This window comes from Cydia amplana, chromosome 8, assembly GCF_948474715.1.
Source record: "Cydia amplana chromosome 8, ilCydAmpl1.1, whole genome shotgun sequence".
NCBI lineage: Eukaryota > Metazoa > Arthropoda > Insecta > Lepidoptera > Tortricidae > Cydia > Cydia amplana.
This window is the reverse complement of record NC_086076.1, coordinates 15123422-15255717: the sequence shown is the minus strand read 5'-3', so window position 1 is coordinate 15255717 and position 132296 is coordinate 15123422. Positions and strand designations below refer to the sequence as shown.

The 132296-nt window shown below is 37.9% G+C and overlaps 7 protein-coding genes across 8 annotated transcripts; 4 read left to right on the top strand and 3 right to left on the bottom strand.

Moving 5' to 3' along the window:
- Positions 1 to 1687: 1687 nt before the first annotated feature.
- Positions 1688 to 13510, bottom strand: LOC134650097 (coiled-coil domain-containing protein 6). Its single transcript, XM_063504927.1, has 11 exons — positions 13204 to 13510; positions 12996 to 13125; positions 12775 to 12865; positions 11084 to 11233; positions 9979 to 10122; positions 9246 to 9385; positions 8952 to 9029; positions 8280 to 8394; positions 6803 to 6895; positions 4716 to 4826; positions 1688 to 1855 (listed from the first exon to the last, which is right to left on the bottom strand). Exons 1-11 carry the CDS (start codon positions 13226 to 13228, stop codon positions 1688 to 1690), a joined length of 1245 nt encoding a protein of 414 aa, XP_063360997.1. The 5' UTR covers positions 13229 to 13510.
- Positions 13511 to 18446: 4936 nt separating this feature from the next.
- Positions 18447 to 58750, top strand: LOC134650174 (uncharacterized). Its single transcript, XM_063505055.1, has 30 exons — positions 18447 to 18601; positions 19143 to 19284; positions 19838 to 20050; positions 22385 to 22495; positions 26301 to 26408; positions 26813 to 27028; positions 27750 to 28010; positions 29320 to 29487; positions 30995 to 31132; positions 31582 to 31992; positions 32885 to 33060; positions 34189 to 34283; positions 34903 to 35051; positions 35288 to 35410; positions 35668 to 35770; positions 36740 to 36854; positions 37294 to 37398; positions 37502 to 37565; positions 38123 to 38248; positions 39184 to 39274; positions 44160 to 44266; positions 51173 to 51374; positions 52175 to 52412; positions 53456 to 53925; positions 54683 to 54801; positions 55453 to 55565; positions 56177 to 56273; positions 56598 to 56720; positions 56854 to 57025; positions 58034 to 58750. Exons 2-30 carry the CDS (start codon positions 19159 to 19161, stop codon positions 58555 to 58557), a joined length of 5064 nt encoding a protein of 1687 aa, XP_063361125.1. The 5' UTR covers positions 18447 to 18601; positions 19143 to 19158; the 3' UTR covers positions 58558 to 58750.
- A 1925-nt stretch (positions 58751 to 60675) lies between these two features.
- Positions 60676 to 62677, top strand: LOC134650094 (programmed cell death protein 2). Its single transcript, XM_063504925.1, has 5 exons — positions 60676 to 60916; positions 61027 to 61206; positions 61498 to 61653; positions 61776 to 62174; positions 62490 to 62677. The coding sequence occupies exons 1-5, from the start codon at positions 60737 to 60739 to the stop codon at positions 62640 to 62642; spliced, it is 1068 nt and encodes a 355-aa protein (XP_063360995.1). The 5' UTR covers positions 60676 to 60736; the 3' UTR covers positions 62643 to 62677.
- LOC134650096 (transmembrane protein 242) lies at positions 62632 to 63924 on the bottom strand. The gene is made up of 4 exons (XM_063504926.1): positions 63770 to 63924; positions 63411 to 63514; positions 63177 to 63313; positions 62632 to 62824 (listed from the first exon to the last, which is right to left on the bottom strand). The coding sequence occupies exons 1-4, from the start codon at positions 63799 to 63801 to the stop codon at positions 62687 to 62689; spliced, it is 411 nt and encodes a 136-aa protein (XP_063360996.1). The 5' UTR covers positions 63802 to 63924; the 3' UTR covers positions 62632 to 62686.
- A 333-nt stretch (positions 63925 to 64257) lies between these two features.
- Positions 64258 to 65605, top strand: LOC134650093 (tRNA-dihydrouridine(20a/20b) synthase [NAD(P)+]-like). Its single transcript, XM_063504924.1, has 2 exons — positions 64258 to 64463; positions 64546 to 65605. Exons 1-2 carry the CDS (start codon positions 64327 to 64329, stop codon positions 65585 to 65587), a joined length of 1179 nt encoding a protein of 392 aa, XP_063360994.1. The 5' UTR covers positions 64258 to 64326; the 3' UTR covers positions 65588 to 65605.
- An 8195-nt stretch (positions 65606 to 73800) lies between these two features.
- On the top strand, positions 73801 to 87609 carry LOC134650350 (zinc finger protein 782-like). Its single transcript, XM_063505312.1, has 7 exons — positions 73801 to 73942; positions 74969 to 76000; positions 76239 to 76394; positions 77548 to 77729; positions 84863 to 84948; positions 86547 to 86714; positions 87398 to 87609. Exons 1-7 carry the CDS (start codon positions 73832 to 73834, stop codon positions 87604 to 87606), a joined length of 1944 nt encoding a protein of 647 aa, XP_063361382.1. The 5' UTR covers positions 73801 to 73831; the 3' UTR covers positions 87607 to 87609.
- Positions 87610 to 88454: 845 nt separating this feature from the next.
- LOC134650092 (PR domain zinc finger protein 1) lies at positions 88455 to 108297 on the bottom strand. Of its 2 annotated transcripts, XM_063504922.1 has the most exons (9): positions 107986 to 108297; positions 95869 to 95946; positions 95066 to 95320; positions 94827 to 94943; positions 94556 to 94597; positions 93789 to 93937; positions 93571 to 93671; positions 91263 to 93482; positions 88455 to 91041 (listed from the first exon to the last, which is right to left on the bottom strand). In XM_063504922.1, the coding sequence occupies exons 2-9, from the start codon at positions 95875 to 95877 to the stop codon at positions 90794 to 90796; spliced, it is 3141 nt and encodes a 1046-aa protein (XP_063360992.1). In that variant the 5' UTR covers positions 95878 to 95946; positions 107986 to 108297; the 3' UTR covers positions 88455 to 90793. The 2 variants fall into 2 exon arrangements, with proteins under 2 accessions (XP_063360992.1, XP_063360993.1); XM_063504923.1 differs by lacking the exon at positions 94556 to 94597.
- Between the last annotated feature and the right edge of the window lie 23999 nt (positions 108298 to 132296).

Below are 132296 nucleotides of genomic sequence, written 5' to 3'. Positions count from 1 at the left end.
TATAAGGTAAACAGTCTAAACTACTCTAAACGATGGAGTTTTAATTGCGCCATTACGTGTGCATTTCGAAATTTGTAGTACAACGATAGAACCGCGGACCGACTATCGAAATCAGTTTCGATATCTTCGACAATCGACAGCGATCGTGTTGTACACTTACGTGCTTAAAGGACGTACGGTACGATTAGCTGACGACAACCGATATTAATTGGTTTTGTTGTACGATTTTCGACCTTATTTTATAGTGTGTTAGGTTGCGTGATGCTGTAATTGCTGGAGACGTGTAATGCCAAGGTTGAATTGTTATATTCCTTTCTAACAATTATATGGCAACGCGATAGAGCAGGACAAACGGATTTTAAGAATAAAAGAGTCATACCAAATGTTTTGTAATGGTATCGACGTTTGTGTGGTAGACGACCGGCTAGGGACCGATTACATCAATTGAAAAAATGAAAATGTACAATGTAACCGGGTGGATAAAATTTTTCTTGTCACTCGTCGCCCCGGTTTCTCGGTCTCTCGGGTCACTTTTCTAGGTCACAAGGGTCCTCCGGTCGATGGGACAGAATAACAACAAGAAATAGTCGATCCACCCAACTACTGTACAGTCAGCAGCAGAAGTTGCTAAGCGGGCCACGTGTTCAAAATGATCTTGACGCGACTTTATTGTTAAGAGAATAAGGGCGTGTCAAGGTAATTTTGAACACCTCGCCCGCTTAGCAACTTCTGCTGCTGACTATATGTAGTGAAGTGCAAAAAAGTGAACAAGTGAAGTGATAATCTGTATGTTTCGCGTCGGTACATCGGGGGAGGACCGTTAAGCGGCCTCGACATTATATGAACGAGCATCATAGGACCATATTTCAGAATGCTTTAAGAGTTCGCGATTTTAAGGCTCCGTTAACGATTTTAGAGCCAAAATGTAATATTGATAGATTTCGTTGTTGAAATTGTACACATTTTGTTACGTAATATCTAAATAACAAGTATTGGTTTCTATTAGCACGTCTTCTCATCTTGCCTTTTAATAATGAGGTCTCGAGCGTGCGTCACCGGCAATATATGACGAGAAGGGGCAGTTTTTAAAAATTCATAAAAAAATTATAGTTATAAATTATAAAAAAATATGTATAAGAACAGTTTCAGAAAATGTTGTAGATTGTTTAAGTATCAAAATTACGTTGAAATTAAGTCGATTTTCACGAAAAATGTTCACTTGTTATGAAGTAATTTCTGGTGAAAATTGATTTCGTCTAACTTTCATTTACTCTTGTTCAATATCATATAACAAAAATGTAGTCTATGCAAGTTGGAGTATAGGATATGTCTAATACATAATTACCATTTTTAGCAGTCCAAACTTTACGGAATTTACAAATAAGATCGACTAAATCAGTGCTTTGCGCGCGTTTACCTAAACGTCCATCAGAAAAAAAATCATTACTAATTTAGTGAGTCAGTTTTCAAAAAAATGATCTGTACAAATGCAAGATAAGAAGACGTGCTAATAGATACCAGTACTTGTTATTTCTATTACACAGCAAAAGGTGTACAATTTCATCGACTAAATCTATCAATTTTACATTTTTGCGCCTAAAATCGATACCGGCCTCTTAAAGTCCGCACCGGACAAAATAAGGTCGAAAATCGATTACAAAACCGCGTACCTTCTACATTAGGTCGGTTAGTCTTTCGAGGAGGTGTCCATGGGGCTGGCGGGCTGCAGGGTTGGGGAGGCGAGCGGCGCGGGGGCGGGAGGCGCGAGGGGCGCGGGCGGGGGCGGGGGCTCCAGGCGCGGCAGCGCCAGCGACGGGGGCGCTGGCTTCACGAAGCGCTCGTTGGGCCGCCGCGGCTGCGGGAGGGGGAGGTTAGCAACATTACACCATCACTAGCGTCTAGTCAACCCTAAAGTAGCCGTCATTAGAACTTGCAAACTATGTAAACAAACAATGTGACTTTGTTTTGTCACTGTTTCTCCTTGAATTTTCACACTACCTCATCAAACACAATTCAAAACCATACACTGTACACTATTGAAACGGTTTTTACCGTAAATCACAATTATATATGACTGTATCTTGGATATTTCATTAAAAGTTTAAAATGGTTTCATAAGTTAGGTTATGAGGACCTGATGGAATGACGTTTTTGTTTCTTTTAAATTCTACAATTGTCTATGATGGGTAGTGTTGTGAGTAAAGTTTGTGATATAAACCCGCTACACACTACCCAACTCACGCTCTGTACCTACCGCCGCGGTTGTAAAATACATCAATACATCATTCTTAAGTACCAATTTGTCTTCTGATCGTGATTAAACAAATTAAAAATAAGTAACTACTTGTTTCTTAATTTTGGTATTTTATTATTCGATATGGTTTGACATTAGTAAAGTAGTAAGTAAGAGTCTTGCCCATCACTAGTAAATTCATCATTCAGAGACAAATTCAATATGGCGGTTTGTTTACATAGTTTGCAAGTTCTAATCACGGCTACTTTATATAGCTGCTGTTCGACGCAACGTTGGCGCACCTGCGCAGCGACGCCATTTTGCATATCGCTGACAAGACGCTAGTGTGGGGTTACACCAAAAGAAGCTGGTAGCATTTTCACATCATTAACCGACGTCAAAAGACGCTCTCGATTCGTCGGGATTTTTTTATGTATGTTTCTCGATTTCTCGAGGAGTTCTTCGACAAATTTAAAATAATATTTTATTAATAAGAGCCTTAAAGTCAAGTTCTGATGATGGGAGAACCTAGAGACATCGAGAAAGCTTTAAATTATGCAAATTTTATATGATGTATTGGAAAGCACAATAGTGCTTCATCGCATTTGGTGTAAAAATTTAAATGATGGACAAATTACATAGATTGTTTACTTGTTTAAAAAAAAGGATTTGAGTCAGCCTTTATAAAGCAGAGATAATATTTTTCCCGGGTGATTTTAAAGTTTATTTCAGACAGATAAGGTTCAATTTTGCATAATTCCTGATAACCTTATGCCTTATTAACCCATTCAGGGCCAGCGACTCAGCGTATGGGTCATGCTCAAACAGTTCCGCAGGGCCAGTGACTCACATGTGAGTCCTGAATAAATTCTGATTTAAACTTAAACGAAACGTAATTTGATGTAATAACGTAAGTAACATATAAGCTAACAATCATTTCTATAAGGCATATTAGGATAAAAATTATAAACACGTTTTTTTAATGAAAACAGGGTCTCGAATATTCAAGTTTGGTTTACTATCAGTGCAATATAGTAAATATACTGAAATTCTAGATACATAATGCGATTCAAGCAAACAGAAAAATCTATATTGAAAAAATACAAAAAATATATATATTTCAGAAGTTATTGACAGGGCTCAAGGTATGGGTCACCGTGGCCTGGCGCTACTTGTAAAAACTGCTAATGTTTCCGTAGCAGGCTAAAATAAACTTTATTGGCTGGTTTTAAAGCTTATTTCATGTTGAAGCTGTTTGATATTGTACCATTTTACAACTGATTACTGTTTGGATGATGGTAAGCAACAATTTGTAGGAACCAAGCCGTAGTATAATAATATTTTGTTTTGTATGAGGGGTAAGGCAACGAGGATTTTTTCCCACTGTACTTTTATGTCATAATATTTGGTGATCGTTGTATTGTATCTTAGGCAATTACCTACTAATAATGATGTTAAAGTTAATTTTTTTTCGTGTTTCAATATAGAACAAGGCGGTTGAAACAGTCACCACTAACTAATATGTATTGTATAACAAATAGTTTGTGACAAATATTTACAAGTTTTTTCAAACATCGTGGTTTCTACGGCACATTAGAAAGTAAGTACTATAATACATTTTAAGTTCTCTATTGTTACTAATATAATGCCGTTTACCAAAACAAAGATAATGACCGACCAGGTGTATGCTTATCGGACACACTTGGACAATAAACAAGGAATGCATCCGAACGGCGGCGGCGGTATTATCTTTCATGTGGTATTTGTCACAAGAGTTCTAGATGTGATTCATCCCATCCCCCCTATTAGAGATGTATTTTGGAGTAACATGGAAAATATTATTTAGTCACGATTTATTCGTTGGCGACTTTATACTCCTCCTGTGCTGTTTAGTGATTTCGTATTTTGTTAATCATAATATTGCATTGTCATTCGATTTACATACGTATGCAAAATTTCATCTAAATCGGGAAACGGTTCTAATTTAACTTCCAAGATTTGCCCCAAAAAACAACAACAAAAAACACGGCAAGTTAAATAGAATCAGACTAAGCTAAGTTGGCAGCGATTTTGATAGCACAGGCTGAGTACCTAAGTGTAATTTAAATGTCATACTTATATGAAACTATGACGTTTAAATTAACACTTGCACAGGCTGGGCTATAAAATTTGCTACCAACTTAGCTTGGTCAGACATTAAACGCTTGTAGAAAGTAAAAATATTCACTCCTACAAACTGCAATAATTAGTTTCTTTTTTGATAGGCACAGAAAATCGGTGGTTAGTAAAAATGTTGCATAATGCTGTCCAACTGGCCGGCTTCATAAGCGGCGATTTATTTACCGTTCGCGCCAGGCTCGAGACCCATAAGCTGAGTCATGCGTTTTAGCTAAAAACGATTTGTATGGTGGCCTGGCGTATTGTGTACGCTCGGCGGTTCGTGGCCATGAATGGGTTAAAGTGTTGAGTGTTTAAGTAGTACCTGCGAGTTGAAATGCATAGCGGGCCTGTGACCGGCTCCGGGCAGCAGCGGCGAGGCGTACGGCGACAGCGGCCGCGACCCGCCTGGGGACGACACGCTGCGAGACCGGGCCTGCGCCAAACCAAATATAGTTTTCACCTCAGCAGCTCGAACAAGGGTACTTTGCTACTTAAAAACAGTGAACAAATTCGATTTTGCTCACTGTTTTTAAGTAGCAAAGTACCCTTGTTCGAGATGCTGAGGTGAAAATAACTATTTCACCTCAGCAGCTCGAACAAGGGTACTTTGCTACTTAAAAACAGTGAGCAAAATCGCATTTTGCTCACTGAGTGAGACAAAATGAGCAAAATGCGATTTTGCTCACTGTTTTTAAGTAGCAAAGTACCCTTGTTCGAGATGCTGAGGTGAAAATTTAATTGTTGGTATATCTTAAGAAAACATGAGTGAATAGAGGTGTAAGTGATGAAGAAGGAATACATTTTTCGGGTTCTCTAATATGTTCTCACTGCTGAGGTGAAAAGTTTCGTGAACTACACGAGATCAAAGTTATTTACATCTCGTGCGCTTTTGAGTCCCTTACTACGCTCAAGATTCTAAATTAGATTCACTCGCTACGCTCGTGAATCTATTATAGAATCTTTCGCTTGCACGGGACTCAAAATAAGCACTCGAAGAAATATCAAACTTTGATCTCTTGTTGTACAAATAACTATTGTCCACAGAACATATTAAAGAGGTTAGAACGGCTATCGCGCGCAGTTAGTATCGGAACCGGTGTCGCCGCTCGTTCCTCTCCACATTTCCACATTTCTCGCGCAACGGTAGTAAAAACTTGTGTGCCTGGTGAATGGATACGCCTCCTTTAGATAGATTTGATGTCTGGCTTCTTAATCTGAACGTTATTGTGGCGCAAAAGGCATGTTTACGTTTTTCGGTCAGCGCGGGCGAGTACTAGCATGCGAGCGTTTGCTCATAACCGGCGGCGACACGTACCCTGCTCGCATCGCCATTCTACTTGTTCTGTGAGTTTGTCAAAGGACTGTCCCATTTCAAACATAGAAAGAATCATACTAGCTTTGTCTTTCACTAGTACTAGCACCCAAAAGAAAAGGATAAGTATAGTTTTTTATGTTCTAATTTACTGCCAATTTGGTTTGACCAGCTATACATATATTATTGCTGATTCCTATTTTCTTAAGCATTCGGTTTTACATCGTATTTCCACGAATGTTAAAAGAAACCGGCCAAGTGCGAGTCAGACTCGCGTTCCAAGGTTTCCGTACACTAAGTCCGACTCATGCTTGACTGCACATTTCTAATAGGTTTTCCTGTCATCTATAGGAAAATAACTATTTTTTTTTTTTCAAAATTTTAGACCCAGTAGTTTCGGAGATAAAGTGGGGGAATGGTCGGACAGACAAACAGACAGACGCACGAGTGATCCTATAAGGGTTCCGTTTTTTCCTTTTGAGGTACGGAACCCTAAAAAACACCTCGGCCGACGTAACAAATGCTAGACTTGATTTCTAACTTGATCTGGGGCAAGGGGTTTGTATAGAATAAATATTATAGGACATTATTACACAAATTGACTAAGCCCCACGGTAAGCTCAAGAAAGCTTGTGTTGTGGGTACTCAGACAACGATATATATAATATACAAATACTTAAATACATACAAAACAACCATGACTCAGGAACAAATATCTGTGTACATCACACAAATAAATGCCCTTACTGGGATTCGAACCCAGGACCGCGGCTTCACAGGCAGGGTCACTACCCACTAGGCCAGACCGATCGGTCGAGAAGAGATGTCAAATCTAAGAAAACGTCGTGCCCGTCGACTTAGCCGATTTACATTACGATATAACGTAACGGTAACGTAATTGACAAAATGTTTACACATTCATTGCCACCCAGCTAAACAAGACATCCGCGCCAGGCCACAAAAATTTCTTCATTTAAAAGTGTAGTACCACGATCCCGACTATCGGGTCGTCCGGCCTGGGAACGAAATCATAAAATACCCGATAGTCGGGTTTTCGGCATTGAATGTGTTAAACAACCACCGCATAATTTACTTACACTTAACGCTTCGTTAAATTGGCGCTCCTCCTCCATTTCCAATGAAGATTCGCTCTCAGAAAGATGGCGGCATAAAGCTTCGCGGCGCTCAACCTGAAATTAGGAATTTGATCAAACTTTCTTACATTAATCACATAATAAATAATAGTACTAGGTCCAGAAGATTCACTCTCTAAGAAAACGCGTCTATTACGACAGATATGACAGTAAGGTGGCGTCCGCTTGCATTAACGCTCCGAACGAGCACGCTCAACGCTGACACCAATACTTATTTATACTCTGCCAAACCCACTTTGTCAGTAGAAAAAGGCGCGAAATTCAATCTTCTATGGGAGAACAACCTTTTGAGCTTACATTGAATAAATTTGCCGCCATTTTCTACTGACGGACCTGGCTTGCAAAATTAAAGTGTCATTCTATGGAACTTGCTATGTAAACAAACCGCCATATTGAAACTGTAAAAAAATATGAATTTACTAGTGACTTGTTTACATAGTTAGCAAGTTCCGTAGAAAACGACACTACGTCGTAATCAGGGATGTTGCGAATATCCGCATCCGCATCCGCAACCGCGGAACTTCCGCATTATATTCAACATCCGCATCTGCATCCGCATCCGCATAAAATCGATGCGGATTTAATGCGGATGCGGATGTGGAACAGGTCGGTACAGGAACGTCTTAGCATCAGCGTAAGTGCTAGACTGCTAGGTAATTTAGTCATTAGCCAAAAAAATCTATTAGAAATTAGCAGTCAGGCGTGAGTGGGACTTAATGTACGGAACCCTTGGAACGCGAGTCCGACTCGCACTTGGCCGGTTTTTTGAAATAAAAATTACTAAAATGTAATATTTGACGTTTTTTATGTACCTATCTTGACATCCGCATCCGCATCCGCGGATGTGAGCCTTTAAGAGCCAACAGGAGCTAAGATTTAAATATTTTAGGTAAATATACCCGTCTCGCTAACGGAAGCGGCTCCTAAAACTAGTGCGATAAGGACAAAGCGAAAAATCCTGCGTAAAAATATCAAAAATCGAGGTTTCGTACTCGACTGTTTCCTCCTCCAAAACTTAACCAATCGTAACCAAATTTGGAAATCTAAATGATTATGACATTATCTGTGTCGGACCGTTTTGCTTTTTTGACTAATTGATGTCAGTTTTGAATAGCACGCCTCTCATTGCGGCATAGTCAATTAGGCCATTTTGGCCATTTTTGAAGGGCTCTAGCGCCTTAACAAACAAAAATATCAAAAAAATAAAAACGGTCCAACACAGATATTGACAATATTAATCTGTGTTGAAAAAATCATTGCTCTAGCTTCAAAACCCTCGGAGGAAACAGTCGAGTACGTTTGTATGGAGAAATGACCACTCCTGTTGGCTCTTAAAAATCGGTATCCGCATCCGCGGATGTCAAAAAATCGGCATCCGCAACATGCCTGGTCGTAATGTCCTAATAGCTTGTCAAATTACCTCCTGCTGAAGTTTTCGTTGTAGGCGAACGTTTTCCTCCCGAATGTGTTTCTCCTCTAAGGCAAAGCGATGCATCTTCTCTTTGTTTTCATTTTGAGACACGGCTAATTGATTCCTGCAACAAACAAAATGTATAGTTTTGTTAGACTTTAAATATCGCTACCTGAGAACCAGTGTCGTTGTACAAAATAAATAAATTTTATTTAATTTTGTGCTTTGAAATTCAACACTTCAAAAATGTTAAAATGTCAATAGTTTTTCTTATCAGTTTTTAAACAATTATTTTACTGGAATTCAAGTTAATTAACAATGTTATCTCAATCTCCATTTAGAATACATTCATTTCTAACTAGTCATCAGATTTATTTTTGAATACTACATTTTCATTATTGAAACAATAATAGGTATCTGACTGCGAGTATGAAGGGCAGATCCGGTCCGATTTCCTCATGATTCCTTTATGATTTAGACTTCTCTTCTAGCATATTAAAAACAGTTTCCAAACAGTATTTTAAATTTAAATTATGAATATATTATTTCTCCATAAAATTTTGTGTTTTACTACAGCGACATGTCCTTAGACAACTGTAACTTAAATCATGACCCGAACGAAAGCTTATTGCTCAATTAATCATTATACTAAAAGAGCTTGTGATTGTAGAATTAAAATACCTTAATTTGACAACCTCCGAACGTAATGTTTGAATATGATTGCTAAGATTCGACGCAGTATCACCGTTGCTAATGTCTCTGAAAAGAACAAAAGTAAATTAATTAGTATCTACAGCCTACAGGTGCCAGCGGTAGTTTTTTTTTCTATTTTAATGACTTAGAAGTATAACAACTCACAGAAAACATATCAATTAAATGTCATGGCATTATGGTAGGTAGGTTTAGTGCCGCACCCTTTCATCACACTCCACCACCTGTTATAAATATTTTTTCCTTAATGTCTTCGTAAAATACCTTGGACTAGCAGGATCGGAGACTGGCTGGTCGAGGCGGATCTGCAGGGAACGTTTCTCAGCCTCCAGTTTGTCCATGCGTTTCCACAGCCTGTTCACGAGCGCTTCCTGCTCTTGCTCCAACGTGTTTTCCAATTCCACCTGAAATTGGACAAAATAGTAAAATTTTGTGCTTTAACCCAAACAGGTTTGACCTAAACAATTTCCGTTATTTGATCACGGAGATCCTATGGCTACCTCTGGTCTCCTTTATCAGATCAGGCCGCGTAGCCTAGGCCGGCAGTTCAATGTTCTTTCATAACATAAGTATGTAAAATTTCAGCTCAATTGGATACTGACAAGTGGGCAAAAATGGTTTGCAAATTATAAAGAGAACTTACGCCTATAAAGTTACTTGCATAACAGCATTACAAATTAAATTAAAGCCTGCAAAAACTAACTGGATATTAAATGTAGAACATGATTTCAGGGAATTAAAATATGACCTTGAACTACGACATGCATTGCATATGCTATGATATGCTATGTAAGTCGCCTTGTGTAGAGCTACTTTCAAGAGAATCGCCCAGCAGAATGAGATAAAGCATATGACATATACAAAACCTTTTCCTCTATTTTTTGTTCCAATCTCCAGTCTGTTTTTCAATTTCAAAATCTTGTAAAATGTTTTAAGGGGTCTTGTTATACATAGATCAAATTTATGTATAACAAGACCCCTTAAAACATTTGCTTACCTTTTCCCTGCGGAGTCTTTCGAGATTAGTCTGTTTAGCCAGAGTCTCAGCCTCAAGCTTCTCAATTTTCCTCATGAGTTTGTTCACTAAGCATTCCTGCTCTTGCTCCAATGTCTGTTCGAGGCGACATTTTTCCTGACGTAACTGTAAGAGTACCTTTATGTTAAGAATTGTCAGCTGGGCTAATAGACTGAATGAAGATAAACAAGGTTTTATAATAATAATCAAGGGTGTGATGCAAAAGTCGGTAGTCATATACTCAGCGTGAATAGTCCGTCGTCTCTGAGGGGCTACCGCAAAAAACCGTATTTCGCAAATTGCGGACATTTTTCTTTGTCACTCTAATTACGCCTTCATTGGAGTAAAAGAGAAAGATCCCCGCAATTGGCGAAAAACGGTTTTCGCGGTGTCCCTCTGAGCACGCTCCACAGCTGGCACCCTAGGTTAGGTTTTTAGAGCTCCGCACAAAACTGCGGAGCTCTTATGAGATCACTTCGGTCTTGTTTTATAATGTGTTTATGTTTTTATAAGCCAACTACAAGACAAGTTATGCGTATTTTATTTGATTGTCAATACCTAACCAAAGTAAAATAAAGGGAATAATAATAGTAAGAATCATTTAACTGATGAAAAGAATGACCTCACCTGACCTACTCAACAGATTCTCATAAATGACTCATTTGACCTAATGCGTATTTTCGTGAATGCGACATTTTAAACAAAAATTTCGATTGCAATAACAATTTAATAATTATACGAATCAAACTGAGAGAAAAACCAAATAATATAACATTATTTTCGGCCTGTTAATCCTGACAAAGTCTTGACAAACCCTAAAAAGCAATCCAGATAAAAACTCGATAAATCCTGACATGTCAGGGGAAATCCTGACATAAAGATATTTTATTGAATTAATAAAGGTGCTTAAACCATTACATTTACTTACATAACATTTTGGATGATGATATGTATAACCTGGGGCCCATTTCTCAAAAGCTTGTAACTTGTAATACAAGAGGATGTCACTTTTTGACAGCTTTTGTTAGGAAGGGACTTCCACTTGTATTACAAGTTACAAGCTTTTGAGAAACGGGCCCGTTCTTACCTGAATTAATTTTCTGGACAGATCATTTGTGAGACACTCCTCTTCCCTTTCATAGTGATGTGCTAATGTTTCCTTCTCCTTCTTCAAGGCTTGAATTTTTTTCAATAGTGTGTTGGAAATATATTCTTCCTCTTGTTCAGCCTTTGCTTGCTGTAAAATAAACGCTTATAAGAATCTATGTGCTATTTTTCACTACTCAGTATCTTCTACCCATTATTATGTACTTAGCGACCCGCCCCGGCTTCACACGGGTTAACAAATTATACATAAACCTTCCTCTTGAGTCACTCTACCTATTAAAAAAACCGCATCAAAATCCGTTGCGTAGTTTTAAAGATCTAAGCATACAGACAGACAGCGGGAATCGACTTTGTTTTATATATGTAGTGATGTAGGTCAAGCACAACATAACTTTTGCCCTCTTTTGCATTTTTTTTTTCATAACCTGAATCATTAGGATTATTAGGACTATTGAATGTAAGGAGACTAGGTTATTTTGTATACACACATTCACTGCCAAAAACATGTATGTGTTCATTATGTATTGGACATGGGGTGCTTGACACTGAAAGTGTTAAAGGATTAATTGGGGTAACATATTAACTGTTTACAAGTAGCCAATATTGTGCAAGAGCATTGTGTCCCTCTCACACAATACTAATTAGAAAGATATAGGTACTTTTTGTCTGGTCATGGAGTTGCTCAAAGATTTACTTTTAATCTAGCTATGTACAGTCATACAGTGTAGTCTATTAATATTGATATGGATAAAGAGCCAAAAATATTTACACACTACCTTAATGTCAAGACAATATGGTTATGTACACGTATTTTTGGTAATTTGTGTCTCAATAACCTCTGCTGTACTTACTTGTTTTGTGAATAAAGTATTTTACAACTACTATTTAAAAGAAATATAACATGTTTGCTCAGTTTGCACTGCACTACTGTAATTGGAACAAGTATGTAACATTGTAAATGTAAACAATGTCCCATTACATAGCTGTACATAGACATATATGTTTAGATCAGTCAAATGTAGCAGGGTGATTGCAGAAAATGTGTACATAGTTAATATAAGGACCTGTAATTAGAATAGAGTTAATTTATTCCATTGGGTTATGACAATTAAGCACTTTCTCTTTAAATTTTTACATGCATGAAAATCATGAAAGTGTTTTATGATATGCTATAAACTTATTAGTGTAAGAATTTGGTAGAATAAATACAAAACAATACAATTTACATGGTTAATTTTCAAAACACAATGAAATCAATTAACTTAAGACATGCATTTTTTTTGCAATTATATAACTAAATATGCCAACATAATTTACGTACTCTACAGCTCACAAGCTTAAGATAATCCATTTTGTTTTGTTATTTTACCCATGAAGCATCTTCAGGTTCCAAAAATATTATACCAACATAATAAGTCTCAGGATGACCCTTTCACACAAATACATTATAACTAGAATGACATGCAAAGATTGATGTCAAGTATGTTCCTTAATCACTAACAAACATACATTACAAAAAGAAGAGTGATACCACCTATATCATTACAACAGAATGTAGTGCATGAGTTGTCTCTGTAGATATATATCTGGAATGGCTGTATGACAGAAATGCATACAATGGGACTGAATAACAATTAAGTGCCCAATGTAGATAATAATGTAAATACATACTATTGATACAGAAGCTTGTCTCAGTGCGCGATTTTCCTCCTGCAGGGCCTTCACTCTGAGCTTATATGTGTCCAGCTCCACTTTTAAGACCCTGGAATCGTCACAAGTATTTGAGCAACTATGTCTTAGTAGTGCTAAACATCATTTGTATAAGAAAACAAGTAGGTGACGTCCAATAAGACTATTAAATGTAAAATAGGTATACAAAATACGGTAAATACCTGTTTTGCTGTTGAAGAGATTCAATTCTTTTTTGTAACTGATCACGAGAAACCGTGGTAGGAGGTAACATCGCCCCGCCATCGAGAGAACTGGAATCGCTCTCCGATGCCGAGTTATCTATTTTATTCCCTAAAAATAAGAAATAAACAGAATTGAAAACCAAATGTCATTCTATAAGCCTTGACGAATTACAACCACATTTCATACCTGGGGAAATCACAGAATCATCCATTAGCACGAATGTAATGAGGACGGTCTAAATATCTATGAATTGAACTGGTAGTGTTTAAAATGTATGTTAACTATCTTATATATCCAAACGAAAGCAACGGCAATAATAAATTTTGAACACAACTTCGAGGAAAATTATTGAATTGCACTTAAAAACACATGAAAACTGTCGTACGCAGCCACCCATTTAAGCACGGTGTTTTTCTTTAAGATACAAGCTTAGTTTTAATTTCCACCAATACTTTTAATCAAAAACATTTACGATTGAGGCTCCTAAGAACGTCATTGGTCGGAAAGTCTACATGAAACCACGTGATGTAACTTGAGGAGACATCTACCAATCACAGCAAGGGAAAAGGCCACAGACTAAGTATTACTTTTGAGTAGTAAGGAGCGTAATCGTAATTTTATCTTATAATCGGTTTTTACTAAATTCAAATTGAATTAATTGACTCAACATAAACAAAAAAAAAGCCAAGTTCAACATAGATGGTCAACCAAATCTTGTCAGTAAAAAAAGGCGCAAAATTCAAATTTTCTATGGGACGGTATCCCTTCGCGCCTACATTTTTCAAATTTGCCGCCTTTTTCTACTGACAAGATTTGGTTGACCATCTTTAGATTAAAACTTTTGCATTATTAACAAAATACTGAATTAAAGTAAATAAACTTTACATGTTCTCTAAAACATTTTAGTACGTAGCACACATAGCACTGTGTTTTCAAGTAAAAAATCCAATTTTGTCAGCAGCATTTTCTAATAACGATATTTTTCCCTTTTTTTTCTTTTTTTTATTCGGGATGCTTACTGCCTAATATACATAGGTTGAATTTTGGGTTGAATAGACTTATCCAGTTATCCCACCAAAAACATTTTCATGTAAAATGTTGCCAAGATGAAACCATAAGGCTCGCACTGACAAAAAGTTATCAGATCTCTTGTAGAGCCAAGCTTCTAACTCTACAAGCCCTAACTTCACAAACTCTACACCTTAGTCAAAATATGTGGCTTGGCCGTTTCGCTACTGTCACATGTAAGGTGAAAAATGTATTCATTATTCATTATTTTTTATAATACAATAACCAAACGGCCAAGCCACATATATTTTGACTAAGGTGTAGAGTTTGTGAAGTTAGGGCTTGTAGAGTTAGAAGCTTGGCTCTACAAGAGATCTGATAACTTTTTGTCAGTGCGAGCCTTATGGTTTCGTCTTGGCAACATTTTACATGAAAATGTTTTTGGTGGGATTTCACTTCTTTTTGTAAGTTGCTTCCATCCCCTAATTTAAAGGGTTGCGCATGTGATTTAAATACCTACTATTAAAAAACCTGAAATACGTACCTGGTGGCATCTTTTATACAATCTGCTTTTTACTGATTCCCCATACAAACTTCAACCCTCTTTTTCCCCTAACGCCCTTGTCCACCCCCTTTTCACCCTTACGGGACGATTTTGGGGTTGGAAACTATTCTATGCCATTTCCCATTACAAAAACTATATACATACCAAATTTTAACTAAATCGGTTCAGCGGTTATTGATTTCCCATACAATCCCCCCCCTTCGGGGCAAAAAATTTCAAGTTTTTGAATTTTTTTGTTGTTTGTGTACTAATACTATCTTACATACCAAATTTCAGCGTTCTAGGACTTCAGGAAGTACCCTAGATGTTTTGATGATCAACAGTGAGTGAGTGAGTCAGTGACGAAATCGGGGTTTTTTAGATATGAATAAAATCTAAAGTATAAGAGCTATGCAATTGAAATTTTTTATGTTTAATAAGTCCACTATTGACATCATATCCCGAGAATTTTGTTTATCTGGTATAATCCAAACCCAAGTTATGAGGGTTAAAAAAAACGACGAAGCGCTTCGAGAAAAGGTAGGTAGTGCCCTTGCGCTTCGCTTTGCTCGTCTTGGCGGGGGCACTACCGTGCCCCCAGATCTGCTAAATGAAAATTACAAGCTTCCACATGTATAAGATGGTCAACCAAATCTTGTCAGTAAAAAAAGGCGCGAAATTCAAATTTTCTATGGGACGATATCCCTTCGCGCCTACATTTTTCAAATTTGCCGCCTTTTTCTACTGTCAAGATCTGGTTGACCAAGTATATTTATTTTATGGGGTGATGAATGATGATCATAGAAGGTAGGATCCTATAGAAGTGGTATACGCGTGCCTCCGTGAGGGACAAAACATAGGCAATGCGACACTATGATTGGTCGAATTTATTTGTTGCCCACCATAATACATACTAAACTAGATTTTGCCCTGTGCGCGGGGCCCGAGGGCCCCGCGGTGTGCGTACTGTTTGTTGTTGTTGTTGTTGTGTAGTTGGTGCTGTTGTTGGTGCTGTAGTAATTTGTTTTCCAAAGGGAAAAAGAAATAAAGTTGTACTTTTGCTAGAAAGAAAAGATCCGCATGCGAGCACTTCATTCCCGCAGCTCGGCCTACGGCCTCGCGTGCTTGGGAAACCGTAAGGGACGCTCCGGGCCTTCGGCCCTACGCGGAGCTCGGCCTTCGGCCTTCGCTGGGTTTCGAAGCTCAGCGTCGGGCCTTCGGCCCGCCGCTTCGCTTATTAAAACACTTGGGGAGGGTTGGTTTTGCTTGGGAGCGTAAGCGGGAAGTTGAAGCTTAAACACGACCCAATAGTAAAAGTGTCTTGACAAGCTCACGTCGGGCCTACGGCCTACGGCCTTCGGCCCGCCGTTTCGCTTGTCTAAGCCACTTTTACTATTGGGTCGTGTTTAAGATCCAACTTCCCCCTCTCGTTTGACGCTTCGGGCCTTCGGCCCTACGCGGAGCTCGGCCTTCGGCCTTCGCGAGCCTCGACGCTTCGCCGCCGGGCCTTCGGCCCGTCGGCTCGCTTATCAAGGCAGTTGACTTGGTAGAACGCTTGGAAGCACTGCATTCACGCAGCTCGGCCTTCGGCCTCGCTTTAAATTACTGAGGGTTGCACGCTTGGGAGTCGGGGTGAAGGCTCCGGGCCTTCGGCCCTCTGCCGGGGTCGGCCTTCGGCCTCCCGGCCTGAAGCTCGCCCTTCGGGCTCGCTTAACACACTTTTTTTATAGGATTTTGCTTTGTTCGTCATTCCCGCGGCGAGGCCTTCGGCCTTGCCCAAAATTACTGGGGGTAAGACACGCTTGGACGTCCGGGGTGAAGCTCCGGGCCTGACGGCCCGTCGCGGGGTCGGCCTCCGCCCTCCCAGCCTGAAGCTCGCCCTTCGGGCTCGCTTAACCTACTTGGAAATTTGACTTTTGCCCCTGCCCGCGCCGTTTTGGACTTTTCCAAAAAATTTTTTTTACATTGTAATCTTGGGCCCCCAGGCTCGCCGCGTGCCAAATCTCAGCGCGCTCGGACCAACTTGAAAAAAAAAAAAAAAAAAAAGTCGGCCATTTTAAATTTTTTTTAATGCAGTTTGTTTTGTCTCGGGGCCCTCTATGACATTTGGTCGAGCACCCCCCACCCATCTCGCACCGTTTTAGAGCTGCCATACAAAAATAAAATTGCTATTTTCTCCGCCATCTTGGGACTTTTCCAAAAAATTTTTTTATCATACGAATCTTTAGGCCTCTATCTCCCGCCATGCCAAATCTCAGCGCGCTCGGACCAACTTGAAAAAATTTAAAAAAAAAAGTCGGCCATTTTGAATTTTTTTTAATGCAGTTTGTTTTGTCTCGGGGCCCTCTATGACATTTGGTCGAGCACCCCCCACCTATCTGGCACCGTTTAAAAGTTGCCATACAAAATAAAAGTGACCAGATTTTCCGCAATTGAAACATTTTTCAAAAAAATTTTTCTTCATAGGAATCTAGGGGACCCCGAGTTTCCGGGAGCAAAAATTCAGCGCGCTAGGACAAACTTGAAAAAATTAAAAAAAAAAAGTCGGCCCGTTTGAAAAAAAAATGGCGGCTTCAAAAACTGCCAGGGTCCCTCTATGACATTTGGTCGAGCACCCCCCACCTAGGTCTCACCGTTTGGCCGGGCCGTCAAACATTTTTCTGACCGAGAGCGGTAGACCAAATGTCAGATTTTTCTGGAGGTCACCGAGCCGCCCTCTATACGACCGTACCATAGTCAAATACCCCCCGAACCCCCTTCCGGGAGATCAATTGATCATCAGTCAGTCGTGTTGCAGCTTTATATATATATCATTTTTGGTGGGGAATAAAAAAAATGTGAGACTGTGACAAGGACAAACAATAATAGCGCTTTCGCTGCTACTTCTACTTAAAGATACATAAGACTATCCCGTTCGGTCAATTCCCCCACCCCTCATGCCAGATCCAGTTAAAATACTAGATTCATGGGGGTGATACAGCACAAGAATAAGATAGTATGATTCTCTCTGGCTATGCTCCAGTGACAAGCGACCGTTGCCAAACTATAGAAACATTTGTTTTTCCTATGCAGCACCGAGAATGCGTATATCACGATCCATTAAATAAAACTATTTTATACAATTTATAGATTTGCTTTTATTTTTGAATAATCTCGTGGTTGCTTTTTGATTGTTATGAAATTTTTTTATTTTTTATTTTTTTGTCTTGGAAAATTTACTTTTGTGTAGAACATAATGTACGTTTTTAATTTAATTTACGCAAAATTCAGTATATTCGGTTTTAAACTTTAGCTACGTAGGTAAATTTAATTATTTTAAAATAATAGTTTAGGATATGGTCTAAATGTTCATCTAATAATGAAGATAGACAAATAATGTGTATTTAACAAACAAAAACACTGAAAAAGATTGATAGTTTGTAAGAAAAAGCACATTTTTCTCTTCAGTGTAATTTTTCCGAACTTGGCTTTTGCACTACAGTGCCCTCTGCCAAAAACAGCTGTTCACGCATTTTTTTTAAATCTGTGAAGGTAAATTTCTTGAGATTTCATTTTAAATAAGTCTAAAATGTTAATTTTTGTTCTATTACTCATCCAAGTATTATAAAAAAATAGTAGAAAAAGAGCCTTGAAAGCACTATTGATATATACCTTGCCGTTATTTAACTTATTTTAAAACGTGTTGTGAAGGTATTTGTAGTATAATTATGAAGTTAAGTGAAAATTATAGAAACTAAAGACTGAAATATACATATTAATCGAACAAAATTCGAAAAAAAAATCATTACTTTCACCAAAACTACAAGAATACTCCGAAATCTGATGCTCTAACTGGCAACTCTGGAACTAACGCAACCTTTCGCAGCAACACCGAATTAAAAAACATACAATTATAAAAAAAAAGTGACACACACGCCATAATGTAAATTGCTTCTGGACTTGGCGTTTGAGTTAAAAATTTACAATTTCGTGTTAAATAGTTGCTATTTTAATGGATAAATACGGCATTTAAAATGTCCTGCGTTAATATTGGTGAGATATACGTTTACATCTTTGGTTTTCATGCAATGATCTTTCAGGACATAATTTAGGTTGTATCAAAGGAATCGAAGCCATTTCGTTATATCCCTTGATATTATAATGGAAAATGCTCTTGTTGACACTATTGTAATAAATTATAACATCATAACACAAAAAGTGCGGTGAATCTTTTGATTGTAAAACGGTCGATGTGTCGTCGCCATAGTTGAGTCTTCTTACGGTTTACGAAGTCATTGGTTCTGGGTTGTGTACGTACTGCTCCGTAGGGAAGGGTGTGTGAATATCTGTCATCTTTATATGAGTTTTTTCAACGTTTGGCACATTTTAACATTTGTTTCTGTACATTATCATTAGGTCAGTGACTGAAGTGGTTCACGTAATTAATTCACTGAAGTTGTGATTGATGTAAACAAATTCTCTAAGGAAAGTTACGTTTGATTACATGTTCTTTTTGAGTAAAAAAACATATGATTTTTTATGTTTTAACTTGCATCAAGGTGTTCTGTGTGTGACAAATGATGTTTTTTTTCAGGCTAAGGCTTATTGCAATGGCTCAATATTATCAGATAGTTGGACAAGCCGGACGCACGACACTTACTCTTGAAGATCTACAAAGATATTGTCCTAATATTTGCTTGGTTAATCAAGATGATCAGCAGTATTCTCAACAACAGGTAGGCTACTATTACATTGCTACAACATCATATCATTCCTAGATAATATCATATAAAATTTAACTTCTAAATATCTAGGAATCTAGGAATTGTCACTGTTATAAATAAATATATAGCAATTAGAATTCATTTCATGCAGCTATCAACAGTTATAATTTTGTTAAATGCCTACCTAATTTTTTTAGACATTATTTGTCATTGTTTAATTCCTCCATCTAATCACTTATCTTGTTTTTTAACCATTATATTTCTATTTTATATGTTGATAAATGTTACTAGCAAATCTTAAGAAAGGTAGTATTTCAGAAATGTCCTGTCTCGGTACTAAAATAATTATATCAAGGCTATTGTAAAATAGTATAATTAGTTAATCTTGGCAGTCTATTTGCTTAAATCTAATATTTTATTTCAATCTAGACACTACAACTATTTACAGGATAGTGATTGTAATGAAGACACATATTGATACTAATCTCATTCTTATTGATAGTGTCTGAACAGTTTTTTTCACATTACATTACACTTTCATTATTAAAACAATTTACCTGTAAAGGTGGTGGTCCAGCCAGCAGATCAGCCTAATGATATCATAGTAAGCGAAGGAGTCCAACCTCAATTAGTTGTGGGCGATGGTGGCCTGCAGTACCAGCAGCAGTACATCATCCGCCATGAGCCCCCACCACCACCCCCGCCTACGGACTTCCAACAACAACAACAACAGCAGCAACAGCAACAACAACAGCACCAGCAGGCGTTGCACAGACAAGTAAGTGTAGCTAGTAACATGATGGTATTTCAGCAATTGTCTCATAATGAGTGTATGTAGCAGTTTTCTGATAATGGGTATTTGTTGATTTCTTTGAAACAAATATGTATGGTAAATTTGCTTTTGTGACTCAAGGACCCACTGTCTACAAGACATACATTTCTGTGTTATTATGCATCCTTTAAATATTACGTTAATACCATATTAAAAAAGTTAAACTACGTAGGTTGCCCTGAAAGTTTCGGGAATTGGAAAAAATACGCGTTTAAATGAAATAAAAGTACTTTTATTGTTTTTCAAAGTATTCTCCTTTGTGTTTAATGCACTTTTTCATTCTCTGAAACCAGTTTTCAAAACAGTTATTGAACTCTGAACTGGGGGTTGACGAAATGGCCATTTTATAAGCGTGGACTGCTTCTTCCGCGGTCTGAAAACGCTGACCACGCAACCGATTCTTTATTTTCGGGAAAGTAAAAAAATCGTTGGGACTTAGGTCGGGGCTGTACGGAGGATGGTCCAGTAATTCGACTTTTTCGCCCTTCAGATAGTCGTTTGTTTTCTGAGCAGTATGAGGGCTGGCATTATCATGGTGTAGTACGGCGGTTAGGGTTATTTTTTCGCAGTTCAGCAAAAACAATCGGTAAACAAACGCCTATATACCAATCGGCATTGACAGTTCTTCGATCTTCAAGAGCAATAGTCGCCACGTGACCCGATTTGGAGACAAACGTGGCTACCATTTTTTTGATCGTGCTGCGAGAACGAACAACTTTTGTTGGCTTCGGCTCGTCTTCGTAAACCCATACTCGAGATTGGTTTTTGGATTCAGGCTCATATGCGTAAATCCATGACTCGTCACCTGACACAATACTAAAAACGGCAGTTGAGCTTCCTCCATTAAATCTTTTTAGGGTTTTGTGGCACCAATTGACACGGACCGTTTTCTGCTCGTCAGATAACAAGTGAGGAATCCACCGGGAAAACAACTTCCGCACGCCCAACTCTTGCTGTAAAATAACTTGTACCTGACTCATTCCAATGCCTAAAGTCTCCTGAATTTCCCGATATGTAACATGCCTATCTTCTTTTATCAGTTGGCGAACAACATCGATGTTTTGATCGGTAACGGCAGTTTTCGGTCGACCCTCACGTACGTCATCCGCAAGAGACACACGGCCACGTTGAAATTCCGAATACCACCTGTATATTGTCGTCTTCGAAGGTGCTTCACTACTAAAAGCAATAGTCAATCGGTCTCCACATTGTTGTTGTGTTAATCCACTTTTAAAGTCATAATAAATCATTGCTCTAAAACTTTCGCGGGACAGCTCCATTTTCACCAGCGACTCAACGACTTTAAAAAACAATTGAAAATAGAACATTGTTTTTTTTTTCTAAGTGGCCAGTGTTTTCGAATAATGAGACTATGCTTGTAACAAAGAGGTATAACACATGTCAAATATACGTTCCTAAGTATGCAATTCCCGAAACTTTCAGGGCAACCTACGTATTAGCATATCAAAGAAAGAAAGATTCAAGATATAATTCACTATGTTAATGAAAGGTCATAAAGAGACACAGCTGTCTATTATCAGATAGCAGTACAGAGTATTCAAATATTCATACCTCCAATTTTAATAACTCTTTCCGTTTCTCAATAATGGCTTTTAAAGGTCTATTGATTTTTACAATCAATATTTTATTGAAAAACTCAGCAAGTATTGAAAGTCCTGCCTTGCCGCCTGTATCCAACATTTCTTTGGATAAAAGAAGCAAAATGATTATGCTTTTTATTTTACTTTGCTTGCTTAGGTGTAGGTCTCCCATTAAAGGTAATTTATTTGCCTAAAAATAAATTCTATGTTGTATCAAGGTGGTAGTTTACCTTGATACAACATACGTACGTACGTACATATGTCAATAAATGAATTTTTTTTAGTATTAGAAGGGAGAATTTATATGTATATCTAAAAACTGCAAATGTAAACTTTTCTGAAAACAACTTGGACATAAATTAAAATATTTCTGTATAAATTTAATTCCTCTGTTTCAATTAATTTTAATGTGTTGATTGGATGACTTCATTGCTTCTCAAACTACTTCTAATGTTTCTGTACTAACTCTAGCATGCTAATATTATTTTTCAAAATTTATCTTGGTATTCATAACCAATATAGTATTTCTATCTCTATTTATTTTATGACAAAATTAACTTATGTCCAATGAGTTAGGCTTACCTATCCTGAGACACAAGAGTTCTTTATAAGTAAGTTTGTGTTAATTAGATAAATCTTATATAATTAAGTTGTGTGTTTATATACAATTTATTTGTAGGTTTACTACACATCTGATTTACCAGTGGATGCTCAGGTTGTCTTGCAACAGGCTCAGCAAATCATTGACGCATCTATGATGCAACAGTCTTCTCCACAACACCCTCAACATGTATGTTGTCTAGATAATTGTGCATTTCATAGTACACATATACCATAGTACTTGTACTCTTAGTAGACTCAACGCAACTCTAGATAGACCCTGCTTAGCATGAAACTGTGATCTATTTTTATGTGGTTCACATTTAACATGCCATTATGTCAATTGATTAATTTCAGTTAGCAAGTATGCTTTTAATAATTTTGTTGTTGGATTAGTTGCAAGAGCTTGGAATAACAAACACTTGGTAACCGAAGGTACAAGGAATACTGTACTGGTCACATTATTTTACCTAACTTGTTTTTCCTTTTAATTTACCTACATGTTACCTTATCATAGCATTGTTCAACTCCAGGTGATTCGCAGTTTCATAAAATAATATCCAGCACTGTTTTCTTCAATTTCTTCTATTCATACATCCCGAGGGTTTCCAAACTTCGGAATACGAGATTCAGATCTTGCACTTTTGACCCGCTGACAGAATGCAGGTGGGCCAAAGGTCATAATCCGGCCCGCGGAAACAAATCAGTAGCATCCAAGACCTGACCCTGACCCTCAGGTCAAAAAGGTTGAAGATCCCTGCTAATATCCTTCCTATAAAAAAAATATTTGTCTGGGAAGCTCTTGGCCGCAAAATTGATAAGTTGTCTCACATTCAAAACAGCTACAACTGATTGTGGGTTCAGCTTTAAGAAATAAGTTTGGCTAGAACTTATGGAAATTCATGTTTGTGACTGATTTCATCATAATATGGAAATAAATTCCATAAAAATTATTTCTAAAGCCCCGACTCCATAACGCCCGGCAAACCATCGAACATTGGCTCGAGCGCGAGCCAACTCGATGCGCCCGGTATCCATTGCTATGGTTTGCTGCGCGATATGGAGACGGGGCTTAATGCTTTTAAACTTTTGAATTGTAACAAAGCACCGATACTAACACTAACATTTTATAAACATCCAATATATGTGACATAACTTATACCTGAATAATTAGTATAATTTATGTGGTAATTTTTACTTTTACTTTGGTTATTTCTGGTTAACTTTTATTTTTTTGTTATCTTTAAGTTAATTGTAACAGTTAGAGATGTAGCAACGTGATTGTATATTTTAATAATGGTAGGCACTAGGCAATGAATGGTGGATTTTAGAAAAATGATTTGATAATTTACTTAATTAAGTTTTTTTTAACCCAAAATGACTTGTAAATGTAAATATTTACCAATAAATATCATATCATATCACATTTCATACATTTTTATTGAAAACCACCAATTTTACATTTTGAATTTGCTATAAGCTTGTATTTTTTATTATTTCGTTGACTAAAACTTAATTTTTTTAATACATTCTAAATTAAAAGAAGGAAACATTTGGTTGTTGATTATTTAAATGTTTAATAATAGTCATATAAAAAATACAAGTCTTGTAATGGTTTGCTAATTTATGGTGTCTTGTGTACAAATAATATACCTAACCTAACCATAGAAAATATCCCCAACATTGGGTAAGGTATTATATAGGATTGAGTAGAGATTTACAAAAATCTGAATGTTATATTATAATAAAGTCACGCGAGTTCTACTTTTTGTACAAAAAGAAATATTTTTTAAAGTTACTGACTTAAACTAAAATATATGAAAACTATTAAAAAATAATAGTTGTTAAAATAAAAGGAGGAGGAGAATGAGGAACTATGTTGTCAAAATACTAATAATAATTTATAATATAAGTAAATGAACATTATTGGAATATTTGGAATTGGTTACGTCAAACATTATTGGAATGCAATGTACTTAATATGTTTTAATTATTTTGTATTTTACTCAAAATTATAGGTTTTCAGTATTTCAACTGGCATCTGGTGGGCTTATCTAATCTTCATCTTAATTAGCGTAGATAGGCTTTTATAACTGTTTTCACAGCAAATTGTTATTTCTGCACTTACTCTGGTACATACATAACAAATACTTCCTTAAAGTTTTTTGACAGTATATATAAGTACTGAACTACAGTCAGCAGCAGAACTAGCTAAAAGTTCAAAGTTATCTGAATACAACTTAGATTGTGAAGAGGATACGAGGGTGTGTAGATAATTCTGATCACCTGGTCCCTTAAGCAATTTCTGCTACTGACTATACTAAGCTAAAACTAATGACAGTTTTGGTTATCAACTGAAAATTTCACCTTTAAAGGCTGCGTTTCGACCAGATATGTGCGAGGATGCGTTGCGTGGGATGTGTTTATTAAAAAACCGGCCAAGTGCGAGTCGGACTCGCGCACGGAGGGTTCCGCACCATCAACAAAAAATAGAGCAAAACAAGCAAAAAAACGGTCACCCATCCAAGTACTGACCACGCCCGGTTCGGTCAAAAATCACGTTTGTTGTATGGGAGCCCCACTTAAATCTTTATTTTATTCTGTTTTTAGTATTTGTTGTTATAGCGGCAACAGAAATACATCATCTGTGAAAATTTCAACTGTCTAGCTATCACGGTTCGTGAGATACAGCCTGGTGACAGACGGACGGACGGACGGACGGAAGGACGGACGGACGGACGGACGGACAGCGGAGTCTTAGTAATAGGGTCCCGTTTTTACCCTTTGGGTACGGAACCCTAATAACCAATAGAATCACTTCATTTGTTTTCTTCGCTCTGCGTGCAGTGATTCCATTGGTTCTTGAAAAACACATCCGTCGCACATCTCTGGACGAAACGCAGCCTAATAAATAATAAAATGCTTCAATGTTCACCACATTTAACAATGCAGACGGGTCATGTCATGGTCTCATGGTATAGTACCTACCTAATTTACTTCGCTTGTACATATGTCCTTCCTGTGACATCTCTAACCATCAATGTCTCAAAACTACGTCATGGGTGTGGTGCCCTGGTGCCATTCGCTACTACTGTGCCCCTTTGTTGCTTTGCGCTAACTTTTATGGAGATGTTTTTGAATAATTTTAAAGACTGCGATATCACGCAATTATAAACCATGAATTAAGTTAAAGTTTTGAACTGGTGAACTACCCATTATTTTAGTATGCTCTCTCCCCAATATGTATGGATGTAACAAACTAATTAAAACAACTTAGATATATTCAAACATTAATAACAGCTCGGCATTTTGATGTATTTAATCTCTTGCTTCTAATTGGTAGCTTATTTAAAAAAAAAAATAAGATGACATGAAAAAAGTAGTTAGTTCAGCTAACATTAAATTTGACGTTAGACGTACGATTAACTATAAAAAACTATTAATTAGTAGCATTATTGGTATGACGTAGTGATGAGAAAACGCCGGGGGGAAAATATATTGTTTAATTGCACCATGGGGTGGGTCATGTGTATATCCATGGCAACCCAAAAAGTACCTAGCTATCAATGGTCTTGAATACAGGGGTATATGTATAACTTTGAAACATGTATATAGTATTGCTTGTTGTTATTTATTACATAAAGCATTTTTTTATTACACAAAGCGATCTTATATACCACCGGGGCAGACGACGTTTTAAAGTCTCATTTATAGCTCTCATTAAACCTGTAGTTCAAGCATGTTTTAGCTTACAGTATATATATTTGTATATTATGTTTCTTGTCGTTACATTTTATTTTCACAACTAACTTTAGTTTTTACCTCCTATACTAAAGTGACATATCCCCAATATTTTTGACTGGTTTGCTTTACGATTTTAGTCTCAAATTAGTACAAAACCAGAGTAATTCGGAAGTATTTTGGTCAACTGAACTGCCATTTTAGTATCCAGGGTACCAGGGTTGTATAAGTAAAAGCCGTACCATTTACAGCAGCTGGTGAGCCCGGCGCATGTGCTGTCTCAGCCGACGGTGATACACCCGGCGCAGCAGCCGCCGCCGCAGCCCCCGCCCCCTCCGCCGCCGCAACATGCCCCGCAGCCGGTAACCATATAAACTAAATGAGTGAACCGACATTCTCGATTGGTCGTTGGTGTTGAGATGTCTTTTCGCCATTGTGTATATTCCGGCTAATATAAAGTGTTTTACATTGCATGTAAAGCGCCTTGTGACCAACAGCTAGGGTTTGCACGACGGATCTGAAATGTATGGGAAGATCCGCGGATCCGGATCCATATCCGGATAATTTCATACATTTCGGATCCGGATTGCAAACCCTACCAACAGCGCTAGGCCGTCAATACAACTAAAGGCTAGGGTATTTAGGATATTAGCCTAAACAGCCGCTTTTCATGTTTTTTTACTTACCATAGAACAACACATAATTTGTACTACTAATCATTTTCCATCATGTTTCCATATAATCAATCGCAATATATTTGTAACAGCCGCAACAACAACAAATGCCGCGGGCAGCCACGCAGCAATCCCAACTTATGCAGCAACTGCAGCAGCACCAGCACAACATACACATGCAGCAGTTGCAGCAACAGCAATTGCAGCAGCATTTACAACAGCAGCAGCAACAGCATCAGCAACATATTCCGCAGCAGCAAATTCAGCATCAGCAAGTTGTGATGCACGCGGCGTATATTAACCAAGCTGTAAGTTAGATTGTGTAAAGTTTTTATAAACGCTTACTTGACTTAGGAGCTATGACCATAAAATAGGAAAATACTATTATGCTTAACTTAGAGCAGGGGTCACCAAATGGCGGACCGTGGTTCGCATCCGGACGGCCTATTTATTTTTTTGCTTATTTAATAAACTCAAGGAGAAACGGACCGCGATGATCTTTTATTTTAAGAACCGGACCCCTGAAGAAACTAATTGGTGACCCCTGACTTAGAGGAAAGAAAGAGGCAACCTTTTTTAGGGTTTCGTACCCAATGGGTAAAAACGGGACCCTATTACTAAGACTCCGCTGTCCGTCCGTCCGTCCGTCTGTCACCAGGCTGTATCTCACGAACCGTGATACACCACTCAAACTGTCTAGCAGTTGAAATTTTCACAGATGATGTATTTCTGTTGCCGCTATAACAACAAATACTAAAAACAGAATAAAATAAAGATTTAAGTGGGGCTCCCATACAACAAACGTGATTTTTGACCGAAGTTAAGCAACGTCGGGCGGGGTCAGTACTTGGATGGGTGACCGTTTTTTTGCCTGTTTTGCTCTATTTTTTGTTGATGGTGCGGAACCCTCCGTGCGCGAGTCCGACTCGCACTTGGCCGGTTTGTGTTTATGACCAATACCAATTTGAATGTTACAAGATACCAAAAGCTTTCCCAGCCACCTCCTCATCACAAGATTTTTTGGTACAGGGTACACCAACTCGCCAAGCGCCCCCAAAGCTTCTCAACCAAGCGCTAAGCAACCCGGGTTCTGTGACCCTCGTACGGACGCCAGTGCGGACTGTACGGCCGCGGCGGCCGGCCGTGCGCCCGCCTTTGCCCAACCCACAGATGCAGGCGCGTCTGCTGAACCCCCAGCACCAGCAGGGTACTGTGGGTTCGGTGACGCTGCCGGTGCGACCGCCCACGTCAGGCCCACAGATGCAGGCGCGACTTCTGAACCCCCAGCAGGTGAGTTTTTTTATTACATTACAACTCTGTTCTGTTCTTGTATTCTCGTAAGTTCTGACATTGTAAATTTATATTTTGGATTTGTAAGTATTTACCAACTTACTCTTATTCTAATTGTGTTGACAATCCTTATTGGAGCTATAATTTTATTTCATTAGTATTGTTATTATTTTCATTTTTTTTTTTTTTTTTTTTTTGACGATCATGATAGAAATTCTTATATTTTTGACATCAATAGAATAGAATAGAATAGAATATGATTTATTTCAGCATAGGTACACAGTTATACAGTACATACACAGGAAGAAAGAAAAAAAAAATCATCAAATAAATGCAAACTTATTATGTAATTGTCTTTCATGAAATAAATCATCTATCTATCTATCAACGTGATATATAGCTTAATATTATGGTACACAATACATACACATATATCAAAAAAATAAGATGCGTCAGCAGTGGGGTTGGCCGGTCGAAGTATTACGCAGATGGCGCCATCATAGCTGCCCTTGCCCTGTCAATCTCTAGAATTATGTCAAATTTTTGTTTTTTATGCCCTGGATGCCAGCCTTTTAAGACAAATCTCATAGAAAAAGGGGCAAGCTATGATGGCGCCATCTATGCAAACCTTTGACAGTTGCCAACCCCATTTGGCAAGCGGTTTTTGGACCGTGTGAAAAGTTCCTTATACAAATTGTAGTTTGTTTTGTATGTTTTATTTTTTGATCCGAAACATATACAGGGCCTTGGAAGAGTCTTTCAAATAACGGTTAGACGTTAACGCTTTCAATTTCACGTGGTTGTTACGCGAAAATTGAGCAAAAGAAGTTTATATTCACAACAGGGTACAAGATTTTCAGATACGAAAACTGTGGATACGCCCAAGGAAGCGTAAGGGACTCAGGGTGCGCTGCGGTTGAGTGTCTGCACCCCTAGCACATGATTGACGCGACAGTATCTCACAGCGAGATAGACTACCCGTCTTTTTCTAACTATGTTAATAAAAGAGGGACGTACTAGATACTGTCGCGCCAATCATGTGCTAGCCCGCGGCTGGCCGTGATGGCCAAACGGGATGACACGGCTTCCCCAGACTTTTGACCTCGAACTGTATCAGAAAATAAAGGGTAATTAAAGTGTGTCAAAGGACTAACACGCGCGGACTTAATGCGCTTATTTCAAACATAGACAGAGAGAGTCATACTATCTTTGTCTTACACTAGTACTAGCACTCAAAAGAAAAAGATGATTATAGTTTTTTTTTGTTCCTATTTGCTGACAAATTGGTTTGACCATCTATACCTTGCAGGGTGTGGGCAGCGTGACGCTAGGCGGCACTAGCGCGCTGCGCGTGAGCACGCCGCGCGCGACGGCGCGGGCGCCGGGCGTGGCGGGCGGCGTGCGCGCCGAGCCGCGCCTGCTCAACCCGCACGCGCAGCAACACCGCCCCCCAAGACCGCGCACTCCCATCAACCAAGTATGTACACTGTTCAGTCTGCAGGGTGGAGGTCACGTGACACCGGGCGAGGCTCAACCTCCACGCACAGCATAACCGCCCGCCGAGACCGCGCACTCCCATCAACCAAGTATGTACACTGTTCAGTCTGCAGGGTGGAGGTCACGTGACACCGGGCGAGGCTCAACCTCCACGCGCAGCAACACCGCCCGCCGAGACCGCGCACTCCCATGAACCAAGTATGTACACTGTTCAGTCTGCAGGGTGGAGGTCACGTGACACCGGGCGAGGCTCAACCTCCACGCACAGCACAACCGCCCCCCAAGACCGCGCACTCCCATCAACCAAGGATGTACACTGTTCAGTCTGCAGGGTGGAGGTCACGTGACACCGGGCGAGGCTCAACCCTCACGCGTAGCAACACCGCCCGCCGAGACCGCGCACTCCCATCAACCAAGGATGTACACTGTTCAGTCTGCAGGGTGGAGGTCACGTGACACCGGGCGAGGCTCAACCCTCACGCGTAGCAACACCGCCCGCCGAGACCGCGCACTCCCATCAACCAAGGATGTACACTGTTCAGTCTGCAGGGTGGAGGTCACGTGACACCGGGCGAGGCTCAACCCTCACGCGTAGCAACACCGCCCGCCGAGACCGCGCACTCCCATCAACCAAGGATGTACACTGTTCAGTCTGCAGGGTGGAGGTCACGTGACACCGGGCGAGGCTCAACCCTCACGCGTAGCAACACCGCCCGCCGAGACCGCGCACTCCCATCAACCAAGGATGTACACTGTTCAGTCTGCAGGGTGGAGGTCACGTGACACCGGGCGAGGCTCAACCCTCACGCGTAGCAACACCGCCCGCCGAGACCGCGCACTCCCATCAACCAGGTATGTACACTGTTCAGTCTGCAGGGTGGAGGTCACGTGACACCGGGCGAGGCTCAACCCCCCCGCACCGCAACCGTCCGTCAAAACCTCGCCACTTCCCGCGTGCGACTCCATACTTCTAGCGCGACTTCAAGTATAGACTCGCGCACGAGAACGTAACTCACGCTAGCCGGTCTGGTGTGAAAGGAACACTATTCAGTCAACTTCAGTCTTGCATGCTCTGATAATCCTTGAAATCCTTCCAAAATCCTACATTTATTCCGATCCTGCAGCGATATCATGGTCGTGTTTTTATCACCTATTATGTCATGCGTCACTTTCGCACTTACATACTTGTTAGAACGTGACAGGCATGGTGACAAATGATAAAGAGCCGGCCATCGTAGCCCTTCTGGAACACAGTAGCGTATTGCTATAAGCGTGGCTTGGCAATGAACGGTGTAAAAATGAAGGCAAATATCTAGGAAAGAGTATTTCACAGTCACACTGTAGAAATTAGTACATTTCTAATTGGGTGTCTGAACATCCCAATATTACACACAATCTTATAATAGAACAATTAGAACATCTTATAATTAGAAAACAGAATCACATCTACTCTCTCCTTTAAATTCACATATCACTTCCCATTTTAGCAGCAGCAGCACCAGCAACACCAGCTTTCCTCGCACGTGAACCAGCTCGTGAACCAACAACAGGCTATGAACCAGCAACAAGTTCACCAGCAACAACAACAACAACAGTTTAATCAACTGAAGCTCGCTACCCAACAAGTAAGTGTTCACTCTAAGGTCAATATGGAGAAGACCAACATATATACACGCACATACATATACATAGGCATTAAGTCCGGCATTTGTACATTTTTTTTGTATAAAATAAAGGTCAAGAACTCTCGTTCGTGGCTTAGACACAGTCAAAAAGGGGAGAGCTTAGCTCCTTCTGCAGTACCGACCTTTTGTAATTGGAAATGTGTACAAGCGACGGAAATGCTTGCAGACATTGCTTTTTGTAATGTGCGATTTTTGGCCCACATTGGGCAAACAAGTTTTGTCAGTAGAAAAAAAACTAAATCATACCTCTTTTTGTTTGTGGTTATAATTTTAGAATATTAAAAATACAGTATGCTGCTCCTTAACTATGCTCCACTGACTTACCAAACTATATTTACAAAAAGTCACTGCCTCTTCACAATAGGCTTAATTTCAATTTTCTATTTCAGCAACAACTCCTACTTAACCAGCAAAATCAAAATCAAGCGACGCGCATCATAACCCAACAAGGAACGATCGTGACACAAGGAAACCAGTCTATGATGCAACACAACGTAGTCCAACAGCCACAACAACCAAATCAGAATGGTCCCATGCAGAACACCCTCACTGTGATACCTCAGCGTTCCTCCCCTCACCCACAACAACAACAACAACAGTCGAAGAAAGTAATCGTTCAACCGAATAACGCTAATGACATGGATGATCTTGAGGAGAGCATAACAGCCGCTATACTAACGAAACATACTGTCAACGAACCTACTATACCACAGCAGTACCATTCACCATCGCCGCAGATACGACCGCAGGCTTCGACGCATCAGCAAATGAATTACAGTCCGCAGTTGGGCTATCAGCAGGTAACTGGGGTTAAGATCGGTTTTCCTAGGATAGCGGTGCCGTCATATAGCGGCCGTCTCCATACTAAATCATACGGCTAAATATGGATGTCGTAGTATTTGTATGGAGACGGCCGCTATATGACGGCACCGCTTTCGATGGAAACCAAAGCTTTAGGCAATTATTAAAAGAGCATTTTCTATTTAAAATTGTACCCCCCCCCCCAACTTTTATTTTAGAATTGATAAAGATATTTATTTGCAAAAATGTAGTGGTAAACATAGTTGGAAAGTAGGCAATTTAAGTGCGTACATTTACTTAAAGAAGCATGCAAACTTTCCTTATTAATTGGAGATTGGGAATAATTGGGATATGGAAATGATCAGAATGACGAGCTAATAATAGTAATAATCTTTGAAGAGAAAAGAAATGTCCATTTGGTTTCAATACTTCTATGACCGTAACAAACCGGAAGTGTTTTTTTGCAATCCGGAGGTCGCGGGTTCAAACCCCGGCTCGTACCAATGAGTTTTATAACTTTATGTACGAAATATAATCTGATATTTACGTCGCTTTTCGGCGAAGGAAAACATCGTGAGGAAACCGGACTAATCCCAATAAGAGCCTAGTTTAACCTCTGGGTTGGAAGGTCAGTTGATAGTCCTTTCGTAAAAACTAGTGCCCACGTCAATTCCTGGGACTAGTTGCCAAGCGGACTCCATGAGCCGTGGCAAAATGCCAGGAAAATGCGAGGAAGATGACTATAAAGTGTTGTTTTTATTTAATGTGTATTTTGTATTAGAAATCTAACTAAGTTTTTAAGGAGTTGTATTTTGATTATTAGAAAAGTAATAATAATTGATATTGTAATTTTTTTTGTCTAAATTAATAAGAGTATAAATCCTTAAACAGCAGATGTACGAGCAGCAGCCGCATACGCACCAAATGTTGATGGACACGGACGCGGAGGATGAGCGGCAGCTGCTGACGCTCTCTACTGGGCAGAGGATGACGTTGGCCGAGTACAAGCGGATCCACCAGCCCGGCATGCGTGTGCCGGGGGCGCAGCCTCAACTGCAACAACCTAGGTAACTAGAACTACACAGACTCCGTTAGCTAGGCCATCTTGAGAGAATGGATGAAGATGGGAACGTGAAAAGAGCGTACCTAGGCCATTGAGGTAGGTATATACAAGAGACGACATCTCGAACAAAATGTTTCCGCACCTCAGAGAAGTGCATGCACTCCTTTGCTTTTAGTACGTCACCGACCACTGACGAGATGCCACACATGTACAGAAAATTAAAAAAAAAAAAAATTAAGAAATGCCTTCGTGCGTGTTAAAAAGTTGCAACAATAGCACAAGAAAATATAATAAAAGGGATGGAATAACATTTCACCGGTAAGCAATGGAATAACTGTTGATTTACTATTATTTAGTTTTCAAAGTAAATGTTTGGTCGTAGAAAAAGTATTGTATGCAACGTTGTTTAACTGAGTCAAAAAATACTCCTGGCGTCTTTATTAACAATTTTCGGTTTCGCATGCATGCATGCACTTCTCTGAGGTGCGGAAACATTTTGTTCGAGATGTCGTCTCGTCTCACTTCAATGACCTAGGCTGCCTAGCAGGTCGTCGTATGGCTAGAGCGACATGGTGGAGGCCGGTCTGCGTGAATTCCGACTCAACCATTGGCGAGAAGTAGCGCAGGACCTACAAAAGTGGCGCCAGGGTTCGAATGGATAATTATCAATGATGGGTATCTTGATAATTATCGTGATTATTATGCCTGATAATTATTGATTGGATAATAACCTAAAATATGAAAAACGCCCCAATCTGTCAAAGAATTCAAAGAAACTAATTTTGCACCACCCATACCTGGGATAATTATGCGATATTTATCGGATAATTATCACAGACTATAATTATCTGGATAATTTCGAACCCTGAATGGTGCTGTGTTGTGTCGGAGGTCAAGTCACATTTTAGGGCAACACTATCCAAGCAGTCGGTGAGCCAATAGTTGATACTCTCAACTACAAATTTGCTGCAAAGTTTCAGTCACTTGTATATGTACGTCACTATGACAAGGAATGAGCTAAAAGTTTCATGATACCATTCTCAAAATCATTATGTAGCACCTTTTATAACCATGTTTTTTGCATGAAATGAAATTTGAAATGAGATATTTTGACTTATTGATTATTCTCCAGGGATAATGGCCGTCAAACGCTGGTGCGTAGCAAAGAGCAGCAACGGCCGGTGCAACGCGTACCTCCTATGCAATCACAACAAGTGCCTCAGCATGGTAAGGCTTAGTAAAATCTTAGGGCTCATTTAGACGGCGCGCGAATTCGTATACGATTTTAGTTACATTGCGGATCATTGAAGTTACATCAATTCAGCCGACCGATCAAATGACGCAATGTAATGAAATTCGCACCGTCTAAATGAGCCCTTACACGGTCTATTGGGCGATAAGAAAGCGAAAATGCATGGTTGCATCGCCAGCTCATAAGTCACAACACATTTTTGTTCAAAATGTGGGCGTGATTGCCAGTCTCGTATTAGTTTGTTTGTACATCTAAGGAAGTATCTTTAATTTTATTCACACGGACATGGCAGGCAATGATAATACCATCTATACCAGCACTTATCAGCTTAGACCTAAATTTATAACCAAATGATTCAAAGACGTCCTTGTAGTCAGTAGTCAGTAGTAGGTCATAGGTATTTATTTATTACACATTGCCACAACTAATATTTTCAAATGATATGCTTTGTGAAGGATTCGTAAGTCTTACAAAAATAAGTAGAAAATTATTTGTGTTGCAATGTGTCGCTGTTTTGTATCATTCAGCCAAGACAAACTGTTTTTTACATACACCATCAATGCAGTTTAATAGATTATTTTACTTGGCCCACAGACAACAATGAGCCACCTAGTGGACCGTCAGAGCAGTCATCGGAACCCCAGTCAGCCAAAATGTTGATATTCCTACAAAATGGTGAACAGAGACTTATCACGTTTACACTGCCAAAGGAAAGTTGTACGCTCCAAGAGGTTTTAGAACAGGTATTCAGTTTCGAGACACAATTCGAAATTATTCGTTAGTAATATACAGTTGACGATTTCCGGCCTAATAGGCCTTTTTACACTGGCCTCTGAAACTTGTTTTCAAACATTTTATTACGGTTAAGACTCTTTCCCGCTTGAGACGATTTTTTAACTTGGCCCTGAATCTTCTAAAATGGGTTTTACTGTATTTACTCAACTATACAAAATGCACGGTTAATCTGTTGTTTTTTTAGGTGAATGTTCCATTTTCCGAAGATACTCATATACAATGTATGCAAAACACAAGCAGCGAGATTGATTACTTTGTGTCAGTTGGCTCGACTTCCAGAATTGAAGACTTGCTGGAAAACCATCCGGTAAGACTAATTCCATAATGTATGTTAATTCTTAACTTAGTAAATAAGTAAATATTCTTAGAATTAAAGCTTAAGCAAGAACTGGCATGGAGTTTTGTCAAAGTTTTTTTTAAAGCGTTTTTCAATAAAAAAGACATGTCAAGATTGTTTTAAATTTTCCTGCAAACGAGTTTTTACTATTACAATCCTCTTGTGTGACATAGATTTTATTTGAAGAAACACAGTTCACACTCTAAGATATGATTTGTGTGTAACAGATGCTAGTTGGCGATATGAGCAGTCGAAGTTCGCCTAATGTGTCTTTGCAACCTCAAAGCAGTGAAATGTCTACCCCAGAAAAGTCTTCATGCCCTGAAACTGGTAAGCTGGTTGCAATATTGGTGTCAACATCGTTTCATCACGAAATTCACGAATGATCCTCACTTTCTCGACACGTGGCAAACCAAGAACAAGCGGGCATTTCGCTCGTTTTTGCCCAGAACGTGCAAGTTGTGGAATGAGGTATTACTGAATCGCGATTAGAAAGGGATTGAGATAGCTGTCAATCCATATTGATTTTGACGTAAGTGTATGGAAATCTGTTATTTCTAATCCCTTTCTGATCGCGATTCAGTAATACCTTCCGAGGTGTTTCCCTTGCGCTATGACATGGGGTTGTTCAAGAAGCAGGTATTTAGGGTTCTCAAAGGTCAGCAACGCATAAGTGGCTCTTCTGATGTGGCTTATGTCCATGGGCGGCGATGACTGCTTCCCATCAGGCGGCTCGTCAACTCGTTTGCTTCATATTTCATAAAAAAAAACGAGAAGAGAGTATTTAGAATAGTGCCATTTCCAAATTGCATTAGTAGTTTCACTTGACGTTGATAACTGCATATAACAACCCAGCCGAATTCAATAATTCGTCCTTTCAACCTGATTTAGCAGCTGATGGTAAAAAAAATCCTTCGTTTCTGACCACTAAAAAGTCCGGTGCCATTTTTGTTTATGTTTCTCTAGCTGTAGATACTCTACTACATGGGAGCGATAGCTGTACTACATGGGAAATATTTAAACAAAATTTCATCTCACACAAAAAGTTCCACTCCGTGACCTTGTAGGGACTGAAAACAACTTAGGTCAATCTTTGTACTTTAAACGGCTAATACGGGACTACCCTATTAATACCTGAGTAAATTATTTCCTTATACAAATACCTCTTAAAGTTTTAATAGTAGTTCTGGGATCAGAAAGTTATAATAAGATTTTTTTGCTATATTTTATATGACAGCAGACTCGCTCAATTTGATATTTATACGTGAAACACTGTCCTAAAATGGCTCTTATTTCCAGCGAGTCAAAGCCCAGAATCTCCCGCGCACACACCCCCGCCGCGCTACGTAGACGGTATGCTCGCGCTCTGCAAGACGTGCGGCTACACGGGGTTCGACTTCAGTCGCTGCGAAAGGTTATATTTTTTTAATAGTTTGGTAAACTATAGTCTTGTACTTCAGTCGCTGCTAAAACTTTATTACATTTTGGCAAATAACAGTTTTGTCGGTAACATATAATAAACAAATTATACTCAATCCCTCTTTTTGGGGTTAAGGGTAGTCAGCCCTAGTAGCACGGTCGCATTTTTATCGTTTATTACCATGCCTGTCACGTTCTACCAAGTATGTAAGTGCGAAAGTGACGGGCATAGTGATAGTCGATAAAAATGGAACCGTGCTGAGCCCGCAGGACAGAATGTACCAAACTATCAGATGAACGCACTGCCAATGTCAATCAGCAGGCAGAAAAGGATATCATTTTTAAACAATTCTTTTGGCAAATGGTTTTATTCCATACGAAAGTCCACTACACGTTAGATCCTTTCTTTACTAATCTTTGTTTTTGTGTTGCAGATGTAAACGAGTATTCACAGAAGAACCTAAAAGTGTACCAATAGCAAGTAAGAAAGTAGAACAAAAGAAAAAGGACCCCGAGAAATTAATTTTAGAAAAACAAAAGTGAGTACCTTTTTGTACGAAAAGTTGTATTGTTTTATGAAAGTAAAGTAGAAGTGATAATAATGTTTGCTCCAGCTATGAACTTACAAGAGTTTTGTTTCAGCTGTGGCGATGGAATAAAATTAAACTTATTAAAAACTACAGTGAAGAATTTAAATAGTAAAACGGTAAGACCTTTTCCAATTGTTCGAGGTTCAAAATGTGTGGATAAACAATAAAGTTTAATAACTTTTTTATTACGAAAAGTAATTAATAATAAGGGTCGGTACTAGGGACTTTACTGTCTTTTACTCGTTTTTAGGGTTCCGTACCCAAAGGGTAAAAACGGGACCCTATTACTAAGACTCCGCTGTCCGTCCGTCCGTCCGTCCGTCTGTCACCAGGCTGTATCTCACGAACCGTGATAGAAATTTTAGTTGAAATTTTCACAGATGATGTATTTCTGTTGCCGCTATAACAACAAATACTAAAAACAGAATAAAATAAAGATTTAAGTGGGGCTCCCATACAACAAACGTGATTTTTGACCGAAGTTAAGCAACGTCAGGCGGGGTCAGTACTTGGATGGGTGACCGTTTTTTTTGCTTGTTTTGCTCTATTTTTTGTTGATGGTGCGGAACCCTCCGTGCGCGAGTCCGACTCGCACTTGGCCGGTTTTTTAGCACAGTCTCGTAAAAACACGTCTAGTTCCTAGCATCACTTTATAATATTTGTTTTTATCTAGCCTGTTCAAGATAAAAAACCACCCAGAGTGAGAAAGCCCAGAGGGAAACAACCAGATCCGGAACCTGTTATACTGACATTAAGCTCTGACGAAGAAGATTCCAACAGTTCTCTTCTGAGCAACCAGGTATTTATTCATAGCAATGATTATATAACCATGCAAGGAGCATAAACAGCCGACCTACAGGCTACAGGACAATTCGAACATACACTTGACATCAAAACTATAACTAAATACTGTCATTTAGTTATCATTGTTCATTTTGCTTGGACTTGTTAATACAGCATGCATGCATGCAGCAGCAATATGACAGCATTTTGATGTGAAATGTAAGTTTGGCCTCCTGGTCCCTGTTTCTGATTATTGTCGCCTGACATGGATAATTCACCGTACATTACTGTTACTGGTCCAACGAGAACAATGCCAATGCCATAGCGGCATGTACCGTTGTTACATACCGACCCAGAAATGTACAATCAGTGTCAGGCTTCAACTGTCAAGTTGGTGAAACAGGCGCTAGGCGCCTTGCATTGAGTTACCTATATACAGGGTCATTCTTGGACCGTTAGCCATATTGTGCGAGGTGATTACTTGATTAGGTGGGCTATACTGAACAACTTTCTATGGGACCAATCCCGAAATCCCAAAAATAAATTTGGCCTTCCCATAGAAAACGTCGACACCCACTCGACAAAAATGTATGAAACGGCCAAAAACATTTTTGTGATTTCGGAGTTGGTCCCATAGAAAAAGTTGTTCAGTATGACCTACCTAATCACCTCGCACAATATGGCTAACGGTCCAAAAATGACCCTGTATAACTTCGTAAAGACGGGGGCCTTACGGGCACTTAATGTAGTGGGTCAGTTCTTTGGTGCGCAATTCGCGTTTGTGCACATGTTCGTTAGTGCGCATGGTCGCTCGGCATTATTTGAGCGGGCTTATCTTTACTTTTGAAATCTTTGGCGCCTGCGAGTTGTTTTTAATTTTATTTCATTTTAAGCGTTGGGGCCGAGAGGAAAGCCAAATATATTTCTCTTATACTTGCATTCTTATTTTAGCATGAACATTCCATAATGATGAAGGAACCCTCTATGAGCGAAATCGAAAGTGGCACACCTGACAGCGGCATTGGGATGGATCAAATGGATGGTGAGTACAGATCTGCAAAGATACTGCTGAAAAGTTTTCGGAATATTTTACAGGAAATCAATGAAACTTTCATATAAGAAATAAATGTATAGAAATAAAATTTTGAACCCTATATAAAAATATGAGAAGTCTCCGAAATATTTCCTTGTGGAAACTTCGCAATTGTTAGTCATAAAAAAAATGTTCAATTGCTTAAGTTAATATTCAGAGAGGAAAATAGGGACTACGTTTGTATGAAAACTTGAAAAGGCGGTTTCATGGCGGTCGTCCACTTTCGTCATAAATTTGGTTAGTTACTCTGAAGAGCTCCTCACAATATTATAATCTCAATGTGTGCCCAAAAACTGTACCAGAGTAGGTTTTCGTCCGGTTGTCCGCCATTGTATACCATTGCCCTTGTACACAATGGCGCCGGCGTGGGATGGCCATTGATATAGAATAAAGAATAAAGAACTGGATACCCAATCAGCCGCAAAAAATGGCCCCACAAAAGTAACGTTGAAACAGATCACGCGTTACTTTTTCAGCGTTCATGTTTGTATGTATATATTTATGTATTTATGTGAGTTTCTTTATTCCACGATAACTTCAGAATGCCTTAACCGATTTCGATGTATAATATTTCGTTTAGTCTTGTTTGAAACGCTCAAATGTGGAGTTGTCAACAATTACGAAATGTGCCGTTAAAATATGTAAAAATAACAATGATAAAACAAGGAAAAAGGATGGAATGTATTTCTTTCGGTTAGTTCTTTGGATAGCATTACATAATATATGTAATCTGGTGGTAATTTTATGGTTTTGAATCAATTAATTTGTTAGTACCAAAGAAGGGATGTCAAGGAACAAAAATCTAATGAGTCGATGTGAGGTCAATATTTATTTTTATTTTTATATGGAATTCGTAAGGAATATTATGTTTAAATTCAAGATTTCCAAGAAAACCTATGCGACGTGCAAAGTGGACTGCTATTTAATTATAGCAAGAGATAGGGGTGATGCAGTTTTAAACAAAGCAAAACGGCACTTGTGTGATCGGCCCATTTCCCTGTTTCCGACAACCAATAAGGGCTTATATCGACTAACTGTAAATGCTAAACCTGTCTGAACACAGTGACAACCACAGGATTTTTTTGGGTTATTTCCACCAACTCGCTTTGGTAACTAGTGGGAATTATTTTTCCCAGTAGTTACCAGTGGTAAAAGGTGGGGAAAAAAATCCTAGTAGTTACCACTGATATCAACTTGGTGGTAACTAGTGGGAACAACCCGATTTTTTTTATAAAGTATGGACTTTATAAAAAAAAATCCAATCAGTACCTAAATGTCCCCGTGCACCCGTGCGATGAGTAAATGTAGATCTAAAATACACAGTTATTTTATTTAATAAGTTGAATTTATTTCAAGGAAATTAGTATTTAAAGACGTATACTTACTTATTAAAAATTTAATTTGTTTGAATTTGAACCACGAATTAATTTTATTTAAACTCCCGATTAAATTAAATTTGTTTTATTTATTACTTCAATTGGTTTTTCTGTACAGTAATACCTATTCAAGTGTACCAAAGTGACTCCATTCGTTCATTATTCTCGTTTGACGTTGCTTGACGTAAATACGTTACGTTTAGTGCCATCGGACTAAATTTTTTAACAGTGTTGGTACTTATGTATGCAAATTTGACACTTAATGCTTACGACATTAAGCTCTTTTCTGTACGAAACATTTATCTTGACTCAAAATTTACGTAAGCGATTTTATCATCAATGCAAATGGTGCGAAACGTCATTGGGATCCACATTTCTTGACGTTTTTGTTCTGCTTTGTGTGTCTATTTCTTTTATATTAAGTCAGTGGGGATGGCCCATCCTTCACCACTGTGTAAGTGTGTACTGGGGCCTTTACAAAAATTATAATTCAGTAGGTAACAAAAAAATATTTGTAAAGTAAACATGATTTTTAGGGTTCCGTACCCAAAGGGTAAAAACGGGACCCTATTACTAAGACTCCGCTGTCCGTCCGTCCGTCCGTCCGTCTGTCACCAGGCTGTATCTCACGAACCGTGATAGCTAGACAGTTGAAATTTTCACAGATGATGTATTTCTGTTGCCGCTATAACAACAAATACTAAGAACATAATAAAATAAAGATTTAAGTGGGGCTCCCATACAACAAACGTGATTTTTGACCGAAGTTAAGCAACGTCGGGCGGGGTCAGTACTTGGATGGGTGACCGTTTTTTTGCTTGTTTTGCTCTATTTTTTGTTGATGGTGCGGAACCCTCCGTGCGCGAGTCCGACTCGCACTTGGCCGGTTTTTTTTATTTCGGATAGTTTATTGCGAATTGGACGAAATGAAACATATTTTCAGCATCTTTGCTGGCACAAAAGCAATATGCCTCCATATCCCCGCCCTAAATTTAGTATGGTTTACAAATAACTCGACCAAATTACGTAGGTTGTTTTTGGTATGTTGTCAGGAGCGGTGTCAGGAGTGTTATGCTTTGGTTTCCTCCGATAGCGGTGCCGTCATATAGCGGCCGTCTCCATACAAATACTACGACATCCATATTTAGCCGTATTATTTAGTATGGAGACGGCCGCTATATGACCATAGATATAATATTTGTAAAGATGGACCCTAAGCGAGCTGTCACTGTTGCCACTTTGTTTTTATGTACGATTAACAATATGTAACCACCTTGCTGTCGCCATGTCGATAAAGTCATATCGATAAACTATCGACATTTCTTGCAATTTGAATTTTACTTGAAAAGTTTACCGCTACCTAAAATGAACAAAAAACGCTTTTACTCTTTACCATGGTTATCAGATCACGATTTTATCGTCACGCCACAGCAGGGAACGAAGGGAAAATGCAGATTTTTAATTACAATACATAAATACATACTAAAATATGTGTTCCGCAATAATTGAATCATTTTATTATATTATAATATATTCATAATCCATTAGCATTTCAATTTTGTTTATTATTAACGAAGAAATTGAAGCTTTAATTAATCGCTTTTCCGTTTGGCTGTGTAGCGTTTATCGATATATAACATGATTAAAATCGACTTTTCACGTCCCTAAAAGTGCACACAGACGTTTTTACGCACACATACACAGATATGTAACCACCAAAACGGCAACAACTGGATTTGAAGTTCGTCTTGTCAACAGTATAGTTGTCCGTTTTTGACAAGTGGCATTTTCACAAGAGGGAGGAGAGAAAAGTGATACTAGTTCCTGCGCCGTCAAAGAGAACAGACACGTTGGGGCCTTGTATATGACGGCACCGCTATCCTAGGAAAACCGATCTTTAAACCGTGTTTTTACGTGTTCTGTCCCTCTCGGGCGCACGCGTATAGCTCATCTATATAATACTAGGTCTATGGTTGTCACCGTACCGGTTTTCGGTTCGTTGCGTTGCAGCACTACTAGTATATAGTGTTGCCTGTTAAAAAATTAAAAGTTCATGCGCGCGTCACTACAATGCCGCTTGCGACAGAAACGTCAAAGTCATCTCCATAGCTTAGTTTCACACGGCGAGCACGTCATGAATAAAGACTCGAAATTATAATTTACCATCGATTAAGGACTCAAAATGCTTCCAAAAAGAGAAATTCACCTTAATAAAGGTACATTTTACGTTCATTACGTATAGTTCCGCTATTCTAAGAAAACACGTTCATGTGTTGCGCCGCAAAGTGAGTTATACTTTTATATAGCTAATATAGCTATTGAAATGTGTTCACATTGCCGAAAGAAGCTTCATTTCACGCCTAAATTTGTTTAATACTTTGGATTGGTCACGAAAAACACTCCGAGCGTCTATTAAATCTCTTTCTAGACAACTAGGATATTGTAACCTATACACAAACATAACATCTTAAAAAATCGTTAAAAGCTTACCTACAGTCCCACACTGACAATTTGGCGTGCTTTTTATAAATGTTTATCGACCCGGGAATAATTCTAAAGCGGAAAAGGTACGAAGATATTTGACGAACAAAGAAGTGACTTGTTTAGAATTCAGTTTTGATATAGTGTACAGTAGATTTGATAAGTGGTTCCCTTTATGTATATCTACATCCCAATTTATTTGCCACTATCAAAGTCAGCGGGCAATGAGCAATAGAAAATGAATTCATGAAAATTGCCATGATACCATTACACCTCCAAGAATTTCCAAGAAGTCATACAATCACTACATAGTATAAAACAAAGTCGCTTCCCGCTGTCTGTCTGTCTGTATGTATGCTTAGATCTTTAAAACTACGCAACGGATTTTGATGTGTTTTTTTTAAATAGATAGTGATTCATGAGGAAGGTTTATGTATCATTTGTTAACCCATGCAAAGCCTGGGGGTGTCACTAGTTTAAAAATATTTTTGACACTGCTGTACTGTTAAAATATATATATATATTTCATTTATCACTTTCCCATAATAGTGCAAACACATCAGGGTTTTGGGACACTTTAAAAACCCTAGTGGTGTCCAAATTGAGGATAAATCCTGAAAAATGGATATAAGGCGATCTTTCAAGTCTTTCAATCAAGCGGTGGAAAATATAATGACAACTGTTTTCTATTTTAATTTTGTATCAAGCAGAAACATTTGCGAACAATTCTATTAAGCTTAAAAATAAAATAAAGGTTGAAAAAGCTACCCTAGGGCTCATGTATGGCATATTGTAATATTTGCCGTATTGTGTATGGTCTTGGTAGTTCAGATGGCAGAGCACTTTACTACTGATCCAGTGGTTGTGCTTTCAAGTTCCACCCAAGTTAATGAAATTTTCCACTTTTAATTTATTTCTAAGCTTAAGTGTTTTCTATGACTATAATATGGAGAAACTGACAGGAATAATAATTTCAGACGCCAGCAGAGACGAGATTAGCCAGAGCACCATGCAAGATGCGATTGCATCTCTCACATGCCGCACCATCAGGATTGGCTCATATAAATATACTCCAAAAGAAAAGGTAAGTAGTGAAGTATAACTCTTCATTTTGCTGCTTACTAATTTACCCCTTTATTCAACTTATACAAACCTCATTTAGCTAATAATCGTTTGTCCTTATCTGTCTTTTTGACTTATGTATTTTTAAGAAAGGGCATAATACTCTATACTTTTTTAAATTAAAATAGTAGTGATAGGGATTGAAAAAAAAAAACTCCTCGGTGTTTGGGTGCGGGAATATATTACACCAGCCAAAAAATAGACAAACAGAAATTATATTCACACTTATAAGCACATTTGGAGCTTACAGTTACTGGGCATATATATGTTTTTAATGTATAGTTAGTTATAAACACATAGAATAGAATAGAATAGAAAAACGTTTATTGCAAAAACCATCTACATACAGCACCACACATATACATTTAAGAAAGAAGATCTTATACACTAAACAGTTAAAACTATTAGTAGCTTAAACTAACATGCAATAATAATCGTAGTATTGATGCTGCTATAGAGGCTACAAATGGACACCACTCAGCATATGCTGTAACATAATATATATGCTATAGCGCTGGTCTTCCGTGGAGCCCAGGGCAAGAAGATAGCTCAGAACAGTAAAGGCAGTGTCAAAATGTGATTCAGTACCTAATTAATATTTAACACAAATTACAAACTTATACATGAAGACAAAGAAAAAGAAACAAAGTGAAATTTGATATGGAAGTGAGTGGGTTGGGAATATGTAAATATATATAGTCAGGCAAAGCATGTATTTAGTATAATATTAAATATAGTGGAGCATATATACATAAAAAAGGGAACTCGAATAAATAAAGAATTATAATATAAAATAGGTGAGTTGGTAGTTGTAAATAGGTTTACAGAAAAGGCAACGATTGACGGCTTTAACCAACAAAAGAAAAAAAAAAAATCTTTTATGCACCGTATTACGCCGGAAGTAAGTAAAATATACCTACCAATAAATTATATAGCTAAGCTGCATGGAACGCTAAGAACACGGCAGTTGCAAGCTGAAAAGATATTGTTTAAATTTAAGTTTAAAAGTATGTAATGTTTTTAAGTTACGTATTGGAGGGGGTATGTTGTTCCAGCATTTCGTGGCAGAATAGCGAAAACTGCCACGAAACGCTGCGCAACCGCCGCGTCTCGGACAGAGAAGTCGAATGGCATCTCTCATTGGGCGGGAGGAGAACGACAACTTGTTAAAAAGGTATTGGGGCTGTTGGAATTTTACTACACCGAAAAGTAGGGTCGCAAAATGCAACGAACGACGTGCTTCCATTTTCAACATCTTACCACTGTTAAGATAAGGGGTGACATGAGTACGTGGAGGGATGGGGAAACAGAAACGGGCACAAGCATTCTGGATGCGTTGAAGGAGTGCCTTCGAACGCGCCAGTAAGCAACCATTAATCACAGTGTCGACATAGTTGAGTTTGGATAATATTAAAGTGTCGCATAATTTTATTCTAAGGTCGACACTGAGATATTGGCGAACCTGATATAGTACTTTCAATCTATAGTAGCAGTTTTTAGCGACATCGAGTACATTTTGTTCAAAACGCAAGCCCTCGTCTAAGAGTAGGCCGAGGTTACGGGCTGCAGAGACTCGTTCGAGGCGTTCCCTCCCGAGCATAACATTAATATCAAACCTGGTGACTTTGTCAACTTGGCCTTTAGTGCCAAGCACTAGAAACTTTGACTTGTTGGGGTTAAGGACTAAGTCACACTGTCCAGACCAAACGTCGATACGATCAAGATCCTGATTCAACAGCTCCACAGCAGTTTGTGTCTCCCGAGGATGGAACGTTTTATAAATTTGTAGGTCATCTGCATACATGTGATAGTGACAGTTCTTTATACAACTAGCAATGTCTGCCACGTACAAAATAAACAAAACGGGACCCAAAATCGACCCCTGAGGGACTCCGCAATTTACAGATACATTTAAAGAGTAATCTGTTAGTCCAGAATAATTACGAAGCCCAACTTTCTGCGAACGGCCAGAGAGATAGCTATCAAACCATTTTATGGTTCCGACGTCGAAACCATAGTAAGCAAGTTTAGACAGCAATAGTGAAATATTTATAGTGTCGAAGGCACGGGAAAAGTCTAGGAGGACTAGGATAGATGCCTCTCCTTTATCCTGCGCTGTTAGTATGTCATCGATCACGTCCAGGAGTGCCGTGGCTGTGCTGCGCCCTTTCCGAAATCCAGACTGCTTATTTGGTAATATGTTATTTGCTTCTAAAAAATCTGTTACTTGCCGACATACCACTTTTTCTAGAATTTTCGACACGAAACACAGAATGCTAATAGGCCTGAGGTCCTTTAAGTCAGTAGGTTGAGGTGTTTTGGGTATAGGCCTAACTATCGCCGATTTCCAGTCATCTGGAAAAACACCAGTGCAGATGGATTGGTTGATGATACTTGTGATGATAAATAGGGTTCTAGGCAAGGTAAGTTCAACCATATCCAACGTGATGTTGTCAGTGCCTACTGCATTGCTTGAAAAGGATTTAATGATCCTCAAAACAGTGCTTTCATCTACTGGTTTTAACATGAACTTCGCAGAACCAAATCTATGGAACTCATAATACATTAAACTGGTTAGGGTGACACCTCTTCTAGTAGGTAAATTAAGAAAGTGGCTGTTAATCTGATCTGGATTATTAAAGTTAGGAGGCAATTCATTACGCTTTTTAAAATCGGCTATGTTACTTTTAATATTTTGCCACAGAACTTTGGGATTATTTTGATTGCTTGTAATATATGTCTGATAAAAGGCTGATTTTTCGGTAAAAATAGCTGCGTTAACTATGTTTTTTAAATCCTTATAATATTTTTTATGAGAGTCAAGCCCAGTTCGGCGAAATCTTGCGTGCGCTACATCACGGAGCCGCATCATCTCCCTGACCGTGGGTGTGATCCAAGGATGAAGTTTCTTTTTTATTAGAATTTTTTTTAACGGCGCGTGGAGTTCAAAAAGCTGTAAAATGGACATATTGAAATGGAAAAGAGTATCGCCGACGTTGTCACACACCAAGCATTCCCAGTTTATAGATTCAAGGTCAGCGTTAAACCTTTGCATATCAATATCCTTAAGCGGTCTGTACACTAACCACCTTGGAACCGGCTTATTTTTCCTAATGTTGAGCTCACAGGTGATAAACGCATGGTGACTGAGGTCGGGGATATAGTTGACCGCTACATGTCCTATTTTTGTATTTGAACATATTAGATCTATCTGCGTTTCTGAGTGATCAGTAAAATGGGTAGGTCCATTAACAAATTGTGATAGTTGTAGTGTGCGTAAGAAATCTGATAACTTGATTGTGTTCGGATCATGAGCGCGTAAGGTATTAATGTTGAAATCGCCTAGCAATACGACATGATCATATGCTGATAGTGAACATATTGACTCAGTTAGTGCATCAAGAAAAACATCAACACTCTGCCATGGGGGCCGGTACGCGGTCCCTATAGCAATCTTATTGCCATTAAGATTAAGGCCAAGCCACATTTGCTCAACGCTGGGAGCCGACGACGGCGTCGTAAGTACGCGCGGGCGTATATGTTCACTTATATAAAATCCTACACCACCGCCGCGTGTGCGCTGGCCGGCCGGTCGCGGCGAGTGACGCAGACGGAACCCGGGCGGAGCCGGGGCACGCAGTTCCTCACCAATACGTAACCATGTCTCATTTATAGCTAAGATGTCTACAGGGTGACGGTTAAGGGCTACTAAAAACTCATTATGGCGTGTTCCTAGCGAGCCGGCATTCAATAAACCCAATTTAAAGTTTTTATTTTTAATTACATATTTAATAACATGCGAGAACACTAGCTGGCAAAACAAACTATTTATAAGCAGCTGTTTGAGGATCGTCATATGGCGGCGTTCAACAGATGTTAATCTGGGGAAGTATAAACCATTAGGCGGTATAAAATGTGACCGAGCTGAAATTTGCCTCTGAAAGTTATTATTTTGGTAATTATTCAAAAGTATAAAATAATAAATAGCATGCAGTGTATACAAATATATATTTATTTCGTTATATATAAGCAGGTAAGTAGGTATTGACAGGAGTATTATCGGTTTTTTATACGTAGACATGTTTACAAGCCTAGTGCGTACTAATTCATAGTCACAAGGTCGAAAATTAAAACTAAAAACAAGTTGACGAGCGATAACAATATAAACACACATCACAGCAGATCGTTTAGGTAACATTTGATAATATTCTTGTTGACATGCGTTTATCATCGTTACAATGAGTGGTAACTTAAAAACGGTTTTTTTTTTAATGAACTCATTGAGAATCCTCACAAATAAATTATAATTTACACACATGAGCATTACGACTATACAAAAGAAAACGAAGTGCATTAATAAAGCATTAAGTAATACATAAGGTGCAAACTTATTTGTTCCCAAAAACCCTACCTATGTCGGCTTCAGACCTGATTTTTATTGCCGAATGTCCAGCATCGCGTCGAACAAAGATGTTACCACGAGTCGTCCAGGGGGCTCGCCATTGCAGGCGCCGGGCTTCCATTCGAGTTTTATAAAACAGTTGCCGGTTTGCAGCTGTGAGACGCTCGTTAATGTAGACTCGACTCGGTTTACCGGTGAAGCCGAGGCCCGTCGTATCGATGACACGTCGGACGCGAGCTGCTCGGAGCAGCTGGTCCCGCTGATCACGCCGCACGAACCGCACGACCAGAGGCCGCGACGTCATAATAACGCTCGAAGTACTGTCGCTTTCAGGGGGGGGGGCCTGCCGCTCCTGGTCCCTCCGGGGTCGCCTCGCACAGGCTGCTGGACTCGTCTGCGGAGTTCGCTCCACTGTGTATTTTCTGAGCTGGGACCGCACGACGAACACCGACCCGGGTTACACTCATCACGTCATGCTCCGATACAGCCACTCCGACTTTTTGACCTATAAGTGTTATCAGGTGTAGTTTATTCTCATTTGTTGTCTCAGGGACCCCTGTGATCTCAAGGTCATTGATGAGTAACTCCTGATCGCGCTCATTTATTTGACACTTCAGTTTTTCCACTTCGATCACTAACTCATTGTTTTGATTTGTGTCGATATTGTCACTGAAGCGCGTTTCCAAGGACGTGATGCGTTCATCGAACGAGGTCAAACGCGAAGAGATTGATTCCATTGTAGCTGTGAGTTTGTCTAGCCGAATAAAAAACTTATTAGAAAAATCATTTAGCGCTGACATAACATAGGTCTCCATTGTCAGCTTAAAGCCTTCTTGAATTTGCTGTGTTATATTTAAAGGGGTGTCTATAATAGTTTCCACTGTGTGAACTTCCGGGGTAGGTAATACGACCTGCGAAGAGCTCGGCCTGCTAGGTTTTTTACGATGCGTAACATTGGTCACGCAAGCGTCGCTCGAATGAGATGCATGGTACATCGCTCGCGCTGGGGAATTATCATAGTCCGTTTTAGGCACTGTTAGTCTTCGGCACTCGGGGCACGTCCAGCTATCCTTGGTGCATTGCTGCAACGCCTGGAAGCGCTCCACCGACATGTTGAGGCAGTGTAGGTCATATTTACGTTGGCATGAGCTACAACTTAAATATAAATTGTCCGTTATAGCCAGTTCACAGCCTGCACACACGTAGTTATCGGCGCCGTCGATGTCCATATTGCTAGAATTGTGCATGATAATTAAGCGCTGGAGGCGCTGCACTGACAGTACACAATAACACTATCGTCTAGCGAGAAAATAAAGGCAGCGGCTGCAGCGCTAACCGGTTTGTAAACACAAATCGTCTACCGTTAAGTTCACTAGTAGTATGTATGTGATTATTATGGTAAATACATAGTTTTACAGATGTAAAATAACACCACTTCACGTAGCAACTATACGTTATTTAGTTATGATCACTACTACACACAATCTTCACTTTTTACGACAGGTTTTTGATTAAAACGCGGAGCAACTTAAAATGACGTCCGCACAGTAGCTGTTCCGATCTACCCCTGTATCTACATGAAGTAGGCTATGATAATTATACAATTATAGGAAACTACTACCAACATGCTTAGAATTTTTGGTTTATTAGTGACAATAGCAACAATAAAAGTAAACTTGTGTAAGTAAATCAAATCACTGAAAATGTAAAAAAATGACCTTAGTCAATAAACATTAACTGTTGACACGTTGATATAGATAATAAAGCATATAAATGATCACTGATAAAGTCGTATATTTATGTTTAAAATATAATTGGGTACTTTCCTCTACTTAGAATAAATTATTTCACTCCATGCACGAAATAAAGCACTAGATAATTATTAGAAAAACATAGATGGCAGTTATTTTTAAACACAATTTCTATTTAATAAATCGGATAGAAATATATACTTTCTCCTCTCATCTACTCAAAGGTTAACTGGAAGAGATCCCTCAAAGGGATAAGTTCGCCTTTGTACTTCTTACTAATTGTATGTTATTTTTAATATGTCTTTTTGTACAATAAAGAGTTTACTACTACTACTACTACTAAAAGGTGAGTTAACCATGACCAGGCGTGTCTCACTCCGCGATTTCGTCGCTTTGCTACAGGTAGCTAAAAGTACATCCGTTCGGCCCCAATTTTGGGGAAAGCCATAAGCCGCGCGTGGCGCTGTCGCCACCTAGCGGCCATATCTGTGCTGATCGTAACAGACGCGTTTTGTTAGAGAGTGAGTCTTCTGTACTTAGTACTATTATTTATTCTGCCGTGACGTATACTACTTTTCATATAAATTCCACATTAGCAAATCGTATTGACAGTTCTAAAAAAGAAGCTGATATGACTAGTAGGAAAGTACCCAATTGTTCCGTATTTCGTCTACGGATGTTTATCAGTTTTAGTACAATTTTATGTTGTTTGCAGGTCACTATCTCATCCAAAGGAGTTAAAATAGTTGCTCCCTCACTTAAAGATGAGTCCCGAGATGTGGCACTTCAAATACAGCTGAAAGAGGTTGTGAGATTATTAGCACATTTCTCTAAAGGTGTACCGGTCATTTTCCTCTATACTGTTAATAAGTGTGGGATTTATATAAGAAAAGCCCTTGACATGACGGAGGAGTCAGGTTTGTGTTTTAGAAATATTACTCTTAACATACCTAATCTTATGTTTCATCTCACTTTTTATATACACCGTGTTTTTTTTTATTTCCGTTAATTTCAAGGATGCATTCCTGAGCTTAAATCAAGTAACTTTCTCAAAGACACCGATATTCTAATTAACTCCATTTCGGAGATAATCAATAATTTATTTTTTTCCTATAAGGCCTCTACAAGCGTGTACACTTGCCTTAGGGCCTGTTTACATATTGATTAGTGTTTAGAATGAGTTCATACATTTGCTACTAAACTTAAGTACAATCTCGGTCGATCGATGTTCGAAATGACATTGGTATGTCAAAAGCAAAAAAATATTTTTTTTTTTGAAAATTAACTATGCCATTTACTTCTCTTAAACATACTTAACCATACCCCGAAGTTAACGGAATTCAATAAAAACACGGTGTATATTCCATATTATATCTATTAATGATTAGTTATGTACAAATTGAAGTGATTCAAATAGCTGGCTGTTAATCCCTACATTTGAAGCTGCTTCTCAGATTTTGTTTTATTTTAATTTACACACATTTTCGATACACACGGTTTTTGTAACTATACTTGAGTTCTATTCATAATAATCCTAATACAACATACAAGTTAAACATCCTAGTGCTCGACTAATTCCCAATAGATGACATCCTGGCCATCCCGCTGTCTCTATGTACAATGATTTAAGTTTAAGATGACTTGTACTGGGATAGTGATGAGGACTCGGAAGTTTACCTCAGAGTGTCAAATAATGAAGTATAATATCTGTCTACAGGTCCATATTATAATCCTATGTCAAAAATCGATCCCCAAAGAAGAATAACATTGTTGCCGGACTGTATAACAGAAGAAGCAAAGTCAGCGTTTAAAATACTGTTTGGCAAAACTATGGACGAGCTGAATGGTCGCGAGGCTAACGATATTTTGGTCAGAACGTGTACGAAAGAAGGCAACAGCGTTACCAAGATGGCCACGCGGTCGACAAGTGCTTCCAGTACTAGTGGAGCTAAAAGGTAACTAACACATTATGTGCTAATGAAGTAGCCACTTAATACGAATTTGTTTAAGAGGAAAGGGCACGTAGTCACGTGACCGCTTCTCGATACAAAGGTAGTCCCCATTTTTATTACGTATGCCCTTGGGTACGTACGAAATTGTGGAACAATTTTTCTTTTTTACCATCATATGCAATATCATGTTATGTACAACTGTACACCTATGATCGACGAATAAAGAATTTATATTTGTATTATCTCTGGACTAACGCTTAGCTGCAGCATTTCAGAGGTATCCCCATCAACTGATGACGTAACTTTGAAATGCTTGGCAGACTCACTTCCGGCCATTTGAGAGCTGGACGACGAGTGTTTTCTGTAGCTACATAGATATTGCTATATGTTGCCAACAGTCTCATCTAGGTATCAGATGAGAGATGACGTAAATTTCACTTTTTGTCGTACCTTTAAAGTGCCCGGCAGACGCACTTCCTGCCATACAGGAACTGGCAGATGAGTGGTTTCTGAAGCTACATATAAATTCCTATCTGTTGCCAACAGTCTCATCTAGGTATTAGATGATGTACATTTCACTTTTTTTTTGTTACTAGAAGTGGTATTTTCTTGCTTTTGGCCAATTCTAATTTTTTTACTATATTTTCGTAACTTAGCATCACATAAACGTGGGCTTATCAGGATTATCAGATGACGTAGCAGATCATACGGTCCCCGCCCGTACTATTACAGTATTTGGGTGAATCAACTTTTTCTTGTCACCAGTTGCCATGGTTACGTTCCCCTGGGTCACTCTTTAAAACCTGATTTTTAGGCATTTAAATTCCCCAAAAACGCCTTTTTGTTATACTTATAAACCCTTTCCATAGAGGGTCGTCTACCAAGCGTGTCAGAAGAAGGTGGTGTACAATGTCTTCTAACAAACTATGCTACTATTGTCTCTTAGCTGACCAGACAGAATAACAACAAGAAATAGTTGATCCACCCATTTACAGAATACTTGAACAATTAAGTAGGTATGTAATTATAATCTTATTTTCTTTCAGCTCTGGCCCTACAGATATAAGACAAATATTAATTTATCCACCTGGGAAAGGTGGTATACCTATCAATACAGAAGACTATATGTGCCTAGCCCAAGACCAATTCTTAAATGACGTGATAATAGACTTCTATTTAAAATATTTAGTTCATGATGTCCTCACACACATACAGAGAGAAAAGACTCACATATTTAGTACTTTCTTTTACAAAAGACTAACTACAAAACCGAGTAAGGTTAACAAAAGTTCTAACCCCCACGAGTGGGACAGCAGTCTGACGCCGGCGCAGAAGAGGCACGCGCGAGTCAAGACGTGGACTAAAAACGTGAATATATTTGAAAAAGACTTCATCGTAGTTCCTATTAATGAGAATTGTCATTGGTTTGTGGCTATCATATGTTTTCCCACTATCGAGGGATGCCGGAGTATGATAGACAACCGGACGGTTACACCGCAGGAGATTAGGAAAAGAGGTAAGATTCTAGAAAAATAATTAAATAAATAAATAAATAATAAATAAATATTATAGGACATTATTACACAAATTGACTAAGCCCCACGGTAAGCTCAAGAAAGCTTGTGTTGTGGGTACTCAGACAACGATATATATAATATACAAATACTTAAATACATAGAAAACAACCATGACTCAGGAACAAATATCTGTGCAATTAAACTTCTATTGGAATACAAGGATTAAAAAATGTTGGGTTTGACTCCTTTGAATAATTTGATGTCCTAATGAGTAACCAATTTTTATAAAATTATTTTACAAGCTTATATTTAACTTGCAATGTTCGTATGTAGACCCACTTCCTATTCTTCGTTTGAGTTAAAACTTCACAAACATATGTAAGTTGAGTGACAATGCAATATGGGGCATTATCTATGAAAAGGGACCTTGTTGTCGATGGCGCTTACGCCCCGCAAAGCGTCGCGCGGCATTGTATTTATATCGGAGCATCGTTAATATTGGCGTAAGCGCCATCGACAATAAGGTCCCTTTTTATGGATAACGTCACATATTATGGTACCATTGAATTGATCTGATAAGGGACATAGGAAGTGGCCATAGGAACTCTTGTGATAAAACAACGAAAGCTGGGTGTTGGGTTTGTTAGAATTGTCTTGATGAGTTGCCTGTCGAAAGAAAAGTACAGTCCGCAATAAAAGCTTGTATAAAAAATTAAATTTTTGACAAAAACTTATTAATATATGATTTGTTTTTAGAACGGCGGTCGTCTATGCAGATAGGCAACACCACGATAACGCCGCTGACCAAACAGGAGCAGCTTACATTAAGTTGCGACTCGGACAATCTCAGCGAGCGAGACGAGGCTGAAGCAGAGGTAAGGACGTTCACTAACACCTACAAAAGTTCCCCTGTGGCGTCCCTTCCCCCTAGGGCATCCCTGGCTTCCTTCTAAACATTATACAAATCAGTTTCTTGCAGTCAAGGCTTTAACGAGTCCGTAGCTGACCATAATATCTTCATACCAACCACCTCATTCAAATGATTTAGCCAAACTGAAGGTTAAAATAAAACTTTTTACTACTCTAGTCAGTTTTGTTTCCGATTAGATATTTTGTAACTTCAAAAGTTATGGTAACTTTTTTCCTCCAAAATTAAATCTGAGTAACTATGCACTGGTATGCACTGAATTATAGTGTCGTTTACATATTATTGTATCGCAGTATTAGACATTATAGGAACCTTAGCATTTCTGAAGAAAAAGTTAAACATCACAATTTTTGAAAATTCTAATCTTATTAAAACGGAGTATACTCCCTTTGTTGCCGGTCCCATATTGGGATACCCTCCTCCAATTGAGGGGGGATTTAAATCTTCTCGGGGCAGAGGTGTAGGGTTGGAGCCGGTCTACCTAGCTTTATTTGACGTTCATAAGCGCATTGTAATTATGCCTACTTGAATAAACTATCTTTTATCTTATGTCTAGCTAAAGGTGTGGCTCAAATTAATGAAATGCTTTTGTTAACAGGAGAGCGACTTGGACATGCAGTGCGATTCTGACGAGGAGGAGGCCGAGGCGGCCGCGGCCGCGCCCGAGAAGGTTGAGGCTCCGCCGCCGACCAAGACGGAACCTATTAAGCAGTAAGTCCGTTACAACCTTGTACTGGTCTCACAGGTGTAGTTGGCTGTAGAATTTCATATTACATATAAAATTACCGATTTTTTGCAATTGGCTCTTAGCTAGTTAGCTCAAGTTAAGAAAATAAAAAAAAACACGTTTAACTGATTTGCAAGACCGAAGTGATCCCATAAGTGTACCGCGAACAAAGTTTTGTGCGGTACACTAAAAAGACAAATATGTAGATCAATCCAACGAAAGTTGTAAAAATTCGAAGTTACTTCCTACACATGATCTACAATTTAAATTATTATTAGTAGTAAAGTCAGCAGCATAGTTGCTAAGCGGGCGAGGTATTCAAAATTACCTTGACGCGCTCTTATTCTCTTAACTATAAAGTCGCGTCAAGATCATTTTGAACACCTCGCCCGCTTAGCAACTATTGCCGCTGACTGTACATACAGGTGTTTACCGTCACGCAGCTGAGTAAAAAGTGTGTTATGAATTGTAAGCTTATGCGCAATATTAATTATTAACGTTCAAGACACAGCACTTCAAACCATACACAATTTTACTGCTTATCTTTTGATCAACATGTCACAGCGCAAACACCTTATAAGCGCATTTTTTACAGACCCTGTATACTAATCTTCGATTCCCTCGCCGGCGCGTCCAGGTCACGAGTGGTGGCTACTTTGCGAGATTACTTGACCTGTGAATATCAAGCAAAGGTAAAACACTTTATTATTTCAGATCCTTTTGCTTCAACAGGACTAGGACATAAAAGGAACAAATGTATCTTATCCTAATCTTAATGTTTATAACATATGTTACATGCTGTTGCATAACATTACGGCGCTTGCACAATGATTTCTTTTGATTACGAAAGTAATTTCTTCATAAGGCTGCTCAGCATAGTACAAGAATTAATTTGTTGAGTCCTCTTTTATTCACTTTAGCATTCATCAATTAGTTTTTGTACATTATCAACAAATATCAATCTCATTAAATGTAGGCATTAACTAGCATTTGATAAATTCTCATTTATGTTACAGCTCTCGGCTACGAAAGTGTTCAACAAAGATAACATCAAAGGAAGCTGTCCCAAAATCCCGCAACAAAACAATTTCACCGATTGCGGGCTCTATCTGCTGCAATACGTGGAACAGTTCTTCAAGGTAAGAAAGATTAATTTTTACCATTTCTACATATAAAATCCTTTGTCATTATCTATTGTTATGGTGATACCGGATACTTAATACCGGTCATTTCTTCTTTTTTGTCATTTTATTAAACCAAATTTGTTTTCAGGATCCAGTAAAAGACTACGCGCTGCCGATCAAACAGTTGGTGAATTGGTTCGACGAAATCGTAGTGACGCGGAAGCGAGAAGAGATATCCTTGTTGCTGAAGGCGCTCATGAACCGCTATAATCCGGACTCGCATTTGGCGCTGCCCGACATTGCGTTTCCGACCCTCAACGGTACGTGCATATCCATCTATACCAGGGATGTTACGGAGCTCCGTTTCCGTTAAGTCGGAACTTCCGTTTGGTATTACACATCCGTTTCTGTTCCGGTTCCGTTACTTTTGAAACGGAAGTTATATCGGATGTCAATGATTAGCGCGGCAGCGGGACATGAGCGGTGTACATCAAAAACAAACAGGTTTATACCAGTCATTCGCTCATAGCCCCGTTTGCCACGTGCTGCAGTAATTAGATGTTCTGGTATATCCGTGTTTTTGAATTTAAAGTACCTATTCGTATGTGTTGTGTTGTGTAATGTATACCTACTGATAGTACTGACTCAGGCTTCGGTTCTGGTTCCGGTTCCGTTTTCGGTTCCGATTCCGTTTCTGGTTCCGATAAACTAAATTTAAAACATCTGGTTCCGCTTTCGGTTCCGATAAAACCACATCCGTTACATCCCTGATCTATACTTGTTGTTAGGACGAAACCTTGTCTATCAAGGTAGCTTTACCTAATATTATACATAAGTTAGTTTTAACATGTATTGTAGACTATGTTTATTGCAATAAAGGATAATTTTGCACCTAACAGCAAAGTTACTAACTGTAGGAGTGTCAAAAGTCTAAGAAACATTCATGCTTCGAATTTGGCCATTGAAGTAGGTGTCTTGAATGAATCACTGCATAGTATAAAACAGTCTTTTCCCGCTGTCTGTCTGTCTGTATGTATGCTTAGATCTTTAAAACTACGCAACGGATTTTGATGCGTTTTTTTAATAGATAGAGTGATTCAAGAGGAAGGTTTTTATGTATAATTTGTTAACCCGTGCGAAGCCGGGGCGGGTCGCTAGTAGGCTATAATAATTGTTGCTATTATTTTTCCCGCAATAAAGAATATTGGAATCAAATATCAAGTCTCATCTTACTTCAAGAACTAAGTTAATTTCTTCAAGATTCCTATATATTTTAACATGAATGACTTTCTTATCTGTTGTTTATTGATTATTTTCCAATATTACAGGCAAATTGGTCGAGACTGAAGAACACCAAGATGAATCAGACGGAGACAAAGCGAATTCCAGCACAAGCAAAATCATCAAAACGGAACTAAAGGAGGCAGAAGGCGGAACAATGCTCACTTTCGTCAAACAAATATCAGGTGACATCCTACTGAAGCCCAACTTCTCGGATGCTGCTGACGCGCTGCTCCGCAAAACCATCAGGATCTCAGGCGACGCAGAAAACAGACTCCAACTCAAACCGGGGTTCATTAAAAAGGGTGACAATGAAAATCAAATTCTGATCCCTATCAAACTCCACTCTAGCAGTGAATTAGTTAAAGACATTCAAAATACGTTACTAGTTAATAAGAATAAAAGTATGGGTGATAAAAAACATGGTGTAAATAATCAAAATGTATCCAGTGTGCACTTCAGACAGACCGTGAGTGAAAGTGACGGCAATTCATTCCTAAAGACGCGGCGGATCAACAAACTAGACGACGTCAATGAAACCAGCAAAAAATTCAAACGGAATGAATGCTAACTGTTGCCTGTCCATACCATATCTATTAAATTATTATTAATTTAATAAACTGTAAAGTTGTTACATGGACTCTGTAAATATTAGTTAATAATTAACATGTATTAAATTTACTGTATTTTATAATGTAAAGATTTAAAATTAACTTGTGTAATTATATTAGTTTCCACAAAATATAAACCTGGAGGTTAAGTTATTTCGAGGTTTTATTTTTTTAGTTATTCCTCACCGACAATCCTTGTCACTTTGGGTACAGTCCGTCTAAGCTAAAGCGCTTCACACACCTTAATCCAGTAACTGACGACAGGGACGCAGAAATACGTAGAAGTGAGATGCAGATATCTCTGCAGTGTCTAACGTACTTATAGTGATTGACCCATAGGCACTGACTTGGGAATAACGTATGCATTAATAAATCATTTAAAATTTGCTTGAAAAGGGTACAGTTACAGATGTATACATACTACATACATACATGTGTGCATACTTCCAGTCCTCACCTATGGTGCTCAGACTTGGTCTTTGACGGAAGCTCAGAAGTCCAAACTCGGGGGTTGTCAGAGAGCTATGGAGCGCAGCATATTAGGTGTGAAACTAAGGGATCGCATCCGGAACACCACGCTGCGCTCTAAAACTCAAATAATAGATGTAGCTCGAAAAGTGGCCAAGTTAAAGTGGGACTGGGCTGGTCATGTCTGCCGCATGCCGAATGACTTATGGGCCAAGATAACCACAGAGTGGGTGCCCCGTGAGTCGAACCGGGGATCCGGCAGACCTCGTCGGCGATGGCGGGATAACTTAGACTCCTTTTTGAGCGACTGGCCAGATGTAGCTCAAAATCGGGAGGAGTGGAAGAAGAGGGGGGAGGCCTTTGCCCAGCAGTGGGACACAATAGGCTCGCAATAATAATAATAATACAGATGTTCACGTTTGTTGTTGTCCTCCTTATTCAGCTGTCCACAAACGGCATGCAAACAATACAAATCTATAAGCAAGAATATTAAAATGTGCCTACTTATACACTTATAGCAAATTCATCGAAATCGTTAGAGCCGTTCCCGAGATACCCGAAATATATATATGTCACCGTAAAATTGTAAACACTCGTCATATTATAATCTCGCTAGTTACATTATAAACTGACGGCAGGGAGATTATAATCTAACCTAACCTAACCTACGTTAGATTATAAACTAACGGGTTCACAATCTTACGGTGTCATATGCATATAAATAAATAAATATACAAGAATTGCTCGTTTAAAGGTATAAGATAAGATAAATAGATAGATAAGATAAAAAAAAACCATGCTTAGATACAAGGATGTCCACGTGCATATAATTGTTTACGAATCTCAGCTTAGGTGGCGTTTTGTCCTGTCCTAGATCACGCTAACAAGATTTTTTTAGCTAATGATCCTAGACACCGTACAACTTTGTTTAGTTTATGAATCTCGCGCTAGATGGCTCTGTCCCGTGGAGTATATATGACACCGTAAGATTGTGAACCCGTTAGTTTATAATCTAACGTAGGTTAGGTTAGGTTGGATTATAATCTCCCTACCGTCAGTTTATAATGTAACTAGCGAGATTATAATATGACGAGTGTTTACAATTTTACGGTGACATATACATCCTGAATCGCGCTAACAAGATTTTTCTTGGGTTAATGACCTCAGATTCATACAATTTTGTTTAATTTACTAATCGCACGCTAGATGGCGCTGTCCCGATAAGTGTAAATCCCATAGTAAAGAAGCCTGCAGCAAACGTAATCTAAACTCTATGGTCGGACACTATTAGGCCCGTTACACATTATCGCACCGCACCGCACCTATACGTGAGAGCGAGAAAGAGATATCTGTTTCTCGCTCTCACTTATGGGTGCGACGTACCAATTCGCGATGCGGTGCGATAGTGTGTTACGGTGTTCCCACTTTATGGGTGCGACGCACCTGTCCTTGGTGTGTACGTACTTCGGTTTGTTCAAGTTACATTATAAACCGCCAAAAAATTTAGCTCCTCTTCTGCCAAATAAAAAGAATGTTGACGTTTTGTTGATAAAAAAAAGTTAAAATTCCGCAACTTCCACAAGTCCACACTTGTCGCCATCATTAAGTTTTGAATTACTTTACTTAAAAGTTAAAGATTACTTCGAAATACCGAATCATTCTGCATTTATAATGTCGGCAAACAAAGTGGACATAGGGACATTGGAGAAAAAGAGTAGCTGGCTTCTACATCCCAGATTTTTCCCGAGTAAAATCGGAGGGAAACCTGCATGGTTAGATCTTGAAAATATCCCTCACCCTAAAGATTTAACCTGCAAGAAATGTGGCGATCCCCTCGTTATGATATGCCAAGTAAGTATCATAGCATGAAATAAATAAAAAATTGCAACTAATCAAGTGCATAATTATTTTTTCCAACCTATCTGTAGTATCGATTTTTCTTATTATAAAAATGTTTACAGGTCTATGCTCCATATGAAGAAACCGATGACGGTTTTCATCGCACAATTTTTGTATTTATCTGTAAAAATGGATCTTGCTGTCAAATAAATTCTTCAGAAAACTTAGTAGCGTTTCGCTGCCAATTACCAAGAAGAAACAAATTCTATTCTTATGAGCCCTACAAAGTGGATGAGAATGAAGTAAGTTATATATAAATACCATATATATTTGTACTATAATGTTAATAGTAGTTAACACTGGAGTGCCTGTGCTATGAGCTTACCCATGGCCAAAAAACTGATTACTTGAACATGGTACATGGTACATTCGTCAAGCTCATTTTTTTGGACTACTATACTAAGTATAAAACTATAATACCTAAATGTTATTTTGTCTAATTGTTTTTGATTTACTTTATCACATAAAAAATATTACAAACTCATTTATTTATACATTATTTTATATAATATTGGTGAATGACTATTTCACAGGTATTTTCCATGGACAAATGGCCCAAACTATGTGAGTTATGTGGACTCAGAGCACCTTCGCATTGCTCAAAATGCAAAAAAACTTACTATTGCAGTCGTAAACACCAAGTACTTGACTGGCAGAATGGCCATAAGCAACTTTGTCCCACTTTGCAGGTAAATAATATTTACTGATTTAAGTACAGAAATTGGAGCCTAATTGTCTATGGTACAAAAATGTCTTTACAAGAAGATGTTGAAATAATTTATTTAAGCATGTTTTATTTTTATTTTTGCAGACGGAGGAAGTTCCCGATAATTACTTCACAGTGACAGAGGCAGGAAAAAATAATCTGTACAAAGAATGGGAACTTATAGTGGACGAGGAAGATGAGGAAACTCCAACAGATGTGGATGAAAACAGAGAAATGGCAAAACTCAATGAAATGTTAAAAGAAAAGAAAGCTGGAACATTGTCCAATGTAAGTGAAAGTGAATTGGAACAATATGCCGGGAGGGTAGTACCTGATGATAAAGTGTTCAACAAGTTTAACAAGAGAGTGGCAAGGCATCCTGAGCAGGTGCTGAGATATGATAGGGGCGGCACTCCACTGTGGATTACAGGCAATGCAGAGAATTGTGTCACACAAGTTGAAAACTGTGAATATTGCAATGGAGAAAGACAATTTGAATTTCAGGTAAGCTAACAGTAGACTATGTTTTCTGATGAGCCATTGGAATTTTTTCCAAAATTGCAAAATTTCCACATTGAAAAATTTCAGAAACTTCTCACATTTTTGTATGGGAACCGAAATGTTCCATTTCCAAAATGAAAGTTTCTTTGTTTCCTGTAAACTCTTCCTGAAGTTTCTGAGCAATTTTCCAGATTTTTGGTAAATTTTCGTAACTTGCACATGTGTACCTGTGTTGAATAAATTAGTAATTTCATTGTCACTGAATATTAAGTTCAGTAACATTAACTTAATGTCCTTGTCCTTACTTTTTTCTTTCAGATCATGCCACAGCTTCTAAATTTCATCAATGTTGGTTGTGACATCAACAGTGTGGACTGGGGAGTCCTGGTGGTGTACACTTGTAAAGCCAGCTGCAACCAAGGCCCTGCTTACAAGAAGGAGTTTATTATAAAACAAGATATAACCAGCTAAATATTTTTTATTAATAAATTATAATAATATGTAAATCACAAGGCTTATTTTTTCTTCCCGTAATCCTCTGCTAAATATGTCATCAGGTCATTAAGCCCGCTGAACTCTGTTCTAGATCGTGGGGGGTTGTTCTTTGGTAGGATTGGCAGTATGTTTCCCATCTTTATTCGGAAGTCCTTTAGCTGTAACAAGGACATAGGACGTTTATATAAGATAGCTAAAATCACAATTAGATCATATCCAAATATAAAAAAAAAAATCATATCCAAATAATCTATTTCACGAGTCTGTGTGTCATATTATATTTTTACACATTTTGTGAGACTTGTGAGCAAATGGCAAAGACATATGCACTTGAGAATTATATATCAAACTTACATAATAAACTGAAGCATTAAACTAAACCTTGTTTAGAGTAATATCATAAAAATTGGAAGGAGACTTTTAAACAAACCTACATGACAAGAATTTATTGAGTGTTCACAAGCATCATAAATACCAAGGTATTCTTAATATGCATTTAAATTAACTTACATCTTTAGCACCAGAGAGTTTCCAAATTCCGTAACATAAACAAGAGGTACCAGCTACTGCATAGAGTGTGCCCCAGCCCAGGGCTCGAAGAGCAAGGATGGCCCCTGCATCTGCTAATTCTGCACTGGCATGTACACCTGCATTTCAAATATTAAAGAATATAATTTTCTTAGACATTATTTAAAAAAACTTTAAAGTAAAATGTAGATTGCAACATAAATATGATTCAATTACCTTTATTGAAGTATTTGGGGTCTGCTTTTTTTGCTGCTGCTAATGTGGTTCCAAATCCTACAAATGCAGAAATTCCCGCGACCGTCGCCAAAAATGCACCAGCTGTAATAACAAAATAAAATGAGTTTTGCTCTACTATAGTGAAGCGGTATTCTAAAATCGCTTCACTGTGGCTCTAGCTAGCGTGACCTTCTTAACATGTGATTATAATGCTATTTTATTAGAATTGTATTATGTTATGATTGTGGGACCTTATTGCAAGTCTCAGATTATTCTGGCACTCGGACTCCTATATCATTCAGAAGGAAATTGTCGTTGGTAACTTGTGAATGTGAGTAGGTATCATTGTTTACATAACTTTTATTCGTTGAAGTCGTTCTTCCTTTTCCATATTACTAACGTAATTATAATTATTGTACTTTAAAACCACGTATTTTAAGTCATGTTTAACACTATAGGTAAAATTGTACCATATAAGTCATATAACCAAGAAATAGAAACATTCAATGTTGACATGGGTTAGCTGTCAAAATCGTCCAATAACTGCGATAATCAATGAAAATGAGGTCAAAATCACGTTCAGATACTACAGATTGTTATGAAAACGTATGACGATTTTCATAAAACAGTGTTCAAGATACTAACCCAAATAAACTTTGACATATTTTATGCCGATAGATAGAATTACAAATTAATTTATCACTGCTTAGCGCCCCCACCATCGTAGTTTAATTACCGTAATCGCTATAATAGCCCGTTCTGGCATGATATTTGAATGCACTGTTTTAGTTGTAGTGACGTTGACGTGCAGCACACATGTGTTGATTTGAGTAGTAGGTACTTAACTTACTGTAAATCGTCGTGAAAATAAAATATAACATTTAGGTTAATCTGATCATAAGTTAATGTGACTTGAATGAATAATAGCAAGATGAAATCTAAAACTGATATAAGTAATTTATTCAGTGAAGCTACACAGTCGAATACGTATGTTAAAGTCTGCGCGCCTATGGTACGATACAGCAAAGTTCAGTTTAGAACTTTAGTCAAAAAGTAAGCCTAAATCACTTACTACTTATAACATCTTTAATTTATTACGCAGACTATGTTTCATTTACCTAAATACTTTTTCCAGTTATGGAGTGGAGCTATGCTTCACGCCAATGATATTAGCCGATTCCTTCTGCCAAAACGAAAAGGCGCGCTCCAGCGAGTTCGCCACCACTTTCAGCGACACCCCAATTGTCGCTCAGTTCGCTGCCAACAACGCAAATGACTTTGTGGATGCTGCCACATTACTATATCCATACACAGATGGGGTTGATTTAAACTGTGGTTGCCCTCAGCGTTGGGCCATGAAGGACGGCTACGGCTGCGCATTACTCTCCAAGCCTGACATAGTACACAGCATAGTGCGAGAAGTCAAAAATAGATTACCTGAAAATTTCAGTATGTCAGTGAAGATAAGAATATTGAAAGATTTGAAGAAGACTATAGACATGTGTCAGCAACTTGAGAAATGTGGAGTTAATTTCTTGACTGTTCACGGAAGGACACCGACACAGAAATCTGGAGATAGTATAGACAAACCTGCCTTAAGGGAGGTCTGCGCTTCTGTTAATGTGCCTGTTATAGCTAATGGAGGAATTAAGACATTAGAAGATGCAGATGAATTGTTTGAAGTGGTTCATTGCAATGGAGTAATGGCTGCCAGTGGAATATTATCAAACCCAGCATTATTCAGTGGAGCCAGCCGCACCCCACTTGAGTGTGTCCGTATGTGGATGGACTTAAAAAATCAAAATAGAGATAATATAACGTTCCAATGCTATCATCATCATTTAGTTTTCATGCTTGAGAAAATATTAAGTAAAACACGAAAACCAGTATTCAATTTGCTCAATACTTTTGAAGCTGTTGATGATTATTTGTATGAAAACTTGAATATACCAGAAAATTTAAGTTATAGTTGTAATCTGGATGAGTTTTTGACATGTGAGTTTGATGAAGAAGTGATACTGAAGCACAGGGGTAAGTGCCGAGGCTGCGGCAAAAGCACATATTATTGTATTTGTGTGAATTATGACTACAATACTACAGATGGTAACTACTTCACATCTTATGTGCAAGATGAAGATTGTGATGCTTATTGTAATATGTTTGATGAGCCCACATGAAATAAAATAAAATACATATGTTTATCTAAATGTATTTAGTTTGTTTTCTTTTCTGTTGACCAAACTGACACACTGAGCAATAAAAAAAATAAAGCAATAATTATATATAATTATATTAATTTGAATTAATTGATCAAAGCAAAGATTTTACATTCAACATTCACAGTGCATTTTAGGATTTTTGTGAAAGACAAACTATATGGCGCTGTTCCGTGAGGTAAAACTTGCCAATCGCGATATTAAAGATTGATCCTGGAATCCTGCCCCAGACCCGTAGATTTTTTGTTGACGGATGCACGCTAAAGGCTGATTTAGATGGCGCGCAAACTCGCATGCGATTTTAGGTTCATTGCGGACTGTTGGTTACGTCCAATTCAACCGACATATCAAAACCCGCAATGTAATGAAACTCGCGTGCGAGTTCTCGCATCGTCTAAATGAGCCCTAAGTGACTTACATGAAAAATGCTAAATCGCGCTATTGAAAGCTTTGTATTTCGCCAAAATCACTCGGCAGAGAACTATGAAAATTCCCATACAATAAAATTTAGCGAACGTTTTAACGATAACGATGATTGCCGTTTTGGTGCAACCGCTAGTGCTTCGCTTCGCTCGCTCGTTTGATAATAATTGTTTAATCGAGAAATTGAAAGAGAGCATTTACGTCGGCTAAAGTTGCAACCCTTGTAACGTAACTCCATTTCAAAGACATTAGGATTTTCTTCTTTAGCCAACAATATCTAAAGTTGCAAACCGCTTAACTAATACTTTTTGCGACTTTAGCCGACGAATTAAATTATTTACCTATTTAAACTGGTTATTATTGCCGACTTATTACGATAGTTCTCACGGTATAATGTTAACCGTCAACAACTAACGAGGTTTTTAATGTCGCTACTAACAGCGTCAAGTGTATACGACTAAGTATTTAACTACCCAGTAATAAACTAATTTCACCGTTGGAATTAAGTAGGTAGGTACTATACCTACTTAAATAGATATTATCTTTGGGGACACGCTCAATGTTATACACCTACCTACGTGAAGAGCTCCATAGACGAACAAATCGCATGAGATCCCTCTTACTGGAAAAGTCCTGTGCTGCTACAGGACACGGTCACTTAAATATTTATTTTATTCTGTTTTTAATATTTGTTGTTAATAGCGGGAACAGAAATACATCATCTGTGAAAATTTCAACTGTCTAGCTATCACGGTTCATAAAATACAGCCTGGTGAAAGACACAGAAGGACAGTGGAGTCTTAGTAATAGGGTCCCGTTTTTACCTTGTGGGTACATAACCCTAAACACCAGCCTAGACCTAGAGCAATGCTCAGTGTATTTTGTTCGCCTTAGGTATTTATTTGTGGAAAAAAAAAAGCGCGCTGGTGGCCTAGCGGTAAGAGCGTGCGACTTACAATCCGGAGGTCGCGGGTTCGAATCCCGGCTCGTACCAATGAGTTTTTCGGAACTTATGTACGAAATATCATTTGATATTTACCAGTCGCTTTTCGGTGAAGGAAAACATCGTGAGGAAACCGGACTAATCCCAATACGGGCCTAGTTTACCCTCTGGGTTGGAAGGTGAGATGGCAGTCGCTTTCGTAAAAACTAGTGGCCACGCCAATTACTGGGATTAGTTGCCATGCGGACCCCAGGCTCCCATGAGCCGTGGCAAAATGCCGGGACAACGCGTGGAAGAAGAGAGGTATTTATTTGTGACTACGATGCATAAAGAGCTATCAATATCAAATCAATAGGTAAGTGCATTTTTTTCATAATCTGAATGCCACTCACGCCTCGCCTCTGTGTAGAAGTTTCGGTATACGTGAAAATATAAAGCTACGCCGTAGCGCTACGAAGTAAGCTTACAGGCCAATTCGAACGTACCTACACTGACATCAGAATGATATCTAAATTATGTCATTTACTCATTTAGTTATCGTGTATTTCGTCCTTACTTGTCTGTAGGTACATGTATTGGCGCGAGCTAGACCCACGATACCTAAATTACATCTTTTTGATGTCAGTGTACGTTCTAATTGGCCTGTTAGTTGTGATTAAGTTTATGTCTAATATATAGTAATAACAAAGAGCGGCATTTAAGTTTTGAAAATTCGATCTCGATTTGATTTTGAATCTCATTCACACCAATTAAAAATGTGAGCGTGAGGGTCAGTAATTTAAAATCAATTTAATTAGTTTTAGATCGACGACTGCCGTTTTTGAAAAACTCCAGGCTATCCAGCCGTGACATAATCGCCGGGATAACTCGACGAAGATGATGATGATGAGGAATTTAGGAAACTCCTCAAATCTCCTATACCTAAGCATGTATCTGTTTTGTATTTTCATCTTCATCAAGCATTTCTCAGTTCATTCAAGTTTTTATTTAAACAATGTTATTGTTATTGGTGAAATGGAATGGAACTGCTGATTGGATCGAACTTCTTGAAGACATTGTGAAGTCGGTTTTGTCTAACTAAAATTTAGTTTAATATTCTATACTTACAGTGAATTTGGTTATAGCTCGATAAATAATAAAGTTTGCTCGATATAAAAATAAGACTGGGCATTATTGGCCTTAAGAGGCTTTCGCCTCTTAAATAGTTAACATTTGATTAGCTGGCTTAGTAACGTAACCTGGCGTTTAACGAGGCATACTTTATGAGATTTCTAGGTACATAAGTATATCATGGATGAAAGTACCTACATAACAGTTCACATATAACTCATACTGTTACCTTATCATGTATTTAGTACGTACCTGATTACGACACATGGGTAGACAAAACGGTCCATTACCCTTTATGAAATATCTATTTAAACTATTGGTATTTCAATCTACTTAGGAAATCAAAAACTCGATTTTTTGTATTCCACGACGCGCATAGCGGTGCCAAAATCTAAGTACCTAGGCGTGGTGTAGTAAGATGCCCCTTCTTTGATGATAATGTATGCTCGACAAATAGGTGCCAAAAAGAGTTGTTTGCTCTCAAACAGGTGCCATTAATCTGTAGTGAAGGCAGCAATGGTAGGTAACGCACATGCATTACGCTTGCGGACCGTAGACGCGTCGGTAGTGCTCCCGACTTGTACATGTGTGTGAGCTTTACTTTTCCAAAGTGTTTTTTTTTTTTAAGTTTTGTTATACTGAGTTGGACTTAGGATTTTGGAAGTGTAAGTCATAATATGCCAATATTAATTTTCGACCGGTCTGGTCTAGTGGGTGGTGACCCTGCCTGTGAAGCCGATGGTCCCGGGTTCGAATCCCGGTAAGGGTATTTAATTTGTATTTGAACAGGCAATTGGTTCTGTGTCATGGTTGTTTTCTATGTATATAAGTGTGTATTTTTATCTATATTATAAGTAGTTATATCGTCGTCTAGTACCCATAGTCCAAGCTTTGCTTAGTTTGGGGCTAGGTCGATCTGTGTAAGGTTGTCTCCGAATATTTATTTATTTTATAGTGGAGTCCCGTTGTTTCCCATACAATTTTAAGTCATAATATTATATGGTTTGTCATATTCTCATTAGTCATAAAACTGAAACCGTTAACATTTCAGGATTTTCGTTTGGTTAATTTCCTATAGATAGGTTAGGTTAGGTTTGTTTTATGGCAATCCTGAAAAGTGACGCGTTTCTGAACCAAATGAATTATGACTAACGAAAATACGGGGAAACAATACATTATGGCTAGAAACTATTTGGAAAACAATAGAGACCTATTCTATAGTAGGTACCTATGCCCAACCAACTTTGGCAGTTGAATTAGCCGGCATATTTGAAAAGTGGAGGCCCGCTCGTTCAAGTAGGTATAGGTACATTCGATAAACATTGTCGGCAAAAAGAAAAAAGTTTTCATGTAAAAATTAGTCTTCTATAAAAGTTTTTATTGCGGTAGGTACTTATTGCTTTTCTTATTCACGTTCTGCCATTTTCGCACTATGTTCAACTTTTGTCCACAACTTCACCTTCGCATTGGGGCGTTTATGTTGTGGTTAAAGAAATTTATTTTCTCAAAAAATTATTTTGAAAACAATCAAGGAATGTTCAAAATATTTTTTACTAAAAGTACTTATTCATCATATCATATGATATCATCATCATCATGTACATTTACGACCGGTCTGGGTAGTGACCCTATCTGTTAAGCCGATGGTCCTTGGTTCGAATCCCGGTAAAGGCATTTATTTGCGTGATGAACACAGATATTTGTTCCTGAGTTATGGGTGTTTTCTAATAAGTATGTATTTATCTATATAAGTATGTATATCGTTGCCTAGCACCCATAGTACAAGCTTTGCTTAGTTTGGGGCTAGGTTGATCAGTGTAAGATGTCCCAAATATTTATTTATTTATGAACTACCTACTTACTTAAATTTATTTTTTAAGTATTGAAAGTTAAGGTTCAAGAGTTACAGGCAAGAGGCGAATGAGGCGATTCATAGCGCATAATCGTGATTATTTAAATTTAACGAAATATGTATATTTAAAAAAGAGGGCGCGCTACGTACTGCGCGCTATTAAAGTACTTTTTGAATACATCAAACTAGTTTCTATGTTGCTGGATTGCTTGGAGTCAGGGGTCGGACAAAAAGTGCGGATGACGTCAAACCACTTATAGGATGATTTCAAATAGTATTTTTGATTTTCATAAACAATTATCACATATCATTTGTCAACCTCTTTATTAAACGATATCGCCACTTGAAATGAGTAAGTACGTTTTTGACTGACACATTGTCAATCAGTACGGATATGATGGTCGTTCTTGTCTACGTGACAGCGTGATAAAACGGTGTCCGTCACTTTCTTTCCCACGGTGTTAAACAGTGACAGTTATTTTATCACGTGGATAAAGATGGATAAAGCTATCCATAATAGGCTGGCTGATGAACAATAAATTGACTTCGTTATTGTTTAGCTATTGTATCTTCACGATTATATTTAGCTAAAATTTATATTTACTAATGTATAAGAAAACGCTCTAAAATGTCATCTTTACTCGAATATTGTGGAATACGGTTCGTGAGATACAGCCTGGTGACAGACGGACGGACGGACGGACAGCGGAGTCTTAGTAATAGGGTCCCGTTTTTACCCTTTGGGTACGGACGGACGGAGCGGATTAAGACTCCGCTGTCCGTCCGTCCGTCCGTCCGTCCGTCCGTCCGTCCGTCCGTCCGTCTGTCACGAGGCTGTATCTCACGAACCGTGATAGCTAGACAATTGAAATTTTCACAGATGATGTATTTCTGTTGCCGCTATAACAACAAATACTAAAAACAGAATAAAATAAAGATTTAAGTGGGGCTCCCATACAACAAACGTGATTTTTGACCGAAGTTAAGCAACGTCGGGCGGGGTCAGTACTTGGATGGGTGACCGTTTTTTTGCTTGTTTTGCTCTATTTTTTGTTGATGGTGCGGAACCCTCCGTGCGCGAGTCCGACTCGCACTTGGCCGGTTTTTATTTAAATATCTTTCGTTAAATTGAAATAATCACGATTATTTAGCAGTGGCGCTAGTGTGCACGTTGATGGGTTCTTAAAAAAACTTTATTTTATTCTACATAATAATATCTTATAATTTTCAAGGTCCGATTTTGGCTACGTAACCTTAAGATGGAAAACTTCCGTTGCTATACCACCTACCTTCGAAATGTAGGTAACTTATGTAATAATAAAACAATACCATATATTTTTAGCGTGAAATTGTACCTACACCTTTACTTGAAAATTTAACATATGATGTTAACGGTTATTTGTCAATGTGCAAAATCAACAAATGAATTATATTAACCAATCTTAAGTGGTTAACGTTTAAATAGCGGTCACACTCAACTTTGCCCCTAGTTTAGACTGTTTGCTTTTTATTTTAAACATATCACTACACAGTATACAACAAAGTCGCTTCCCGCTGTCTGTCCCTATATATGCAGATCTTTAAAACTACGCAACGGATTTTGATGCGGATTTTTGAAGTGAAAACTTCTTTAGCGGCGCTGTGCACTTTTTGTGATGGGGAAAAAATGTTAATCTCGTAACAGGTGTCAGACGGACATGTGACCTGATCGAAAAACTGTTACTTCAATGTCATTGAGTTTATCTTTATTGATTTAAATGCCATCTAGTGAGTTTCCCTCTAACTGGTATTAATATAACTCAAGTACTAACAGTGATGTGCTTAGGGGTTTCAAGTAATGCGACGAAATAACGCTAGATGGCGTTAACCTCAATTATACATAGTGCTGCAGACATTTTGCACTAATCATTGAGTTTTCAGTTCTGGCGGCAATCCGGGAGTGCAACCCGTTGTTTTTTTGAAATAGATAGAGTGATTCAAGAGGAAGGTTTATGTATAGTTTGTTAACCCGTGCGAAGTCTATAGCGACCCATAGTTTTTATATAACACAAAGTCGATTTCAGCATGTGTTCGTAAAACGTAGTTTGACCTACGATGGTAGTCGCGAGTATGTAAGGTAGGTACCAATCACTAATTTTAATAGGTACTAGCTTTAACGTACGCTTCACGGTACGATGTTGGTTTACGTTTATGTATGATTTTTCTTGGAAGTGGAAATAATCGATAATACGACGTTGCTGTGGATCGAATTTGACTTTCTATTGTTAATAATAGTAGATAGGAAGATAAAATGATCGCGAATGTATTTTTAGATGTCTAAATACTTATACGCTGAAATAATTGATTTCTTTAGGAGAAAGTTAGATTTGTGTAGGAATGAAGAAAGAACTTAAAAAAAACTATTGGCCATGGAGCTTTGGCGGCTTCGTAGTATTATTTTGATGTTGCCCAGAAAAAATATGTCGTTGTGTTATACCTAAGTAAGTCATATTCTCGTATTTTGACATATATATATATAGGTATATAGTTAGGTGCCTAATTAGAACGTCGAAAACCAAATCAAATAAATATACCTAGGTATTCAAGCAAAACTATTATTAATATACGCGCTACCACAAACTACCTAAATCGGGATCCAAATTGTACAAAAGTTCGTTGAATTCAAGACCAGATCACCATACAACTTGGATCCGAATTACAAACCCTCTATACTTCATTTATCAACACTCTTAGATGCCAGCGTAGAGTCTGTGCGGAAAGAGAAGAGTTGTGGAATTTAATACACATTCCACGACTCTTATTTTTCCAAACAGACTCTAGCTACTCGTAGATATCGATTTGCTAATGTACCTACTCGTAGTTTGATCAAAGTGAATTAGATTTAGGAACATTAGCCCGAAACGAGTTCTTCAAAAATTGTTGACATTTTATTGAAATCGATGTCATGTCAACATGCCCCAACATAGACACTGCAAACATACGGAATTCCACTACTCGGGCACCAGTCGCAATGAGACTTGTTCTCTACTCAAACAGTGGACAAATCGGTAAAAATGACGATTGCATCCAATTTTCTCTTTGGTCACATCTATTTGCACTTTCACGGGTGCTAGTTTAAAAACGTTGACCTGGTCAAATGTATGTGCTCTGCTCATCTCCCCAGTGCTCGCTACAGGTTACGGAGGCTTCTATTTGCTCTACTGTAGTATTAAAAGTGTGTCGCAGTCGCAAACATGGCGTGTTTGCATAAATTTGAGTTTGAAGCTACTCTGACCGATGAAGGAATTGACGATAGCACATTCAGACAATATGTGATTTCGATCAGATATCACCTTACAATTTAAATAAAATCAAGACTTTTAACTGCAGTTGAGGCCCTCAACTATCGTCCGACTTTGGACTACAATGTTTCACAAGGACGGTAAGTTTATAGGTTTTTTATTCGGGCTTTATTTATTCGGGTTTTTATAATGCGTAAGATTAAAACGCCCGCACGTGACTAATTTAAGTTTAATTATGAGCAGTAAAGTAACGGCAAGCGGCATACAGAATTACAGATAGGCCTACTGGCAGCTGTATGCTGTAGACTGTTTCGTAATTGTGTTCGATAATAAATGTGATATTCGGAATATATCATATTTAAAGGAGACAAGGTTTAGATCCCCAATCTTCGTACCTGCTGTACCGGTCAGCTACCAAAGTTAATTAGAAGGAATTTCGTTTGTTTTAAAAATCAATGAATCAAAAGAAATGCTACTTTATTTGATTCATGAAAGGTTCAAATTAGATTGCAGAATATCTACATTGTAATGTACATTTAGTCACAGGAGGTTAAATAATTTATTATCAATTCACTTGTATGATTTATGATCCTTAGATGTGCGAGTGGCTGTCACGCGAGGAGTGGTGTGACGTGAGCCTGCTGTGCGGCGGCCGCGCGTTCGGCGCCCACCGCGCCGTGCTTGCCAGCGTCAGCTCCTTCCTCAGGGTACTTACATCCTTCCTGTATAACATACGTAGTTGTTTAGTAACTGTATTTGACTATGCGCAATAGCTAGTCATGTATGTTGTAGCTATGTCGTGGCCAAATCATAGAATATGATCATTTTATGAAATGTCATTTTAGAATTGATCACTTGACTTTTTTATTTTTAAATATTATATAAATTGATTGTTCTTAATTGTTACCTACTCTTAATTTATTTTAGGTTAATGTTATGTTTGTCACATGTCTAAAACTTAAAATTTGATTTGTTATTTAGCATTTGTTACAAATATTTTTACGATACCCTAACATCAGGGTCCATGTGTATATATAGATGTTACATACTATGTAGTCTACTCGCATGTAATATAAATATGTACATTGGATGCAAAATAAATGGCTTTATTAATATAAATTACTAAAAGACATAGAATATAAAACTAAAACTAACTACAATTAAAATAACTAAAACTAAAAATTAAAAATACCTATCAAAATTTGGTGCCCTCGGGAGGGTGCCCAATACGCAGGCAGCGTTCCCGCGCTGGATTGCGATTGCAATTCTCTGCGTGAGAATATGCAAAATAAAGATCTATCTCTATGATGTAGGTACTTAAATGTTTCTGTATGGCCCGTGTTGCCATCGTTATCACATTGTCACTGATGGAATACATGCAGGTATAATAGATTATTGGTAAATCAGATATCGGTTACGGGTTTAAAACCAGTTATCAGGAATTGATCTAAACACACACAGAGATGAAATAACATACATTGCAAGTTAAATAAAAGCTAGTCGTTTGTTTTGACTATTTGCCGACGTTATTCTAAAAGCAAATTTGTCATTTTCAAAGCTTTTCATATTACAGAACGATGGAGTTTGTTTCTTGCTGCAATTATGTTGAAAAACTACTTGAATAAAGCCTGAATAGACCCTAAAGGCTTACAGCGCCTCATAATAAGGCAAATGCTACCGCTATTTTGCTCAGTGTTGTTCATTAAAACTAATTAGCATTCATTTTCTTTCAGCGGATCCTGCTTTCTTGTCCTATAGAAGACACGCCGACGTTAATTGTCTTGCCAGACTTCGACCTAGAAGCCTTGTCGGCTGTCCTTTATTACATATACAACGGCGAAGTCGCGATGCCGAGACAAAAGGTCGATAAGTTTTTAGATATCGTGAAAGCCATGCAAATTTTCGTCGACCGGCAATATTTGACGCAACTCTCTATTAATATTGACATTGATTATAATGTACACAAAAGCATAGCTAACGATGCCAGTGTATTTGTATTACGCTCCGAGGATGATAGTAAATCGTCACTAGTAACTTTTAGAAAACTAAATCAACACGCGGCTTCATGCAATACAAAAGGTGCTACAGATTATAAAGACTGTATACAAGCGTCTCGGAATCAGAATGAACAGTTTAAGCCCGTTTTGGGAAATCTGCAATCGTCGCATGAAGACCGACAAAGAGACTATTTTCTACGTGATTCATTTATGGAGACATATCCTCGAAACCGTAACGCTAACGGTCGGGCGGCGGGCGTGCCAGCAATACCAAACAGATGCTATCGTTCCCCGGCATCTCTGTTCTTGACGAATGCAAATGTGAATGGATCTTTTAGCCCTGACACGGTGAATTCGCCATCCGATGGTGCATCTAGTCAAATGCCTTATAATTTAAGATTAACAAGTAAACTACACCAGGATAACGTGATCATAACGGAGCTCAATAGAAAATTGTCGAATTTAAGTAACCTTTGGATGGGGCCAGTATGTTCGTCATCTTCTATGGAAACGTTGCGGAATAATTCTAAACATAAGTCGTATTTAGATCTTAGCATAGTACAGACAGCTCACACAGCTATGCCGACATCAGTTGCAAACAATTATGTGACGAAGGCAGATTGCATGGGGATAAAAGTTGAAAAAAGCATATCATATAATATCCAGCATAAGGTGGCGATCTTAAATAAAGCCTTGGATAGTCCCTGGTGTCCTCGATTACCTAACAGCTTCAGACCCTTTCGAAGAAAAGGACCCAGTTTGAATGGTGTAAGTTTTTAATAACGACGAAATAAATGAATTTCCTTCAAATTATGCATTTTGAATATATTTTTTTTTCATTTAACTTTTAAACATTAGTAATATAATTGCAGGTAAGGAAATTACCTATCATATATATTTTTTTTCTTTTTTCGACTTCAATTGATCGTATGATTTGTTAACAACTTTTTTTTTATTTGAAACAATGCTGTTATCAATCTATAAAACATCATACTTAATGTTTCAGCATTTTCCAAATGATAGTAATAACAACGTTCATATCATACCTACAATACTGAAAGATGAACATTTAGAGAGTCAGTCAGATCTATGTAATAGTGACCATTTCATACCGAAGACAATTTCATCTCCTGAGGAAAGCAAATACCCCGATAATAATCAGGTAAGTTTAAGATTTAATGTTAAAACCATTAAAAAATTGTCGAAAGACGCCTAACACTAAATGAATAGCAACCATACTCCAAATGTGAAGTGCTATGTTCAAATCTCTATTTCCATGGTAATTTTTTTTAACCCTTAAATGCATGACTTTTCTTTTTGCCCGAAATTAATATATGTATCACATAATTATTTTCCGATTCTAGGAAAAATAGTAAAAAAAATATAACTTCGATTTTCACTGCGAAATCAGTGTTAGAAGTTGAATTGGCTAAATCATATTTATGTAAATATGTAATTTTCAGTTCTATATATATGAAATTCTTTACTACCATTAGAAAGGTACACTATTTGTGATATACCTATGATAAAGTTAGTAAATATAAAATAATTACAAACCCCGAAAAATCTGCCCAAAATCACATACTAAAAATCATCAACTTCCAGGTTTTTCTAAGTTTTCCGACATTTCGTCTATAAACAAATGTAATTTTTATAAATTAAAATACTGCGTAAATGTATGTAATAATTCGGAAAGTTTATTAGTTTTACTATTGAAATAATATACAGGAACAAATAGAATTTGATTAACCATTAATCTGTGAGCTGTCTAATGGTTTGTAGACATTTGGCAACACTATGCATTTAAGGGTTAAAGATTTCCGGCGAATCATGATAGATATTTATTACGTACCTAATTAATTATTTAAGAAAAGAATGGGTTACAAGGTAATCAATAATGCAGATATCTTCTACCTTGAGCCCTTAATCATCTACATAGGATACCAACTACGCGAAGACAACTGAAATAATAAAATATTTGAGGAGAAAATTTTATTTTTAGTTGATAATACAATAAAAAGAACATTCTTCGTAGGGCTTATTTTAAGCACCTATTGATTTAACTTTCTTTTTAATACGATGGAAAAACAAGCCTGCAGTCTAAAACAAAAGTAGCATATCTACCTTACGATTTAAAACCTTGTAATTTACCTAAAAAATCTCTTTACCTTTATTTACCTAAAAAGGCTCTATCATGATAAAATGAAATGTTATAAACGAAAGAAACAGTGAGTAGGGCCTTGGGTGCCCAGGATAGGAGTCGAACCACCCGCATACTCTATACAACAGAGTACTAAGTTATGAATATCTTTCAGCAACCGCCAACTCGCAGCCGCTACGCCTGCAACGAGTGTGGCAAGACCTTCTCACAGCTGCGGAACTTCAAGTACCACATGTCGGTGCACCGCGGCACCCGCGAGTTCGCCGCCTCCTGTGCCGTGTGCGGCAAGTCTTTCAACGACCGCGGGTACCTCAGTAGCCACATGAAGATACACAGGTCAGTGCGGCTATTTTAGATATTCTGCCGTATTCGAACTTCAAGATATTCACAAGAGACGACACGTACTAGACCCATTCTAGATACGTTATAGTTTAGATTTCAACTAGTTCTCTTTTGCAGCGCAATTCGGGCAACCAATGTAACTTTTACGATAGATCGTGTTAGATATCTATTAGATGTGAATTAGATCTCTAAGTGATATCTTGAGGAAATCGTTCAAGAGTATCTCCAGAATCGCGGAAATGTCAAATTTGACAGGTTATATCTTAAACATATCGTTATCGTATCTTGGTGATGTCTAAAAGATATCTAATAGATGTCTATTACAAAATCCGAATCGGGCCCACAGTAAATAAGCCCGCTTACCACATTCATTGCCAACGCGAGCTACGCGCTACGAGTGTAGCCGATGACACATATTTTCCACTTTGTAGCGAAAACCCGTATAGCGGGTCCCTGGCAGTGAATGTGTTGACAAGATTCTGAAGATCCACACTTTATTCTTTGAAAAAGGTATTAAGCGTGAAAAAAATACTATCAAAACAAGTTGCAGGAATTGGCGTATTAGGTAGGTATACGTGGGAAATCTTATTTTGCGGATTTTACTTTACACTCCAGAGCCTCTACCATCAGTTGCCTGAGTATTTCTCACTTACTTTATGTGAATAAACGTGCCTTATGTCACGTTTTACGTTTCTTTACGGTCTAATGTGCCTAACTTCACTCCACTAGAAACGATACTGTCCCTTTCTAAGTATACTAAAAACAGTGTTAGAATTATATCGGAGGATTGTACAGCGCCCCTAGGAGTCACCTAAAGAACTAAATATCAAAGTAACCTACCGAAAACATCGAAGTTTGCAAATAGCGGGCATCTTTCTCTGTCAGTCTAATTACTCCTTAATTAGAGTAAAAGAGAAGCATGCCCGCATATTGCGAACTGTGAAATGTTTTAGCTGTTTCTATGGTTTCTAATAGGGTGATCAAAAACATAAATGTGAAATGAGAGCCAAGTCCAATATTTAGAATATGCCTCGGTGTTGATTTTGCGGAAAAAAGAATTGATATCTATATGGGTGCCAAGTTCTAGTTCGCTTGTGATGTAATTAAAGTTCAGGATTTTACTTGACTAGTTTTTACGTACACGCTATATTATATTTGTCTATGTTACTTTTCTAAGAATTTAGTTTGTTGGTATAAAAACTAAACAAGACAAATCCTGAACTTTAATTTCATCCCAAGCGAACTAGGACTTGTACCCAGGGTAATTCGCCAGTGACTGGCTAGCTGGCCACCTTAAACTAATGATGAATTCTATTCATCTATAAACAGAATTCAATTTAGTATAGTTTCAATAACTGGTCAGCTTTCAATAACTGGCCACCTAATACTAAAATGAATTCTGTTTATACGTGAATATAATTCATTTTTAGTTTAGGGCCAGTAACTGGCAAAATACCCCGTATAGGTATAGATTTCAATTCGTTTTCCGGCGAAGTCAACAACGACGCATATTTTTTATAAGTAGCTAGTATTGAACTTGACTCTCATTTCAAATTATTTTATGTTTTTGATGCATTATCATTACTTTTTGTACAGAAATTATTAGTATTCACCATAGTTGATTTCGAAACTAACATTTATTTCTATTTAACAATTATTTCTAGTTAATATAACACATAGCCGCTGAGTCGCCAGTTCTCTTTTAAACTTGGCTTGACACGCTACCCGCCATTCTTGAATTTGTGCGAGCTATTTTGTCACTTTTTACAGATTCAACATTCATTCTACAATTTTTAAAGATTTGACGTTGCCATAGTTACGAAAATATTAAACATATCAATGTTAGTAAACAATGTATAAACAGTGCTGTGTTCAAGGAAAAAATGAAAAATAATATATGATAAATACGTAAACACCATTAATAATCGTGTTAGAATTATACCTTTGCGTGTTAAAAAATATGAAGCAAATTATACGGGCTACTTTTGGCTACATAAATAAGATTATTATGTACTTATGTTGAAAATAGTACACACGTGAGAAGAAATCTGTATTAAAATAGGTATGTATATATGTTAGGTCTTGCCCTGGCCTCGTTTTGTGTAGGTTGCTGTACGTGCCGGCGTACTAAGTAAGTAACATTATACGGCCTTAACAGCGATCTAAATTTTATGGTACCTAAATGATCTCGATCTTAGCACTTTCAGTGCCAAGCGCCCCTTCCCAATACAAAATGAACCCACTCAGCGGGTTTTTGGGCAGTGAATGTGTTAAACCTTATTTTAATTTTCAGATTGTGAACTACCAGCAAAAAATGTTAAGTTTTATATTTCCTGTTGCCAAACTGACGAGACATGAAACATCATCACCACACACATGAAACATCGAACTGAACTTGAACATCGGGAAATAATATATAGGTAGTAAAGAAAAATAAATAAACTCACAGAACATTTGTATGTTTTATTTTATTTAAGATATAAAATAATAGGTAATAATATAAAAAATACGTAAGAACTCTCTCTGTGTACATATAAACAACAGGTCTTGCAGTAAGTATTATGTATATTGTGTTACTATGTGGTATGTGCACCCGGCAACAACAACACAACATGTCTATGTACCGCTCCTTGACATCATCATCTTCCTCAAGTTGTTGTCCCGGCATTTAGCGACTTGCCAACTAATCACTTCTACAATGCATACAACAATGAACGATTTGCTTGCACGCATGTACCGCTGGATGCCATCCGGGTTTGTATGGAAATGTTGTTTTCAATCATAGGTTCATGCCTAAAAGCAAAAACTGCTCGTAAGTAATGTGATCTTTGCAAATGTACTTAACTAAACAGTAGAAATAGGAGTAAATATAACTCATTACCTTTGTATCAAATCAGCCTTTTTTCGAGCTACTAATTGATTTATTCCGTATTAGTTTTGCCTGGAGTTCACGTAACTCTTATAAATAAATACATACTACGTTGAAAATTGCAAAGATAATCGTGAAAAATATGTTTATTTGTTGTGTTTACAAGTTGAAAGAAATGTAACGTCGAAAACGCACGTATTTTTCGATGACATCTGTCACGTTTATTCGCGTAAACGGCGTAAAGTAATTAACTTGTATAATTCTGGCTCAGTTTTCTTTATATAGTTAGAAAGAGAGCGTTTTAGGTGTGAAGTTAGGCATGGATAGAAAACTTACGTAAAAACGTTAGGAACTCATGGTACCAGTTGAAATTTTTAGTTCTTTAAGTGACCGGTAGAGGCACTGTACAAATACTCCATACATTTTCCTTAACGTTCTCACTATCGACTGTCATTTACGGAACTCATGGTAGTGCTTCAGGGGGCCGATTTTTGAATTTCGATCGCTCGATTTCGTCACTCGAAAATCGGTGGAAAACGGCGAAATGCTAATTTTTGAAATACGAGCGATCGAAATTTGGAATCTATTGGTATTGACCACTCGATTTCAATTCTATTAGTAGAATTTAAATGCCTAGTAGTGGATATATTAATTAACGAAATACACGAAATCGAGTGGTCGAAATTCAAAAATCGGCCCCCTGAGCAATGAAAACGGGCCACTTTGTTTATCTATCTTCTATCTATCTATATATATAAATGCAAGTGTCCTGACTGACTGACTGACTGACTGACTGACTGACTGATTCATCAACGCAGAGCCGAAACTACAAAAGCTAGAAAGTTGAAATTTGCACACTAGGTTGCATTTGTAAAGTGTACAAGAGATAAGAAGCGATTTTGAAAAATTCAACCCCTAAGGGGGTTAAAAAGGGGATGAAAGGTTGTATGGGGTTCAAGTTTTAGTTTAAGCTAGGAATTTGAAACTTTGTGAAAATGTATTATATTAAAAAACAAGAAAACTAATTTCAGCGTTTTCGAAAATTCATCCCCCAAGGTGGTGAAAAAGGGGTTGAAAGTTTGTATGGAGATCAAATATTTTTGTGAGTGTGGGACGTGAAACTTTGTATATGGGTATGTTATTATAAGACAGTAAAAGTAATTTCAGCGTTTTTGAAAATTCATCCCCTAACAGGGTTAAAAAGGGGTTGAAAGCTTGAATCCATTACAAATGCTTTGAAACTTCTTAGAAAGGTATAATAGCCGATTACAAAAAACAGTAATTGCGACGTTTTAGGAAATTCAACCCCTAAGGGGGTAAAAAAGGGGATGAAACTTTGTCTTGGGGTGCAAATTTTATTTTAAGCTAGGACCTTGAAACTTTGCAAAAAGGTATTAAATTAAAAAACGAGAAAACTAATTTCAGCGTTTTTATAAATTCATCCCCCGAGGTGGTGAAAAAGGGTTGAAAATTTGTACGGAGATCAAATATTATTGAGAGTGTGGGACTTCAATCTTTGTATAAAGCCATATTAATAGATCTCAAGAAAAGTAATTTCAGCGTTTTTAAAAATTCATCCCTTAAAAGGGTTAAAAAGGGGATGAAAGGTTGTATGGGGTTCAAGATTTATTTTAAGCTAGGAATTTGAAACTTTGTAAAAATGTATTAAATTAAAAAATAAGGAAATTAAATTCAGCGTTTTCGAAAATTCATCCCCCAAGGTGGTAAAAAAAGGGTTGAAAGTTTGTATGGAGATTAAATATTTTTGTGAGTGTGGGACTTGAAACTTTGTATATGGGTATATTATTATAAGACAAGAAAAGTAATTTCAGTGTTTTTAAAAATTCATCCTCTAACAGGGTTAAAAAGAGGTTGAAAGTTTGAATCCATTACAAACGCTTTGAAACTTTTTAGAAAGGCATAATAGCCGATTGCAAAAAAAAGGAATTGCGACGTTTTAGGAAATTCAACTCCTAAGGGGGTAAAAAAGGGGATGAGACTTTGTCTTTGGGTGCAAATTTTATTTTAAGCTAGGACCTTGAAACTTCGCAAAAAGGTATGAAATTAAAAAACAACAAAACTTATTTCAGTGTTTTTAAAAATTCATCCCCCGAGGTGGTGAAAAAGGGGTTGAAAGTTTGTACGGAGATCAAATATTTTTTAGAGTGCGGGACTTCAATCTTTGTATAAAGCCATATTATTAGATCTCAAGAAAAGTAATTTCAGCGTTTCCAAAAATTCATCCCTTAAAAGGGTTAAAAGGGGGTTGAAAGATTGTATGGGGTTCAAGTTTTAGTTTAAGCTAGGAATTTTAAACTTTGTGAAAATGTATTATATTAAAAAACAAGAAAACTAATTTCAGCGTTTTCGAAAATTCATCCCCCAAGGTGGTGAAAAAGGGGTTGAAAGTTTGTATGGAGATCAAATATTTTTGTGAGTGTGGGACTTGAAACTTTGTATATGGGTATATTATTATAAGACAGGAAAAGTAATTTCAGCGTTTTTGAAAATTCATCCCCTAACAGGGTTAAAAAGGGGTTGAAAGTTTGAATCCATTACAAATGCTTTGAAACTTTTTAGAAAGGCATAATAGCCGATTGCAAAAAAAAGGAATTGCGACGTTTTAGGAAATTCAACCCCTAAGGGGGTAAAAAAGGGGATGAAAATCTGTCTTGGGGTGCAAATTTTATTTTAAGCTAGGACCTTGAAACTTCGTAAAAAGGTATGAAATTAAAAAACAACAAATAATTTCAGTGTTTTTAAAAATTCATCCCCCGAGGTGGTGAAAAAGGGGTTGAAAGTTTGTACGGAGATCAAATATTTTTTAGAGTGCGGGACTTGAATCTTTGTATAAAGCCATATTATTAGATCTCAAGAAAAGTTATTTCAGCGTTTACAAAAATTCATCCCTTATAAGGGTTAAAAAGGGGTTGAAAGATTGTATAGGGTTTAAATTTTTTTAAGCTACGAATTTGTAACTTCGTAAAAAGTTATTTCATTAAAAGAGAAGTTTTTAAAAATTCATCCCCTGTAAGGATCCAAAAGGGGTTGAAAGTCTGTATAGGGTTCAAATTTTATTTAAAGCTAGGAACTTGAAACTTCGTAAAAAGGTATTTTATTAAAAAACAAAAAACCCTATTCAGCGATTTTAAAAATTCATCCCCCGAGGAGGTGAAAAGGGGTTGAAAGTTTGTATGGAGATCAAATATTTTTGAGAGTGCGGGACTTAAATCTTTGTATAAAGCCATATTATTAGAACACAAGAAAACTAATTTCAGCGTTTTTAAAAATTCATCCCATAACAGGGTTAAAAAGGGGTAGAAAGATTGTATAGGTTATAATTTTATTTAAAGCTAGGAACTTGAAGCTTTGTAAAAATGTAAAGGTAAAGAAAACTAATTTCAGAGTCTTTGATAATTCATCCCCCAAGGTGGTGAAGGGGGTCAAAAATTTGTATGGAACCCAAATATTTATTTGAGTGCGGGACTTGAATCGTTGTATAAAGGCATATTATTACAATACAAGAAAAGTAATTTCAGCGTTTTTAAAAATTCATCCCCTAAAAGTTTAAACAGGGGTTGAGAGTTGGTAGAGGGTTCAAATTTTATTTAAAGCTAGGAACTTCAAACTTCGTAAATAGGTAGTTAGGTAGTAGGTTTTATTAAATAGTGGACTTGAAAATCTTCTGCGGGTTGAGAGAGATTATATCGAGAACAATTTTATTCAGTTAGGGGCCTTCGTAGCCAGGTTGTGAAAGACAAATCTCATGCGTTGTATAATAATTAACAAATGATTAACCGTCCCTACTGCTATCTTTTGCTGCATAATGTTCTAAAGCTAAACTAATGTAGAATGTATAACCACCAATATACAAATCCACGCGTACGAAGTCGCGGGCAACAGCTAGTATAAAATAATAAAACCAAATTGAGTACCTTTGGAATTTAAAGTTAGATAAAAACATTTACAGTACATATGGCCCTATTTTTACGCACTAGTGGGTAAAATAGCACTTTTCGTGCGATGTCAAAAGTTTAAAGGGCCATATGTACTGTAAAACGTTGTTCGATACACGTGCGAATAGGTAATTCGCAACTCGTGTCGATTTAAAACACTCCCTTCGGTCGTGTTTTAATTTAGCGCCACTCGTTTTGAATTTCCTCTTTTTCGCACTTGTTTCGAAAATAACTATTCTATTCTATTCTATCATGGTCAAAGTTACTCATTATTATATTTCAATACATTATTTTCTTTTCAGGAACCGCAAGGAATACAAATGTTCGCAATGTCCGAAATCCTTCAATCAACGAGTCGCGTACAACATGCATGTGCGAATACACACAGGCTAGTATCCTAATATTAATTTACGTTTTCCGTCACGTTTTCGTATAGGTACTTTATCCAGGAGGCGTATTCCGATTGTAATTACAGGTTATGAATTTGGATTTATTATGGACATTACGAGTAATCTGTCAAGGTCAAAAGTGAGCGAGTTTCTGGTAGAAGATCAAGTTCATAACCTGTTATTGCAATCAGAATACGCCTCCAGGGCCTAAGCCTTTGGCAAGCCGCTTAATTAATGAATATTAACTGATAATTGTAACTAAATTGGGTGTTAATTAATATTCATAAACGGTTCAGTCACTTATAGGGTCTGTTTACATATTGATTAGTGTTTAGTGCGAGTTCGTACCTACATTAAAGGCAAGTAGCAAAATGTATGATCTCACGCGAAACACTACTTAATCATTAATCAAGGCAAATGCAACAAATGTAAACACGGGCCTAGCTAAAAAATAAGTGACAATCGCGAATAAAAACGCAAATCGAAACAAATAATTTATGGAAATGATTACTTGATTTTTCTTCGCATTTGCAAAGTAACATATTCATACGATAACGTTATCAAATTAAATATCTGCTTAATACACGACCGCAGCTGCCGGTTTACTCTTTCTAATTCTAGATAAGAGTACACATGTAAATAAGTACAATGAATGCAATCACTAAGTTAGTTCAGGCCACAGCCGCTAGTTTTTCCTCGAATGCGTTGCACTTTTCCCTCCCGCGCCGCGCCGCTCGTCACACTTCAACGAGTTTCGCTTTCACCGCGAGGCAGCATCTAAGTCTTGTATCTAGGTAGATTTTATGATACTTACAGTATTTATAGGCTCGGTGCATGACTTTTTCCATGATTCGTGTTTAGTACTGGCTGGAGTACTTTACCTAAATGTAAACAATTGCTTGTGAACTAAATGAAAATCTATAATTAGGTAAATACATTCTCTTATTACGTCGTAAAAACAAATTTACGTACCTAAATAACATCGTGATTTTATTTTTTGACAGTACCAATACGTTTTAAGGTTTAGGAAACAGCGACTACTATTTTTTATTTCCTTAATTTTAATTTTACAAAAAGCACTTTTTTCATGTTGGGAAATCACAATGATAAAAAAACTCTACCCTATTTAGAAACCTTCAAACGTACATTAAATTTGATTTTAAAATATCGTCGGGTGACAAGTAAAAGTCACTAACTAACACCATTGAAATTATTGGACAATAAACCGTGTTACAAGTGTAATAAAGTGCATTGTTACTTTAATTTTTTGATAGTCCTTAGTGACTTTTACTTGTCACCCGACGATATGATATATTTTGAAATGTAATATGTATCAGGTAGGTATATAATTATTAGATGGCCATGTCTGGCATACGTACAGTCAATGAATTTAGCTTCCGTCAATTTCGTACCTTGTCATTTCATACAGTGACAAATTGACAATAGTATGAGGCATGTATGAGGTCACTAGCGACTTTCATATTGATTGTCACGCTGACAAGATACAAAATCGTATCGAAATGAAATTATTTGACTGTACATAGATCACCAAAAACCACACAACAGCATTTAAAACAACAACATATATTGATTTCAGGAGTGAAGCCTCACGTTTGCCCCACGTGTGGCAAGGCGTTTTCTCGCAAGATGCTTCTGAAACAGCACCAACGCACACACTCCGGGGAGCGGCCCTACGCCTGTCCACACTGCGAGAAGCGCTTTGCTGATCGATCTAACATGACCTTGCATCTTCGGCTTCATACAGGTATGAATTTGAATATGATGCTTCCAAAGGACATGCTGCGGAAGGTATTTCTGGTCCAGAAATGTCACTGTTGAAAGATAAAAGATCAAATCCATAACAGTTTCAGATAAGAAATTAAAATCAGAATCGACCTCCTAGTCATACTGCGTTATAGCCATGTGTTTCTTGGAAAAAATGCCTATCATTTGATATTTACCACTACGAGTAAAAAATTGGTTTAATATCAATAAAGTCTAATTTTCTTCTGGCTTGGTACTTACAAAATTTTGTAAAATCTGATGCTTAAATAATAATAAATAATAAATAAATTGGGGGACATCTTACACAGATCAACCTAGCCCTAAACTAAGCAAAGCTTGTACTATGGGTACTAGGCGACGATATACATACTTATATAGATATATACATACTTATATACATAGAAAACATCCATGACTCCGGAACAAATATTAGTGTTCATCACACAAATAAATGCCCTTACCGGCATTCGAACCCAGGACCATCGGCTAAGGCTTAGCAGGCAGGGTCACTACAACAGCTTGGTCCGAACCTTGGGTTATCTTAGCTGAGCAGACTCTGAGCTCCTTTAGAATGTGTCTGAGCAAGCCTTTAGATTAGGAGGAGTTAACCAAAGAGAATATAACCACTAGAGTTAACTAATAGTTTATTTTGATTTTTTGCAGGCGTAAAGCCCTTCAAATGCCCGATGTGTCCCAAATCGTTCACAAAAAAGCATCATCTCAAGTCGCACGTCAACTTTCACACCGGGGCTAAGCCATATTCCTGTCCAAGGTGCAGTTTAGCCTTCACGCAGTCTTCAAATATGAGGACCCATTTAAAGAGATGCACTGCCCCAGAACCTACTACTGGAACTTCGGAGAACTCAACATAATCATGTAACGGGAACCTTTTGGGGCCGATGAAGGCTGCCAAGTACCTACAGCACCCCGAGCACATGATTGGCGCGACAGTATCTCGCGGCGACATAGACTACCCGGCTTTTTCAAACAACATTAATAAAAGAGGGACGGGTAGTCTATCTCGCCGCGAGATACTGTCGCGCCAATCATGTGCTAGCCCGGCTGGTTGTTATATTGAATGCATTTGGCAATAGGAGATAGAGAGAGGTATACCAGTTCAAGAAACTTGGAATCACACTCCCGTCCTGATATCCTTTCCTATTTGCATCCCGAAGGAACCCAGGGACGGCTTGACTGCCTTCACCTTTTCCTGGTATATTTAATGTATAAGTATAATATTATGATACTTACTTCCATCTTTTTATCTGCAAATTGTGTTTTCGTGTCAGGAATAAAAGTATTTCTGAAAGCTATCACGTAATACCGTATGTTAAGGTATAATAAAGTTCATAATGAAACCACATTGTTTTAATTTTCTTCCTGCTTTATTATTATTTTATCAGGATTTGGTGTTGTAAAATAATTACCGATCAAGGTGTACAAAATTACAGGCCTTTACAATAGGTAGCGCCCACATGCCCGCGCAGGAGCACGAGGAACATTACATAAACAGTGTAGTTTAACGCTTCTTCTCACCGATGTTTTTAGATACAATTTCAAACGTATTTCACTATCCACAGTAGGCCTAGCACATGATTGGCGCGACAGTATCTCGCCGCGAGATAGACTACCCGTATTTTTCTATGTTAATTAAAGAGGGACGGGTAGTCTATCTCGCCGCGAGATACTGTCGCGCCAATCATGTGCTAGCCCGACAGGCTCTGCAACTCTCATTTGCAGTGTACTGAACTATTGATCTAACCCGGTTTCTTTATTAATTGATTTTTACAAGTTAATGACGTAACTGATACATTCAAAGTGATTTTATCTAATAACTTCGGTGTGTTGATACATGCTCGATATATAATGTTAAATTTACAGTACCTTAAGTACTTAAAAATATTATTTATGAAGATCTATTTTATTTATAAGTGTTATTATCGTTTATACAAGACTGATACAGTTTTATGACGGCATAATGATTGATATCTTATTTCGAACATTTGAAGATTAGCTTACCCTTTTTGGGGAAGTATTTACAACGAGCAACTAAACAATATTAAACAATCATACGTTTTTCAGTTCTGCAAATTAAAATCTAAGACAACTTCATTACTAAACTTAGTAGTGGCAAAACAGTTTTATTCAAAACAAATATTAAACGATGTATACTGGATGTAATTTCAAACAAAACATTTTTACGGTATAATATAAGGAATGGCGAGAAGACTTCAAGTAGGTGTTCCAATATTTCTTATGTTTATTTGATATTATATACGTTTAAGTGCTTAAGAAGTGCAATCTCATAAAATCAGTTTGAACGCTGGGAAGAAATCGGAAGCATATATTTTACTTAGGATCTTTTCTGATGGTATAAAAATGTAACTACATGCCTACTTATGCACCTATATCAATAATCATCATTTATCGTTTGTCAAGAAGACGCGACTTCATCTATAAAGTAGACAAAAAACCTACTCGATTTCACTCAGTATTTTAGTTCCTGTGTACAGCACCCTGTACTAGGTATAGTTTAATAGGTAAACATACCATATATCAATTATACATACATAAAATATTAAAATTTGTAATGAATATTAACGACGATGAAAAAATATTAACGATATCATAGTAGGTAAATAAGGGCACGAATAGGTAACGTCGATATATATAGTGCTGCCGGCCCCTCTATAATTAGGGTGAGTATTCGGCATATTATTGTTATAAAACTTTAGGTAGGTACCTACTATATGTAAGTAAGTATAAAATGTACAGACATAATTCAAATTGATTGCGTGTAAAAATCTTAATACATAGTATGAATCATAGAAATATACAAAAAGCTATCGTTTGGTATTACATCACGTAATAAGCTTACATCTTATCTATCGATCCACGTCCACTAACGTGCGACACTTAACCAACATTTAGTAACGACATTCGCCAAACGTTATATTATATTACTTTGTTTCAGCCTTTTGGAACAGGAGAATCGAAATTGGAATTTAATACAAAATAGTAACTAGTAGACTTGGTGAATTAACGTTACGATAGATACTGTAGTAAGGCCTCGGCGCGCGGCGTCCGCCGCCGCCCGGCGTCACTCTACGATGTGAAGCACCATTTGTTCTAGCGTAGGGATAATGTACACATTCGTCGATTCTAGTCTTAATAACATTAGAATTAAGTTGGCGCGCGCAAGCGCTTACTCTCCAAATATTCATTAGGAACAACGATTTAAAATACTATACGAACATCTCTTTAGGATAACTTAAACATTATGAGCGCTTTTGGCACCTAGCCCTAATTACTTGATGATTCCGAGACTTGATGCGATTCAATAAACTGGCTTTGTAACAACCTTAACGACCAGTGCTTCTGTAATAAACGTCGTGGATTTTACAGAAACTAAGTGGCATCAATATAAGCTTTGTGACTTTAATATGAGACGTTCTTTGGTGACCATTAATTTGTTAAAACACTGGAAAGTTGAAAACAAATATTAACTTTGCAACAACTGCAGCGTGTATTCATAAACTTACTTTACGAATAAAATATAGAGCTGAGTTTGAAATAAAAAAATATTGAAAATAAAAAGCGCAAATATTAATACCACTTTTACAACGACACCAAATAATGCTAAAATATGTGCATATTGCATAGAAATTTAGTTAAATAAAATAAAGTCGATGTCACGAAAATTTCTATTTACAATAGAATTCTACCATTATGTATAAAATTGAGCATTACTGTCTATAATCAAAGGCTGCTGCATACCTTAGATCTAATAATATTCAAATGCTTAGCATAATATAATACACGTTCCCAATCGGGACAATCTTTATCTAAGTACTTAGTACTCATCAACTTCTCTCGTCGATCCTACGCTTACGTCTATTAACAAAAATATATTTACACCTTAAAGTTCGAAACGTAATCTCATAGCCACTGGAGAAGACGAGAGGACGCGCTCGTCACGCTATCGTTCCTTAGTTTACACAAATACTTGAGTGATCACATGTAGCGGCGGGGTCGGGCGCCCGGCGGCGGCGGCGCGCCTCAGGTGCACTCGATGATGAGTGGCTGGCTGGACTCGATGACGCTGGGCCGGGGCTCGCCGGTGGTGTAGTGCTCGTGCTCGGGCCGGTACTGCGGCGCGTGCGGCGCCAGGTGCGGCGTCGTCGTGTGCGCGTGCGCGCCCAGCAGCTCGCTCGCGCGCGCCCCTCCGACCAGCCCTCCCTGCCCGGCCGAGTGCAGCTCGTAAGCCTCGAGCCCCTCCCTTTCGTGGCAGTCTTTGTCGATGGGACCTGCAAAGTGTACGCGAAATTGAAATCGACCGCGTTCAGTGAGAGCGCAAGTGAAAGTTACGGTTCACCCGCGAAGAGAAAGTGCAGCGCGCTGCAGTTGCTCTCGCGGCGGTGCTCGCGTATACACTCTCTCGTGAATATTTGAATGAAAATTGCAAATTAAATTAAAAATGAAAGTGCAAAAATGATTGAGTGTGGTGCATTAAAAAAATTAAACTTACATTCAGTATTAGCAGCATTCGTGATCGATAGGACTTCTTCGATATTGTTCGGCTTACAGCTAGTAGTTTTCCAGTGAGTTCGAAGGCCCGAAGCGCTAATGTACTTCTTATCGCATCCTTGGCAGACGTACGGCCTGTCGTTTGTGTGCAACCGCTTGTGAAGTTTTAAGTGGACGAATTGTGTGAATTTCTGCATGCACAGATCACAGGCATACGGCTTCTGGCCTGAGTGCAAGCGTAGATGAGTCTTCAAGTTTGATGTAGAGGAGAATCGTTTTTGGCAAATATCACACTGATGAGGCTTTTCTCCCGTGTGCACGAGGTAGTGCTTCTGTAGATGGGCGAGCTGCGTAAATGACTTACTGCACACATTGCATTTGAATGGTCGCTCTCCTGAATGTGTCCGCAGGTGGACCTTTAGGTTTGAAAGCTGACCGAATGTTTTACAACAAACATTGCATTCGTAGTGCATTTTTCCGTCCTTCTTTTTCAAAGGATAAGGTAAACTTCTGTAGCCGCGCGATGTTTGCGAGTTTGGGCTCAGAGGGCCCATCATTAGGCTGCAGGAGTCGTCGGGGCTCATGCTTCCATGCGGAGGGACAAGTTGCGGGCTCCCGTTTGAATTTTGAATCAAACTTAATTGTGAACAGTTTTTGAGAGTGATCACACTCGTAGTGGATGGATAGTGATGATTGCTGTGCCCGTTTTGAGATCTTTCATATTGATGCGTCGAAGTAACAGTCGGTGAATATGTGCTAGGAGGGGACCCAAGTTGAGTAATAATTGTAGAATTCGGTGGAGAATAAATATTGTACGAGTAGTTGGGATAGTGACTTTCATATCGCGTTTCTCTTATTTCTCTTATTTCTCTGATTTCTCGAATCTCGGTAGTATGAGGAATAGTATGCGGTGGTGACGATGAATAAACGGACATTGCATTTGGCGTCGGCAGTTGTTGTGGCAGTGGCAATAAAGATGGCAGCGGTGTTAAATTAGAACTAGAGTCCGGACTGCAGGCATTTCCATACCTTTGACTCTTCTTGTATGAGTAAGCCATTTCCGTGGGCGAAGATGGCGGGGGCGTCGCGTTGGGCTGTCGACGGTTTGGATCGTTATTGTTTGTATCAATCCGGTTGCCTGTAGTTAAAATAGTTTCTAGGATTCGAGTGTCAGAAGGGGAGCACCTCATAAAAGCTGGTTGTGGGGAAGGTGACGTTGATCCGTCTTCATAATATGGTTTATTTAATGGAACAACGGTATTCTGAGATGACTCTAGAACGATGACAGTCGAAGTCGCCGGGTCGCGACGTGGTGGCGATAGGTTTTGAGGTGAAACGTCCCCAACTTCTTCCGCTATTACCAGCTCTTTTTCACTTTCGCAATCCATGTCTTTGTGATTTTGGTATTGATACGCTCTTGGCATCTTAATCTTTACTTTCCTGTATTCATTGCGATGCATATCTTGATCCATTTTCTGCACAATAACTGTTTCTTTGGGTTCATTTGTTTTATTAGAGCAGTCTAGAACATAGTTTTCAACATCAGAGTCGCTTGAATCTTCTGGAGGTGTAAATTCGTCATGATAACCATTGCTATGGTAGCCTTCATCGGACCTGACAGAGCCATCGGCAGGGGCTAGGTGATGGTCATAGTGGGGTCCGCAATGAGAGAGGCTGGGTGATCGATTTCCAATTTTTTCTTGAAGATGCTGAGCCATGGGTGAAGGTCCTCGCATGTCCCTTAAGTGAAGATTTTGAGCAGGTGATCTATTAGCATGAACTCTTGGGCTCTCCATTTGATGAATTACCACGTGTGATGTGCTCTCTTTGTGTTGGTGAATTATTAAAGTTGGATTGTCTCTGTGGTGCACTTTCACGGGTGACGGTGGTTGCATTAAGCCGCTAGGTGACAAAGGTGTGTGTTCACTTACAACAGGGCTTTCAGCTTTTGAATGAATGATGGTCGGGGAAATGTCGGTTCTGACAAGTGTCCTGTCATTTTTGGCGGCATTTCTGGGATCCTCCCGGCACAGCAGGGGCGGACTGTCGTGGAACGATTTATCACTCAGTTCTCGCTTCCTACGTCTGCTCGGGATTTCAGTCTCTAAAAGTTCTTTGGCATTTGTAAGTCCAAGAACATACTTCATGTGGTTGAAAGCAATCTCGGGATGAACTGGAGCTGGCGGTATGCCATATGCCTTTTTGATTGTTTCCTCTTTGCCTGAAAAAAATAAGGGGATGTTGTTAAATTTATATTCACACAAGGAAAATAATATTTCTATTCATAATTGTTTGCTGTCTATACTTACAGATAGAGTACGTGGCTCGCTCAGGATCGATATCGTAGCCTAGCCTCGTTGCAAAATCTTTGCAATACCACACCATCAGTTCTTCGTTTGGCATGATGTCCCTGAAATCAGACATGAATTTAAATCAAACTGTTCAGCCCAACACGATGTTTTTTTTATATGTATGATTCAATACAAGGAGAATCGGATTTCATAGAATAGAAAGTAGTGAGTGTTACCTTATGGTGTAGAAGTATATGTGTTCTTGATGCTGGCAAGCGACGAGGTTCATCACGGACAAGGAGTAAGCCGACGCCACGTATCGCATCCAGTTCGCCACGCTCGTGTCCGACCCATCAAGGTAATAGTAGTCACTATCCTTGAATATCTGTAAATAGACATTTCAGAATGAAAAATATACACTTTTACAAATTCAGAAGCCTTATTCAGTAAGAAATCAACATCAATATAATATTAATTTAATATTATGGCATCGCACTTGCACACTTGTGTACTCATTTTGTTTTCATGCGTTAAATGCATAATCCAGAAGAATGCCCAACTCATCGGAAAAGATGGATTTATAGTTAAGTCAACATTAAAGACGAACAAGTGTTATACCGGACACGTGACAGGCTAGATACGCGATTACAATGCGCGTGCAGCAGATAGCGTGCATTAGTAAATGCTTATAGCAAAGTCAAGGACGCACGGTGTCACTCATTTCATTATTGACAACGGGAGATAACGATGTTTTATTGGCTAAAAGAGTGGGCTGTTATGGCTAGTTAAAGGGGCTAGTACTTAAATGGATACATGTATGGAAAATTGACAACTACATATTCATGTATGTAGGGATTGCCGTATGCTTATTTCTAAAAATCTGCATTCAGAGAAGTTTATTCAAGAACTTATGTATAGTTACGGTTGATTTGGTAATCTATAAATATCATGCCAATTACAAAAGATACCATCACCAAGAATGAAAAATGAAGCCCGATCTCACCTTTATATTTCCGTAAGTATGGTGTCTGACAGTTTCTTGTACCTGGCCCAAAATAGAGATGAATCGGTTAGTTAAAGAAGAATAACTAGTGCATATTGTACAAAAGCTATTTTGCTACATTGTTAGTTGAACGTGCCTATTTGCCAGATAGATGGCTCAGAAGACGCTACTAAATGAAGACTGATCCATTATTTACAAGGGTCGTACTCAAAGATGTCTTAAGCAAAGTGGAAGATTGATGTTATAGTTTTTGTAATATTTGTGGACTTACCCTCCAATAATATCTCCAAGAGATTTTGTCGTTGGGCTTGTTTGGCGTTCGGGTGCCTTCAAAGGGTCCAAAGCGCGTGCCGCGGGGTATTACGCCTATGCTCCACACACCTTCAGTCTGTAGGTACGAAATTTTCAACATTAATTAGTGATCGTGGAGATGAGAATAGATAACAGGATCCCGGTAACATTTATTAAAGTGAAAGAAAAATATTTGAAGGTTTCTGTTAGTAGTCTTACCGGTGTGTTAGGAGTGGACAGAACTGCTGACGGCCTCAGAGCCAGGCTGCGTGGTAGAGTCTTCTCGGCTCTGTTGGGCGTGCCCCGCTCGCAAGGCACGTCTATCACTATGTACACCGTGAGCCTCTCGAACTCCTCTTCGCGCATGCGCGTGACATCGTAGGCGCTGGCGCTGGACACGGCGGCGGCGGTGGCGGCCGCGGGGCTGCCCGTGCGGCCCACCACCGTCGTGCTGGCTACCTCTTCACTCGTTGACTGTTGACAATAGAGTACTTATTGTTAAAAGCTGAGCTGATTTTTAATGCAAGGAGTTCTTGTCTTTAACTATAATACTGTTGATCGTAAAGGGTTGTGCTTGTAAAGTGGGTATTAGGAGATTTCTTTAAACTACACTTTCATTATTCTAATAGATATTCAAAGGACGCTAAACCACCGCTGAGCGTTCAATAAGCCCCAAAAATATGCAAACATCACGGCGAAATGCATTTTCCACTTCACACCCGCATGCATCCTAAGGCTTTAGCGACCTGATTTGAAGTTTATTTTTGTCTTAAAAGGGTTTATTTTAGCTCGGCGAGACGCCACCGGAGCCGCTCGATAAAGGGGAGGTGCCACTACTGACCCAGTTTCGCGATAAGTGCGCACTTTCCACTGCGCATCGACACTTCCCCTTTGCCTACTTAATATCTATTTTCGCAAATTAAATTTGCCGTTAGACACTTCCAAATTTGCGCAAAAGGTCAAGTGGCACTAATAGACAAGTTAATTTAAATTATTTAGCTTTGAACCATCAGTGTACTCACCAGTCTCATTTTGACCGATTATTGTTTTTTCAAATCAGTTCATGTTCATATTTGTCTTGAATCGCTGACAGCATGTACCTATAAAAGAAAAATAAAATGTTTTTAACTAGGTATATATTGTTATAATAATATATATTTACTTCCTGCATTAAAATAAACGCGCTTCAAGGTTTACAATAAATAATTGCAGTTTGAACATTTGCCAAGGCTTTCGTTAAATTTTGCTGTTTTAGAGAAAATGTACCAAAAATGTATCTATAGGTACATTTAACCACATATATTTGATATAAATGTTTTTTTAGGGTTCCGTACCCAAAGGGTAAAAACGGGACCCTATTACTAAGACTCCGCTGTCCGTCCGTCCGTCCGTCCGTCCGTCTGTCACCAGGCTGTATCTCACGAACCGTGATAGCTAGACAGTTGAAATTTTCACAGATGATGCATTTCTGTTGCCGCTATAACAACAAATACTAAAAACTAGGGCTCGCGGTCGAGTCCGTGTTTCGTTTACACGTTTCGAATACCCGTTTCCGAATAACACGTACACGGTTTTCTGGCCCGTTCCACACGTGTAATTAAGAAACGTGTAATTAAGATCCGTCTCCACGGATAAACGAGTATTCGAAGAAACGGATCTTATTTACCCGTGGCTCCGGACACGTCCTTGACGAGTAGCGAAGGAACGAACCGGCGTACTTAAGAGCTAAAAATGAATAGACAAAAGATTTATGACGAGTTTCTGACATATTTAACCTTATTCCGTTGTTCATAGAGTCGAAATCCAATAAACGGTTTACAAAACTCTTTTCTGAGCAGGTAGCTTTTGCTTGCAATGTTGCAATACGAGTAGAAAATTAGAAATGCAGTATACCTATGCTACTTATCAAAACAGTATTTTATAAAGATTTAATGGTTTATTATATAACCTGATAGCAATAAATATAAAGTGCTAGTAATAAAATATAAAAGCAATAAAGAGTAAGTATGAAGACTGTACACGATAAAATCTGGCCATGCATTTTTAATAATCTGTCGATATAAGTCATACAAGTAAATTGTAAAAATTCAATCAATTGTCAATAATATCACTGATATATTACCTACAATGTAGGTATATACGAGTTTTCTCGAATAGGTATATTTCATCGAATATATTCTGTTAATAAGAAATGTATATTTTTAATCTAATTATTATTTATACGTAAGCCAGACATCTTAGTGTTATTATAGTAAACTATTTAAAAATTAAAGAATAATCATGTGCCAATAAGAAATGTACTTACAACTTTTAATATAATTAATTTTGAATTTGCGAAAAGTCTTACATCTTATTATCATATAAAATGAACTTTAAGACTGTATTAATAAATATTATTTACAATATTTAGCAACAAAACAAAAACTATTTTAAATTAAAGTAACTTGGAAAGACTGTATTTTATGAATTGATCGACTAAGTGGCGAACTGGAATCATACTAAATACTTAAACACAATATTTTAAAAATCATATTTATTTCTTGTTCATTCTAATTGTTTTTTCTCTCCCTCTTATCATAGAAAAAGCTTTTTAGTGTGGTGCGGGCTGTGCGGCTTTAAAACAATGGGAAACATTTACTTCTTAAATGTTTGCCGCTGCATTTGTTACAATTTCTTGTGTAGACGTGTTCACCTTATTACACCGACATAAAGCTTATAATTGGCTGTGGCAGTTCTGATAATGGTTTGGGAACCTAATTCTTTTCGGCGATATCAGACAAAAGGGTATTGGAAAACAACACGTTCTAATGAATGGAACACCACCGCGCCGGCCGGCATTTATTACCTGAACACTCGTGTGAAAGTGACCCACGTGAACATGAATGATTACCAATTTTGAGATGTATCTTAATGTATGTAGCAATATAATCGCAAGGTAACCAAGGTAGCGTTTCGAATGCCGCTTGCGAGTACTTTTTTTTGCGTCGTTGGTAGATTTGCTGTTTTCGCGCAGCAGTAAATTGATAAAGATAACAAATAACCACAAAGTAATTCATAATTATTTTCTAACTGTTAATTTTAACTAATATAGGTAGTATTTGTCTACACATCTATTCTTCACGAAACTATTATATTACTTACACCACTATATAAAATGTGTTTCTTTGATTGAAATATAATTATGTGATGAAATTTGCTTAAAGAATAAGAATAAGTATCTTTTATTTGCGATAAACATTACCAGCAATCATAGTAAAAAATTAAGGTTTTAAACTAGGGACTATTTAGTATTTTTAATTTTAAACCTACTCGAGGTTTCAAATTAAAAATAGTAGACAATATAGAATATAGGGACACCTACTTTGATTCATATATTGTATAGTTGGCTAAATATGTTATATCAACACAGTTATAAATCATTTTAAAAAATTCGTACGCCAAACGAGTTTATCTGAAGTCAACATTCAATATTAGACCTTGCATACCCAGACCTAGAGCATTGATTGGGTCAAACTGTTTCGGATCCGTTCGGGCCGGTGTTAAGTACCCGTGTAAACGGAGATACGTATCTGAGAAACGTGTCTTGGGAACGTTTATTGGAGACGTATCCGGATCCCGGCGGTTCCGTGTAAACCGTGTTCTTAGCACCGCCGGGCTTAAGAACACGGGTATTCGTTTCGGCGTGTAACACGGATACCGGGAGCCCTACTAAAAACAGAATAAAATAAAAATTTAAGTGGGGCTCCCATACAACAAACGTGATTTTTGACCGAAGTTAAGCAACGTCGGGCGGGGTCAGTACTTGGATGGGTGACCGTTTTTTTGCTTGTTTTGCTCTATTTGTTGTTGATGGTGCGGAACCCTCCGTGCGCGAGTCCGACTCGCACTTGGCCGGTTTTATTAAATAAGTGTTTTTTTTATTAAAAAATAAATAATAGTTATGTAATTTGTTGTAAAAACCTCGCATTGATTTGCTGCAGAAACCTACCTAAGAACATATAGAATAAACGAATTAGAATTAAAATATAGAAAATGCACCTTTATTAGAGTCTGTGCGGAAAGACGAGAGTCGTGGAATGTAATGTAAGAGAGCTCATACATTTCACGACTCATCTCTTTCTGCACAAACTCTAACACTTTTTTATATGGTATACTGAATCGTAAAATAAACTTCTTGTAATTATATAATAATGATAATGACAGCAAATTATACGACAGATCCGATTCGAAGCGCTAAAAATCGTTAAAACCCCACGGTGTCTCCATGACGCAATCCTACCGAGAACTTTAAAGCTAAGATTGTCTCAATGTTGCAATCCACGGGCAGCCATGAAGCAACCTCAAGTTCAACACTTCGTTGCACAATCGCCGGAAGAGCGAGTGCAACGACTGGACTGCCGATGGGACCAAAAATATGTTTTTCGAAACCGGCCCATTTGACATTCAACGCGTTGCGCAAACCAAACATTATGTGTAGATTCGACGCACGCGTCTGTGTACAGTAGAGATGCCCCGAATAGTGGTTTTGGCCGAATACCGAATACCGAATATTCGGCTCCTCTCTAGGCCGAATACCGAATATTCGGCGACCAAATATTCGGCATGACATGCGAACATTTTGTGTCACAATTATTATGAAAACTGATCGCTTACAAAGCTCACCGTTAGATGACGTTAACTGAGATATATGTATTTTTGTTGAACAGTATTAAGGAATAGAGTCAAATAAAACAGACTCATGATAAAAATAGAATGTTATTTAATCAACAAATGTTCAAAAAAGGGTCTTCGTATTTAACAAGTTTACAAGAACACATTCTAAATATACCTACATAGTTTTTGGTTATATATTGTGCAATTTTTCTTTTTAAGTAGGTGCAACAGATATTCGGTATTCGGCCGAATAGTAGGCAACATTCGGCCGAATACCGAATATTCGGCAAAGTGGCCGAATAGGCCGAATACCGAATAGTTGCCGAATATTCGTGGCACCTCTAGTGTACAGTACACGATTTTAAGCAGTAGGTACTCTACTGGAGTTGACAATAAATACGCGGTAGCTTATCGGGACCAACCTAGAAAGCTCTAAAATATTATGGCTCTCCCATAGAAAACATCGACATTTGATTTGAAAAAAATTCGCGTGTTCCTCGTTGGTCTCATTGTAAATGTTGCTCAGTGCAACCTATTTATTCACCTAGCAAAATATGGCTAAGGGTTGAAAAATCTCCTTGTACAGTCTGTGCGGAGAGGGAAGAGTCGTAGAATGTATTGGAGCCCATACATTTCACGGCTCTTCTCGTTCCGCACAGACTCTATTAACCTTTTCGCGGCCATTGACTTGATATAAAGTCAGTACATTTCGTGCCCCACCACAGACAAGACATCCTCTAGACTGAGCATAGTAACGCTACCCCCTCTGCCACTATATACGGTAGTTTTACTCCATCTTCGAGTCAAAGTGTCAGAATCCCGTGCCGTGATTGGTCCGTGTCTTTGAACGGACCAATCACGGCACGGGATTCGCTCACCTCGTCCCCCCGCACCCCCGTATTGGTTTCATGAAACCAAACTCCGTCTAGAGGATTCCTAGTCTATGTGCCCCACACGCCACAACTTGATATGTTATACAGGTTGCCTGACATGCAATTTTTGACATGGCGTTGATGACAACTTATTGACGTGGCGGCGAAAAGGTTAAACACTGAATTTGTATAATCCCTTTTTAGGGTTCCGTAGCCAAATGGCAAAAAACGGAACCATTATGGATTCGTCATGTCTGTCTGTGTGTCCGTCCGTATGTCACAGCCACTTTTTTCCGAAACTATAAGAATTATACTGTTGAAACTTGGTAAGTAGATGTATTCTGTGAACCGCATTAAGATTTTTACACAAAAATAGAAAAAAAAATACAATACATTTTGGGGGTTCCCCATACTTAGAACTGAAACTCAAAAAAATTTTTTTTTCATCAAACCGTCACGTCACGTATGGATGTGATGAAAAAAAAAATTACGATACGTCTTCAAAAATGATATTGAGGTTTCTAATATCATTTTTCTAAACTGTTTTAAAATAGTTTACGCGAGAGACACTTCCAAAGTGGTAAAATGTGTGTCCCTCCTCTGTAACTTCTAAAATAAGAGAATGATAAAACTAAAAAAAATCCTACATTACCATGCAAACTTTCACCGAAAATTGGTTTGAACGAGATCTAGTAAGTAGTTTTTTTTAATACGTCATAAATCCCCTAAATACGGAACCCTTCATAGGCGAGTCCGACTCGCACTTGGCCGCTTTTTAATTTCAAGTGAAGAATAATGACGACAAGAGTGAAATGAACGTTGCATAGTTTGACAACAGTCTGACCATGCCAATCACTCGGTGTGCCAAAATCAAGCTATTATTAAACGATTCTAACTTCTATTTCCTGGCGATGACGTCACCTAACTAATATTACGAGTACCTCATCATCTTCCTCGCGTTGTCCCGGCATTTTTGCCACGGCTCATGGGAACCTGGGGTCCCGGCATTTTTGCCACGGCTCATGGGAGCCTGGGGTCCCGGCATTTTTGCCACGGCTCATGGGAGCCTGGGGTCCGCTTGGCAACTAATCCCAGTGATTGGCGTGGGCACCAGTTTTTACGAAAGCGACTGCCCTCTGATCTTCTAACCCAGAGGGTAAACTAGGCCCGTATTGGGATTAGTCCGCTTTCCTCACGATGTTTTCCTTCACCGAAAAGCGACTGGTAAATATCAAATGATATTTCGTACATAAGTTCCGAAAAACTCATTGGTACGAGCCGGGGTTCGAACCCGCGACCTCCGGATTGTAAGTCGCACGCTCTTACCGCTAGGCCACCAGCGCTATAAAATACGTATTACGAGTACCTATAGGTACATTACATAATTATAGTAGTTATATAACATGGTTTGAAAGTGAGTTTTAACGTTTGCTTTTGCTTTCCCACATTGTAATTTATGACACTAATTTTATGTCAACGCAGTTAAATTGTGTTTACACATTTGGAAACTCCTATTCCAATTTCATCTTAATGTTCTAAACAGATGGACCAAACGAATGGTTTCTATTCATAAACCCATTTAATTCGTAAATATGTAGGTAAGTTAAAGTTTTAATTTTATTTTACTTTTACTGGATTATTGTTTTAGTTTTAATTTTAAATTATTACCTTAAGTGTGTTCGTGATTTTAATTTTTAATTTTAATGTAATATGGATCTGTTGTTATCTGGAATAAATATGAATTGAATTGAATTGAATTGAAAGCGAAAATGAAGCGAATTATAGGCGCTTTGAAAGTTACAAATAGTAAGGAAAGAACACGAGCGTACTTTTATATGTGTGTCAAATCATTCCTCTGAGAAGGATGACTCTGTCGAAAAGAAGCCGCGCAAATTTATACTGAAGTCAAAAAAAGTTACGTACTGCCGTATTCGAACTTCAAGATATTCACAATAGACGACACGTACGAGATCCATTCTAGATACGTTATAGTTTAGATTTCAACTAGTTTTCTTTTGCAGCGCAATTCGAGTAACCAATGTCACTTTTACGATAGATCGTGTTAGATATCGTGAATTAGATCTCTAAGTAATATCTCGTGGAAATCGTTCAAGAGTATCTCCAGAATCGCGGAAATGTCAAATTTGACAGGTTAGATCTTAAACATATCGTTATCGTATCTCGGCGATGTCTATTACAAAATCCGAATCGGGCCTCTAAACTCAAGAAACAATTACCGGACTGTTATATGAAGCTAATGATTGCGTAAGGGCATGTTCACACCTCGCGCACGTGACCGGTTGCGCAAGAGCAATGTCACACGCGATGCGCACCCCTGCCGATTATAGAGCGAGAATGCCTTCGTTTATTTACTCGTATCGATAAACGCTTGCAGTTTTCTTCGTTTTTTGTACCTGCGTGTTGTATACTATATACTTAATTATACTTAATTAACAGTAATCTTGGGTGTTTTGCAAATCCTGTAGGTACTATGTAATGTAATGTACCTGTACGAGTATGTACATGTAGGGACTTCCGTAATTCTGACCATGGAAGATCGAACTCTTTTTTGATGAAAATTACTTAACTCAATTGTAAACAATAAAATCTTAGTTTGTTAAATGTTGGTAGACAGGCGGAATTGATTAATCATTAATCATTATGTAAGCGGATTTGATATAATCGGTTTGTTATGTCAAACAATCTAACAATATTTGTTTATAAGTATGTTATCATAATGTCACATGTCACCACATCTAATAAACTAGCTAGCAAATACAGGATATTATGAATTGTAAATAGTAATTCGTACTAAAAAATTAACTATCTTCACGTAGGTACTAAAGTAATATGTAATTAAATGAAATAGTATAAATGAAGCGACATAAGAGTGTATTTTGTAACATATGCAGGCTCGTTAACTTCGATGATTGTGGAAAAAAAAACTGAAGAAAAAAAGTGTCCTAAGGTTTTTATTTCCATTCCGTCACCATTTTTCATAGACTTTGTATGGCGGTCGCGGACTGGAAAAATCGAAAAATGTATGGACATTTTGGGACACTTTTTTTCTCCCATTACGATAGAAAGAGCTCGTGATTCTGAGTGGAAATAACATAAACAATCCCAAATTTGAAAAAAAAGTGTAAGGGACAACTTTAAAAAAAAAACGCCCAAGTATCAGATCTGATCCGGTCTGAAAACCAGCGCCGGCCACCTAGACCCGGCACACGCTGAGACTGGAACCCTTTGCCTTTAATACAAAAAAATCTTCTCACTTTTGTTCTGTATATAAATTGATTATGTTTATTTTATTATGTATAAGTAAATCTAACTCTATTTTATTTTCATAAACAATAAACATGATTTATTTCGACGTAAAAAATATATGGAGGAGACAATAAACAATTCTTATTCTTATCAATTCTTATTGAGCAAAAATACCCAAAAGTCATACAATGCTATTAGGGTGCAGTACAACAATGCCTTTAGGATGCTGATTGGCCTGCCCAAGTTCTGCAGCGCATCCAACATGTTCGCGGAGTCACGCACGGATGGATTTGCAGCAATTTTGCGCAAAAAAGCAGCGTCTTTGTTGAGCAGAACGAGAGATAGCCCGAACAGCATCCTAAAGATGATAGCTGATCATGAGTGTTGTCCTGTAATTAATGAAATATGTAATTTTAAATGTCAAATCTAATTTAGCTTTTAAGTACCAACATTTTTTTTTTATGATATAGGAGGCAAACGAGCAGACGGATCACCTGATGGTAAGCGATTACCGCCGCCCACACCACCCACAACATTATTTTTAAGAATGTACTAACAAATATTAGATCAGTGTTATCTTTATTGAATAAATAAATTGAATTGAATTGAATTGAAAAATGCAACATAATGTAGCTCGTAATAAAATGCGCCTATACCTTACCCAGAAAAGTGACTAGAGATACAGTCGGCGTTACTTTCTACCGGATAGAAACCCTGTAATTCTAAATAACAGAGAGTTACGTTTGACATTACGAAAGTCATTACTTTCAGTTATCTGATCTAATGTAAACATGTGTTACATACTGGCGAGCGCGGCGCCAGCGCAGCGCAGCGGGCAACCTTGGCGCGCGCACTTGAACTTGCCCTTTGGCGTCGCGACGTCACCGCTGCGCCCGCACATTGCAGGCTTCTTTAACAGTTACACGCATGTGACCTGTGAGACCGGTCAGGCGAAATTTCGCCTAATGACCTGCCGCCTATTGGGGCTGTCCATAAATTACGTCATCGATTTTTGACCCCCGCCCTAAAATCATTCAAAAAATCATGCTTCGAATGACCCCTACGTCTTGCTATCATCATCTAATGTCCAGACCCCCCCCCTCTAATTTGAAATGACGTAATTTATGAATAGCCCCATTGTTGGCGCATTTTCGGTTTGGTTCTATTTAGAATTTTCCCTATGTGCGGGACTAATGACATAACTTTTAAAGAAATGGATTAACTTTAAAAAACGGTTAATATGTTATAAAAGTGCTGAATACCTACGTTAAAATAATATTTCTCATCTTACGACTATTGCGTAATTAACTCTTAATAATTCTACGAATACATCACCAATCTCTAAATAAGAGTAATGGCCATCCGAGTTTTTTTTTTATGTTTACCTAAGTAGGTACCTATATTAAGTGGACATAGGTATTGTTAGCAACATTAAACATAATATAACGTTCGTTTTATATTTAAAACCTTATGATATAACTGTTATTTGTCACAATAGCGATCTCTTCTTCTAAATGTTAAGGTATCGTATTTTCTTGTGCTCCTAATACATTTGGTATTTTCTCTTACTCAAGAGCTAGTTTAAATTACAGTTCACTTCGTTAATTATCTACTTATGACTTCGCCTAATATAAACAGCGCATTTTTATAGAGCATCTCTATAAAATAGGCACTTGTAACTTGTACTTTTATAAAAGACTAGGTTATGTAATCTTGAAGTAGAATATATCGAAATATTTAATTATTAAAGATTTGATTTGATGATTTGACATACAAATAACTATCATAGTCCAGTGACTATCGTAGGTACCGTAAAACGGGGTGAGTAGGTTTCGCGGGGAGAGGTGGGTTATGAATGGGGAGAGAAGGTTTGAGAGGGGGGTCAGAAGGGATTTTAAGGCTACTGCTACAAAAATAATGTATTCCAATTTAAAATGGAGCTATAGTAATACGCATAATAAAAAAAAATCGATCCAACAATCTTCCAAAATCACCTTTGTATGAAAACCCCTCTCACCCCAAATACGAGGCACTACGGGGTGAGGTGGGTTTTCCTCTTTATCGTCAAAATTATGAAATGGAACTACCCAAAATAAAATAAAAACTAAAATACAAACGTCCGGAACACTTATTATATACACCATTCAGTTTTCATATGTATTAATAAAATATTATCGAGGTTTGAATTTCAGTTTTGACCCTACTCACCCCATTTTACGGTACCCTTCTCGTTTCAGTAAACGAGAAGGGTACCGTGAATAGAACATATTTTACATTTATTACAATTTTCAGGAGTAAATTTTTACTTGTTATCGCAATAACATTAAATATTCACAGAAATGCCGTTATTATTTCCGTGAAATATTTCCGCAGTATATTACAGAACAAATGATCGCCAGTTTTATTGCGGGCGATGCAAGCGACGCCAAACGCGCAAGGTCACGTGTGCATATTGAAAAATACTCCTACTGCCGTATTCGAACTTCAAGATACTCACAAGAGACGACACGTACTAGATCCATTCTAGATACGTTATAGTTTAGATTTCAACTAGTTCTCTTTTGCAGCGCAATTCGAGCAATCAATGTCACTTTTACGTTAGATAGAGTTAGATATCTATTAGATGTGAATTGGATCTCTAAGCCATATCTTGGGGAAATCGTTCAAGAGCATCTCCAGAATCGCGCAAATGTCAAATTTGACAGGTTAGATCTTAAACATATCGTTATCGTATCTTGGCGATGTCTAAAAGATATCTAACAGATGTCTATTTCAAAATCCGAATCGGGCCCTTAGCTAATTGTGCCTTTCTTTATGATATAATACAGCCTTGAGCTACGGTTACTCGTACGGATGCTGTAATACGCGACTCGGAGCGACGGCTTATCCCTGTCATGAGTGATTTGTAGGACTTGTGAGCGAAAAGACGCATACAGATTTTAAAAATATTACCTACTTTTTAATTCTGATTTGATACCAGTGCGTCCAGATATTTTACTACATATCAAATTATAATATTTTTTGTTCTACATAAATGCGATTAAGAAAAATATACTTACTGAAATCCTAATTTAAATATTTTAAATAAACAAAGAGCGTCATTTTATTTATGGGAAACGCGGAATACTAACTAACAAGATTATAATCGCAAAAGATTATGGCTAGTTAATCTAGTTATCTAAAAAGTTAAATAGGTACCTTTTGATTAGGTACATAACATATCCATTTCTATATTTACTGAGATTACCTTTGTCAGGTAATTAATACATTTAGGTACGCGTAATGCCTTATATCTCTTCTCTTATTAAACAAATCAGATATGTTGGAGACACTTACTGGTAAACGGGCTTGAGCACTGAGACTGTCATATCGTCTAGCTTCCTACAATTTAGATTACATCCGTGATTTCTAGTTATGAAAATGCATCGTACATGTACTTATACTCATGTGTTAATATCGCATGCATCGGCTATGCCAGAGTGCGACGGGAACAGTTAACCTTGCCGTCTAATAATAAAATGATGTACCTATAAGTGCTCGCATACATCTCTATGCGCTATGTAACTGTTAGACAAATACAAATGCGGAAATGTTTGGTGATATCAGTTGTGTAAGAGCACGTAAGTGCAACGTTATCTGCATTATGTGAAGATAACTGCACAATACTTTGCATAACCTTGAGATCATAACGCATAAGTAATAGTTAGGATTTTTTTTTAATTTTAAGCTAACTAAGCTAATATGTAGTGTGTAGCATATAATTTGGTATGGTATATGCATAATAGACGCTGAAATTAATTTACTACCTATACTAAACAATAAACAACATAGTACTTTTACTTTTTTACACATTTGACGTTATACTTACTATAAGTGCAAATGTCTACTATGTATAATGATGTTTCTTCATGGAATACAAATACATATTATGAGTAATTATAGCCTCATCTTCTTTCATTATACTCGTAATTTTAAAACATATTTACAAGCAGCTTTTTATGGTTTTATTAATTAATACTGAATTACCATGGCTGGTAATAAATATTAGTCTCTCATTCCAAGATAATCTTAAAATAACACCGAAGATTTTTTTAACGCGGAATATTTTAATCAAGTCAGATGATCAGACGGTATAAAATTCGATAACTTACCGAATTAGGAATATTATAACTTCACTGACACTTATTTCGACATTAGAAACACTAATCTTATCCGCTTCTTAGGAAAATTGCTTCAATGGGCAGCACTTTATGTTGTGATCTGCTTTCATTACACTCCACTTCCTGATTGATATCATAATCAATTCGGTAGTAGTAAATTTTTTGAAAAATAAATAATTTAACTTACAATGTCATTCCTTATTAAGTGCACCCAAACTTCTTATTTCCGTGTATTCTTTGCGTCGCGAAAAGTGTATTGGTTTAGTGAAGAAGAGCGTTCAGCGGAGCGGTGTCGAGCGACTTGAGGCACTCGAGGAGTATGCGGAGCTCTGGCAGCGGGACTCTGGGCCGGAGCCGGCGCGCTCGTGGCCAGCCCGGCGGGCGCCGGGGCGGCTCGGGACCTGCCGGCGTGCTGGGCGCCGAAGCGCTGTGCGCATTATGCAACGGAGGCCACAGCTCCGACCTGCCCTACGTCTACCCGCTTCGCATCGTACTAACCCGCCGCGCCGACCGACCTAGATGCACTTTTACGACGAGAATGCAATCGACACACATATTCGCGTCTCGTTCCGATAAACGCATCGACGACGAAAGCGGCCGGTGATGGAGAATGCGGACGAATTTGACAGCAAATGCAGTGAGTGCGTCACGTTCGCGCCTAGGGTTTGGCTAGGAGCTCGAGCGGGACGGCGGCGGCGCCGCGAACTGCATTCAAGTTCATTACTTCCGTACCGCGAGCGGCCGCGACCGTGCTCCCGATCCGAGGCGAGGCCTTATTGACGATCATCGCACTCCAAGCTACTTTCTATTTTAATAAAACTATTTTCTATTATAAAAACTTAAAGAAAGTATAAAGGATAAGTCATAGATAGGATAATTATCAAAGCATTAATTTGTTGACCGGTAGCAATTTTCCTTAGACTCAAGCCTGACTTCAGAATGCGGAGTCCGTTGAAATACTCTTTTCTACAATTAGGATACTTATTTCTACAATTTTGAGTTAACTAATATTAGAAAAAATCTATAACATGTATTAATTTAGGTAGGTACTTACGTATAATTTGCCAAGATAAACTATGCATGCTACTTACTATATGTTATTATATGTAACTATGCATGCTACTTAAGACATAAAACTTTAGTGAATACAATTTTGACCGGAAACTATTGTAATAATGAAACAGTGAATGAAACGAATATGATTCAATGATTACATTATACGATATATCATAACCCTGTTTATAAGTAGATTTGGCGCGGATCAGTCCGCGCGGCTGATAAAAAGCACTAATTAAAACTAGTTGAAAACAACGTGCGAGCGAGTAGCGTGAGAGCGGTAGCGAAAGCCTGGGCCACCCCGGAACACGCTTTCACTATCGCGGGTCGACGACACGACGCACCCCTACCCTGGGATCTCGGGGTAGCCTACAGGATCCACCAAACACCTCCAATGATTAAAAACAAATCAGGTATTTCCATCAATATGGTATTTGGATTAGAATTACATGGTAATAGAGTATTTTCTCGAAACTTATATTTAAGTGGATTAAAAACTGCAATCTAAATGCCTTTCTAATTAAAAAATCCTAAAACAATGTGTTATATTTTTTGAATCATGATTCATGAATATTTTTTAAAGGGGTATTAGGAACTAAAACAAATGTTCCAGGGCTGGATACTGGAGGCCTTGGTTACTTGTTGTATAGGTAGTATATGTCATCTATTTCAGTTATTTTTTTTTAATACTTATTGTTTATTTTGATTTTTTTAAATTAATGTATTGTGCTGTATTTATTTGTAGTTATTGTTTTTTTTATTTGTGTTTTGACTTTTATTGAATAAATAATAAATTATTATTTCAGTTCATAATTTATATATTAGTGTTCCTTAGTTAAAATAATTTCATAAAATAATATGCTTATAGGGCATTAGTAGCCATGAATATTTATTTATTTAAACTTTTTTGCACAAAGAAAGAAAAATGTACAAATGGCGGACTTAATGCCAAAAGGCATTCTCTACCAGTCAACCATTGGGTCAAACAGAGACAGTAATGTTGGTGCAGGAGATTCATGAATTATAACTAGAAATGGAACCGAAAAGTCAAATATTATATATAAACATAATAAAATAAACCTACAAAATTATGATTCAACACTAATACTTATATAATTTACAAAAGATTACCTAATACATATTACTACATACATACAATATGGAGAATATGTGAATAATTAGTTAAAAGATCCATCCCATGTTGATGTCGCACACGTGAGCATAGGTTGCGTGTTTTTGCAAAACAAGTGTAGTAAGTGGTAAGGGTGTTGGGCCTCCACAGCCGCCACGCCGCGCCACCACCAGTACCACCACCACCACCTCCCATTATCCAATATTGATTCCACTATTTACAGGCTGTAATCTGTTAACAACTGAAACTGCTAGCATTCAATGATGGACGTGTTTTCAATATGCAATGTGTTGTAAAAGTCTTTGTTTGAGTTCTGCTCGGACTATTTAATTTTAAATATTCGTTGTGCACATATTATCAGATTGTATGTACTTAATAGTGTTTTTTGTTTCAGGTAACACAGACTCTTATTATTCTGTAAGTTTAATATAGACTTAATGTGATTTTTTTATAGTTGGGATTTGGGATGAAACCAATTAATCTGCTGCTGCTAAAGCTGGACCATCAATAAGCAAGCTTAAACTATACAGAGCTTTAAAATATTATTTTGAAAAAACTCATTAATTAGATTAGATATGCTATTTCTATTAAATAATACTGTAGAAATTCTTTACAATCCTAGTAAAACTATTTATAGGTACCTACAAAAACGAACTTAGTGTTTATGTTTAACCCTTAGAATACTCATTACTACGTATTACCCGGTCTCGTGCCGCCGACCCCTGACCGATTTATCAATGAGTCTGACTATTATAGGTATGGATGCGTATTTTTCTTGCCGTAGGACATGGAAGGTCTAGGGGGCGACCTACCCCAATGTCTGGGGCTGCAGGCACAGCCTCTATCGATTCACGTGCCATGCAATTTGCAATGTAAATGAGAGCTTATAAAAATGACACGCGTATCACGGAATTCAATGTCACTCATGCTAGATTAAGATTTCTTTATACATTATGTCATTAATAGATCTGATGAGATTTTGAAGTTTGTTTTAAGAATTAAAGTTTCTAATATACCTAATTATTAAAACGCAATCTAATACAAATAAAGTGTCATTCAATAGAACTTGCTAACTATGTAAACAACCCGCCATACTATAAATTGACACTGAATGTTAATTTACTAGTAACTTTAAGTAAGTTCTATTGAATGACACTTTACAATATTTATGTTGAATAGAAATGTTGATTGGCGCCATTTGAAATTGAACCTAACCAATTGACAAGCAATCAGAGCGTGAAAAGTTGTAGCGCGTTAAAGAAAATGCAGTTTTCCATCGTCGGAGGCTTGAGCGGTATCAAAACACTGAATCTTCCGGGGTGAACGGCCTGGGCCGCCGCGCCGTCCCACACTACTCGCGCCGCCCGGCGTCGGTCCCGCTCTTGCCCGCCACGGCGAATAAATCGCTCTGCGGCCGTGTGCGGGCAATGCGTTGTACTGTGCGAGTATTGGGTACAGCACAGTACAGGTCGTTGACATCCTAAACAATTTCCTTTAGGCTTCTAAACTGTAACTTTCCTCGTGTTTAGATTTGAGAGCTCTGATTGCCTGGTCGTCCAGATTAAAAAATTAATTTGCATTCATTTATTTTTAACTTCTCATTGCGGAGGTCTGTGTGTGTCCATGTGTTTTATCTAAGTGGGTCAGAGATTTTACTATGAGCAGGGTAGAAATGTAGATCTAAGTGTGAAAAATATTCGTAAATGCTCCAGATCGCAGGTGTTTGTGGCCCGAACCGAAGGTGAAGGCCATAAATATGCGATCTGGGGCTTTACGAATTACCGCCCGTGGTTTGTATAAAGTTTTACGTCTTGCCTTGGCCAGGAAGTGAGATTTTCTTCTCGTGTAGCGGGAAGAAAAACCCACTTACGGGCCTAGGGTGACGGAAAATATATTCATTTGATAGATAAATAAAATACATAATAGACACATAATAGATAAATAAAATAAATAAATAAATATTATAGATTATATATAAATTTGTAGAATTTAGAGTAAGTGCTTAGTATCACATTTTGCCAACTTGTAAAATTTTGGGCTAAAATGGGTTCAAAGTTTCAAGTCTCTAGCGACTTCAGAACATGCCAAAAGGAAGTTTGATAGTTGGCTGTTACCGAAACATGAAGCCACGCCGCCCCCGGCGAGATACATAAATTATATGACGCGGCTTCAAAGGATAGGAAAAGACACAACTCGAAATAAGTTTCCTAAGAGAAAAGTTCTCAGAAGCAATCGGGACGTACCTATTTCAATACGATAGCTTTGTTTAAGGTATTTGATTGCAAGGAGCACGTTGTGGGCTTGTGTCTTTCAAATATAAAAATGCATATGTTTTTCGGCGGAACGATTATTGATTCCATTTAGTGTAATGCTCGACGTAGGGCCTGTCTATACCCGTATCTGTGAAGCGCCGCTCCGCAGTGCAAACTCGATTTCCCCCTTCTTGGGGCAGGCTTCAATACTCATTCATGCCTTTTTCCCTCTCTTGCCGGAAGCGGGTGCATAGCGCGCTCCCTCTCCGCCGCTTCCGTGTTCATAGCAGCATACGCGCATGTACTAGACCTAGCCCAATGCAGCGAATTTTGCGTAGGGTCGTTGTCCTCTCCTATATCTATATCCCAACAACTAACCGGCCACCCCGACAGAGCTGGCGAAATTTTCTAATCTCGTCCCTTTTGTGAAATATTCCACAAAACACGTTTTCGCTTTTGACGCAAACTGTGCAATTTTCTTTGTCGGCACATTACGCAGGTAATTGCCAAATATAAATGACGCTACATCTATGAAGTAACAAAGCATTGTTCATATAACCTTCGTGTTTTATGGACGGTTGGGTTAATAAAGCAAGGGCCATTTGCACAAATTGCTTTAGCGAATTGAATAGGTTGTCTTAGAAATGAGTCGTTACAGACAATGAGGTTGATGACAAAAAGTGCAAAAAGTTAGACGTTTTGAAAAATACCAGCAACGCAATGGTATCCTTGGTTTTTAAGTAAAATTGCTTTAGTGTTAACCGAAATGTTTAATTACGGTTTTCTTATTTTATTTTCATGTCGGTTTTGTCGGTGACTTCTTCGAAGTACGTAGTATTTTTTTGAATACAGTATCTTTTACTGTTCAGCATGTTGCAACACTATTAACTTATTGACTTACTTTTAAATTAAATTAATTATAGAATGGAATAATTGGAAAATTATGCAACCATTGGGATTTAATTTAAAGAAAATATTTTTAACAGCCTTTAATAATTTCAACTTATGTCTCAAAAATATTTCACTCACGCAAATTCGTGACATGACGGACCCGTTATATCTAAATATGTAATATAATATAAGCCTTAAAATTTCATAACTGCAAAAGTTTAAGTCGACATAATGCCACATGTCAGGTTAGCGAATGCGCCAAAGACCGTTATTTTTCGCTTTTCCACGCGTCAGTTAGGTAAGCTATAATACTTAGTACCTACATAAAGCTCCAGCTCCAGTCTAGAATGTGCTAGGGTCAAAAGCCGCCTTGTGTGTCAGTGCTTAGTATTCCGTGAGCCGAGGCTCGAGCGGCTAACGGGACCGTGGTCTGCACCGGCGTTTACTTTCATCGATCGACCAAACCACATCGATGCCGATGGTATACTTTTCTTTGTTAGCTTTGGCTCTTACCGTCCTCGAAATATACACTGGCATGAAATTATACCTAATCTATATTTTACTGATTGCACACCATGTTAATTTTAAAGTCTTAGTTGTAAATAATTAGTGTTTTGTTTGGTACAAAAAGTATAAACGACGACATTATAAACATTAGAACGACATTAATGGAGGTATGAATTTTGAATCATAAATAGCTTTGGAGAGCAGTAATCACTGAAGTCGTAAAAAGCTGATTACCCACGGTTACCGGCTTATAAAAAATCAAAAGGACCCGGCAAGTGGTTGTAACACAGGTAGACGAAAACACCGCAGTCAAATAGAAAGGTCGCAATAGCCTATGGCTCCCCTATTCCGTTAATGCCTTTTGGAAGACAAAATGGAACGATATATCAAAGGCGGGACAACGGGCCTTTGTGAAGTGTACCGTTACGATAGATGCTCACTATCAACAAAGTGGAAATGTGGTCAAATCGCTTGTTTCTTATTAATCTTTGGAGCTTAAACTTAATCCCCGCATCTGTTTTGTCTACAAAAAATAACTATCGCGATGAATATAAATTTAAGCCGATAATTATTTCGGCTCGTATTTTGATCGGTAGCTTACTATGAGCATAACACAAATAAAACTAATCCTGTTTTAAGTTAGCCCTGCTATTAAAATTATAACAACCTGATTACGCTTTGGAATCTTTGTAATACAAATATTGTAAAACATAACTTACTAAATTCCGTCATCCTTTTTTGGTATTTTTAAGAATTTAGATTCATTCCAAAATATAACATAATTACTTAAATGGCACCGAATCTCGCAGTCCCTAAAATTCTCCCAAGTGTCTAGTCAACCTGTACATTTTTTTCCGAACAGGTAAATTCACCCATGGTTTAATGTTACGTATGCGGCCCTAATAGCTTCTCATACGGTATCTGGTCCCGTTAGGTTGTGTATAAAAGGGAAAAAAATAAATACAAGAGGGTGAAATCAGAGCGCAGCGGGATACACGCCGACGGTCTCGGCTTCCGTGTATTATGTAAGAGATAACAGAGCCTTAAATATTCATTCCATAATATTCCCATTACCATAATGAATATTATTAGTGCACCGGTAAATGTTTCGATAGTGATTTTTGTAGGAATTTATTATTATTCCGTACCCGATTAATAACCCCCGCTCTTGTTTCCTTGCCGCTAAATCGGTTAAACTTCGAATATGAATCACCAACGGTATTTTGTATAATGTCTCCCTGGTTGCATAATTGCAAAAAGCATTTTTCTGAATAATTTTACGTATGCGTGCTTTAGGATTCGATTAGAAAATAAAATAAATAATAAACGTAAAATGTAATCTCCTAATCTAAAATGTTCAAGCAAGATAGCCCTGATGATTTTCAGTTATATTATTAAAGTATATCTGCAGGAGTTCTTGTTCTATGATGCAGACACACATAACACTACAAACATTATAATGATCACTATAGTGAGCGTTTACTATTGTTTACGATTGCTTCATACCAAACCGCAGCTATTTGAATAAAATATGTGACCACTAGGTGACAAACAATGAATGAACGGTGCTTTACGCTCGTGGTAATGGTATACGGTGTGGCCGGAAGGCTGGCGGCAGCGGCATACTTACTGCTCATAATATTATAAATAATACGTATATGGCACGGCACGGCCCACTTCGCCAAGTCATCTAAATATGTACTTTGTGCTTCCTGTGGCTTTACTTTCATTGGCATGCTGATTGCATTTGGCCCTTATGGGTTGAGGCGTTTCAGACTCAAAGTCGAAGTTAGTTGCAGTCCCCGTAGGAATGGTGGATGGATGGATGGACAATGAAATTGATGCTCCGGTGCTAACTGAAGGCCCTATTATGAAACGAGATGGGGTTGACTGCTGATCTGCTTGTATGTGGCGTAGTGGAGTGAACATATGTCATGTATGTGGTTTATTCGTATTCGTATATGTATATCTCCAACTTCCGACTACGATATTGGTTTGGAGTAATAGTTCAGTGACAACTATCGTGTACAATTAAGCTTAATTGTACACCCTGTGTCTACACACAAATCGTCTAAATTTAAAATAGAATCCATCGTGTTTGTTATTGATCCCATTCACCCAAAGCCTCAGCCAACATCGACAACCTTATCCCAGAATAGAATGGTTACGTCGCAGCAAGTAATCCGAGCAAGAAAAAGATTATTACATAATGGGTGCGTGTGCGCTCGAGGCATGACACCACTGTACCGTTGTGGGAACAGGTTCCGCCCCCCTCCGCTCCACAGGGCGCCTCACCCCCCCGGGCGCCCACACGCGTGCCTGCTGACCGAGCATTTACTTTCTACCCATCAAGGACCTTCCCAACCATGTGAAGAAAGCTTTGATTTAAGCCATGACCTTGATTAGAACTGTATGTTGTTCTAATTTCGTGGCCTCATTTTCGGGAGGGCGTTCCGGATAAATGCTTTGAGATATCAGAGTAAATATTGGAGATAGTGCTTTCTTAAACTTGTAATAGTGCAACAATCTATTCAATAGTCTTATCAGGCGCCTTTATGTCATAAGTTGTAATTTAGTAGTGGCCTTATTATGTTATTAAAATGACGGGGACAACAATTCTAAGCCAATTACTGGTTTGCCGTAAAGGCATAAAGTTAGCTATCAATTACTGTAACCTACACTTAACTGTAGTCCCTGCCTACGACTCGCCATGGAAATGACAGAATTGTGACAGGCGGACTGACAAATGAATCAAGTCCTGCTTCAAAACAATAACATTAGAAGCAGAAAATGACATCAGCTAAAAAAACCCAAATGGGTCCTTTGATACGTCTCATTTTGATGGATGTCTGTGTCTCTGCTCATGTCAAATGCCTCAGCCACCTTGCCCTGTCAGTTGTTGATGAACACATCGCACGTATTCTCACTGCCTTTCAAAGAAACTCATTTAGTATGCAATTAGGTTTTGCATTATTTTATCAAAAGAAATACTGAGAGCCTGCTAAAGTACTTGCGTCACGAATTTTCAAGTCCAAGATGTAAATTGTTTAAAATTTAAGAGGTGTTGTAATTTTGATAATCGACTCTGAGGCCTGTGCTGTAAGAATGAAAATCGCACAGGCGAAAGCGGCGGGTAGCGGGGCCGCGGGCGCGAGCGCAGCGCGGGTCGATGACCGAGTTTTCACGAGTTTGACGGCCTGCTGTTATATCATCGGTCGTTGTCAGTGTCATTGCCGAAACCGCGGGCGGATGCGGGCATGCTAATTTATATCTTTTGCGATTTGCATTGGGCTCACTTTTGTTTGCTCCGGTTGTGCTACATTATGTGGTTAAGTTCTCTTTATCTGTGTGTAACGCGCATTTGAGTAAATAAGTTAAATCGCACATTTTACTTTATATTTCAGGCGCAATAAACAGGTTGAGTGCAGTCGAGAGCTGAATTTTAATGAGTTTGTTAACTTTGTTATGTTACGCGCTAATTATGGCACGTTGTTATAAAACACAAACTAGACTAGTATAAACTAGATGTAGGTATAACCAGGGAAGTTAGAGTGTGTTGTGTCTCTAATTAAGTATGACTTAAGAAAATTCATATTTTAATGCTTGCGATTTTGATTACTATGTAATTTTGTATGTATATGGAAATATCATTTATTATCATTGACATTTGTAACACAAACTTGTTTTCATGCAGTTTTGCGTGGAATTTGCTCTAGTTACTCTGTACGGTACTTGTCAGATAGATAAATTCTCTTGCGTGCAAATAATTAGTGTTTAACGTATGCCACTAAGAGTCAACAAGTGCCTACCTATTAAGAGTGCGCATATTTAGATCCGTGAAGAGTAGAGTTGGGTCATTATAATTAATAATATGTGTTTTTAGTAAACAGTTTCTTAGAAGTAGAGCCAGGTTTGTTTAGATGAAAATGTAAGAAGAAATGTACTTATAGTCATACTTGTTATTATTATTATGAATGTGAGTAAGTCGTGATTTAAAAGTATTTATGTTTAATAAAAGATAAAGATAAAGATAAAGATAAAGATAAAGATATTTATTTGCAAAATAATGAACAATGAATTGCCTCAGTGGAAACAAAATGCAGATGTAGGATCAGTAAAGGAATTCACGGAGACCCTGTATAAAAGTTCGTATATATCTAAGGGTGCAATCAATAACTTTGCCGACTACGTACGAGTATATGATAAATGATAATTGACAACTAATTTCGCGTCATAACTGCTAATGCTGATAACTTTGTCATTATCTACTTCTGTTTCTTTTGTTTTTTATAAAAAAAAGCTCTACGAAACATAAATACATATAAGTATCGAAGCAGGATCGGAGCCAGGCAGTGTAACATGTCCACGTTGTGTTATTATTGTGAAAAAAAAATATAAAGGTATCAAATAAAGTCTAGAATACGAGAAAATATGTATTAGGTAGTCAATAAGTCATAGGATGACTTATTGACTACCTAATACATATTTTATAAGTTAGAGACCTTGATAATCACATACAGTCAAGTTCAGTTACATTAACGAAAATGGCGCGAAATCTCACTCCGTGTGGACTCGTCCTTTGATTACATGGAACTTTTTTACATAATACCTTTTTGCGACGACACCGCGTTGCGTAAGCTTCATGCGCTCACCTTGAGCGCGGCCAGGGGTTCAAGGCTCTGTTTTTGCACATAGCGACGGCCCAAATAACAATAGTGTATGTGTGAGTGTGTGTATAGATCGCAAGATATTATGGTAATTTGGGTGTCTATTTTAGGAAAAATATCAGCAGAGGATATTAAGTTACCGGCAAATTTGACTTATCACTATAGTTACTACCATCAACTATCCATAAGTAGTAGTATCCTGCTGAAAACCACCTAAATCTGCTGACAATGATCTAAATTTTTGACTGCGATGACATGATATATACTTACCCAGTTAGCGCCATGAAGAGAACTAGATGGAAATGTATTCAGTATTCTGCTTCGTTTTCTTACCTCCGGCATATTTACAATTCTCGGTGGCAATGTAGAAGAGATGAGAGAAAATTTACAAAAACCGAAAAAAAAAATTGGAATAAATTAATTAAAATTATTCTTACGCAATTATTTTGGTTTTTGTAAATACATTTTGAACCAGCTTTAGATGTTTGTCATTGCACATTAAATACATCGGTCCAATAGAAAGATAAACAAAATTAATAACAAACATCCAGGCCAGTGTTGTTAGCCAGTGATCTTGCGGGAAAGATGCGCGTTGATGTCTTTTAACTGTCTAAGACAGTGGTTCCTAACCTTTTCAGTCCGGTCACCCCTATGACTAACTAGGGAACCTGATTTTACCCCTCCTCCCAATGGTAATAAAAAATAAAACGTGTACGTTTGTTGTATTGTTATATTATGTTAGCTTATTACCCCCGTAAAATACCAGTTTTACACCCACGGGGGTAATTACCACCAGGTTGGGAACCACTGGTCTAAGACAATCCCTGTGTCCTTCGCATATAGGTAAACAAAATGTGTACTAACCATATGCGCCAAAAATCCAAAAGCAGCAACGCCGAAAAATCCAAAATGGAAAAATCCCGGCTTTTCACAAATAATATCACTTAAAAATATCCACCTCACAAGAACGTCACTTAAAATTATAATTAAAAAATATAAGTCTTTTCTTGAGATCTATGTTGCTAGCAGTCTAGTGTGGTGTGTTAGTCCATGTCGCCGGCGCGGCGTGACGGGCCGAGAGTGCCGGGATACTGATAAAACATCGCGTTCATGGTCGGAGGCTTCCTGCGACTGAGCAGCGGCCATGTGCGGCGCGCGCGCCGATACCTGCGGCCTGCGGCTCTTCCGCGATCGGGTGAATGAACGCGAGACAGGGACGCCCCATAAGCTTTGTCTTGCTCCAACACCACAGCCATGGTGGTTGCTAGGAATTGCCTAGGCGAGCCCTGGAACAAACAAAAAAATTTGGAGTCTGATTTTTTTTGTTTTTTTTTTTTTGGGTTCTCGCGGCTATGACAATAGTTGAGACTGCCAGAAAGATTTGCGAATCCTACTTATGTCAGTTTAGTAGCGGTAGCCAATCTCCTTGTATGTGTAGAGGTACGTAGATAGAAAATTAATTGTTTGTGATCTTTGATGGGACTCTAAGTGTTTAATGATATGTATAAGGTACGGCTTTAGAGGGTTGTGGTCTTTTTCACAGTAGGACATATGATAAGAGAAAAAACTGATAAATGGGCCAGGAAGATAACAGAATGGTACCCAATAGGTTGTGAAAGAAACCAGGGCGGCCAATGGAAACGCTGGAAAGATGACATCAAAAAATGGCCGGCCCAGGATGGAATAGACTTGCAAGAGACAGGGAGAAATGGCAATCTTTAGAGGAGGCCTTTGTCGAAAGACAAGCTTTTGTTACAAAACCCAATCGTCGGAAAATAAATACCTAACATTGTCACCACTATAGAGCAGCAATAAAAGGCTTATTTATTATTTATTTATTTATTTTATAAGGTACGGCTAGTGTTGTCTAATATTTCCCGTCCCTTATACATGTCATGGTTAATTAAACTCAAGTTTACCCTGGTATAACTAGTATTACCCAGCCTTTTGGGTAAAGTCTGAAAATTTAAACAATATTAATCTGTATTAGGCGTTACCCGTACACCTCCAGGTCTACCCAACACTGGCTGGGTAATGTTAGTTGTTGCATCGTCACTTCTGACATTACCCTCCCAGTGTTGGCTAGACCTAGATGTATAGGTACGGGTAAACGCCGAATACAAATTAAAGTTGATTTAATTTTCAGGCTTTACCCAATAAGCTTGGTAATACTAGGTATACTTACCCAGGTAAACTTAAGTTTACTTAACCTTCTAGTGAGGTGCAGGGGGGCCATTTCGACTGCGGGTTAATTCCAACTAATCGAAATATCTGCCATGTTTTACATTATTCACTAGAGTGCCACATATGTCCAGATAGTGAAAAATATGTGTTGTGTGTGTGTGTGTAACTCTAAGTTAATAATGTAAAACATGGAAGATATTTCGATTAGTTTAAATTATCCCGCAGTCTAAATTGCCCCCCCCCTGCACTTATTACTCGTAACATTTTAGTCATTTAAGTCCCTCTTAAGTCACTTAAGTGGCTTCTGCAGCCTACGGGCGATAGCAATTCTAGTGGAGTTTACACGCGCGTTGCTAACCGTTTACGAATACAAGTTTCAATTCAGATTAAGGTACAAATACAGGTACCACATAGCCAACATGCATCCTTTGGCTCCTTTGGTGCACTGGAAATCATACTCACCATCAGGGACACAATACAATACAATACAATACTCAGGCACACAATACCATATATCTAAAGAGTAACTATGTAGCAGTTCTATTATGGTTGTGGTGTTCTGTAAGATACATTTAATTACCTACATTTATATCGGCCATATTGGATGAATTTAAAAATCTTCCAATACCTGCCCCATTTGTATGCTCGCCTTTCCAGGATATTTGATTTCGATGGTCCCGTTAATAGGTTATACTAAAGTCAGTATAGCCAACTGTTTGTTGAGATTGATTTTTAATTAACAAAGTACTAGGTTCTTGTCACAAAATGTGTGTTTACGATTACACATCTGCCAAAACAGCGAAACTTGCTCAAGTAAGAACGCCTCCATTCGATAATATCTGGTAGATTTTGCTACAAATACCGTCCTAAGTACTTGAGCCGTTCGAAAGCCCTTTACAGTTATGTTACGCTTGCATAAAGGCACATAAATGTAGGACTGGACAAAAAACAGAAAATATTATACCATGATCAATCGCGACCATAATCGTAGTCCTTGATCGAGAGATTTGCTCTACCTGCTGAGCCTTGTTTTTTTTCAAAGGGTGCCCATTATAATACACATAAGTAAAAAATCTAACGGTCCTTCATCCACCCAAACACATATTGCAGCGTAAAAAAACACAAAGACAGAAACTATTACGTTTCCTGTGACAAAAGTATGTGCGATTGTTCAGAAACTCAAAGGGAACAGTAACTTTACTGTTAGAGACAAATGCGAAAACCAAAGGGCGTTTGGTGTGCGACTAAAGGCTGAAATTAACTTTAATAAATCTATAACATTGGGGTAAAGTTGAAAAGACCTTTAGAGGCAAATTGTAATTAGGCTAAAATGGTCCAATATTTCTTATAGTTCAGATTTTTTTCTTATATTTAATTACAAATTAGAAAGAGTAGGTAGAACAATGAAACTATGTAGGTATTCACTTTTTTTAAATACTTGTATAATTTGGATAATAAGAAAACAAATCGAGATAATTATATTGAATACGCCTGAAAATATTAGTTTATTCATGTTATTAAAATATGACATCACATAGGTACTGCTAGCATCTGGATTCGAAATTAAAAATCATAAACCGCCCAATTTCTTTTCAAATTGAAGGATTGTTAATGTACAAGTGCCCGCATTTTTGTCCCTCCCGCATGAATTAAACAGTCAAAGACCATTTACAACCTTAAGAAAGAGTTTTATTGTGCAGTAGCCGAACTATAAAAGAAAGGGGTAGCCCTATTATCATACTTTGTCCTGATTTATTTAAAAAGAAAGCGAGTGACCACCCCTGGGTGTAAAATTTGTAATGAAATTATGCCATGCTTCGTGTAAATGGACCGAGTGACTTGTAATGATTTATGGCTTCGGTTCTTTCGGTAGCTAGCTTCTTCTTTTTTCTCCATAAATTAACTACTTATCCTATTGTTTGAGTGATGGGATATAGATCGGATAAAAAAAGATTAACGCGCTCGGCGCGTTTTGGACTTAGATGGATTTGTTTCGGCCGAGATGAATAGCCAAGGCCGTCGGTCGTAATCTTGTTAATTAATAACAAATTAAGACTTAAGCAAATGCTTTGTTCAAAAACAATTATTTGGAATTTTTCCTTCTAATTCTGTCTATATTGAAACCCTATGCGCTATACCGCATGGCATAATGAATGCTTTCTGAATACATTTCATTAGCTAAAATTAATTAATAAATCAATTTTATAGAATGATCTTACACAAATCGACTTAGTCCCATAGTGAGCTCAAAAACGCTTGCGTTGTTGGCCTACTAGACAGCGATATATATAGAAACACTTATAGGTATACATAGAAAACACCCATATTAGGAAGAAATATTACCGGGTTTCATTACAAAATTATATTAAATATGGCGTTTTCTAAAATAAATATTAAAAACCCGATTCTCCCAGATCCTGGTGTTTTTGGGTTCTTTCAACTCAGAATTCACTAGCATATTCAATCCTGATGATAAAAAAAATTGTCCCAAAATTTTGTATGAAAATTGTACATTCCACTAAGTACGTCACGTTACATACAAGTGAAGACTTTTCTCATACTAAAAACGTGACGTAATGGAATGGAGAGTGCTGTCGATTCTGAGTAGAATGAGCCCAAGAATGTCCAGATCGGTTGGTTTGTGTGTTGTCAAACAAAAATAATAAGTTTGAAAAGATGATATATTTCCACTCATTTATGTTATTCTGTGTATATTACAATGATGTCAAGTTTGTTGTCTCGTTGATTGACGACGTCATATTTCGTCTTATAAAATTGGTAATAGGCCTAAATTTTTTTTCATGGTAAACCAAAAACCGAAGAAGCGGTGGTGGCCGAGTGGATATGACGCCCGACTTTCAATCCAGAGGTCACGGGTTCAAATCCTGGCTCGTACCAATGAGTTTTTCGGAACTTATGTACGAAATATCATTTGATATTTACCACTAGCTTTTCGGTGAAGGAAAACATCGTAAGGAAACCTGCATACATCTGCGAAGAAATTCAAAGGTGTATGTGAAGTTCCCAATCCGCATTGGGCTTGCGTGGGGACTATAGCCCAAACCCTCTCGCGCATGAGAGTCTTTCGCTTGCTCGGGTATCAATATTGGCACGAGCGGTTAAACAACAACTATGCCGCCTTGTAAAACAAATAACTATAGAGTCATCGGTCTTATCTTATTTATTTATTTATTACTCAAATAAGTGACACAGCATTACAGTAAAACCAAGACACTGTGAAACTACAAAACAAGAATACAAGAAAAACAAATGACAAATTAAATGTTAGATTTGTGCGACGACATAACAGCGTGGCTCCGTTGCGTCGTCTGACTTGGTGTAGGATTCGGCAGGATTATGAATCTTTTCGCGTCGATTTCAAAATCTATTGCGTCTAATTTCTAATGCGAGCTGTGTATGTATATGTAGAGCTAGACAAAAAAGGAGTGAACATCCAAACTGGTCAGTCGCTCCCCTCCACAGGACGCGATCAGCGATTTGGGATCAACGTCCTCGACCTTGAAACTAGATGAACTTATGTAACCGTCGCCGCCCGAGGGCCGAAGCCTTCTTCCACCGAAATTATACCTCAGGTTTTTGCGCACCCGCCGCTACGGCCACGCCGCCTCGACAGAGATAAACTTGTGCAAAAATCTAACGCTCAGTCGTCGCTTTAGATTCGTTTGAATGATAGGTATTTTAATAATTATTCTGAACCTTTGTAGCCTATGAAGAAACAAGTAAAGTAAAACTAATTGAAAATTGCATACATTAGTAATACTTACTGTACCTACTTATATGCACTTATTATTATGTTCCACGTTATCGTCATCTAATCTTAAATCTGTAAAAATTACTTAGTGTAAGGCCTGAGTGAACGCTCGGAGCAGAGCGTTCGGCGGGGCGTGCAACAAATGCAAGCGTATAGGAGCGACCTTATTAGTGCACACTGCCCAAATTACTTGTGAGCCCGACGCCACGCTGCACGCCCCGCCGAACGCTCCGCTTCGAGCGTCCACTCAGGCCTTACACTTACACTTAAGCAAACAAAATAGGTAAGTAGATGGAATCAAAACTGTATATCTTTGAATGACAAGTAAGCTTCTGTACACTTTCTTTATTACAACATCGCCGCCCTACGTTGAATATGTTAATAAAATTGAATATATGATATGCATGCACTATTTACAACAACAAGGACAGTGAATTTGTTGGACTGGTTAATAAAAACAATAAACGTTTATAGTAAGGTTCTTGAAATAAAGTGTAGTTAATAATAGTACATTAGTATATTACGATACAAGTGCGGAAAGTAGGAAATTCGCAACGAGTGTCAATAAATTTTAAACCAACACGAGTTGCGAATCACCTAATTCGCAACTATGTGCAACGTTTTACAGTACATATGGCCCTTTCAATTTTAAGTTGCTTGTATTAAATAGGTGCAAAGAGAGCTGTCATCGTCATGGTGGATTTTTTAACAACGAACGTAACAAAGGACAAAGTTAGGAGAAAGTTTTTTTTTCTAATGAGACAAAAAGTTAATTTCTTTCGTATGAAAATATCTCGAGCAAGTATTCCCAGTAGCAAACGCAGCGTGATGGGTGCCGCCACTGGGCCTTGCATTTAGAAAGCGTATTTGTCTGCAGTAATGTGAATTATTCAGTGTTTCTAGGAACTGTTCAATGCATGACAGTTTCCCTTATATCACAGTATAAATAGTTGAAGAACTGTATATAATCAATATTAAGTACGACACATGAACACTGGGGTGATGCAACTCGCAGATGCTGCATTCATTTTAAAGTATGATCCGTCATTTTGGTAAGCAATACGGTCTATTTTCTAGTAGAAAATGCCTAAGCAAAGGAGCTATTTCCAGTCCCTTCTGCGTTAAGCACTAAAGGCGCTTGATCTCAGAAAACAGAATTATTCAACGTTACATATTCGCAACAATATGACGTTTAACGTGGCACTTTCTCGTCCTTTTCTATTTTAAACAATACACCACATTACGCAGAAAATCACAGCGGTTATACAATATAATACTTATTATCATTCACATTCAAAGATGATGTAAACCAAGTTTGAAGAGGTGCCGACTAAATTATAGAGTGCGAGAAATTGTTTATTATACTACGCCTTTGTTTATTTTTTTTACATCATGTAGGTACCCTGATGACCAGGTAATATTAAAAAATATAGCTACTTGGTTCGAATAAATCTAGTAGCGTCAAGTTGGCAGGATGATGTCATAGCCAAAAGCAAGGCTGCACAAAAAAGCTATTGTGTGCGATCGTGAGACCATCTAGCCTAGGTGAGGTGGAAGAACGTTGAACTCTTTCGAGAGCCACAAAGTCAATGCCTGCTATTAGCAAATTTCAACGACGCAAATATTTTATAACTCCTTAGCATGTGTATAAGTTAATGCTCTGCTCAATAGCTCTGTCACTGTCTTACATATCAAAGCGGATGTGAGTTGTAAAGAGATAAAATATCACGAGAGGTTTATGACGAAGGTTACATAGAAGTTAAAAATTACTGGTTATATTATTTATTAGATAATAGTTTAGCCCACGTAGATAGTTGCGTGGGCTTGTCGTACATTATCCATTGTTCATAGAGCAGAATAAATGTTCAGAAACAGTTCATTAGTGACTATAATTCAGATGTCCCGTCACTAATACCTATATATTGATGGTTACTTATTTGTATTGGTACTTGTTGCAGAGGCCAATAGCCACCTTTTTTTACGTACTCATAATTGTGGTTTAAACATAATATACGTACATTTGGGAAATTTTCTTGTTGGATGTATCTTAAATATGTTGCAACTCTACATATATTAAATATGCAATTTGATTAAGTTTCAGTAGGTTTTGTTGATTGTAAATGTTACTTTATTCGTGAAACTCGTCGTGACTCGTATTTTTTAGTGGTTTTAGTTTCGTATAAAAGTACCTAGCGGTTTTTATAAATAATATGTTGACTTTAGTGCAACTGCGCAGCGACGCCATTTTCAATATTAGTGCTGACAGACGCCGACGCTCAAAAGACGCTAGTGTGGGATGGGTTTAAGAATTTAGACAGGGTGCCTTAAACAATAAAATAATGTCATTCATCTATCTTATTTATTTTTCGATTTACTATGAGTTATATTTACTTCAAGACTTTAAAAAACAGCCATTCACAATAAGCAGCACCTAAAAACCTTATATTTTTATTAACATTATACTGTTTATAAAATGATAAATAGCACACACGGAGAGAACCACTATGGCTATTTTTAGTGTTCTGTACAAAACTTTGTTCACGGAACACTTATTGTAATATTATATACGCTTTGTATGAATGATTTTACATTACCTTTATTAGTACTGAAAGATTCCTCACAGTGGTGTAAAGAATATTTAAGGTACATGAATAGAGCCGGAGTAGCTAATAACTTTCGGACCAACCAACCAACGGACGACATTTTCAGGGGCTCAATATTAAGAAGGAAGTAATGTGGTTACGTTATAGGTAGCCATGTTAACAGCCGCATAGCTAAGAGCCCGTACCATGAGTCATTGACTGTGTCAAAACTGACATAAACGCTTTCGAGAACGTAATTTACTTTCTATAGGTACATCTTGCTTGCCCTAATATGCGAGTACGAGCGAGATGCATAGAAACTAAATTACGTTCTCGATGGCGTTTATGTCAGTGTGAAACTGGTGGTAGTGGTACAGTTGGTAGTCTCTGCCCGCAGGATTGGATATTTGTTCCTGAGTTTTTATCTATTAGATAATATTTTTATACATGTAAATATCGTGGTTTATTAGTTTTAATACACAACACAAATATAATATTTCCTCAAGGAAGTTAGGTCGAACGGAATAGACTTAATGTCATATCATAACATGTTATCCTCCAGTTAACCTTTACTGATATAGTAAATAAAAAGTAACTCCGTATTACCTACCATTACAAACATTGCCTGGCTTGAAAAAGCATCGATTCTCTGACCAAACATCTGCCTATATCTGACTCGGAATAATGGAAAGAAGGAGATTTATTACTAAGTTGAATTTTGATATTAAACAACCTGTTTCATAGAAAATCAGCCAAACAAAATTAAGTAACAGTATGGTAGGAAATGTTGAGAAAGTGTACGCTATAATAATATATTTTTTATGATTTTGAAACATGTTCACATTTCTATCTATTATTTCGATTTAAATCGGAGTATTTCTTCCCATCCACAAATTAAAATACAGGACTCGACTTGTACCTTATTTAAAACACAAATAAGTGCCATGTTTTTAACCATATTTTTTTTCATTGGGATATTGTATCCAAAACCCAAAACTGTTAAAAGCAACTACTCGTAATAGGGAAATATCGATTGTCGTAGCAAAAAACACGTAATCGCGAAGACTTTTAGATAAGGTGCCTGCGCCCGCATGGGTTAGACTGTTGATATGTAAAGCGCGGTACTTATACTTATAACCCAGGCCTAAAGGTGGCGGTGGTGTGCGACTTTCATACCGAAGATTGCGGGTGCGAACCCCGGCTCGTACCTACCAATAACTTTCTTGGAACTTATGCAAGAAATACCATTGTATTATAAATAGAAATACCATACCTACTAAAACGTTCGTTTTACCATAAATAAACACATCGCAAGGAAATAGGACTCATCCAAATAAGGCTTATTAGTTTCTCCTACGGGTTGGAAGATCAAATGACAGTCGCTTCTGTAATAAGCGCTGTTGCTGCAGCAGCTGCTGCTGTGCCTTCGTTAATTCTTGGGATTAGGTGATTAGCTGATTAGGTTGCCAAAGCGGATCCCAGATTTCTTTAGGTTGCAAATAAGCAGGAAAGCGCTAAGATGCAGGAGTACTACCAGAGACTGATAGATACAACTTGTACAAAAATAACTGAATCTAGACCACCTAATGTTGCCAGTTTAAGAAAAAAGTTGATGTAAGGAAATCATTATAGGTTTCATTTAGATTTTTACTGTCAGGCTGTTTCAGTGATATCTTTATCAGGAATATCACAACCAGTGTGTCAATTTCAGATCAAATCCATAGATTTCAGAACAAGAAAGGAAAAAAAAAAATCAGAATCAGGAAATGTAAGCAGGGAACTGAATAACATCTGTAAAACAGGAATAATAGCTTTTTAAGTAATCCGTTGATTTCCTACAGTACTGGCACTTAAAGCTAAAATGTTACAAACACCAACAAAGCAGAATAGTGACGAAGAAAATTGTCGGTGGTATCGCCTACTTTTCCACCGTCGACCGAGCGTTCGGAGAGCGTTTCGCCAGCGGCAGACGGGCGGCTGCAGCGCCGCGGTGCGTCGAGTCAAGGTAAGTGTGCCGACGGCCGGGTGTGACCCAGTGTGGCTCCCCCACCCTGCTGCGTTCTGCACTCGCGAAAGTTCAACGAACTTGCAGCAGAATTCTTACAGGCATACGCGACTGTTACATTACCGGAAAGTTGCTGCAATCGGCCGCCGCAGCCTCGCGCCTTGCGCCGAATAAAGGGCGCATGAACAGATCTTTTTAAGGCGTGCACTTTACATACCATGATGTAAAAATGAATTATTTATAAATAGTGTACATAAAGTCTGTATAAATATTTATCTGTATATCTGTATTTTGTGTTATTACATTACCTACTAGACCATATCGATGTATCTGTTTATTGGTTTTATACCTATACTCCCACCAGTATCAGGTAAATCTAGGATAACTTCTTTAAAGCGAGTTTCTCTTTATTAAACATAATAAAGCCCTGGTTCTCAAACCTCAACAAAAAGATACTTTGAGTGCCTAGTCTCGATTGTAAATGTTTACCCTAAAATTAAAAGATTATATCCTTAAATAAATCATTCTTATTCTTATTCTTATTCTTAATAATATTTTTATAATTACTTATACATATATATGTATTCTAATAAAGGACTCATACTACTTACTATTAATTACATAGGTACTAGGTACCTATTTCCTTGTTAAGTAGGTACTTATCAAAATAATGCATTACTAATTTATAGGTATTATTTATAGGGTTGTCTATTAAATAAAAGAGTACAATAATTTCTATATTATTTCTCTAGCACCTAAATGAAAATTGACAAAAGTTAATTAACATTTATTCTGAACTATTTTACTAAACGTTATTTTCCTGTTAAATTTCGCTAGTAACGCTGTGAGTCGTATTGTAAACAACATGAGTAAGAGTGAAGGAAAAGAAAGGGGTTTGGCCAAACCCAAAGTCAGAATTATATGTTAATTTAGTTTATTATGTCACAGCGCGGCGGTGATTCACCCAAGCAATTCACAGAATATCTTGGGTCGCCTGTGAGCACACACTAGTATTTCTTTACCTCGAGGTTTGTAGTGGCTATTCGTGCTCGCAGGTCAGGCTTAAAGTGGATGATTTTTGGTAAAGTGTGCCATAAGTGCTGAGAATTACCAGCTCAGCAGCGTCCGCGCAGCGACGCGAGCGCGGCCTGCGTGCGTACCGTTACCCGCCTATTACTTTCTACGAAAATTCATTTCTCTGAATAAGGAATTGGTTGGACAGTGCCAGTACTATTGAAAAACGTAAGAAATCTAGGGTATATTTTTTTCATTGCCATCTAGGGGTCGTAGTGGTCGTTGTATCTGCAATATGCAAGCTCTAGTGTGCAGATTTATAACCGGTTAAATTTAAACATAATTCATTGAGCAATTTTACGGTTTAGACTCACTTGTTTTAAGTCACTCGCGCGACATGTTTCGGAGAGCCTAGGTCTCCTTTCTCAAGCACTAACAGTGCGCGAGCGACTTAAAACAAGTGAGTCTAAACCGTAAAATTATAAAATGTTAGTATGTCTCACAACAGTTTAAATTCGGAAATATAATTCAGTTCAACACAATCCAGGTCTTCCTGATATTTTACGCTGAACGTTGCCTAAGCTGTCCAATACACTTTATCGTCAGGATTAAACCTGAATTACGGAGTAAATAGCCATTACAGCCAAAAATTGTCAGTTTAAATAGCTACAGGTACTGAGAAATGGATCACCTAAGATGCGTAGTTCTTGCCTATTAATTGCTCAGATGCATTTTTGTTTCTCGTAATGTAAGTAACATTACATTTAAATACATAGTTTTGTGTTATACAAACTGTAACACTAAAGTATGTAGTTATTATGCATGTTGTTTAATATTTACTTAAAAAGTACAAGATAACTAGGTACCTACTATATGTTTGTTGATTGTGGACATAATGAGATAATGACACAGATCACTGGCCGTGTTCTGTAAAGAACCTTTTCGCAAATTTCCCTTTACGTCCTCTACATTTGTGCCATTCTCGAACAAAAGGGTACTTATTGTCGGTAGTCAGTAAGGCGCTATTTCCATATATAGTTGTAATTAGACGGTACCTGGGATGGTAAAAATGGTGCCTTTTTGTTGAAAACGTCACACTTGTTTAGTCAAGATTCTATATGTTCAATTCATGTGGTCTAGTATTGAAGTCATTGGGCGATCTATGCACAGGCGGTGCGTCAGCACACTCACTATCCAAATAGGATTCATGTTTATTAAGTAATCGCCAATACCAGTATTTCTGATCCGTCGTGACAAATAAAGCTAATGTTCAGACATTAGGTTTATTTGTCAGATTCAAGCTTAAGAAAATGTGACTGAAATGTCAGGGTCAAAAATCCGATAGTTAAATGATTGATACAAAAAAAATTGGATCTATTTTAATCTCTATTCTGTTCCGAGGCCAGTCAATCATGTACCTTATTACACAAAATAGCGCTAAGTTTCAATCATGACTGTTTTTTTTAAATGAACCTGGGCTAAGATGGCCGGCTCTTTATCATTTGTCACCATGGCTGTCACGTTCTAACAAATATATAAGTGCAAAAGTGACGCATGGCATGACAGGTGATAAAAATGCGACCATGATAGCTGGTCTGGAATGTTTCACGGTATAATTAAATTCAACACAGGAAACAAGAAACAAAAACCTACCCACCTAATGTAGCGTTACTCCCACAGTGGTTGGTTAGTTGTTGTCGACATTCCTTCAAAATTATGATTCCGTTTGCAATAAAATTATGTAAAGTACCCCTTGTACCTATAATCAATTAGCTACAGAGATGTTGGAAAACGTTTACAAATAAAATTATGTGGAGTGTGTTCAGGTATTTCTGCAGCTATTATGCATTTTACGCGCTATGGAAAATACGTCACCGTTAGCCGCTCAAGGGTTAAGGCGGTTATACAATCGGCATTGATTTGCTAATATCAATATAAATATTGACGTTATTTTAATCTGTACGTATTATTGCGCGGCTAGGCAGCGGCGAGAGCGGTGGGCGGCGGTAACGGATCGGGGCCGATGAACGAGGCTGGCCTTATTCCTGAACCATCGCGAGCGAGAAACGTACTTTCATTGTCACCTCACTAGAAACACTTATTCCAGCATCTCACGCGGTTCTCACCCGGAACCGTATGGTTGGGAAAAAGTCGGGCTTATCAGGCCATGCACTTTCTTGATGCGGTTCATAGATTCGTGACAATAACTTGTCATTATAGTACGGGAAAGTTGTTTATTACTCTACCCTCTACTAGTTATTTCCGAATAATATTAAGAAGTAATCGTATTCCTGCTTAAGAATTACACTTGTTTCCTAATGGTGCGAATAAAAATCCATGAGTTTCCTCGTGACATGATTATGATAAAGGGTTACATCGTGTCATGTACTCTGATTACCTTTTTCTAGAATTGGCATATGAAATACTCGATTTTTT

Excerpts from the sequence above, each read along its gene's own strand:
- LOC134650092 (XM_063504922.1), bottom strand. Across the intron at positions 93,938-94,555 it reads ATACTTACGGAAATATAAAG|ATATTCAAGGATAGTGACTA; the intron begins GTGAGATCGGGC and ends GTCTATTTACAG. Across the intron at positions 93,483-93,570 it reads GCGAGCCACGTACTCTATCT|GCAAAGAGGAAACAATCAAA; the intron begins GTAAGTATAGAC and ends TATTTTTTTCAG.
- LOC134650094 (XM_063504925.1), top strand. The coding sequence starts at position 60,737 with ATGTCGGCAAACAAAGTGGACATAGGGACATTGGAGAAAAAGAGTAGC. Across the intron at positions 61,207-61,497 it reads ACAAAGTGGATGAGAATGAA|GTATTTTCCATGGACAAATG; the intron begins GTAAGTTATATA and ends ACTATTTCACAG. Across the intron at positions 61,654-61,775 it reads AACTTTGTCCCACTTTGCAG|ACGGAGGAAGTTCCCGATAA; the intron begins GTAAATAATATT and ends TTATTTTTGCAG.
- LOC134650096 (XM_063504926.1), bottom strand. The coding sequence starts at position 63,801 with ATGGAAAAGGAAGAACGACTTCAACGAATAAA. Across the intron at positions 63,515-63,769 it reads GAACGACTTCAACGAATAAA|AGCTGGTGCATTTTTGGCGA; the intron begins AGTTATGTAAAC and ends TTTTGTTATTAC. Across the intron at positions 63,314-63,410 it reads CCCCAAATACTTCAATAAAG|GTGTACATGCCAGTGCAGAA; the intron begins GTAATTGAATCA and ends TTTGAAATGCAG.
- LOC134650093 (XM_063504924.1), top strand. The coding sequence starts at position 64,327 with ATGAATAATAGCAAGATGAAATCTAAAACTGATATAAGTAATTTATTC. Across the intron at positions 64,464-64,545 it reads TTTAGAACTTTAGTCAAAAA|TTATGGAGTGGAGCTATGCT; the intron begins GTAAGCCTAAAT and ends TACTTTTTCCAG.
- LOC134650174 (XM_063505055.1), top strand. The coding sequence starts at position 19,159 with ATGGCTCAATATTATCAGATAGTTGGACAAGCCGGACGCACGACACTT. Across the intron at positions 26,409-26,812 it reads CGCAACATGCCCCGCAGCCG|CCGCAACAACAACAAATGCC; the intron begins GTAACCATATAA and ends TATTTGTAACAG. Across the intron at positions 54,802-55,452 it reads GAGACGAGGCTGAAGCAGAG|GAGAGCGACTTGGACATGCA; the intron begins GTAAGGACGTTC and ends TTTTGTTAACAG.
- LOC134650097 (XM_063504927.1), bottom strand. The coding sequence starts at position 13,228 with ATGGATGATTCTGTGATTTCCCCAG. Across the intron at positions 9,030-9,245 it reads TCCGATCCTGCTAGTCCAAG|AGACATTAGCAACGGTGATA; the intron begins GTATTTTACGAA and ends TGTTCTTTTCAG. Across the intron at positions 6,896-8,279 it reads AACGAAAACTTCAGCAGGAG|GTTGAGCGCCGCGAAGCTTT; the intron begins GTAATTTGACAA and ends TCCTAATTTCAG.
- LOC134650350 (XM_063505312.1), top strand. The coding sequence starts at position 73,832 with ATGTGCGAGTGGCTGTCACGCGAGGAGTGGTGTGACGTGAGCCTGCTG. Across the intron at positions 73,943-74,968 it reads GCGTCAGCTCCTTCCTCAGG|CGGATCCTGCTTTCTTGTCC; the intron begins GTACTTACATCC and ends ATTTTCTTTCAG. Across the intron at positions 84,949-86,546 it reads GCATGTGCGAATACACACAG|GAGTGAAGCCTCACGTTTGC; the intron begins GCTAGTATCCTA and ends TATTGATTTCAG.